Source organism: Saccopteryx leptura, chromosome 1 (genome assembly GCF_036850995.1).
Source record: "Saccopteryx leptura isolate mSacLep1 chromosome 1, mSacLep1_pri_phased_curated, whole genome shotgun sequence".
Taxonomy (NCBI): Eukaryota; Metazoa; Chordata; class Mammalia; order Chiroptera; family Emballonuridae; genus Saccopteryx; species Saccopteryx leptura.
This window is the reverse complement of record NC_089503.1, coordinates 28,160,801-28,304,979: the sequence shown is the minus strand read 5'-3', so window position 1 is coordinate 28,304,979 and position 144,179 is coordinate 28,160,801. Positions and strand designations below refer to the sequence as shown.

General features: G+C 43.1%; 2 protein-coding genes and 1 long non-coding RNA gene across 3 annotated transcripts; 2 read left to right on the top strand and 1 right to left on the bottom strand.

Moving 5' to 3' along the window:
- Nucleotides 1-44,533: 44,533 nt before the first annotated feature.
- Nucleotides 44,534-51,055, bottom strand: LOC136388720 (uncharacterized). Its single transcript, XR_010748210.1, has 3 exons — nt 50,707-51,055; nt 48,077-48,297; nt 44,534-44,694 (listed from the first exon to the last, which is right to left on the bottom strand). It is a non-coding gene; the product is annotated as an uncharacterized lncRNA (long non-coding RNA).
- A 5,458-nt stretch (nt 51,056-56,513) lies between these two features.
- CAPRIN1 (cell cycle associated protein 1) lies at nt 56,514-102,093 on the top strand. The gene is made up of 19 exons (XM_066363482.1): nt 56,514-56,695; nt 57,264-57,479; nt 73,989-74,051; nt 74,158-74,244; nt 76,552-76,790; nt 76,874-76,956; nt 80,395-80,532; nt 80,897-80,949; nt 81,027-81,113; nt 82,352-82,507; nt 82,592-82,700; nt 85,967-86,028; nt 86,964-87,074; nt 87,609-87,758; nt 88,669-88,819; nt 94,787-94,981; nt 95,730-95,830; nt 96,234-96,297; nt 97,823-102,093. Exons 2-19 carry the CDS (start codon nt 57,264-57,266, stop codon nt 97,885-97,887), a joined length of 2,130 nt encoding a protein of 709 aa, XP_066219579.1. The 5' UTR covers nt 56,514-56,695; the 3' UTR covers nt 97,888-102,093.
- A 2,103-nt stretch (nt 102,094-104,196) lies between these two features.
- Nucleotides 104,197-143,458, top strand: NAT10 (N-acetyltransferase 10). Its single transcript, XM_066363462.1, has 29 exons — nt 104,197-104,361; nt 106,344-106,466; nt 107,199-107,290; nt 109,582-109,753; nt 111,269-111,391; nt 112,934-112,995; nt 114,379-114,493; nt 114,583-114,690; nt 120,817-120,950; nt 122,087-122,180; nt 122,323-122,421; nt 125,210-125,346; nt 128,217-128,341; nt 128,772-128,922; nt 129,172-129,268; nt 130,102-130,218; nt 131,036-131,137; nt 131,234-131,308; nt 132,111-132,227; nt 133,025-133,158; nt 134,490-134,538; nt 136,530-136,626; nt 136,701-136,811; nt 137,656-137,828; nt 138,340-138,459; nt 138,785-138,883; nt 139,291-139,364; nt 140,354-140,437; nt 142,709-143,458. The coding sequence occupies exons 2-29, from the start codon at nt 106,359-106,361 to the stop codon at nt 142,818-142,820; spliced, it is 3,081 nt and encodes a 1,026-aa protein (XP_066219559.1). The 5' UTR covers nt 104,197-104,361; nt 106,344-106,358; the 3' UTR covers nt 142,821-143,458.
- The last annotated feature ends 721 nt before the right edge of the window (nt 143,459-144,179 follow it).

Here is a 144,179-nt window from a genome sequence, read left to right as displayed (position 1 = left end):
AAAAAGATAGCAACAGAGGAAAGATGTATGGAATACAACCAAACAAAAACAAAAGATAGAAAAACAAAAGAGAAGAATCAAACAAACACAAAACTAACAGAAAGCAATGTATAAAATGGCAATAGGGAACTCACAAGTGTCAATAATTACACTAAATGTAAATGGATTAAACTCACCAATAAAAAGGCACAGAGTAGCAGAATGGATTAAAAAAGAAAATCCAACTGTATGCTGCCTACAAGAAACTCATCTAAGCAACAAGGATAAAAACAAATTCAAAGTGAAAGGCTGGAAAACAATACTCCAAGCAAATAACATCCAAAAAAAAGCAGGCGTAGCAATATTCATATCTGATAATGCTGACTACAGGACAACAAAAGTACTCAAAGACAAAAATGGTCATTTCATAATGATTAAGAGGACGCTGAATCAAGAAGACATAACAATTCTTAATATATATGCACAAAACCAAGGAGCACCAAAATATATAAGACAGCTACTTATTGACCTTAAAACAAAAACTGACAAAAATACAATCGTACTTGGAGACCTCAATACACCGCTGACGGCTCTAGATCGGTCATCCAAACAGAGAATCAATAAAGATATATTGGCCTTAAACAAAACACTAGAGCACCTGGATATGATAGACATCTACAGGACATTTCATCCCAAAGTGACAGAGTATACATTTTTCTTCAGTGTACATGGATCATTCTCAAGAATTGACCATATGTTGGGCCACAAAAACAACATCAGCAAATTCAGAAAAATCGAAGTTGTACCAAGCATATTTTCTGATCATAAAGCCTTGAAACTAGAATTCAACTGCAAAAAAAGAGGGAAAAACCCCCACAAAAATGTGGAAACTAAACAACATACTTTTAAAAAATGAATGGGTCAAAGAATAAATAAGCGCAGTGATCAAAAGATATATACAGACAAATGAAAATGACAATACTACATATCAGAATCTATGGAATGCAGCAAAAGCAGTGATAAGAGGGAAGTTCATATCACTTCAGGCCTATATGAACAAACAAGAGAGAGCCCAAGTGAACCACTTACTTCACACCTTAAGGAACTAGAAAAAGAAGAACAAAGACAACCCAAAACCAGCTGAAGAAAGGAGATAATAAAAATCAGAGCAGAAATAAATGAAATAGAGAACAGAAAAACTATAGAAAAAATTAATAGAACAAGGAGCTGGTTCTTTGAAAAGATCAACAAAATTGACAAACCCTTGGCAAGACTTACCAAGGAAAAAAGAGAAAGAACTCATATAAACAAAATCCAAAATGAAAGAGGAGAAATCACCACGGACATCATAGATATACAAAGAATTATTGTAGAATACTATGAAAAACTTTATGCCACTAAATTCAACAATCTAGAAGAAACGGATAAATTCCTAGAACAATACAACCTTCCTAGACTGAGTCAAGAAGAAGCAGAAAGCCTAAACAGACCAATTAGTAGGAAAGAAATAAAAAAACTATTAAAAACCTCCCCAAAAATAAAAGTCCAGGCCCATACGGTTATACTAGCAAGTTCTATTAAACATTCAAAGAAGACTTGGTTCCTATTCTACTCAAAGTCTTCCAAAAAATTGAAGAAGAAGCAATACTTCCAAACACATTTTATGAGGCCAACATAACCCTCATACCGAAACTGGGCAAGGACGGCACAAAAAAAGAAAACTACAGACCAATATCTCTAATGAATACAGATGCTAAAATACTAAACAAAATACTAGCAAATCGAATACAACAACATATTAAAAAAATAATACATCACGATCAAGTGGGATTCATCCCAGAATCTCAAGGATGGTTCAACATATGTAAAATGGTTAATGTAATACACCATATCAACAAAACAAAGAACAAAAACCACATGATCTTATCAATAGATGCAGGCATTCGATAAAATACAACACAATTTTATGTTTAAGACTCTCAACAAAATGGGTATAGAAGGAAAATATCTCAACATGATAAAGGCCATATATGATAAACCATCAGCTAACATCATATTAAATGGCACAAAACTCAAGGCTTTCCCCCTTAAATCAGTAACAAGACAGGGTTGTCCACTCTCTCCACTCTTATTAAATGTGGTGCTAGAGGTTCTAGCCAGAGCAATCAGACAAGACAAAGAAATAAAAGGCATCCATATCGGAAAAGAAGAAGTAAAGGTATCACTTTTTGCAGATGATATGATCCTATACATCGAAAACTCCAAAGAATCTACAAAAAGACTACTAGAAACAATAAGCCAATACAGTAAGGTTGTAGGATACAAAATTAACATACAAAAGTCCATAGACTTTCTATATACCAACAATGAAACATTTGAGAACAAACTCAAAAAAATAATCCCCTTCACAATTGCAACAACAACAAAAAAATACCTAGGAATAAACATAACAAAGAATGTAAAGGACTTATATAATGAAAACTACAAACCATTGTTAAGGGAAATCGAAAAAGATACAATGAGATGGAAGAATATTCCTTGCTCTTGGATAGGAAGAATAAATATAATCAAGATGGCCATATTACCCAAAGCAATACACAAATTTAATGCAATTCCCATCAAAATTCCAATGACATTTTTTAAAGAAATGGAATAAAAAATCATCACATTTATATGGAACTATAAAAAACCCCAAATAGCCAAAGCAATCCTAAAGAAAAAGAATGAAGCTGGGGGCATTACAATACCTGACTTCAAACTATATTATAGAGCCACGACAATCAAAACAGCATGGTATTGGCAGAAAAATAGACATTCAGACCAATGGAACAGAATAGAAAGTCCAGAAATAAAACCACATATATATGGTCAAATAATTTTTGATAAAGGGGCCAACAAAACACAATGGAGAAAAGAAAGCCTCTTCAACAAATGGTTCTGGGAAAACTGGAAAGCCACATGCAAAAGAATGAAACTGGACTACAGCTTGTCCCCTTGTACTAAAATTAATTCAAAATGGATCAAAGACCTAAATATAAGACCTGAGACAATAAAGTACATAGAAGAAGACATAGGTTCTAAACTCATGGACCTTGGTTTTAAAGGGCATTTTATGAATTTGACTCCAAAGGCAAGGGAAGTGAAGGCAAAAATAAATGAATGGGACTACATCAGACTAAGAAGTTTTTGCTCAGCAAGAGAAACTGACAACAAAATAAATAGACAGTCAACTAAATGGGAGATGATATTTTCAAACAACAGCTCAGATAAGGGCCTAATATCCAAAATATACAAAGAACTCATAAAACTCAACAACAAACAAACAAACAATCCAATAAAAAAATGGGAAGAGGACATGAACAGACACTTCTCTCAGGAAGAAATACAAATGGCCAACAGATATATGAAAAGATGCTCATCTTCATTAGTTATTAGAGAAATGCAAATCAAAACTGCAATGCGATACCACCTCACACCTGTTAGATTAGCTATTATTAACAAGACAGGTAATAGCAAATGTTGGAGAGGCTGTGGAGAAAAAGGAACCCTCATTCACTGTTGGTGGGAATGTAAAGTAGTACAACCATTATGGAAGAAAGTATGGTGGTTCCTCAAAAAACTGAAAATAGAACTACTTTATGACCCAGCAATCCCTCTACTGGGTATATACCCCCAAAACTCAGAAACATTGATACATAAAGACACATGCAGCCCCATGTTCATTGCAGCATTGTTCGCAGTGGCCAAGACATGGAAACAACCAAAAAGCCCTTCAATAGAAGACTGGATAAAGAAGATGTGGCACATATACACTATGGAATACTACTCAGCCATAAGAAACGATGACATCGGATCATTTACAACAAAATGGTGGGATCTTGATAACATTATACAAAGTGAAATAAATAAATCAGAAAAAACCAAGAACTGCATTATTCCATATGTAGGTGGGACATAAAAACGAGACTAAGAGACATTGATAAGAGTGTGGTGGTTGGGAGGGGGGGAGGAAAAGGGGGAGGGGGAGGGGCACAAAGAAAACTAGATAGAAGGTGACGGAGGACAATCTGACTTTGGGTGATGGGTATGCAACATAATTGATTGACAAGATAACCTGGACATGTTTTCTTTGAACATATGTACCCTGATTTATTGATGTCACCCTAGTAAAATTAATTTAAAAAAAAACAAAAACAAAAACAAAAAAGAAAGGGAAGGACTGATTTCTTTCTTTATTCCCCAACCTTCTCGCTGAGAGTTGGTGTGAGGGAGATATGCGGGGGTGCGTGTGGGCAACCCAGAGAAAGATCCAGAAATGGGAAAAGGTGACGGGTCCATCTGAATCAAGAGATATGGGACTTGTGGTCACTTTTGGCAATAAACCCAGAGAGGAAGGTGTAAGATGGGGATTTGGGTCCTTTAAGCACTTGGTGCTGTTGTTCTGCACATCCCGTGAGGCCACTGTATTTTAAAATCAATAGCCCCAGAGGCGTGGCTCTATATTAGGAATGACAGGAGCCTCTCAAGTGAGAGGCAGACACTTCCCTTGGGAAACTGCTAGTGAGGAGCTGGGTTGGTGAGCTGAGGCTCCATCTCTGCAGCGCCTCAAGAAAAGACTGGGCTACACATCCGCTCTGCTATCACCACCTGGCAAAACCTTTGAGAAGCTGTGCCCCACCTCACTATAGCCTGGTTTCTGGTGGAGGTGGCTCCGTGGCAACGTAAAATGAGAGCTGTGGATGGCTGTGAGTCCTTAGAAGTGCAGCCTTGGGGGACACACAGTCCAAACGGCATCCTCCTCTCCCCTGCAGGATCCACACTAATACCCGGGGTTACTACAAGAGCAGAGACTGGGGCCAACTGCTGCCACGTTCAGTGCTTTTCACGCAATCAATCCACTGAAATAGGATCGAATCTGCCTGAACTTTTTTTTGTGTGTGTGAAACAGAGAGAGGAACAGATAGGCAGGAAAAGAAAGAGATGAGAAGCATCAATTCTCCATTGCTGTTCATTGATTGCTTTCTCAAATGTGCCTGGGAGGTGGGGGTGCTACAGCAGAGCTAGTGACCCCTTGTTCAAGCCAGTGACCTCGGGGTTACAGGCGTCCCCAAACTACGACCCACGGCCGCATGCAGCCCCCCTGAGACCATTTATCCGGCCCCTGCCGCACTTCCGGAAGGGGCACCTCTTTCCTTGGTGGTCAGTGAAAGGAGCACTGTATGTGGTGGCCCTCCCACTGTCTGAGGGACAGTGAACTGGCCCCGTGTAAAAAGTTTGGGGACCCCTGGTAGAACCTGGGTTCTTAGCATCCCAGTCCGAGGCTCTATCCACTGCGCCACCGCCTGGTCAGGCCCACCTGAACTTCTTGCCACAAGACACAACTCAGGGCTGCTGGATTCCAGGATGCCTGGAGGGAAGGAAGATGCAGCTCTGAGCAAAGGTTGATGGGACTTGTGAACTTCCGGCTCTCACCAGCAGGTGGAGCCTCAAACAATGCAATCTGACCAGAACACTGTGCCCAGTAAGAGGGGCACTTGTACAGTCACTAAGACACAGCAAGAAACTTAAAAAAAAAAAAAAAGAAGAAGGGCATTATTATCGTAGGAAAGGCAATTACTTACATAATCTCCCCATTACCACCATTTTCTTTTCTTAAAATGGAAGAAGAGAAAGAAGTTCTCTCGGCTAGCAAAAGAATGACTCTAATAGGGAATTAATTTTTCCTTAACCTTGTATGATTGAGTAGAAGACATGAAAAGTCCTGAAGTAACCTCTCTTTTACTTTCTCACCTACCCTTCTACCCTTACTCCTTAAATTTCAGTCGCCTACTTTACTTACAACCATAGCAACCCAGCTGGTAGGAAATCATGGAAACTCCTACTCATTCTTCTAGATTCAGGTAAGTTTTCACCTTAACTGTAAAGCCTCCTCCAATCCTCACTTCAGTCTCAGTGGAGACAACCTCACAGTTTCCACGACATGGATGTCCTGTGCATAGAACTGTATCAGAACACTTATTGCATGGTTCGAGGACCCTCTTTACTTTTTTGTCTCTATCACAATTCCATGATCTCCTTGGACCTATCTACACCCCAGAGCTTGGATAAGAGCCTAGCACATAGAAGCTGCTCTGCGCTTTTCCACTCCCAAGTGTCAGAAATTTAATGACGAAGGATAAGAGACTGCACTGAACTGGCATAGGACAGGGTGAGAGGCAGGTTGTCCCAGGAATGGAATTGAGCCAGAGTCACCTAAGGCACAGTGACAACACAGTCACTGGAGGAGATGAAAATCATGTCCCCAGCCAGGAAGCTATGCTGGCATGCAGGCTGTCAAAAGGGGTAAGGGGAGGTGAGAAACTGGAGAAACACAGTGAGGACAGAGATGCAAGGTGGAGGGATGGAATAGGGAAGCAGAAGTTGAAATACAGATCAGTGTGCAGCCCTTGAAACAAGTCAGGACAAGAGGTGAGCCTTGGTGAGAGGGGGCTCAAGTCTTATTTTTAAATGGTGATGACTGTGTAGTGGAGGGGGGAGGGAGGGTGCAGGACTGCACAGTTTAGACAGGGAAAAACATCTGTGCAGAATTCCCTTCATTGGTTCAGGCAGGTGGGAAAGGAATCTATCCAGAATGGATAACTTGTAATCGCACGTTTAATCTTTTAAACGGTTAAATTACAGACATCATCTCATTTAAAGGCAATATAGATTGAGGTTCAAATCCCAGGTCATCCACTTACTAGCTATGTGAATTTAGATGAATTACTTCAGGTCTCTGCGCTTCAATATATCCTGTAAATTAAGGATATTAAAACCTTCCTCAAAGGACTAATAAGGAAAATTTTAAATAATGTATGTAAATTGCTTCACGCTAGACCTGACACAAGTGGACTCTTAGTACTAATGCCATCCTTGGTCTGGTCCTTCCTCTGCAGAGTTAGCCATGGCTGTTTCTCAAATGTTTCTTTATGAGTCCATCTAAATTGAACCCGATCAAAATCATGATTTTTTTTTTTGAACAGGGTCTGAGTGCTCAATACAATTGCACAATTCAAAATTAGTACAGATGTCCTCTTCTGAGGTCTAAGAAGACCATGTGTGTACTTGCTGGCTTTTGGACTATATTTCTCTTTTTTTTTTTCTTTCATCTGTTACCTGGTAGATGCAATCTGTGCCATTTTATTTTCTTGTTCTTTCACCTTTGAGTGATGAGGCAATAATGGTTGCTGCAGGAGCATTTACTCAGCCAAGCTATTTCACCAGCCTTTCAACCTCAAATATACTCTTTGTTCCCCAACTGAAAATTGGGCTGTCTTTCATGAAAAGAGATGACACGGTGATCCTCTTCACCTACAATGGGCTTTGTTCATTTTCTTACAATAACAATAGGTTGTGAGCGATCCACAAATGGCTTCACTTGGGATCTCAGCCTTATTAATAAGAAACATGATTGGAGGCTTGAAGCAGTAGGCTGAAAATTTGTGCAATTACAATTCCAACCTTAGCCATAAAACTGTCACATATCAAAGGATGGATGGATAAGCATATAGACTGAAATTTTAAATAAGAATTCTCAAGGATGGCTGTGTTTGTATGATAACCATCTTACATAAGGAAGGAGGAAGTGGTCTCCTCTATGTTATATCATTAATCTAACTCTCAGCATATCACCTGTCATTTGTCACTTCTTTATAGTAATAGAGATTCAATACACACACTGGAGAACACCAGGTGCAAAAGAAGTCAATTTTTAATTTAGGGCTAAAAGTAAGGGCAAAACACCCATTTTATCTGTTTTACTATTAAGAGATATTTGTAGGTACCCAGTAACATTCTTTGTGCCTTAAAGCTATAGAAAACCAACCCATACAGTGAATTGGTCAGCAGATCTAAATGAATTCTAGTCTACAGATGCTTCATTCCCAAATGAAGGTGAGTCTAGATAAATTTTGCCACTGAGTAGACAAGTCATTTAACCTCTATGAACTTCAGTCTTCTCAATAAATCAATATTATACATTCTTTCCAAGCATACATGGAACATTTACAAAAACTGACCTAACCTAGGTCACAGGAAATTCTCAACAAACAAAATAGTTTATATTATTCAAATCCCATTAGCTATCTAAATCCACCAAAATTAAAAATTGATTAGCAAAAATACAACCAATCGCCCCATTATACTATATTCTAATATACTTAGAAAATGTAAAACACTTTTCTAAATAAATGCTTGAGCAATTAAGAAATATGATAGCCTAACCAGGCAGTGGCACAGTGGATAGAGCATTGGACTGGGATGCAGAGGACCCAGGTTCTAAACCCAGAGGTTGCCAACTTGAGCATGGGGTCACTGGCTTGAATCTCAAGGTCACTGGCTTGAAGCCCTAGGTCGCTGGCTTGAGCCCAAAGTTGCTGATTTGAGCAAGGGGTCACTGGCTCTGCTGTAGCCCCCTGATCAAGGTACATATGAGAAAGCAATCAATGAACAGCTAAGGTGCCACAACAAAGAATTGATGCTTCTCATCTCTCTCCCTTCCTGTCTGTCTATCCCTATCTATCCTATCTATCCTTCTGTCTGACTCTTTGTCTCTGTCTCTGTCACAAAAATAAAAAAATAATAATAAAAATATGATACAATTATTAAATATTTAGGACAAAATTATAACAAAAACTGCATATCAAACAGCTAAAGCAATTTTTGAAGGGAAGTTTATAATCTTTTTTTTTTTGTATTTTTCTGAAGCTGGAAACGGGGAGAGACAGTCAGACAGACTCCCGCATGCGCCCGACTGGGATCCACTCCGCACGCCCACCAGGGGCGATGCTCTGCCCACCAGGGGGCGTCGCTCTGCCACGACCAGAGCCACTCTAGCGCCTGGGGCAGAGGCCAAGGAGCCATCCCCAGCGCCCGGGCCATCTTTGCTCCAATGGAGCCTTGGCTGCGGGAGGGGAAGAGAGAGACAGAGAGGAAGGAGGGGGTGGGGGTGGAGAAGCAAATGGGCGCTTCTCCTGTGTGCCCTGGCCGGGAATCAAACCCGGGTTCCCCGCACGCCAGGCTGACGCTCTACTGCTGAGCCAACCAGCCAGGGCCGAAGTTTATAATCTTAAATGCATATATTAGAATAAAAGAAACATTAGGAGTTAATTTATCAAGCAACTAAAGCAGTTAGAAAAAGAACCACAGATTGCATTCCCCAAAAAGGGGGGGGGGGGAAGAAAGATTAAAGATAGGCATAAAAATTGATGAAACAGAAAATAAAGAGAAAAGAAATATCAACAATATTAGAAGGTTTTTAAAAGAATTAATATAGTAGAGAATCCTTTAGGGAGAGCTATTAAAATAAAAAAAGAGAGTAAACAAATAATATCAAAAATGAGGAGTACAGGCTGACCAGTGGTGTTACAGTGGGTGGAGCATTGACCTAGAACACTGTGGCCCCTGGTTTGAAACCCCAAGGTTGCCAGCTGGAGTGCAGGGTTGCCAGCTTGATCACGGGATCATCAACATGATTCCTAAGGTTGCTGGCTTGAGCCCAAAAGTCTCTGGCTTGAGACCAAAGATCACTGGTTTGAAGCCCAAGGTCGCTGGCTTGAGCCCAAGGTTGCTGGCTTGAGCTAAGAGCCACTGGCTCAGTTGGAGCCCCTAAGTCAAGGCATGTATGAGAAGCAATCAGTGAACAACTAAAGTGAAGCAATTATGAGTTGACGCTTCTCCTCTCTTTCTTCTCTCTCTCTCTTCCACTTCCTGTCTCTCTTAAAAAAGTGAGCAGTATATAATTATAGAAAATCTAAAAATAGTGAGAAAATATTATAAACAAATTTATGTCAAGATATTTGAAATGTAGATAAAATAAGCAGGTATTTGAAAACTATAAATTACCAATCTTAAGTCAGGAAGCAATAGAAAACTTGAGTGGACTTTATAATAAAGACATAGAATCATTAATTTAAGAATCTAGCCATGATAGCCTGACTAAGCAGTGGCGTCGTGGGTAGAACATCAACCTAGGATGCTGAGGACCCAGCTCAGAACCCTGAGGTCACCAGCTTGAGCACAGAATCACTGGCTTGAGCGTGGTATCGTAGACATGTCCCCATGGTCACTAGCTAGAAGCTCAAGGTCACTGGCTCAGTTGGAGCCCCTAGGTCAGCGGTTCTCAACCTGTGGGTCGCGACCCCGGCCGGGGTTGAACCACCAAAACACAGGGATCGCCTAAAGCCATCGGAAATACATATTTTATTTAAAAATGTATAATAAATATGTATTTTCCGATGGCTTTAGGTGACCCCTATGTTTTGGTCGTTCGACCCCCACCAGGGTCTAAATATGTATTTTCCGATGGCTTTAGGCAACCCCTGTGTTTTGGTCGTTCGACCCCCGCCGGGGTTGCCACCCACAGGTTGAGAACCGCTGCCCTAGGTCAAGGCACATATGAGAAAGCAATCAATGAACAACTAAGGTGCTGCAACTATGAGTTGAAGCTTCTCATCTCTCTCCCTTCCTGTCTGTCTGTCTTTTTCTCGTTTGCTTAAAAAAATCTACCCATGGCCATGGCCGATTGGCTCAGCGGTAGAGTGTCGGCCCGGCGTGTGGAAGTCACAGGTTCAGTTCCAGGTCAGGGCACACAGGAGAAGTGCCCCTCTGCTTCTTCCCCCCTCCCCCCTCTCCTTCCTCTCTGTCTCTCTCTTCCCCTCCCTCAACCAAGGCTCCACTGGAGCAAAGTTGGCCCTGGCGCTGAGGACAGCTCCATGGCCTCTACCTTAGGCACTAGAATGGCTCTGGCCACAACAGAGCAACGCCTCAGATGGGCAGAATATCACCCCCTGGTGGGCATGCCGAGTGGATCCCAGTGGGGCACGTGCGGGAGTCTGTCTGACTGCCTCCCCGCTTCTAACTTCAGAAAAATACCAAAAAAAAAAAAAAATCTACCCATGATTAAACAATAAGAAATTATTATTTTTTCAGTGAACAGATTGCTAAAAATCAAAACATCTGACAGTGCCAAGAGTTGTCAAGAATGAAGGGAAATGAAAATTTTCAAAGTCAGAAAATGAAATGTAAATTGGTACAACCACATGGGAGAGGAATTGGCAGTGTCTTCTAAAATTGTAGATCTGCACATACCTTATGACCCAGCAATTCTACTTCCAGGAATTTGCTCTAGAAAAAAACCTGGCACATATCTGCAAGAACAGATGTACAACACTGGTCACTGCAGTATCTTTTGAAATGGTGCAAAACAGAAAGTTATGTAAATCTTAATCAATAGGAAGCTAGATAAGTAAAATATGTATATGTATGTACATATAGTTTATATAGAGAGGGAGACACGAGTAGGGGAAATGAATTATCTTAGATACATGTTTCAACAATGACAACTCTTTTTATTTATTTATTTATTTTTATTTATTTATTTTTTTGTATTTTTCTGAAGCTGGAAACGGGGAGGCAGTCAGACAGACTCCCGCATGCGCCCGACCGGGATCCACCCGGCACGCCCACCAGGGGGTGATGCTCTGCCCATCCAGGGCATCGCTCTGTTGCTACCAGAGCCCCTCTAGCGCCTGAGGCAGAGGCCACGGAGCCATCCCCAGCGCCCGGGCCATCTTTGCTCCAATGGAGCCTCTGCTATGGGGGGGGGAAGAGAGAGACAGAGAGGAAGGAGAGGGGAAGGGGTGGAGAAGCAGATGGGTGCTTCTCCTGTGTGCCCTGGCCGGGAATCGAACCCGGGACTTCCGCACGCCAGGCCGACGCTCTACCACTGAGCCAACCGGCCAGGGCCTACAATAATAACTCTTAAAAACAAAACTTTGAAAAAGCAAGTTGCAGAAGGATACCTGTAGTATGATATTATATAAAAGTTTTAAGAACAAAAAATAATAGTATCCATGGTGGATTCAGATAGCTAGATAAATAATGATGCAGTAATTTTAAGACATGGGTGGAATAATTCAAACCAATTTAAAGACTATCAATTCCCTGGGGAAGGAGGAAAGGAAATGGAATGGGAGAGTATCCAACCATATCTGTAACATTTTCTCTAAGGAAAAAATAAATGTAAATGTATTAAATCGGGCCAGTGTTCATAGATGTCTCTATATTAGTCTGTATTGTTTTGTTTGCTTAAAATGTTTGTGATGTTTTTTTAAAATCTTTATTTATTTATTTTTAAAATTCATTTTAGAGAGAGGAGACAGAGAGAGAGAGAGAGAGAGAGACAGATAGAGAGGGGAGGGAGGAGCTTTCTACTCCCATATGTGCCTTGACTAGGGAAGCCCAGGGTTTTGAACCAGCGACCTCAGTGTTTCAGGTGGACGCTTTTACCCTCTACACCACCACAGGTCAGGCCTGTGATGTTTAAAAATATATAGAGAAAATAGTACCTGCTCTGTCTTCTTTCATAAGCATTAAAGGGTATTTTTCAAATGTTTTGTAGACAACGGAGTTTCATATGCAGTCTCCTGTGTGGCAGAGCTTGAGGCAGAGAGGGGGAGCCACGCCGGAGCCCCTCTCCCCTGCAGTTCAACCGGTCAGTGTGAAGATCATGTCGAGGTGGAATGCTGGCTAAGGCTCGTGGCATGTCGAAATGGTTTTAGCCAGAAGTGTGGAAAGCCAGAATCAGGAGCTAAGAAAGGGAAGCAAAAGGAGAAAAAACATACTAGGAAGATGAAAACGAGGATCCAAGGGTCTAACCAGGCAAGAGGAAAGGGTGTGAACAAATTCTGGAGATGGAGGCTGAGATCCACAGAAGGTTTTGACAGGGGGTTGATAAGCCAGCTCTTTGTGAAGACTGGAACAGACAGTGCGTAGGGTTGTCGTTATTTCTGTGAGATATGTTACCTAGCAGTTCTGTAGAACTGGTTCACTTGCTCAGGCAGCTTCTGTGATAATGCTTCTTGCTCTTGAGACTCAGTCTGTTTTTCTCGTGTCATGTTTGTCTTTGCTTTGTATGGCCATAGTCACTGTTAGGTGAGAGCACGTGCTCTAGGGTTAAACAGAATTTAAATCCTGGCTCTACAACTTACTAGAGTTGTACTCTCTTGAAATTGTTTAACTTCTCTGAGATTTCATAGTTTTCAAATTTTCTTTTTCTTCTTTTCTTCTTTTCCAAGTGAGAGGAGGGGAGATAGAGAGACTCCCACATGCGCCCTGACCAGGATCCACCTGGCAACCCCTATCTAGGGCTGATGCTCTGCCCATCTGGGGCCATGTTTGCAACCACGCTATTTTTAGGGCCTGAAGGAGAGGCTCCACAGAGCCATTCTCAGCACCCAGGCCAATGAGCTCAAACAAATCAAGGCATGGCTGCAGGAAGGGAAGAGAGAGAGAAAGAGATGGGAGAGGGAGGGGTAGAGAAGCAGATGGTCACTTCTCCTGTGTGCCTTGACTGGGAATTGAACCTGGGACATCCACACAGCGGGCCGAACCTCTACCACTGAGCCAACCAGCCAGGGCTTAAATTTCATTTTTTAAACAATTTTTTTTTTGTATTTTTCTGAAGCTGGAAACGGGGAGAGACAGTCAGACAGACTCCCGCATGCGCCCAACCGGGATCCACCCGGCACACCTACCAGGGGGCGATGCTCTGCCCACCAGGGGGCGATGCTCTGCCCCTCCGGGGCGTCGCTCCGCCGCGACCAGAGCCACTCCAGCGCCTGGGGCAGAAGCCAAGGAGCCATCCCCAGTGCCCGGGCCATCCCCGCTCCAATGGAGCCTTGGCTGCGAGAGGGGAAGAGAGAGACAGAGAGGAAGGAGGGGGGGTGGAGAAGCAAATGGGCGCTTCTCCTATGTGCCCTGGCCGGGAATCGAACCCGGGTCCCCCGCACGCCAGGCCGACGCTCCACCGCTGAGCCAACCGGCCAGGGCCTTAAATTTCATTTTTAAATTACAACTTGCATTTAATTTTATTTTGTATTAGTTTAAGTTGTACAGCATAATGGTTAGGCTGAGACTTTTATTTTCTCATTTGCAACATGGGGCTAATAAGATGGACCTCCACCTTAGTTGGCTAAGGAATCGATTTAACACTTAGAGTGTTGACCGTTTTTTTGTGAGGGGAAAAAAAGCAAATAACAATAATAAAATTTTGGTTCTACCAATACTGTCAGTCACCTAAAAGCAATGTTATTTCAGCAAATGTAGACTTTTCCTTATTCCAGAGTTGTATTAGAATAACACTGATTACCCAGTTAACAAAAGGCAGCTGACCCTTTCCGGGGGTGAGTCCCTTTGCAAACACGTGGGGTTTCCAGGCAGCCCTCTGCAGACAGTCCCACAGATCCCTCAGCCTTGTCAAACCAGTCTGACCAAGCCCCAGGGCTTCAAGCAGTCTCCTTTGGTCTCTGCTCCAGCCAGGTCTATAAACTGAGGCAACTGAGAAAATTGTTTCTAATATTTGGTTTAAAAAAAGAGAGAGAGAGAGGATTAAGAGAAAATGTATTCTGGACCCAGATCTGATGGTTGCAAAACTTTCTGAATGGGCTAAATATCACTAATGATAAATTTATGTTATGTGTATTTTACTATAAAGATGAGAGAGAGAGAGACAGAGACAGAGAGACAGAGACAGAGAGAGAGAATGATACATGGCTCACTCCTGAGATCCACAGACTGATCCACCAGACACAAAATTGGGCTGCAATTCCAGTAAAGAAACAGGAGAGAAGTAGTCACTTTATGCACAAAGATGCTATTGTTTATAACAGATCAAAGTATTCCCTATCATACAAATAACCTTTAGTTTATCATGGCGAACTGAAACCTGGATCTGTCCGGCCTTTAAGAAACAACTGTATGGTTCAGCTTTATGGGAATATTTCCAATGTGATGGGTTCCGATGCCGCCACTGTGTTGCTGTGGTAACGGTAGTGTGGCTCTTTTATCAGAGTTGTCTGGTCTGGGACTTCACAGTTCTGGAAAATGGAATGAAACTTTCCACCTGTTCTTTCCTTTATATGTATACATATTTAATTTTTATTTACTGATTTTAGAAAGAGACGAATTTATATAGAGAAAAAAAGACAGGAATATCCATCTGTGCTTGTATGTGCCCTGACGAGGAATCGAAACAGCAACCTCGGGCCAGCGCTCTAACCAACTGAGCTATCCGGCCAGGGCTCCACCTGGTCCTTTCTTTTCCCAAAATTAAAGTCAGGCATTTGTTTTTTTTTTTAAAGATTTTATTTTATTTATTCATTATAGAGAGGGGGGAGAGAGAGAGAGAGAAGGGGGGGGAGGAGCAGGAAGTATCAACTCCCATATGAGGCATTTGTTAATAATAAAGTCATTCGTATGTTTAAGAGGAAATAAGAATCTGTTAATTAGAAGGCTTCTGACCTAGAAGATCTTTTGCTGTGTGTTAAAGGGTGCAAGATGTTCACCAACAAGCCTTTTCTGGCCCGTGTGAGCACACTACTCCTCCATTGCTAACTGGAATCTATTTCCCTTTCTGTGAATCCGAGGTGGTCTTCTTCGACCAATACAAGGAGAACAGAAGTGACATTCTGGGACTTCTAAGCCCAGGCCTTAAAATACCAGCATCCTCTGCTTTGACTGTCATGCCATTGAGAAGTCCAGGCTCTCCTACTGGAGAAAGGCCACACAGGGATGAGATGCCACATGGGAGGAGGAAAATGGAGGCACACGAGCTGAATGTCATCAGTCAACCCGGCCCCAGAGCTTCCAGCACTGGCCAGCTGAATGCAGTTGCATGAGTAAACCCAGCCAGCACCACATGAGGCAGAAGAATATCCGGTCAAACCACAGAATCATGAGAAGTAATAAATCACTGTGTTTTAAAGTTGCCAAGTTTTGGGGTGGATGGTTGTGCGGTACTTGGCTTGGTGTGGGTAGCATCACGTGCCCAGGAACACACAGGTTTCTGGTTGGAAAGATGTGCTTCAGCTGTGTCCTTTCTTGAACCCTCAGAGGCTGCTCATAGGAATGCTAGGCAGATGGGGGGAAAAGAACCAAAAAACTATGTCCACTCGCTTCATGGGGTTTATATTAATGTAGTAAGAAAAGCGAGGACTTTGGGACCCGAATATCTGGATTTGATTTGACCCATTACACTGTCGTCTCTTTGAGAACAAGCTCTTTGTCCTGTCACTTTTTCTAAAATTCTAAAAGTATTTATTGAATGAATGAATGAATGAATGAATGGTGACAGATCCTGATGACACAAAGAGGACTGTAGAATTGATTTCTGAAAAGTTCAAAACTAATGGTACAAAACTACCAAGTCGTATACAAAATTTCACCTTTTAAATATAGTTATTCAGTAATTCATTCATTAGGTTTGCTAACTTACTCCACCTCATTCCCAAGAGAATTTTCAGAGGCTTAAAAAAAAAAAGAATAATCAGTCCCTGGCCAGTTTGCTCAGTGGTAGAGCATCGACCTGGCATGTGGAAGTCCCAGGTTCAATTCCTAGTCAGGGCACACAGGAGAAGTGACCATCTGCTTCTCCTCCTCTCCCTCTCCTTTCTTTTTCTCTCTTCTTCTCCCACAGCCATGGCTCAATTTGTTTGAGCACATGGGCCCTGGGCGCTGAGGCTAGCTCTGTAGAGCCTCCTCCTCAGGTGCTAAAAATAACTCAGTTTCAAGCCTGGCCCCAAATGGGCAGAACATCAGCCCCAGATGAGGGTTGCCAGGTGGATCTCAGTTGAAACGCATGTGGGAGACTGCCTCTCTATCTCCCCTCCTCTCACTAGAAAGAAAGAAAGAAAGAAAGAAAGAAAGAAAGAAAGAAAGAAAGAAAGAAAGAAAGAAAGAAAGAAAGAAAGAAAGAAAGAAAGGAAGGAAGGAAGGAAGGAAGGAAGGAAGGAAGGAAGGAAGGAAGGAAGGAAGGAAGGAAGGAAGGAAAGAAAGAAAGAAAGAAAGAAAGAAAGAAAGAAAGAAAGAAAGAAAGAAAGAAAGAAAGAAAGAAAGAAAGAAAAAGGGAAGGGAAGAAAGAAAGGAGGGAGGGAGGGAGGAAGGAAGGAAGGAAGGAAGGAAGGAAGGAAGGAAGGAAGGAAGGAAGGAAGAAAAAGAAAGAAAGAAAGAAAGAAAGAAAGAAAGAAAGAAAGAAAGAAAGAAAGAAAGAAAGAAAGAAAGAAAGAAAGAAAGAACCTGATCAGGCAGTGGTGCAGTGGATAGAGCATCAGACTGAGATGTGGAGGACCCAGGTTAGAAACCCCAAGGTTGCCAGCTCGAGTGCGGGCTCATCTGATTTGAGCAAGGCTCACCAGCTTGAGCCCAAGCTTGCTGGCTTGAGTAAGGGGTCACTTGCTCTGCTGTAGCCCTGCAGTCAACCCACATATGAGAAAGCAGTCAATTAGCAACTAAGGTGCTGCAACAAAGAATTGATGTTTCTCATCTCTCTCCCTTCCTGTCTGTCTTTCCCTATCTGTCCTTTTCTTTGTCTCTGTCAAAAAAAATATCAAATATAAAAGGATAAAGTGTAGATGGGAAAATTAAGGCAAAGGGACATTAAGTTAATTATATTAAGTAAAGGTTGGAACAATGATTTGGCAATCTATAACTTAATTGCAACATTGAATGTTTTTAAGATGGTATCTTCACTTAATATTGTTAATCTGTCACTAGTGCCAAGATTTCTAGAAGCAATAAAATCTGTTAAATGTGCCACCTGTCGTTTTGCCATAAATTGATTCACTCAGATATCACTATACATTTCAACTGGTTGGAAAGGACTTGTAAATACTGCCCCTCCTCCACTTGGGCTAAGTTGCTCAATTCATTCTAGGAGTGCAACCACTGTGCATATGGTGACCAGGGAGGAAACAATGGAGATGAGTAGGTAAAAACTAAATGCAGCTAGTAGCTGAAAACCAAGCCTCAGACTCCTGACTCTCTTACTGAGAACATAAGTGACCTTGAGCAGGTCATTTTTCTAAGCCTCAGTGTCCTTGTCAGTAAAACGGGTAAGTAATGGTACTTGTAACAGGGTTGGTGAGAGAATTGAATGAGATGATCCACAAAACACATAGTAAAATTTCAAAAATGTTAGCTATTAGCATCACTGCAGTGGAGAGAGGACCAATCTTAGAAAAGAGAGGGCCTCTAGTTCCTGAACAGCTGTAATTTTATTGTAAGTCTGAGTAGGTGGGTATTAATTAGGACACGTTGATAGCAAATGGAATGGAGGTAATGTGGTATTTTGAAAATTATTAATTTGCTTTTATATTTAGCTTGTCAGCGCACGTGATCCTCACCCTAGACGTTCTGAGGCATCCTTCTCACTAGGGAGATTCAAAGTGGTGCAGAGGGATGCAGAAGGAAACCCAGCTTCTGGCACTCAAAAGTAGGATGCTGGCCCTGGCTGGTTGGCTCAGTGGTAGAGCATCGGCCTGGCGTGCAGAAGTCCTGGGTTCGATTCCCTGCCAGGGCACACAGGAGAAGCGCCCATCTGCTTCTCCACCCCTCCCCCTCTCCTTCCTCTCTGTCTCTCTCTTCCCCTCCTGCAGCCGAGGCTCCATTGGAGCAAAGATGGCCCGAGCGCTGGGGATGGCTCCTTGGCCTCTGCCCCAGGCGCTAGAGTGGCTCTGGTCGCGACAGAGCGACGCCCGGGAGGGGCAGAGCATCACCCCCTGGTGGGCTGAGCATCGCCCCCTGGTGGGCGTGCCGGGTGGATCCCGGTCGGGCGCATGCGGGAGTCTGTCTGTCTCTCCCCGTTTCCAGCTTCAGGAAAAAAAAAAAAAAAAACAAAAAAAAAAAAAAAAAAAAAAAATATATATATATATATATATATATATATATATATATATATATATATATATATATATATATATATATATATATATATATATATATATATGATGCTGCTGCGCTACTCTAGCTTTGCAAGTCAGACTCTTAAGAGAGAATTGCCTGTCTTCTTTTACCTCCATCTTTATCCAAGCTTAAAGAGATGCATACAGGAGGAAGAGGGATGCCATTTTGGCCCCAGAGTTATTGTAGGAGGAAGGATAAAGAAAAGGAGGCAAACCCACCTATGATCTGTTCAGGTCTCTGGGAAGGAGACACCTTGACGACTTTTCCGAAGCAACTCAGAGAACAGTCACGTCACACCCATTAACCTCGGTAGCTCAGCTAAACCAGGCAGAGACAGTCTTGAAGTCTGGGTTTCCTGACCTGCTGTCAAGTGTCAGAGGACTGCAATAAGCCTGCCGTGCTGAAGCAAAGACATCCACCCATCCCAGAAGCTGGTGGGACACAAGTGGGGGTTGAGGAGAGGACACAGGCTAGGGGCCAGAGGATGAGGCAAAGGCTCAGTGGTCCGCAGCCAGGAACCATGAGAGGAGGCCAAGTCAGCAATGGGGAGAACTGACCATATCCTCCACTTCAACCCTCCATCAGCCCCATATAATGTTGTTGAAAGGAGCCTGCTCTGTGTGACCTTGGACAGACCCTTTAACCACTCTGGGCATCCATCTCCTTGTCTGTAAAATGAAGAGGCAGGTAGGATAATCTCCAAAGCTACCTCTAGTCATGAAGTTTTAGGATTCTACAAATCAAATTAATGTCAAACGTTCTAATACATATAATTTGCAATATTAAGACAACCTAATCAAAGTCACTGGTAAACCTGGTATCCCAAGAGTGGTGATGGAGTTATAAGGTCTCATGTTTAATGAATTTCAGGCATACTACCTCTGACAAAAATGCCCTCTGCTATCATATTCAGTAAGAGATTAAACAAAATTAACAAACTTCTATTTTATGAATTTTAAGATGAGATACTAAAACTCTGTATTTCTTACTAATCCAGCAATAAAATGGAGCAAACTAATGATACAGGCAACAGTATGTGTGAATCTCAATGATGCTAGGTGAAGAAAGCCAGACGCACTAGAGTACGTAGTGGATGGTTCCATTTGTGTTAACCTGTGTACAGTGACAGCAGATCAGTGCTTGCTTGGGAGGGGGGCTTCTTGGAGGGGACTACCAAGGGGGCGTGAGGAAACTTTTTGGGGTGATGAAAATACTCACTATTTTGATTATTGGTGATGATTTCACAAGTGTATATATATGTCAAAAGTTAGGAAATTGTATGCTTTAAATATATGTAGTTTATTATATGACATTTATACTTTAATAAATCTATTTTTTTGAAAGATTACATTTTAAAAAGTAAACAAAACTTTTTTCATTTGTCAACTTCAGTACAGAAAATATATACTGAAGTCAAAATTATAACTCTTTGCTATTGTATATGAGGAGAAAAATGAAACTGGTAAAAAGAGTACACACAAGGTCTCACCCTTTAACAGTCACCCTTTAAAACAGCGGTCCCCAAACTATGGCCCACGGGCCGCATGCGGCCCCCTGAGGCCATTTATCCGGCCCCCGCCGCACTTCCGGAAGGGGCACCTCTTTCATGGTGGTCAGTGAGAGGAGTACTGTATGTGGCAGCGCTGCAAAGCGTGGCATTGCTCATGTACAGTACTACTTCCGGTGATGTGGGACGCACGCATCACGGCTCCGGAAGCACATCATATCACTTGTTACGGCTAGCAGTGACAAATATGGAACCGGACATTGACCATCTCATTAGCCAAAAGCAGACCCATAGTTACCATTGAAATACTGGTCAGTTTGTTGATTTAAACTTACTTGTTCTTTATTTTAAATATTGTATTTGTTTGTTTTATTTTTTTTACTTTAAAATAAGATATGTGCAGTGTGCATAGGGATTTGTTCATAGTTTTTTTTATAGTCCGGCCCTCCAATGGTCTGAGGGACAGTGAGTGAACTGGCCCTCTGTGTAAAAAGTTTGGGGACCCCTGCTTTAAAATATTAAATCATATGTGGTTCAAGTTGGTGTCAGTACTAATGATGTCATTTATTTAGGTTGTGGCCCATCAACACTTGAGATGCTGTTTGCTTCCTTTTGGACACTTTGCCTGCAACTAAGGTATGTTGTCACCGGAGAGCAGTTATCAATATATCTCAGTTATAGCCACCAGGTATAAAGAGCAGGTCTTTCACCTCAGGTGTGATTAACTGGGAGAAATCAGCAGAAAGAAGAAAGGCTAAATGAAAACTGTTAAATAAGATGTTTATCACCATGGATTATGTTCATTTGTTTTCATTTTGAAAGCAGTGTCAGAAATAAATTCAGAAGTATAATTTGATTATTTCCTTGCAAATTCCAAATTGCTCTACCTTTTGGACATCTTCTTTGGAAAGGAAAGCCTTTAAGAAGCAAGCACTGCAGCTCAGAGAGAGAGCATGAGAAATGCGTGTCAGAGCAGCCAAAACAAAAGTCCCTTGTTCCAGAGAAATCTGTGGGCTTGAAAAGATTAGCAGAAGACCAACTCAATTCATGTAATAGCACACATATTCCTGGTAAAAATTCAGAATGCTTTCTGGTTTCAGAGTGCTAAGCTGGTACAACAAGATTAAGGCCATATCATCTATTATACTTTGCTTGTGGAAAGTCTAAAGTTGACTTGAGATTCTAAAGCTGACTTTCCCTCTTTATGAAGCAGTGAGATTTCCAAAGCTGAGTTCCAGGGCCCATGGTGACCAACATTTGTGGGGCTGGGTCGACAATTCCAGCAGTATTTCAGATTCACTGAAGGACCCCCTCGTTCTGGAGTAGTTGAAAACTTCAACTTGTAAGATCAGTGACTATTTATCCATGTCCCATTATCCTGTCATTGTACAAATAGCAATTGTTGCAGTAATATAATGTTTTAGTAATTAAATATATAGAAATATGGAAAAATATGGAAGATATATAGACATAAATTAGAATATAATATTAAAAGCCATTCAGGCAAGTGAATAAAGCTATGACACCTGGATAGGAATTAATCTTGTGTACATATATGATAGGCAGACTCTGCTTTTTGCGCAGGGCCCAGTTGGTGTGTGTGTGAAGTTATATATAGATAAAAAGTGGCTTGATGTGATAACTCTGTAGATTAACATAAACAAAAAGCTTCCCTAGGAACACCTTAAAAGTGGCTAGATATGATATTTTGGTAGATAAACATAAAAAGGGCTCCCTGCTAGGAACTCCCAAAAAGGTGGTTTGAGGTGATAATCCTGTAGATTGACACCTGTTAGAAGGCGTAGGCCAGAAAAGGCACTAAAGCTAAGGGGCCCCCCTGCAGTAGTCGCCGAGACTCCAACCTTGAACATGAACTGTCTCCACACCACTCTGACCAAAGACAGCTGAGAGGAGCATGCCGACAGGGCCCCCTTAAGCTGTACCCAGGCACACCAAAAGGATTTGTGAGTAATAAACTGCCTGTGTGATTCTTGCAACTAACATGTGTGTCGGTCGTGTCCTTTCTCCAGTGGCAGTTGTTGTCAGCACTGATAAGCAGAATCCTCATAGGCACCTCAAGAGTAGTCTCGAAGAGGCTGCCAGCCCTGCTGATAAGCAGGAGTGTCCCACTGTGCAGGAAAGTTGACTCAGGGACACCTGATCAACATAGAGCTCGGTTCTACTGGGACAGCAATGGGGAATGAAATTAGAATACCAGCAAGGCAGAAGACTCTTCTGAAATGTGGATGAGGTAGAGAAAACATATGAAATCATGCTATTTGGCATAGTGGGTGGAAACTCCCGGGGATGGGGGGCTGGCCAAAGTGATCATGACAGACATTTTCTCTTCTGCTAATAGCCCCGGGTTTCACTTAGAAGAGAGCACCCCTCACACATTATCAGCCATGTGGTTTGGATGGTGTAAGGCCAGTGGCCGCTGCCACGGACATGCAGGTTCCCATTGGATTCAGGCAGATGGTAAAGGAACTGTGGAGCCAGAAAATGGTGGGCCATTTCGTTTATTAAAGTCTCATAATGGCAGATGAGCAAGCAGGCAGGGAGGACCGCTTCCCTCTCTCCGGACTCCCAGACTCACAGCCCCTACCAGCCTCAGCAGGGCTCCCAAGCCCTCTCTCTCTCTCTCTCTCTCTCTCTCTCTCTCTCTCTCTCTCTCTTTCTGCTCAGCAAAACAGGCTGGGGAGGGGGGACTGACCCCCTTCTCCAGCAAATAATAGCAAGCAATCTCCCCTCCCCACAGCCTTAGGGTTAGGTAGGGGTTAGGGGCAGCCGGGGCAGTCGCAACTTGCAATCTGCCACCCTGAGGGCAAGCAATAGACTATACACACATGGCGCTGCCCCAATACAAGCAAGCTAACATAAAAAAACATTTGTTTAGCCAACACCCATGCTCACCCAGGTAGTAACTGACAGGGCTAGGACTTGAACTCTTTCAGGGCCATGTTGAAGGGTAAAGGCTCCTCCTTAATAGTCTTAGCTATCAGTGGAAGAAGCCAGAGGCTGGTCCAAAGTCTCTGAGGTACAGAGAAACTCTAGCCAACATTTCCTCCTCTCCAGGCAACAAAAGCAAAAAGCAAACATTAGCAGCTCTCATACTTCCGCATCAATTATATGGAAATCCAGGATCATTTATTTCTAATTAGATATTTCCCCACAAGCTCTACTTTGGGGAAGAAAAGAACTGGAGTTTCTTCTGCTTTTTTTCTTTTGGACTGTGAATGTGTGTGCTGCTAGACTGTGGTCAGTGAAGAAGATGGGGGTGGGGCAGGAGACGAGCAGGAAAGAATGACTGAAGGGAAACTTAAAGGGTCCTCGATGATTTGCTGAGGTTGCGGGTTCTGTGCGAGATAGTGATTTGGACAATTGCCCTAAGGACAAAGGTGAATCTGAGGTGTAGCATGAGCTGGGCTCCAAGGAATGGACTGGGAATGCCTCAAATTCTAAAATGGGCAGAATCTGGAGCAGAGAATGGACAGAAATTGGTGTCCAGATCTTCAAGTCTGGTGATGCATTATGAAAATGCCCAAGCTGGGACTGATGTCCAAATATCCAATTCAGGCAAAAGGGCAAGGAGGAATTGTTTTTGGAATTGTGACTAACCCTGGCCACAGGAGTTAATAGCACCTGATGTTTGAGTGATCATTTGGTGTCCAGCATCATGCAAACTTTACTTACATTATCTCATTTAATCTTCCTCCAAGAAGTAGGCACTGATAAAGAAAGTGAGGTTTAGAAAGTCAGTTAACTCACTAAGATCCCCCCTGTCAGTCTAGGCAGAGACACCTGGTCTTTGATATAGTCTCCCTACATAAGGAACTGAGATAAGACCTTGGGACTGGGAACAGCAACTTGGCTGTTTGTCTAGGGTTAGAAGTTTGACATTCTATTCTGGTTTTCAGCTGAGCAGAGTGTTGCAGTAATATAAGGTTATAGTAATTAAATATGTAGAAATATAGAAAAATATGGAAGATATATAAAAGTAATTAAGATATAATACAAATATTGATCGACTTACGACCTATGCAACTTACGACCATTCGACTTTACAACCACAATCACTAGCCACAACTGCTCTGCGTCTGGCAGTGCAAGCATTGTCCAGCTGGGCATACGACAGTGCGGACCAGCTTCCGGCAGCACTACCATTTCCACATGCACCATTTCAACTGTTATCCCAGACTCAGTACAGCAATTTGTGTTTTGTGTCTTGGACATTTTTCATCAAACCCCTCCCAAGATGTCTACCAAGAGGAAATTGTCTTTGCAAATATATATTAAACCAGTTGTACTGGTAATGCAGTGTTTTACTTAAACCTGACGAATGTAAAAATAAGAAACAAAATGGAAGCCCTGTCTGGTTGGCTCAGTGGTAGAGCCAACGTTGGCTTGGCGTGCAGGAGTCCCGGGTTCGATTCCCAGCCAGGGCACACAAGAGAAGTGCCCATCTGCTTCTCCACCATTCCCCCTTTCCTTCCTCTCTGTCTCTCTCTTCTCCTCCCGCAGCCAAGGCTCCATTGGAGCAAAGTTTGCCCTGGCCCTGGGGATGGCTCTATGGCCTCTGCCTCAGGCGCTAGAATGGCTCTGGTTGCAACAGAGCGTCGCCCCCTGGTGGGCATGCTGGGTGAAGCCCGGTCGGGCGCATGTGGGAGTCTGTCTGACTGCCTCCCCATTTCCAACTTCAGAAAAATACAAAAAATAAAAATAAAAAAAGAAACAAAATGGTGTAGAGATGATACAAATGGCATAAAATGAACAAAGAAAATTATAATATATAACAATAATGAAAGAAAATTATGATAAGATATGACTTAAAGATTTTTATAACATCATTTCACAGTACTGTACATATAGCCTATTCAACTTACGATCAAATCATGTTACAACTGGCCTGTCGGAACCAATCATGGTCATAAGTCAAGCACTAGCTGTATTAAAATCAATTAAGGAAATTAAATAAAGTTGTGCTATCTGAATAGGAATTAATATAGTGTGTACGAATATGATAAACAGACTCTGACTTTTGAGCAAGGCCCAGTTAGTGCGTGTGAAGTTATACATAGATAAGAAGTGGCTTGATGTTATAACTCTGTAAGTTAACATAAACAAGAAGCTTTCCTAGGAACACCTTAAAAGTGGCTTGATGTAACATTTCAGTAGGTCAACATAAAAAGGGATCCCTGTGAGAAATTCCCAAAAAGGTGGACTGAGGTGATAATCCTGAAAATTGACACCTATTAGAAGGTGAGTGGAGATGATAATCTTGTAGACTGACACTTGTTAGAAGATGTAGGCCAGAAAAGGCACTAAAACTGAGGGGCCCCGTGCTGCAGTAGTCGCCCAGACTCCAACCATTGACGTGGACTGTCTCTATGCTGCTCTGACCAAAGGACAGCCGAGAGGAGCACGCCAACGGGACCCCCTTAAGCTGTACCCAGGCATGCCAAAAGGATTTGTGAGTAATAAACTGCCCATGTGGCCCTGGCCGGTTGGCTCAGTGGTAGAGCATCGGCCTGGCGTGCAGAAGTCCCGGGTTCAATTCCCGGCCAGGGCACACAGGAGAAGCACCCATCTGCTTCTCCACCACTCCCCCTCTCCTTCCTCTCTGTCTTCCCCTCCTGCAGCCGAGGCTCCATTGGAGCAAAGATGGCCCGGGCGCTGGGGATGGCTCCTTGGCCTCTGCCCCAGGTGCTAGAGTGGCTCTGGTCGCGACAGAGCAACGCCCCGGAGAGGCAGAGCGTCGCCCCCTGGTGGGCGTGCCGGGTGGATCCCGGTCGGGCGCATGCGGGAGTCTGTCTGACTGTCTCTCCCCGTTTCCAGCTTCAGAAAAATAAACTGCCCATGTGATTCTTGCAACTAACTTGTGTGTTGGTCGTGTCTTTTCTCCGGTGGCAGTTGCCAGTACTGATAAGTAGAATCCTCATAGTCTTCTCAAGAGTAGTCTCGAAGAGGCTGCCAGCCCTGCTGATAAGCAGGAGTGTCCCGCTGCAGGGGGAAGTCGAATCAGGGACCCCTGATCAACATAGAGCTTGGGCTCTACTGGGACATGGAGTAAGTCAGACTCTGGAGGTCCTGATAATTGCAAATGCAGAATTGATTCTGTGAGCAGCCGTAATTTTCATAATTTGTTCAGAAAGGAATTGATGAGCTGTATCATAGCCAATTATCAAAAATGATAATGGCTTTGAAATTTTCCGTCTCTTGCATCATGTGCAGACAAATTGATTAATTCAGCAAACATTTACTGATGTCCTACTATGTGCCAGGCACTCACCTAATTGAGAACAAAAGGATAAACAAAACACTTTCAAGAACTGGAAAAAGACTTTTTTCTAACTATAAGTACAACACATTATAGAAAAATTGTGAAATACATATATAGTCATAGAAGATGATACCATGAGGTAAACTGAGCAAAGGGTACATGGAACCTCTTTGTTTTTGCAACTTCCTATGAATAATTATTTCAAAATAAATGGATGTTTCTTTTTCTTTTTAATGTGAAGGAAGCCTATCTATCTAAGTTGGTATTATTAATTACAAAGTTATTCAGTGTGCCATTGCAAATGGAATTCTGCTGATGCTTAATTAAAATACAAAAATTATAATGAAAAAAAAGTAAGTCTAAAATAGATCTGAAATATTCCACTTTACCAGTTTGAAGTATAATGTAGGTCACTTCTCTTAATAGTCGACTATGAAGGATTTGGACTCAAAGGAAGACACTTCTCCTGAGATTTATCCTTCCAAAGGCCCGTTCTCTGAGATGCCATGGGGCCTGTTCTGGAAACTCAGGCTGCCTGGCAGTCCTGGTCAATGCTGATTCACTGCTGCCATCACTACTCCCTTGGTAATTACTTGGAGAGCTTGGTCAGGAAACATTCTAGAATCCACCACTAACTCAACCTGAAGTATTGGCTCCAAGCAAGGACAGAGTTGTCACCCGTAAGTTCTCTGAAGCTAAAAGGCAGACCCCACCATGCAGATGAGGCAATCACAGTAGTCTTCAGCACTCCACCGTACTCTCTGAACAGTCCTATTGAAATCACTAAAATGTTAGAAAGTCATTTTCTCCTCCTTCAAAGTCACAAGCTGGCTCAATTTCCATTACTAAGCAGAACACAAAATCTCAGTCTGTGGCATTGGCAAGCAAGGTGAGCTGCATAGTTTTCTTGGAGATCAGTGGGTGAATATATGTGTTACATATAAATAAATAAAGAGCTCATTGTGGTGAGTTTCTCTGAAACCAAGGAGTCAGTTCCATAGGCAACTCCAGAAACTAAAACAAATGACAACTTCCTTGAGGGAAAAACTTTACATACATTATACACACACACAACATGCAAACACACGCACCATGTACACACACACAATGTGCACACACACATGAGCTCATACACTTACTTTTTTTTAAGTGAGAGGAAGGGAGACAGAGAGACAGACTCTGTATGAACCCCAACCCAGATCCACCCAGCAAGCTCCCTACTGGTAATGCTCTGCTCATCTAGGGTCGTTGCTCAGCAGCCAAGCAAATTTTAGCGTTTGAGGTGAGGCCCCAGGGAGCCATCTACAAAGCCAGGGGCCAACTCGCTCTAGCCAATCAAGCCATGGCTGTGGGAGGGGAAGAGAGAGAAGTGGGAAGGAGAGGGGTGAAGAGCAGAGGGTCACTTCTCCTGTGTGCCCTGGCCAGAAATCGACCCAGGACATCCACACACTGGGCCCATGTTCTACCACTGATCCTACCAGCCAGGGCCACTTATATATTTTCTTAGATTTTTCTTACTTTTAATATTATTTTTTTAGTTCTTTTTTTTCTAGTACCCCACAAGATAATAAAATAGATCTATTATAAACACAAAATCACAAATAAGCAAAATTAAATTTTAAGAGTTTATCTTTCCACTGTCCTTTTGATGCATGTAAACACACACAAATGCACACATATTTTTCACTTTAATGCAATCACCATGTGAGGTGTGAAAATCATACTCTAGGTGACAGGTGAAATGCCCTGTGTGCTAGAGTGAGGGAGGAGTACAGACAAGAGGAGAGGCTGGGTGGAAATAAGTCCTAGAATGTGAGCATTAGAGGGTATGGCAGCTGGTCTCTGAAATGGCCCCAATGGACCACTCCTCCTGTAGCCACATCCTGGTATAGTCCCTTCCCACAAAGAATCTGTGCTGACCCTGCTACTTGCTTTAACAATAGAATGCCACAGAAGTAAGAACTAGGGAGCCAGTTCTAAGTCTACCCTTGAGAAAGTCTGTCAGCTTCTGCACTGCACATAGAAAAGCCCTGCATCACCATAAAAAGAAGTCTGTGTATTCTGCTGGAGAGACCATATAGAGGTACAGAAGCCCTGAGACTTTGTGGAGAGAGAAAGAGGACCAGCCCTCCCACAATTCCAGCTGAGCCCCACCGTCCAGCCCTCCTCACTAGGCTGCCAGTCATGTGAGTGAGCTATGTTGGACACTCTGACTGAGTTGAGCCCCCAGAAGACCACGGTTACAGTAGCTGATAAATCACCCAACTGAGCCAGGCCAACCCACAGATTGCGACAGATTAAAAAAATTTTTTGTTGTTCTAAGCTATTAAATTTTGTGATTGTTTGTTATGCAACAATAGATAACCAAAAGAGAAGGCATCATAAAAAATGATATAATCAGAGAGATCACCCAGTCAAAACTTCTCATTTGGCTTCTTCAGAGGCAGTAATTATTTTTGACTGGGCCAGAAAAACAATTCTGGTCTCAAGTGTTAGTTGAATATTCTTTCTATTAAATCCTACAGTATGAAGAATGGCCATTAACTGAGTTTTTAAAAATAATCAAGGAGGACCCTTGGCCCATTGGCCCAGCAGTAGAGTGTTGGCCTGGCATGTGGAAGTCCTGGGTTTCGATTTCCAGTCAGGGCACACAGAAGAAGTGCCCATCTGCTTCTCCACCTCTTCCCACATCTCTCTTATCCTCCTGTAGCCATGGCTTGAATGGCTCGACAAAGTTGGCTCCGGACGCTGAGGATGGCTACATGTCTTCACCTCAGGCGCTAAAATAGCTCATTTCTGAGCAATGGAGCAGCGACTCAGATGGGCAGAGCATCGCCTGGTAGGGGGCTTGCCAGGTGGATCCCAGTAGGGGCTCATATGGGAGTCTGTCTTTGCCTCCCTGCCTCTTAATTAAAATAATAATAATCAAGGAGGGTAGTTTTGCTTGAAAAGGACCATTAGTAGTTTCTTAGGCTTCAAATTCATATTCAGTTTATTGCAATTATATATTAAAAACATTTTCTTAGATTTTAAAGTTTAACTTGTAACTTGGTCTGTGGTGGTGCAGTGGATGGAGCGTTGACCTGAAATGCTGAGGTCGCTGGTTTGAGACCCTGGGCTTGCCTGGTCAAGGCACATATGATGGGCAACCAGTGAACAGCTACAATGAAGCAGCCATTTCTTGTTCCCCCACTTTCTTCTCTCTGTAAAATCAATAAATAAAAGCTTAAAAAAATAAATAAATAAAACAAAGTTTAATTTATAAGTCTTGTTATTTTAGCTAAAAAATAATATTATTTGGTATTCAATTTCTTAAAGTTTAATATTAAATTTTCCCAAATAACTAGTCTCAAATTTACAAATGTAGTAATTAAATCCATCTAAGTATTTTAAACTACATTTACATAATATCGCTTCCCACCTCCCAAACACTTCAAATAATTTCTGAGACTTACAACCATTATTCACTTCCCTTCATAATTCTTGTAAATGTAATAAATCAAAATTTTAATGTAATGAATCAGTTTCTCTTATAGAGTCTAATTCTGTTAAAAATTATTTTACCTCTTTCAGCCTAAAATTTCAAGTCTAAATAATAAATGGCATATTTCAGCTAAAATAAGCTTTTGTTGTCTGACCAGGTGGTGGCGCAGTGTATAGAGCGTTGGACTGGGATGCCGAGGACCCAGGTTCGAGACCCCGAGGTCGCCAGCTTGAGTGCAGGCTCATCTGGCTTAAGCAAAAAGCTCACTAGCTTGGACCCAAGGTCACTGGCTCGAGCAAAGGGTTACTCCGTCTGCTGAAGGCCCACGGTCAAGGCACATATGAGAAAGCAATCAATGAACAACTAAGGTGTCGCAACGAAAATCTGATGATTGATGCTTCTCATCTCTCTCCCTTCCTGTCTGTCCCTATCCATCCCTCTCTCTCTGACTCTCTCTCTCTGTCCCTGTAAAAAAAAATAATAATAGCCTGACCAGGCGGTGGCACAGTGGATAGAGCGTCGGACTGGGATGTGGAGGACCCCAGGTTCGAGACCCCGAGGTTGCCAGTTTGAGCAAAAAGCTCACCAGCTTGGACCCAAGGTCGCTGGCTCGAGCAAGGAGTCACTCGGTCTGCTGTAGGCCTATGGTCAGGGCACATATGAGAAAGCAATCAATGAACAACTAAGGTGTCACAGTGAGAAACTGATGATTGATGCTTCTCATCATCTCTCTCCGTTCCTGTCTGTCTGTCCCTATCTATCCCTCCCTATCTATCCCTCTCTCTGGCTCTCTCTCTCTCTAATAATAATAATAATAATAATAATTTAAAAATAAGCTTTGTTGTTGTTGTTGTTGCTGTTGTCGTTGTTGAGAGAGACTGACAGGAAGGGAGAGAGATGAGAAGTATCAACTCGTCATTGCAGCACTTTAATTGTTCATTGATTGTTTTTCATATGTGCCTTGACTGGGGGGCTCAAGCTGCACCAGTGACCCTTTGCTTAAGCCAGCAACCTTGGGCTCAAGCCAGAGACCTTGGGCTTCAAGCCAGCAACCTTGGGGTTTTGAACCTGGGACCTCAGTGTCACAGGTCAATGCTCTATCCACTGTGCCAACACCAGTTAGGCTAGAATCAACTAATTTGTCTGATTTTCTAATATGCCAGATTCTCTTAAATAGTGTGTACTGTATCAGTCAGGATACTCTGCAGGTCACACTGCAGTAACAAACAACTCCAAAAATTCACGACTATTCGATTTCTCATTCATACTCCAGGTTCACTCTGTGTTAGCTGGGGGGTCCTCTAAAGGCCTGATTCACTATGCGACCCAGGCTGATGGAGAAGCCACTGACTGGAACACTGCTGGTGGCAGAGGAAAAGAAAGTGGCAACTTGTGTACTAGTTCTTAAAGCTCTCACGCCAGAGTGACCTGTGTTATTTCTGCTCACATAGACGGGGCTATACAAGTTACTTGGCCACCCAGGGAGGCAGGAAAGTATAATCTTTAACATATTCCTCTGTTCATGAAGCAAAGAGCTAGAACTATAGTACTTCCTAAGAATAGAACTAATGGCCATCACATACTTTATAAATAGAAAATATAACCCTGATTGCAAATACAATACTAAATTTATTGTCACTGGTTTAACTTAGCTATTGGTGTGTTGAAGAAGCCAGCTGGTACTTACTTGCTAGAGATGACTATTAAGTTTTCAGGAAATTTGCAAGCCAGTGGATAAACAGTCATTATTTAAAATTAAATTATATAAACTAAATATATTTGATGAGTTTAATTTAAAAATCAAATTTAAATACTATTTAAAATAAAGGTAATAAATACTCAAAACTCATTATTTTCTTTTTTTTAAAGATTTTTTATTTATTTATTTTAGAGAGTGAAGAGAGAGGGGTGGGAGTGAAAGAAAGAAGGGGGAAAAGCAGGAAGCATGAACCCCCATATGTGCTTTGACCAGGCAAACCCAGGGTTTAGAACTGGCAACCTCAGTGTTCTAGGTCGACGCTTTATCCACTGCGCCATCACAGGTCAGGCATTATTTTTTAATTATTTTACTGCATTCTACTGTTACCTATGTGGTTGGGTTATTTACATCTATTGTATTTATAATGGTATTTTATGATGTTCTGTGTGCATCTCTTCTTAACTCTGTGTTCAGTGACATCTTATTGTTAGCTTACAATTGGCTATGGTGGGAATAGCCACGTGATGAAAATCAGCAAGCTCTACAAATCAGGGTTTGATTTATGGTTTTGTTGATTGTCTAGATTTAAGAAACTGATAGAGAGGCTCATAGTGCAGCTTAAACTTAAAAGTATGTTGTTTCTATAACTATTACATTGTAAATAACACAAAAAATTAAAGACATATTCATCCAGGATTTAAAAATTATCTCATTCAGTTAAGAAATCAATCATGTCATGAATAAATAAGTGATTTCCCAACATGCATCTTAACTGTTTCACTTTCGTCTTCCCAGTAAATGAAAAGAAAAGTATTAACCAACATTCATGCTGGAACTACCCTTGTTTGTCAATTGCAACCATTGGCTGGCTGTGGATGTAAGATTTAAAAATCAACAAAAGCATTTTGTGACAATCAATTGCTACACAGAACTTAAAATTAAAAGTATGGTATATTTTATTTGTATGTCATGTGCTATTCATCTTTTATAGCAATGATATGCACAATAAACACACACATTTATACATGTATAGATGTGTGAGTGTATATAACGTACACACACATATATATACATGCATTCACATACATTTCCCTCGGGGCCAGCTGTTCTACACTCATCGGAACCCTTGGGCTTACTTCATGTAAGCAGATCTTCCTGGAGTTGCAATCTTTTGGAGAAGATGAAGTCCTCAAACCTTTTACTCTGAAATTGGAAGTTACTAAAATCTGCCAGGTTCACCTTGATTGATCCTTGGGTGCTTGTGATTGGAAATATAAAAAATATATATCACTGCGATAAAAACAAAACAAAAAACTCCCCACAAGGCTAGAAAGAACATGTGTCAGTGGGCTTCCTTCTTCTCATGCAGAGGAAAATCAAAGTCCTGATCTATGAAAAGCTCTGGCTCAGCCTCCTCGCAGGCAGGCTTGAGAGAATGAATGTTGAGGAGGTGGAGTTCTGTGCCATGTGGACTTGGGGGAGATCTTGCTTAGAGTACCGTGGGGTCCAGACCACCAGCTGCAGTCCCCAGTCTGGCCTGCCAAGGTCTCAGTGGACAGTGTGACTTAAGTGACAGTGTGAAGCAGAAACTTCTCTTCACAGGGCACAGGTTTCAGCAGAGCGAGCAGGCAGCATCCAGGAGCAGATGTAGCAAACTGCAGGTTCAAGCAGGTCAGTTTGACGTTCAGCTCCAAAGCTTCAGAAGCCAAGCTCTAGTAAGATTTTAGTGTCATATGAGAATTGTTTTCTAGAGAGGTAGCAGAAGCTTAATTTTAGAAAGGAAGAGGGGAGAGGGAAAGAGGAAAAAGGGGAGGAGAAGAAAGAAGATAATTTCCCTGGGCTTTAAAGACCAACATTAAGTTGGTTTTAAATCTAGTACCATGGCAATGGATATGGCATTCATTCTTGAAGGGGAGTGAGGGTTCTCACGTGTATAAATCTTGCTAGGTTGCCAAAGGGTAATGCCCCAGCATACAAGAGAGCTTGGCACCAAAGCCAGAGCTAGGGAGATAAAAGTAAAAAATGTTTCCAAAAGGAAGAAGGGACTTAAAAAAATCTTTTAAAACTGTTTTCTTGTCCTCTAAATTTTAGGTCCAACATCAGAGAAAGCCTCAGTTACTCTGACCAAAATTGTAGGTCTAGATCTTAACTAAGTCATCTAAACTCTCTGAGTCTCCATTCTCTCTTATTGGTAAGATAAGACCCATCTCCCTGGATTGCTGCGCAGATCAAATGAGAACACACATGAACCGGACAACTTGGTTGGTTAGACTTAGAGCATTGTTCTGATATGCAGATGTTGCCAGTTTGATCCCTGATCAGGGCACATACAGAAATAGATCGATGTTTGTGTCACTCTCTCTCTCTCTATCTCTCTCCCCCCCTTCCTCTCTTTCTAAGATCAATAAATTTTTAAAAATTTAAATAAGTGGCCCTGGCCGGTTGGCTCAGTGGTAGAGCGTCGGCCTGGTGTGCAGAAGTCCCGGGTTCAATTCCCAGCCAGGACACACAGGAGAAGCGCCCATCTGCTTCTCCACCCCTCCCCCTCTCCTTCCTCTCTGTCTCTCTCTTCCCCTCCCGCAGCCGAGGCTCCATTGGAGCAAAGATGGCCCGGGCGCTGGGGATGGCTCCTTGGCCTCTGCCCCAGGCGCTACAGTGGCTCTGGTCGCAACAGAGCGATGCCCCGGAGGGGCAGAGCATCGCCCCCTGGTGGGCAGAGCATCGCCCCCTGGTGGGCGTGCCGGGTAGATCCCGGTCGGGTGCATGCGGGAGTCTGTCTCTCCCCGTTTCCAGCTTCAGAAAAATACAAAAAAAAAAAAAAAAAAAAAAAAAAAATTAAATAAGTAAATAAATAAATGGCAACCATAATTATTTCTACTTACAATTAGACCAGCAGTGCTTCATACTAGATTTTTTAAGTCTAAGAAAGCACTCAACTTTACTTAGAGTTTATTTAATTTTCTCTAAATTAGTAATTGCTTCATTAATGATTTCTACAGAAGAGTTATTGAGGATGTCTGATTAGAGTAGGTTACCTGGGTCTTGGGAAAACCAATCCGGTTTGACATGTAGTCCTTTTTTTTTTTTTTTTTTTTGCATTTTCCCGATGCTCTGCCCCTCTGGGGGGTCGCTCTGTTGCATCCAGAGCCATTCTAGCACCTGAGGCAGAGGCCACAGAGCCATCCTCAGCGCCGGGCCATCTTTGCTCGAATGGAGCCTTGGCTGCGGGAGGGGAAGAGAGAGACAGAGAGGAAGGAGAGGGGGAGGGGTGGAGAAACAGATGGGTGCTTCTCCTGTGTGCCCTGGCCGGGAATTGAACCCGGGACACCCTCACGCCAGGCTGACGCTCTACCACTGAGCCAACCGGCCAGGGCCGACATATAGTCCTTTACAGGTGCCGTCAATCATCTTTTTATTTATTTATATTTTTTTATTTTTTTTGTGACAGAGACCGAGAGAGGAACAGATAGGAACAGACAGACAAGAACAGAGAGAGATGAGAAACATCAATTCTTTGTTGCAACACCTTAGTTGTTCATCATTGCCTTCTCATATGTGCCTTAACCAGGGCTATAGCAGACCGAGGGACCCCTTGCTCAAGCAAGCGACCTTGGGCTCAAGCTGCTGAGACTTGCTCAAACCAGAAGAGCCTATGCTCAAGCTGGCGACTTCGGGATTTCAAACCTGGGTCCTTTGCGTCCCAGTCTGACGCTCTATTCACTGCGCCACCGCCTGGTCAGGCTTTCTCTTTTATTTTATTAAAAAATATTTTTTATCATTTATTTTTTTAAATGTTACTGATATTTCAGGCATAATGTAAGGAAAGAAAGAAATAGCCTCCAAAGGACTGTGCAAAGCAAACTTTTACAGACATGTGTGTATTGTGGGGGTTGGGGGAGGACCCCTGGTGATTCTGCTGTGGTGTCATAAATATCTATTTGAATGAATGGATTTTTAATCCCCTAAACTCCACTGTGGAGAACCTCTGGGAGTATGTTCAAATTTTGTTGCCAAGCTGTGCTTACTTGCCCTAATTTCCAGTTAACTTTAGCATACCCAGAGGGCACATAGCACAATACTTTTCAGAGCTCGTAAGGACTTTCCAGACAGATATTTTATGGCCTGCTGGGTCCCCGGCTCTGTAAAGGCCTGCGCTGAGCCAGAGTACACACAGGTGTTTATGGGTGGCCACGCTCTGTTCCCAGAGACAATGAAAGGAAGAGACTCAAAACCAATCCAGTCTCATCCTGAGAAGTAACAGAAGTGAAATTAGTTTTGCTCTTTTTCATGGGGACTAACAGGCTAAGTGTAACTTGGGTCGTTCTCTGAAGACCCTACGGAAATCTTCGTACCCCGTTATCACTGGTGCCAGACGGGGAGTTCCAGCCGCAATCTCCAAAGTGTTGGCTGGGCTCTAACTAAAAATGCCACTCCTTTTTCTATGAGTTTCTGCATTCTATTCAGACTGAACTTCCAGCTTTATTCTGATTCAAATGCTAGCATTTCTGCCTGAAAGGACACACGTGACTTCTCCCTCTATCAGCTGGCTAGCCTCAGATGATGGCCAGCAATGATTTATGGGCATGTGTAATTTGCCCTAGGAACTCCACAAATGTTAGGAGAGAGAGAAATCTGAGAGATACTGTATCACCTTCCTTCCAGTCAACTGAGTTTGGGCTTGAAGATTGAAAATTTTGGATTTAAGGTTCAAAAACATTCCTGGAATTTAAGCCAAGTTTCCATGAGGTTACTCTTGTATGAATATCTCATATTTCAGTTCTCCAGCCCCTCCTAAATATTTTCAGGGAAAGTGCTGGAAGCAATTCAAATTCCTGCTAGTCAATCAGGTAAGATATTGGGGCATCAAGATGAGGGGTTATTAGTATATGAGGAGTAATCATATGGGGGTATTGTGGCTTTATTTTTACCATACAGCTTGTAAAGTCTGCGATCTAAGATTTATTGACAGATCTCTGTTGTTTTGTTCTGATCAAGTTGTCCATACCTAGCAGTCCTTGGTTATTTCAGGCACTATTTTACTTGTTTAGTGGAGCCAGACACCTGGCTATATCACTGCTGAGACTTCATCACCCAAACCTCAACAATTCCGTCTGGGATGCAGTTTCAGGCCACCCTCTAATTCCACTGGCCTTAGTATAAATATCCTTCCATTTACAAGCTCTATGGGAGATCCCATAATAAACATTTCTGGACTCAGTGGTATATACTTTGGGACTAAATTGACATCATTTAGATTAAGACCAGATTCTCACACTGCCCCCAGGTTGAAAGTACTAAGGCCACTGGTGTCAAGCTGATAGTACCTAGAACTGGGGTCAGGAACCTTTTTGGCTGAGAGAGCCATGAACATCACGTATTTTAAAATGTAATTCCATGAGAGCCAGACAATATGTTTAACACTAAATACAAGTAAATGTGTGCATTTTATGTAAGACCAACACTTTTAAAGTACAATAAGTCTCTGGATTCTTTTTAATAACGTTGTTATGCTGTTGCTAACCAATGATGAATAAAGTACTTCTTACCATTAATGCGACTTCTGGTGCTGCATGGTTTTGATGATGGCTTTGTGGTCTGGTTGATACATGGTGAGGTTAAGCTTCATGCAGGCATTGAGACTTCCATCTGTTAAACGTGACCATAGGTTGGTTTTAATGTTCTTTAGATGTGAGAAAGAATGCTCACACATATACATAGAGCCAAACATTGTCAGTACAGCAATACTCACATGCTGCAGTGTGTGGTATGTGACGGGAAGCACATTCCAAGTTTTGACAATCAGCTGGTCCACGGGTTGAAGTTGAAGTTTTTTCATTTCTCCCCACTTGTGTTTGCTCGCCAACTCTGCTTGCTGTCATGCAAGTATTTCCAAATCTTCATTCAGTGACTTGAACTTATTCACCCACATGTCTGAGGCCTTCAGGTCAGCAGCTGGTAGTTCAAAATCTCTGACAGAGACAACGGGGATAAAACTCAGGTCGGCGCTGTCCACTGTACACTCGTGTGGATGGGTGATGAACTTAAAAAGACGAGTGAACTCACGAAATTCTCCAAAATTCTCCAAAGCATGCTTTGAATGATGGCAGGAGATTAGATGTGAAGCTTGCTAGCTGCTGGAGATCAAGATGTTGAGCAGGGTCACTTGCTGTGCATGCATCTTTAAACTCTCCCAGTTTTTCAAAGTGTAGTAAACGACCTGTTTCAATGTCCGTGATGAAGAGTTCCAGCTTGTTTTCAAATGTAAATACTGCTTGTTGAAGGGATAAGACTATATTTCCAATGCCTTGCATTTTCACATTGAGCTGGTTCAGATGTTCAATCATGTTCACAAGATAGTAGAACTTCAGGAGCCACTCAGTGTTAGCTAACTCAGGATGCTCGACATTTTTCATTTCAAGAAAAGTCCAGATTTCGCTCAGACAAGTCACAAAACTGCTGAGCACCTTCCCTCTTGACAACCAATACACATTGCTGTGCAGAAGCAGACCAGGATAATTATTCCCAACTTCATCCAGCAGTGTTTTAAACTGGTGATCATTTAAAGCTCGGGCAACAATAAAGTTGACCACCCGAATGACCAGCAACATCACCTCACCAAGCTACTCACCACACATCTGAGCACAAAGCACCTCTTAATGTAGGATGCAGTGAAAACTTAGGATGGGTCTCTTTTCATGTTCACGAAGAAGCACTACGAATCCTCTGTTTTTCCCCACCATGCATGGAGCACCATCAGTACACATCGAAATAAGTTTATTCATTGGTAGATTTTTTTCTTTAGCAAACTCAGTGAAAGATTTGAATAAATCCTCCCCTCTTGTTGTCTCTTTCATAGGCAAAACAGCAAGACTTTCCTCACATAGTGTGTCACCGACAGCATACCTTGCAATCATGCTGAACTGGGATAAATGGCTTACATCTGTTGACTCATCCAAAGCGAGAGAAAAAAATGGTGCTGCATTTATGTCCTTCACTTGTGTTGCCTCAATTTTTATTTTTTGAATTTTTCTGAAGTTGTAAACGGGGAGGCAGTCAGACAGACTCCTGCATGAGCCCGACCGGGATCCACCCAGCATGCCCACCAGGGGGCGGTGCTCTGCCCATCTTGGGCGTCGCTCTGTTGCAACCAGAGCCATTCTAGCACCTGAGGCAGAGGTCACAGAGCCATCCTCAGCACCTGGGCCAACTTTGCTCCAATGGAGCCTTGGCTGCGGGAGGGGAAGAGAGAGACAGAGAGGAAGGAGAGGGGAAGGGGTGGAGAAGCAGATGGGCGCTTCTCTTGTGTGCCCTGGCTGGGAATCGAACCCGGGACTCCTGCACGTGAGGCCAACGCTCTACCACTGAGCCAACCGGCCAGTGCTGTGTTGCCTCAATTTGATTTGCCATCATGATGGTATGATTGTGAACAGTTCTTGCCTACAGAGGCATGTCTTTTATTCATTTGATTACCTTGTCTTTATCTGAAAAGTGGTCAAAATGTTCATTGGCAACATCAAGCATGAATGTTTTGGCATACTCCCCATCCGTGAATAACTTTCCATTTCTCACAATTGCTAAAGCACCAGCAAAGCTAGCCGAATTCCAGTCACCTTGTTGGGTCCAAACACAAAGTTGCTGCTGACTGGCTTGCACTCTGCACAGTAGCTCTTGACATGCTTTCTTCCTGCTGTCCCCCGCTAGAGATTTCGATGCAAATGTAGTATGGTGTGTGTCGAAGTGCCGCTTTATATTTGACCGTTTCATTGATGCAATGACACACTGCAGAACCTACTCTCTTCACAAAGGCAAATTCCTCTGTCCATTCCTGCTGAAAAGTACGATACTCATCTTTTTTTCTTTTAGCCATCTTCTTCATCAGAAGGGTTTCTGCAATTAGCGAGCTACTTGATTAAAAAGAGGGATGTTTACTTCCTGACCTCACAACAACCCATGTATGTTAAGCATTATCCAATAAAAATTTGGTGTTGACCCAGAGGACAGCTGTGATTGGCTCCAGCCACCCACAACCATGAACATGAGCGGTAGGAAATGAATGGATTGTAATACATGAGAATTTTATATTTTTAACATTTTTTTTCCTTTTTGTGTTTTTCTGAAGCTGGAAACGGGGAGGCAGTCAGACAGACTCCCGTATGCGCCCGACCGGGATCCACCCGGTATGCCCACCAGGGGGCAATGCTCTGCCCATCCGGGGTGTCACTCTGCCGCAACCAGAGCCATTCTAGCGCCTGAGGCAGAGGACACAGAGCCATCCTCAGTGCCCGGGCCAACCTTGCTCCAATGGAGCCTTGGCTGCGGGAGGGGAAGAGAGAGACAGAGAGGAAGGAGAGAGGGAGGAGTGGAGAAGCAGATGGGCGCTTCTCCTATGTGCCCTGGCCAGGAATCGAACCTGGGACTCCCGCACGCTAGGCTGATGCTCTACCACTGAGCCAACCAGCCAGGGCAACATTATTTTTTTATTAAAGATTTGTCTGCCTGACCTGTGGTGGCACAGTGGATAAAGTGTCGACCTGGAAATGCTGAGGTCACCGGTTCGAAGCCCTGGGCTTGCCTGGTCAAGGTACATATGGGAGTTGATGCTTCCTGCTCCTCCTCCCTTCTCTCTCTCTCCCTCTCTCTCTCCTTTCTAAAATGAATAAAAAAAAAAAGATTTGTCTGTGAGCCAGATGCAGCCATCAAAAGAGCCACATCTGGCTCACGAGCCATAGGTTCCCGACCCGACCTAGAGTGAACAGCACCAAGCCCTCTGTCCATTAGCCCAGAATCTGACATCCTCCAGGAGATGGGCCTAATCATTCTGCACTCTCATTCCTGTTTTCATTGCCACGCCAGTCACAAGTCTCCTATTACATCCACGGTCTCAAGTGTGGTCCTTGGGTCAGAGTATCCACATCACTCGGGAATTTGTAATGAATATTCTCAGGCCCCACTCCAAATCTATTAAATCATAAACTCTGGGATTAGGGTCCAGCAATTTGTTTTAACAAGCTCTTCCCCTGACTCCAATGTACACTGTAGTTTGAGAATGACGGCATTAGAGTATTAGCTCCATGATACTCCATATTTCCTTGTTCCTGAATCAGTTCTTCACTGTTCTAACGCAGTGTTCCCCAGCCTTACCCTCTGCTCCCCAATGTAGCCAATACAGCAGCTTCTCTGTGATAAGCAAATATTCCCCTTTATCCTACACATCTTCCATGCATGTTATCCATGCCTCTTGCATTAATTAAAACATCTTCTAGCCTGACCAGGCGGTGGCACAGTGGATAGAGCGTCAGACTGGGATGTGGAAGACCCAGGTTCGACACCCTGAGGTCGCCAGCTTGAGCGTGGGCTCATCTGGTTTGAGCAAAAATTCACCAGCTTGTACCCAAGGTCGCTGGCTCAAGCAAGGGGTTACTCGGTCTGCTGAAGGCCCATGGTCAAGGCACATATGAGAAAGCAATCAATGAACAACTAAGGTGTCGCAATGTGCAACAAAAAACTAATGATTGATGCTTCTCATCTCTCCATTCCTGTCTGTCTGTCCCTGTCTATCCTTCACTCTGACTTTCTCTCTGTCTCTGTAAAAAAATAAAATTAAAATTAAAAAAAATCTTCTAAAGCAGCTTTCTGTGGTGGGAGATCTGTACTCACATCTATTTACTATTTACTCCTTGCCCTCATTTCTCTCCACCAGAATTTCTAGACCATTACTTCTCTCCCACGCTCTTGTAAAAATTCCTCCTCCTTTGAGGCTCATGCCCTGTGGTTATACCATCTTCTCCCCTTTATCTTTATTCAAATCTTTTATATCAGGCTCATCCAGAGTTACTTCAAAGGCCATGGTGATGGCAAACACCTGAACCTCTCAATTTCATGACCACCTTATTCCAATGGCCTTCTCTTTTGTCCTGTACCATTGACTTCTATGGTTACAAACAGAACCTCTGCCCCTTGAAACTGCTTTACCTCCAAAGTCATAAATATAAACATCCCATTCTTGAGCACAAATTCTTGCATTAGAGTTTCTTCGACTAGCTATTCCCATTATGGTCATTCTCCAACCTCTTCGGTAGATCTAGTTCCAAAAAATACCCTTTAACTCTCTTCATATAGTCATCTCCTTGGTTCCTTATCCAGCTTGATTGGATGGTCTATCATTTCAATTAATCTTGCGAATACCTTTATTCACTTTGTTCTTCTCACTTTTTCTTACTATTCTGGCAAAACCCAATCACGGTTGACATCAACCATCAATAAATCAGATATTGCATAAGCATCAACTTCGTGACAGGTGCTTTTATAGGCATTGAAGATGAAGATGCAAAATGGACAAGTCAGATCATGGCCCTGCTTTGTGGAGTTTATAGGCTGTCAGGGAGATTGGTGGGGTTGGCAGAAAATCAGCAGTTATCTAATATATGTCAGGTCATAAGTGCTTTGAGGAAAAATAAGTGCCAGGAAAGGGGACCGAAAGTAATGGGGGCAGGGGGGGTGGGGAGAGAAGGGTAGTGCTATTTTTAGGTGCAATAATTTAGGAAGGCACTACTGAGGAGGTGACTTCTTAGCAGTGATCCAAATGAGCAGAGAACCAAGGCATGAGAGGACACTCCAGAGAACAGTCGGTGCAAAGATTTGGGGTGGGTCTGTGCTTTGAGGAGGAGCAAGGTGATGGCATGACTAGAATACACAGAGTGGTAGGTGATGAAGTTGGAAAGATATCCAGAAGCCACATCACGGAGGTCTTATAGATCCAAACGAGGGCTTGGGACTTTGTATGTTTCAAAGAAGCCATTGAAGAGGTATAAGCAGCTGTTTGAAACAGTCTGATTTTCTTTTAAAAAAGAATTCTGGCCTGACCAGGTGGTGGCGCAGTGGATAGAGCGTTGGATTGGGATGCCGAGAACCCAAGTTCGAGACCCCGAGGTCACCAGCTTGAGCGCGGGCTCATCTGGTTTGAGCAAAAGCTCACCAGCTTGGACCCAAGGTCGCTGGCTCAAGCAAGGGTTACTCGGTCTGCTGAAGGCCCACGGTTAAGGTACATATGAGAAAGGTACAATCAATGAACTAAGGTGTCGCAATGCCCAATGAAAAACTAATGATTGATGCTTCTCATCTCTCTCCGTTCCTGTCTGTCTGTCCTTGTCTATCCCTCTCTCTGACTCTCTGTCTCTGTAAAAAAAAAAAAAAAGAATTCTGGGTACTGTATAGAAATTATACTGTGAGGGAGGCATAGATGGAGCTGGGACACAATGAGGGGAATTCTGTTGTGGTCTAGCTGGGAGACGAAGGTGTTCCAGTAGGGAGGCAACCATACACTTTCTCTTTACTTTTCTCTGAAGGTGTAGCCTCTGAACCAGCATCATCCAAATTACCTGGAAACTTCTAATGTAAATTTCCAGACCCCACCCCACTCATCTACCTGTATTTATTCAACTTCTGACCCCTTACATCTCCCTTCATTCCCACCAAATAACTCTCACTCCTACCTCACCGGGGAAAGAAAATGTCATGCAAGAATTCCTTCCAGTTCTGGCTGCCATATCTATAAAGTTCTTTCCTTCCAGGCTATTCATGCTAACTGTGGCCTCTCCCTCTCTCTGTGCTGGCCATTCAGGTGTGCTCAAGTCTCTGCCAGGACGTTAAAATCCATCTCCCCTCCTCTACCTCTAGCTATTACTCTGCCTGTCTCAAAGCCAAACATCTTGGGAGAGCTATTTACATTCACTCTCTCTCACCCAACTCCCATATCAGGCTCACATACATTCTGATCGGTTTGTGCCCAACCCATACCAGTTGTTAAATATTTTTAGTATAAGCCATCTTAGCTAAAATCAGATTTACCAGAACCTTTTAACACAGTTGACTATTTGAAACATTCTCTTCTTGTGATTTTTGTGATGACGCACTTTCCTGGTTTTCTTCCTGCACTTCTCAGTTTCCTATGCACACTTTCCCCATTGACATAACCTTTGAATGTTGGTGTTGTCCTGGGTCATCTTCTCTTTACTTTAATATCTCAGTAGACTTCACTTATTTTCACCTTGTGACTTCAGTTACTATATATACAGGAATGAATCCCACATTAAATGTTTAACCAAGATCTCTCCTCTGGACTCTAGACCTGTCTCAAATAGCTTCTTAGCAAATTATTTGGATGTCTCATACGGTCTACAAATGTAACATGTAGAAAACTGAACTTTTCATCTCCTAGCTCCCCATCTGGTCCTCTGCAGAGAAGGTTGTACCCTCCACTGAGATGCACAAATCAGACACCTAGAGGTCACATGTGACTTCTCTTCCTCCCTCACCACCCTCTCATCATCATCCATCAATTACCACATTCTATTTATTGTCCCTCTAACATACATGGAATATATATTAAACCATTCAATTCCCTTCATATCTCCTGCAAGTTTCTGGTTCGAGCCACCATCACTGATAACAGTGGCCTCTTGTATTCCTGTGTCCATATTTGCCTCCCTCTGATCTATTTTCTATAAAGCAGCCAAAATGGTCTTTTAAAAATGCAAATCTGATTACAGTATATCTTGTTTCACTCCTGTGGGGTTCAAAATGAGGTCACATTCCTCTTAATGTTCAAATCAGATGACTTGGAGCCTTCTACTTGTCTCCTTCCTGTGATAACTTCAGATTCCAAAGGTTCAGATTTTCTTAATAAATGAAAGTGGAAAATCTGCTCATAATCTTTTGGCTGCTGTGACTTAGTCAGTAAAACACCAGATTCCACTGGCCCTCTGTTTTTGGATAGTTCTTATCTTTTTTTAAATTTTATTAAATATATTGGCATTGGTTAATAAAATTATATAAGTTTCAAGTGTACGATTCTACAGTACATCATCTGTATATTGCATTGTATGATCATCCGGGTAGTCTGTCTCTGTTGTATGATCTGCGGTGACTGGGCATCAATGTCCACCAAATAGCCCAAGGTAATCCTTATTCTGTGAAAAAAAAAGTGTTTTGATTATTTAGACCCAACAGTGTTTCAGTTCTGGAAGTAGGGGGAAAAATCTTACTTTCCAACTGTTCTATTTAGCTATGGTGGCTCAGTGCCATGGTAGTAGGTCTAGGGCACAAATGCTAAAGCTCTTCCCTTACACAGCTCTTCTAGTTCATACATATGGATAAGGAGAGCTGGTACGTGTCAGAATCTGCTTCCATTTCCCAAGGCAAGACCTTATTGCCCTTGTGAATTAGTGCATACAAATTGATTTCTTCCTGCCCAAGTCTACTCCTGCGGCACAGAGGCCCAAATGCAAAGGATGTCACCGAGGCCAGGAGCCTGGGCCCCAACACATATCAAGATGCACTGAAAACCTAAGGAGTTAGGGTATAGTCTACTTCTTTCTGAGAAAAAAGTTCATTATTTAAACCAAAATGTCCCAGACACTTTCTAGTTCCCATCTTTGATAGGTGGTCTGACCACTAACTCAAGCTAGAAACACAGGAGAATCCTAGAAGCTACCTTCCCCTCAACCCTCACAACCAATCAGCCACCAATCCTGATGACTATTATATTTATGAATAGCCTTAGCATTCGACTCTGACATTGTTTTAGTTCAAGCCCTACTTGCTCTTTTCCTGTTTTATCTAGTTCCTACAGGTCTTCCTGGCTCAAGTTCCAATCCAGCCTCCATACTGCATTCACTGATCTAAAATATCAATCTGCTCCTCTTTCTGTTCTGCTTAAAGCTCTGTCATTAAACCCATTGTCTACTGCGAGGATAGGATTCTGCATCTTAGACTCAGGAAGGAGTCAAGAGATGGGCATATGAGGAATTGTGAATCAGATGTAGAATTTTATATGTGCAGGTTTCCAGCAAGGTGGCCCATGATTAAAGTCAGAACTTCAGGGGAATACATTTCCATAGAAAGAAAAATCTATAGTTCAAGCTCAAGCTGGGATGAAAGGGATCTTCATGACCTGGTTACCGCCTACTTGGCCAGTCATCATCTGCATCTTCCTCCCTGGCTCCCCTCCCCCATTAACACACCAACAACACAGAACTACTTATGATTCTTAAAACGTACCATATGTTTTATGCCTCCATGTGCTTTTGAGCATGCTGCTCCCTCTGCGGGCATGCTATTACCCACTTTTGTCTGCTTATAAAAATTACCTTTAAAATTCCAGGTCTGGCAACATTTCCAGAAAGCCTTCCCTGATTTCCTCCCACGAAGAATTGACCACTCACACTTATGAGCCATTTAGTTTTCTTGTACGGGCTTCTGGTTTTGCTCATAAAAACCACTATGTTTTAAGGAGACATTTTTAAAGTTGAAGTATAGCATACCAAAAGAAGTGTGCAGAATGTAAGCATGCAGCAGCTCAATAACTTTTACAAAATAAATATGCCTGATTTTTACAAAATAAATAGCTACCACTCCAATTGAGAAACAGAATATTGCCAGGACCCCCAAAGTCTCTCTTGTACTTCACCCCAGTCATTACCAAAACTCAAATGTAACCACTGTTCTAATTTTTACCATAAATTAAGCTTGCTAATTTTTAAAAGTCTTGTATTCTTGTATCTAGCTTCTTTAACATTCTCCATTTTAGACTTATCCAGGTTGTTACCAGGAACAGTGTTTGTTAATTTTCACTACTGTATAGTATTCCCTTGTATGAATACACCATTTATTTATCCCTTTCTACTACTGGTAGACTTTTGAATTGTTTCCATTTTTGGCTACCAAGAACAATGTTGCTATGAACAGTCTTGTCCATTTTTTTTTTAGTTACCATACATATGCATTTCTATTAGGCATACATCTAAAAGCAGAATTTCTGGGTTATAGGGTAGGTGAATATTCTATTTCGGAGAACATTGCCAAATGCTGTTATAAATTGAATAGGCCACTTAATGCTCTCGTCAATAGTGTATGACAGCTCCTGTTGGTCCACATTGTTACCATTACTTGTCCATTTCCATTTTTAAGTTTTAGCTACTTTGGTGATTGTGTCATAGTACCTCATGGAGGTAAAAGACACTGAATTTTATTTCTTTATCTATCTGTCTACCCTTCTGAACACTGATTTCCTTGAGGCCATAGAGAAGGGGTCGGGAAACTTTTTGGCTAAGAGAGCCATGAATGCCACATATTTTAAAATGTAATTCCGTGAGAGCCATACAACGACCCATGTACGTTACGCATTATCCAATAAAAATTTGGTGTTGTCCCGGAGGACAGCTGTGATTGGCTTTAGCCACCCACAACCATGAACATGAGCAGTAGGAAATGAATGGATTGTAATACATGAAAATGTTTTATATTTTTAAGGTTATTTTTTTTTTATTAAAGATTTGTCTGCGAGCCAGATGCAGCTATCAAAAGAGCCACATCTGGCTCGCGAGCCATAGGTTCCTGACCCCTGCATAGAGCTATAGCTATGTCTTATTCAGCATTGCCTATCAACATGTACAGTACATGGCACACACAGGATGCTAAGGAAGTGTTTATAGAGTGAACAGACTGTTGGAGAGGGGCTGAGAAGTCTCCCTAATGCCAACATTAAGTGTTTTAGGTAAGTGATTATATACCTCACTTAAGTTTAAGTAAAGTCCTAATCATCAAACATGTTTGGGGGTCTGCCTGCTGCTTCTGATATTTTCTTAAGAACTCACCAGCTAGGTACTTCATAGCATTGACTAGGAATATAAATACCAGAGCTGTGATCATTCTAGGCAGAAAGTTAAAATTAAGACCTTGAAACATAATGATATTTTCCCCACTTGCTGGCAAAATCACATCTAAGCCACCCAAAGCAGGTAAGAAGCTCACCCTTGTTTAAAGATACCCAGAAATGCAAATCAAACTCACAATGAGATACTACTCCTCACTGAGATACAGTCAAAAAGACAAATAATAAGTGTTGGTGAGGATGTGAAGAAATTGGAAGCCTCACACATACCTGATAGGAGCGTAAAATGGTATAGCTGCTTTGGAAAACAGTTTGGCAGTTGTTCAAAAAGTTAAACATAGAGTTACCATATGACCCAGAAATTCTGCATTGGCATATATACCCAGAGAACTGAAAACATGTTCACACAAAAACTTGTACATGGATGTTCACAGCAGCATTATTCATAATAACGAAAAAGGGGAAACCACCCAAATGTCCATCAGCTGATAAATGGATGAACAAACTGTTGTATAGCCATACAATGGATTATTCAGCCATAAAAAGAAATAAAATACATGCTACAACATGGATGAATCTTGAAAATATTATGTTACATGAAATAAGACAGATAAAGACCACATATTATATAGCTCTATTGTTATAAAGTACCACACCCCAGATTCTGAAAGGCACTGTACCTCATTTCATCAAGTTCACGTAGAGACACCCAGTCCAGATGAATTTTGAAGAGTTTTATTAGAGGAGGAGATTTATTAATATGCCAGCCGCATATGGCTGACATGGGGCATCTGCAAGCCCAAATCGTGCAGTCCCAAAAATAGTTCAGGGGCTGCTTATATACCCTTGATCACACATGGGCAGGGGGAGAGCATGACATCACGGTATGAGCTGGCAACATCTGTTTAGGGGATACACAGAAACATTAAAACTTTTTTTTTTTTTTTTTCCTGAAGCTGGAAACAGGGAGAGACAGTCAGACAGACTCCCGCATGCGCCCGACCGGGATCCACCTGGCACGCCCACTAGGGGCGACGCTCTGCCCACCAGGGGGCGATGCTCTGCCCATCCTGGGCATCGCCATGTTGCGACCAGAGCCACTCTAGCGCCTGAGGCAGAGGCCACAGAGCCATGCCCAGCGCCCGGGCCATCTTTGCTCCAATGGAGCCTTGGCTGCGGGAGGGGAAGAGAGAGACAGAGAGGAAAGCGCGGCGGAGGGGTGGAGAAGCAAATGGGTGCTTCTCCTGTGTGCCCTGGCCGGGAATCGAACCCGGGTCCTCCGCACGCTAGGCCGACGCTCTACCGCTGAGCCAACCGGCCAGGGCTAAAACTTTCAAGGTAACACAATCAAAGATGTTTACAAATCTTTCAGGGTTCATCTTCCCTCACTAGCCTAGAGGTACTTTAATTTTTTTTTAAACTATTGTTTTTCTTATTCCAACACTTATGGGTAGTCAATAAATCATTTAATCTACTTTAAATTTTTTATTTTATTTTATTTATTCATTTTTAGAGAGGAGAGAGAGAGAGAGACAGAGAGGGAGAGAGAGGAGAGAGAGACAGAGAGAAGGGGGGAGGAGCTGGAAGCATCAACTCCCATATGTGCCTTGACCAGGCAAGCCCAGGGTTTTGAACTGGCGACCTCAGCATTTCCAGGCCCACATTTTATCCATTGTGCCACCACAGGTCAGGCTAGAGGTATTTTACTCTCAAGATTCCAGGAAGGGGGAGGAACTACAATCAATGCAAGGTGGTATGTAAATTCTGTTTCCCATTGAAAGAGAAGAATTTTCTAGGATAACCTTTATTTTAGATTTAAAATTGAATGACCCATTGTTCTTGCAAGCCAGAAACTTCTACATTCTTCTCCTTCCCCTGCCTAAAGCCTGACTTTTCCTCCCAGAATATCAATATCAATTTTCAGCTTTTTGGTACCTTACAACACTATCTATTTAAAATGTCTAGAATAGGCAAATTCATAAATAAAGAAATTAGATTAGTGGTATCCAGGGGCTGAGAAAAGAGATAAATGGGAAGTGATTACATGGGTACATGTTAATTTTGGGAGTGATAAGAATGTACTAAAATTAGACAATGATGATGGTTGCGTTACTTTGTGAATATACTAAAAACCACTGATTGGTACATTTAAAAAGGCTGAATTTGCATGGGCCGGATAGCTTGGTTGGTTAGAGCATCAAGCAGAAGCACAGAGGTTGCTGGTTTGAGCCTCAATTAGGGCACATACAGGAGCCTGATTGATGTTCCTGTCTCTCTCCCTTTCTCCCCTTTCCTCTCTCTCTGAAATCAATGAAATAAATATTAAAAATAAATAAATAAAAGGCTGAATTTACGGTATGTAAATTATATCTCAAGAGAGCTGTTATTCAACAAATAGAAACATTAAATTTTACTTTTTAAAGTAATTTACTTTTTATCTGAACTATTTTGCAATAAGCTTATAACACTTGCAATTTCAAAAAAAAGGTTTGAAAAATATGCTTATTTATAGCTTATATTTTTTCCTGTGAAAAGGTAATGAAAATATATTTCTTAAAATATATATATATATATTTCTTGTTACAGTTTCTCAACAAATCAGCTTGCCGCGTCCTAAAGAACTGTCTGCTTTCTTCTTTAGGTAGATGTTAGCACAGCAATCATGACAGAAGTGTGGTCACCTGCTTTAACTCCAAAGAATGCCAATGAATATAATATTGCAAGGTGACAAGGCTGCCATTTGGTTTAGACAAGAAGAGTCTAGAGAAAAAGCTGCTCATCCCTTCTGTCATTGTTCTCTGGAAGCAATGGTCTTACTGGAGTAACACCAGCCTGTCCAATATCATATTTTTTCTCTTCTGGCCTCTTTAAGAGGAAAATACAAAACAAAAACTAGCAGCATAGAACGAACAATATTATTCTAATGGCACCTTTGGTTACATTTTATAATTCCTTCTCCTTCTTAGTTTTTTTTGTTTGTTTTTGTTTTTTGTTCCAATTGTTTAAAAAGATTAAAAAACAAACAAAACTCCTCTCTCTGTTCCTGGGCTTCTCGGAATATGGTGCCAGACTAGCAGCATCCACACTGCTAGAGGACTTGTTGGAAACGTAAACTATCGGCAGCTTCAGATGCACACAACCCGACACTCTGGGGTTAAGTCCCAGCTGCGGTGCCTTAACACACCCTCCCGGTGACTCTGAAGCGCACTCAGGTTTCAGCGCCACGGCTCTAATTCCTGCTGCTTTTTCTTAGCCATCAGCTTTTCAAGTGTAATGTACATTAGAAGGTGCAACAGATTTGCTGAGTCACCTTCCTTTCTCTTTTGCTAGCATTCCATTCACCACTCTGCTTGGATTCTTCCCTCAGCATATTTCTCTCAACAGTTGGGAATCCGGTTGCTCCTTACTGAATCAGCAACTGAGTTAGCGGTCCTTTTCCATCTATCTGGTGATTGTCAACATGCCCTCCTGAGATCCTCACAGCACTTCCTGGGGAGAAAGAAAAGAGGATACCATGAAAAGAGGAATTATTGTTTGAACATTTGCGGTACTTATTTTTGTGAAAATGAGCACACTACTTCAATGGAGCCTTAGAGAATCACAAACTTGACTGTGCAAAGAGAAGAATGATTTTTAAAATGCCTATTCCCAGGTCTCAGAGTCTGGGATGTAGATACAATGTCTGGGGTGGAATCCAGAAATCTTCATTCTCCCAAGTGCCCCCTGGTGATTTTGAAAGTTGTGGGCCTTGCCTCCTTTCAGAAATGCCGCAGAATGGATGAGATAAGACCGGCTTCCATACATCTCTTCTTTGCAATGTCTACACTCACTGGAAGTCTATACTGCAAAAGGAAATAATAGGTAGCAAACGAGCTACATATTTCTGTAACATTTTTCATGTGTCTAATTTAGCAATTTAATGCTTAGGAGACTTTTAAATCAAGTCCTTAGACTCAAGATTAAAAATAAAAGGTATTAACACTTGAAGGGTAAATCATTAATGTAGGGGGAGTTGCTGGTAGGTGTAAAACTTATTCTTGAAATAATACATATCCTGAATAGGTGTAGAAAAAAAAATCCTGAATAAGCCAGTTACCTTTATACTTATATTCTCTTAGTATGTAACTTTGAGATACATCAAGTTTTATTATTTCTAAAATTTGTGGAGCAGTTATCACTTTGAAAGAAATTCTTTTTCTTAGATTATTGTTCACAGTGGCCTGTATGTATTAGTGGGAAATAAATTTATATGTAAATATTGCCTTTAAAAGACCATGATTATGCATCAGTTGCCAAGATGCAAGGTGATTATATGCTTATAGTTGTGTTGCATACTTTCTAAAAAAGTTTTTTTGGCTCTAGCTGGGTAGCTCAATTGGAAGCGCATCTTCCCTATACACCGAAGCTGTGAGCTCAATCCCCAAACAGGGCACATACAAGAATCAACCAATGAATGCATATATAAATGGAACAACAAATCCATGTTTCTCTTTCTCCCTTCTTCTTTCTCACTCTAAAAAAATTGTGTTATCTCAATATTTTTACTTGTAAAGCGGGGAACAAATGAATTACATTTTTGGTCTCATAAAATCAAGTTGCCCAACTTAAGCATTATTGGCATTTTGACCTGGATTATTCTGTGCTGCCCTGTGCATTACTAGATATTTACAAGCATCCTTCACCTCTACCCACTAGATGTCAATAGCAACTCCACCCCAACCCAGTTGTAACCACTTAAAAATTATCTCCAGACATTGCCAAATGTCTTTGGGCGAGGGATGGGCAAAATCACCACAGGTGACAAACACTGAACTGGAAACATCCAGTTAAGAGAATGTACAATTCCCATAACACATGAACCATTTTAATGCTAGTTTTGCTTTTATGTTGAAAATAGTGCATAGTTTCTAAGAGCGTTCAGTAGAAACAATATTTTGTGAAATCTGAAAATACTATTCTGAACATTTTGTACCTCTCCAAAATATAAAATGTCACTTCTAAACAAATTATAAGGAAATGCAAGCAGAAAAAAGAATGTTACCTCAGCCAATAACCACAATGCAACAAGGGAAAGAAGCAGTATGGACTAATAATAATAATACCACACTGATATGTTAATATAGGCAGCATTTACTGACAAAACATTTGTGTCAGGCATATTATTGCTTCTGATGATACAGAGGTGAAAACAACTTTCTTCCCTTGAGAAAATCAATCTAATGGTGGCTCATGAACACAAATAATTATGACATTTATCATAAAAAGACTGCACTGGAGAAATTATGAAGTAAATGTCTACTGCTGAGTTGTTAAATGATGGAAAGCAAGAGCCTTAGCTGTCTGAACGGCATAGTTCACACCTAGGCTAGATTTCTGTCAATCCGATGCAAGGCAGTTAATGTAATTCTGAGAAAAGTTCCCCTCGTCTGCTACTAATAACCTTGGCATTGGTTCATTGGGTGATTCAAGTTGAAGCAGCTGAATTATTCTGCCAAAATGATCAGGAAAAGTCATTCAATTATTCACTTCACTTGACTGTGGAGACTTCAGATTGCTGTTGTCTAATGAATTAAACAAGTGAATGTAAGCTTGGAAAATTTGTTATTAAAATTATAGTAATATTTTTTTAATTTTTTTTTTTTTTTACAGAGACAGAGAGAGAGTCAGAGAGAGGGATAGATAGGGACAGACAGACAGGAATGGAGAGATGAGAAGCATCAATCATTAGTTTTTCGTTGTGACACCTTAGTTGTTCATTCATTGCTTTCTCATATGTGCCTTGACCGCGGGCCTTCAGCAGACTGAGTAACCCCTTGCTCGAGCCAGCGACCTTGGGTCCAAGCTGGTGAACTTTGCTCAAACCAGATGAGTCTACACTCAAGCTGGGGGCCTCGGTGTCTTGAACCTGGGTCCTCCGCATCCCAGTCCGATGCTCTATCAACTGCGCCACTGCCTGGTCAGGCAAATCATAGTAATATTGCTTATAACTTTAGTACCAAGGTTTTTGGAGAAAGTGTTTTTTTGTTTATAGACATATTCTGTGCTCACACTTGTTTTCTGGGAAAACCTATTTTTTATTTCTTCAGTGATATGAAATTGGAAAAGACCCAAGTACCATATTACTTTGAATTAGAAAAAAATAAAGGTAAAATAGTTAAGTACTAAAAATTTACATAAACATAGCTTTAGTCCCATTTCCATCAGGTAGAAAATAGACAAATTTGGTTTGCTGGGACCATGGCATTGGGCTGGGCAGAACATTGCTTTGCCTTAAGTTTATTGGTTTTCCTGGACTTGACCTGAATTGTATGAGTGTCAGAAAAGCCAAAGAAGGGATTGAAATGCCATATTATAGGGAGAATAAAACAGGTATGTACATTCACCAAATATTTCTGGTTCAGCTGACTTCCTACTGGGCATCTGATTAAAATAGCATCTTTTTTTTTTAATAGGGTCATGTGACCCTTCCAGTCCAATGTGGTGTGAGCACATACGAGGCAAGTCTGTCTGGAATACATGACACTCCAGATACTCCTGAGTTCTTTTCTCTTATGGCATAGTAATCAGTAACACTTGGGATATGGTTTCTCCATCAGCCTGAATGTACTGAGTGACCACTATGAGCAGAGTCCTCTGCTGAACCATGATAATGTATCACTTGTTTTCAGCCAGGTGTTGTTAAACATCTATAAAAAAACGAGACAGTACTTTAGGTTTTGCACATCATACTGTCTCTATCACTACTCAACTCTGCTCTCCTGTGGCATAAAAACAGTCATAATATGTACATAAATGGATATGGCTGTGCCCCCAAAAACTTTTACAGAAACAGAGCTTTCAAGATAATTACTGCAGTATAACCTAGCCTACCTTGATATACTGGGCTGTGAGATGGACCCCCAAATAGGATTCTTGGTTATCTGTGTTGTCCTGTATTCTGTTCCCTCTCAACAATCTACTTTCCTTTTTCTTGAAAAGCCCAGGTTAGCTGACTACAAATCTTTATGATTTGTAACTGCTACTGTGTCGCAATGTGCCAAGGAAAGGCAGAAGAGAGCTTTCTTTCTTACACCTTATCACAAGTCCTCAGCTCAAACCTGAATCGTTAGAGGTCTCCAAGTCAAGGGTTCTCATACATTAGTATGCATCAGCCACCTGCTGGGCTTATTAATAAAGATTGTGGGGCTCTACATCTGAGAATTTGATTCTGTAGGTCTGGGGGGAATCTGCCTGCTAGAGTATTTCATGCCTGATCTAAAAGATACTGGTCAAGCTCTAAGGAAAAAAAGAGGGATTTCCTCCCCAAAACTTTAGTGTACCTATAAATCAGCTGGGGATCTTGTAAAAATGCAGTTTCAGAATTCTGACCTTTTCTAGCCTCTAGGCTTGCATATATTATATTTAGCATAGTTCAGGTGCTTAAATCTTGAATAACCTGGGTCAACTTTGACTCCTCTCACACTTAACATACAACTGGTTAGTGAAGCCTGTTGGCTCTACAATCACAATATATAAAGCGTCCAGCCACCTGTCATCACCTTTACTATAACACACTGACATTGACCACCATTATCCCTGGGCTGTATTATTTCAACAACCTTCAAATTGGGCTCCCAAGGTCCCTCTCACCTCTAATACACTTACTATAAATTCTTTATACAGTAGCAAGAGGATTTCTTTAAAACACAGGTTGATCATGTTATTCCTCCTCTTCATGCAGTGACTCCCATTTCACTCAGCCAAAGCCGAAGTTCTTACATTGGCCTATGAGGCTTGACAAGACTGGCCCTCTCTAAGGTCTTTGACCTAATCTCCTACTCTGTTCTAGCCACTGTTGCCTCCTTGCTGTTCCTTGAACCCACCAAACACATTTGGTTTCTCCTTTACCTGAAAATTCTTCCTCCAAGATGACTTAGCCTTCTTCCTTCAGTCTTAGCTTAAGTGTCAGTAAGGCTTTTCCTAACCACTCTCTTATTTTTTCTACCACTTCACCATCTGACATGTATTTTGTTATCTTCTCTCTCTAGGAAAGTTCCATTAAAATATTTTTGTTTTGTTCACAATCCCTAGCACTAAAGAGTTCTTAACACATAGTAAGGTGCTCAATAAATATTTGAATGGGTAACAGACTTCAGTTATCTGAAATATCTTGAGCCCGGAGGCTGCAGTGGTTTCTCTAAGCACCCTCAGGATATACTGTTGCTAGCATTACTCATTTTGAACTGTGAGTTTGGTAGAATTCTAAATTCCTTTCTCATGGAATTTAAGCTGTCATTTATTGTTCTCATACAATATTATGTTGAATTTTCCACCGTTTATATTCCTCAATACATTTCCTTCCAGCATTTGACTTCTTATTCTCTGTTCACTGTACACCACCCTGCTCCTAGGTTAATTACAAGACTGCAATAATCTCTTAGAGAAAATAAAAATTTTTTTTCCATTAAACATTCTCTTAGAAGTTGCAAGTACATCTCATCTAAAACAAGGAAAAAGGTCTACATCGCAGTACTCAGGCCTACTGGATAAATGTCATCTTAAGGTAGCTGAAGATAATTTTTAATGAGTTTTAAGACTTAAAAAGCCACCCATGTTGCTCATTTTCAACTCGTTCTACAGAGAATTCCTAGGTCACCGGGTGATTGTTTTGTGGGGGAAGTTGTCCTTTTTCAAGACCTTTTCGGATGTGGGAGTTTGCTTGCTCTGAATACAGAAGGAATTCTAGGAGCTGAGATTGCACCACCCACCCCACGCACCCCTTACTTGCAGATCCTTTGGCACCCCACCCCCACCAAACAAGAGCTCTACACACGGCGGTAGCCAGCTTCAGACCCAGCTGCTTGACACCTATTGTCCCCCTTTGGACGTCAAGCGATTTCGCCTGAAGGACCTTAGCTTCGATTTCGTTGAAAATCCAAGGTACCGCCCCTGCACCCTCCCCCGGGGAGGTCTCGACCAGCGCGGAGATGCCGCCCCCAGAGCTGGGACTTGGGCAGGGCTGGTGGGCTGGCGAAGGTGGGACGAGGTGGGGCTTCCCCACAGGCATTCGCGCTGGGCAGCCCGAGCGGTAGCGAAGGACCCCGCCCGCTGCTTCCTCCGCCCCCTTGGTCCCGGAGGGCTGGCTGGCTAAGTCCCTCCCGCTCCCAGCTCTCCGCCTCACTAGCAGCGGCTCTCGGTGCAGCGGGGACAGGGCGAAGCGGCCTGCGCCCACGAAGCGCACGATACTGCCCGGAACGCACCGCTACCCTTGCCCCCCCAGCCGCCCAGTCGGGATCTCCAGCGGCCTCTGCGCGCGCACGGTGAGCGCCACCCCGGACCGAGGCGCTGAAGGGGAAGAGGGCTGCTGCCCCGAGTGTCCTATATCTCCGGATCGGCTGGACCGTCGCAAGGAGCTTGATCCTCAAGTCTCCCCGCACCCCTTCTCCCCGGGTCATTCCCAGTGCCCTTCTCCATCCTTCTCGGCCTCCTAGCCCCGATCTCGCTCCCTCCCTTCCTCGGAAGGCGACAGTGCCGGCGGGCCCTCCGCCGTGGAGACCGTTGCACAGGCCGTTGGCCGGCGCTGCCAGGCCCCGCCCCCTGCGCGAGCCTCGGTGCCCCCGGGCGGGTAGGCCGAGCCGGCGGCCCGCGCGGGGGAGGGGCGGGGCGGGGGCGGCGCGAGACCGGGCCGGGTGCCCCGCTGGCGGGTCGCGCGCGCGCCGGCCGTTCCTTCCTGCCCTCGCGGCGCGCGCGACCTCATCCCCACCCCCACTCGCTCGCGCCGGCTCCCGCCCGCTGCGCGTTTTGTCCCGCGTCTCGCCCCGTCCGCCGCCTGACTCGCCGCTCTTATCTTTCCTCCCGCTTTTTCTTCTCTCCCTTTACGGTCTAAAGATGCCCTCGGCCACCAGCCACAGCGGAAGCGGCAGCAAGTCGTCCGGACCTCCACCCCCGTCGGGATCCTCTGGGAGTGAGGTGGCGTCGGGGGCCGGGGCCGCTGCACCGGCTTCTCAGCACCCCGCCACCGGCACCGGCGCTGTCCAGACCGAGGCCATGAAACAGATTCTCGGGGTGATCGACAAGAAACTTCGGAACCTGGAGAAGAAAAAGGTGCAGAGAGTTGGCGGGGCAGGGAGGGTTTGATGCTCCGACCCTGACTGCTGTATCCTTCACTCTTTCCGTCTGCGGCGTTTCCCCCTCCTACCCCCACCACGCCCGATGTGCACAGTAAACCGGAGCCTTGTGTCCAGAAAACGGGCTCCTGGGGGAGGTGCTTGTCACCTGACCCGGACGCAGCGCTGCCCCCTGGACTCTAGATGACTGTCCCCCTGCTGTGGGTCAGGCCTTTGAGTCTGGGAGTGGGAAGTGTAAGGGTGGGGACCTGTCCTGTCGCCAGAGTTAACTCTGTGATGCCCTTCTCCCCGTTACCGAGGCCTCAATTCTTTGCATAGGGCCAGCGGGGAGAAAGGAGATCCCGGTGTGGGGGCTGAAGGCTCAACCGACTGCCTCGTGGAGTCGGGCGGCCTCCGTCCTCTAGCCGGGAGGTTTGTCCGCTCCGTTAATGTGTGCTTGAGGCCTGTTCAGTGTCCCCTCTTCTCTTCTCCCTTGGGGGAGGAATGCATTTAGATTCTCAAGCTAGAACTGCTTTCTATCAAGCCCCTTCTGAGTGGGTTGTCGCTTTGCTTCCCCTCCCCCATCTGATGGGCTCCCCTATGTTTCCTTCTTTGTTTCGATTGTCTAGGGGCCCCCTGAGCCTCTCGCTCAACTTGATCCCGAGAGGATTTTTCATCAGCGGCCTTTTTGTCCCTCGGGGACCCTAAAGAGGGACGGGAGGGAGACTGCACCGATTGAGATTCGTTGGGGGGTGGGTCTGGGTAACGCCATGGGGATCATTAGATCCCTGGGCACATGGAGAGAGCGACTAACATGGCGGCGGCTGCGGGGAGAGGGAAGCGCTTTACAGGAGCTGCATTGTGAGCACAAAGCGAAAGCAGAGCGGGAGGGCAGAGACCAGGCAGCCGCCCCGACTGGCCCTCCCGAGCCCCCTTCCAAAAAACCAAAATCGAGCCATACGCACAATATTTTGGAATCAATATTTAGCCATTCTAGGCCACACCATGAGGTTTATCTTCAAGTCGGCCTTTTGTTGTATGCTTTCAGCCTAGTGTATCAACTCTGCTTTAGCCACACGTGTGCGCGCGCAGTGTATCAGCTCAGTTTAGACGTGAGTGTATGTGTTTATATGTATAGAGGAAAGGTCTAGGCGGAGTGAAGTGTGTTTGTGTGTGTAGAGGAAAGGTCTAGGCAGAGTGAATAATTCAACCTTGGTAAGATTGGAGGTGAAAAGGGAGAGACAAGTTAGTCATACAAAAAGGGTGATTACAATCAGTGTCTATTATGCAGACTTTTGTCTTTTACCTTAAAAAGAAAAACGGTAACTTTCACTTGATAGTTTCTGCTTGTTTGCCTCTAGTAAAATATTATAACATGTTGAATTTTGAGGAACTCATTTAAAAACATTTAGCTAGTCACCTAATAGTGTTCCTTACAAGATTGAGATAGTAACTCTGACTTAAATGTGGGCTGTGGGAAATGAAGAAAAGTAGTAATATTTAGGTTTTAAGTATTTAACAGCTCATTTAATGATGCATTTTACTTTTTTGAGTTTTAAAACAAACATTTTTAGATTTGATACTTCTCATCTATATTGGAAGTTTTACTTTTGAGTTTCTTGGACTTTATTTGAAATAGATGCTAATTGTGGATTTCTACCTTGTTTTCTTGTCCTTTATTTTGATCAACAAGCATGGTTTGTTATAAATCATTGAAATACTAGATTGATCAATATCAACAAGGCAACAAAAGTATTTTAATTGTAATGTAGCTACATTCAGATATGTAATAGAATAAACATGGCCAAGGCCAGTAGAGGTCTGAGTCTGCCATCTGATGTAGTTTTTGTTACTCTATTTGAAATTGAGACATAGGTACCTTTTTAAAATCTCTTAGTAAACAATTCTGTCAATCTGGTGGATGCTTGGATGATTTAATTTTCAGAATTCCTAGGAAATCTCTTTTCTTTTAGGATAGGAATCAGAAGATAAATATTAATGGTGTAATATATAGACACATTTTAATGACTGAAAAACAATTCTTCAAAGGTGTGTTAATATAAAGTAGGGTGCAGATGAGCAGCTGGGTTAGTTGTGAAGTGACTGTTATAGTGGTCAAGTGTTTTGGGAAAAAAATAGAAATCTAGTTGATAAGCCTTAGGAGTACCTGAACCATGACAGGTCATCCTACATAGGTTTGCATTACTATATACTGTACATTGCCTACCTCCCTGCCCTGCCCTCACCCCTAAGTTATAAAGGAAAAAATATATATTACAGAGATTATAGACTAGGCTAGTAAGTACTGAAAAATTCCCTTAAATAATGGAGATTTAACAAAGTACACAAAGTAACATGTATTTCATATCTTTTCCTCTTAAGTGTTTTGGGTGCTGGATAGTGGAACAAATTACAGTTAAATGAAGCTTTTATTTTTTTTAATTTTTCTGAAGTTGCAAACGGGAAGGCAGTTAGACTCCCGTATGCACCCGACCGGGATCCAACGGCACCCCCCCCAGGGGGCGATGCTCTGCCCATCTGGGGCATCACCCTGTTGCAACCAAAGCCATTCTAGCGCCTGAGGCAGAGGCCACAGAGCCATCCTCAGTTGCCCGGGCCAACTTTGCTCCAGTGGAGCCTTGGCTGCGGGAGGGAAGAGAGAGACAGAGAGGAAGGAGATGGGGAGGGGTGGAGAAGCAGATGGGCGCTTCTCCTGTGTGCCCTGGCCGGGAATCGAACTGGGGACTCCTATGCCAGGCCAACGCTCTACCACTGAGCCAACCGGCCAGGGCCCTAAATGAGGCTTTTTGATAACCCAGACTGAGCTACATGTTTGTTAAATGGTTAATTTAGTAGTACTGATGTGAGTTAATTACTATTAAAACTAGAAGTTCTACTTTTTGAGAATCTCAAAGCTTTTTTTTTTCCTATTATCTAGATGATTTGTTGTATGACAGGACTTAACTGATTGATTTTTAAATAGTGAGTATTTCTAATATACATAAAATACGAGTTTAGAACTGTTATGGGATAAAGTAAGATACTGTGTATAACTGGGTACTTTTTTTTTTTTACTTCAGTTAAATATTTGAGCTGTACTTCAGTCTTCTGGATAAAATGCCTTTTGCAGTGGGTTTTAAAATCAAGCATCTTGATAAAAATTACTACTAGATATGTAGTATCACTTACATTAAAACAGTGTTGCAATAATTTTATTTCACTTTATTTAAAAAAGTTGTTAATTTTCTAGTAAGTCTAGTCAGTAGAGGAAAGCTAAGCATCTGTTCAGTGAGAATGCATGCTTAACATTGATGAAATATGATGCTATTATGTAATGCAACTAAATGGCCTGGTAGTTTTTGAAATTGGGCTTATAAAGAGTACATGATTGTTTAGCAGAGAGAAGAAATGCGGCTATAATAGAAATCTAGTGTAAAACTTCATATACAAATCTTTTTAACTGATTAAAGTATAATAATGAATTGAGTAATCATCTGAGTTTTTACAGTTTATTGGTATAAAACAGCCCTAGGCTATGCAAGACGATATTTTGAAATCAAGTCTTAATTTTAACTGAAGAAAGCTTATTTATATGGTAACATGTAATCAGATTTGATGCAGAATAAAGGATGTTTTAATAGATGACATTTACAATTGTTACACACTTTTGTAAATATAATGGGTTTAGACCAGGGGTAGTCAACCTTTTTATACCTACCGCCCACTTTTGTATCTCTGTTAGTAGTAAAATTTTCTAACCGCCCACTGGTTCCACAGTAATGGTGATTTATAAAGTAGGGAAATAACTTACTTTATAAAATTTATAAAGCAGAGTTACAGCAAGTTAAAGCATATAATAATAATTCCTTACCAAGTACTTTATGTCGGATTTTCGCCAAGTTTGGCAGAATAAATCTTTATGAAACAACTTACTATAGTTAAATCTATCTTTTTATTTATACTTTGGTTGCTCTGCTACTGCCCACCATGAAAGCTGGAACACCCACTAGTGGGCAGTAGGGACCAGGTTGACTACCACTGGTTTAGACATTAGGGACTTGGGTAGGTGAAAGGTTAACCAGTGTTTGCTTGCGAGACAACCTGACATCTTTGTAAAAAATATGTGACCCAGATGTATTAGCCAGAGTATACTGTTTTCCATACTGCTCTCTGAAGTCTTCTTGATCTTTATATACTTGCTGTTAATTACTTCAGAAAAAGGATGCTTTAGTTGTTAGGATAACATTTCTTTCCAGAGCATTGCAGGGTACCTCTACATAGAATTTTCAGTGCAGCTGTTGTACAGATTTTCTCTGAGTATTTGAAATAAAGACATTCTTAATTCTTTTATAAGTAAAATTATTTCTTGGGCTAAAATCTGAGGGTTATTTGATAGTTAAATTCTCTGATGTGTTATATTCTCTATTGATTGCATTAACTATTCCTCTGCAATGCAGAGGACAAGATAACATGGTTTTGCATTCACCTTGTCACAGAAGAAAAACATTTATAACGCTTAATTTGTTTCCCTCTGCCTGCCTGGGTGTGCTATGTTTGTGTGCCATAGGGAAGTATTTAAATTTGAATTTTAAAAGGAAAAGATGTGACTTCCCTCACGTGATATTAGGGGTATCTTTTTGGGATGAGGGTAGAATCCTAAGTATTACAATGAGAATGGATTGTTTTAACCTGGCCACATTATTTTATTTTAGGATAATTTCCATGTGACAAATATTTGGATGAGTATATTTTGTGTGACTTAGAAATTAAGCATACAATTTGTCATAATTTTATGTAATTAGTTTACATTTAGAACTAGATGAAGGAAAATTAGTACTTTTCCTAAAATTTTTTTCCCATTGACTTGAGAGAGAGAGAGAGAGAGAGAGAGAGAGACACACACACACACACACATGCACACACGCACACACACGCATCAACTGCAGTTTCATTTAGTTTTGCACTCATTGGTTGCTTCTATGAGCCCTAACCAAGGACTGAACCTGCGACCTCATTGTTCTGAGATGATGCTCCATCCATTCAGTGAGCAACCTGGCCAGGACTATACTGTTTCATCTTTAAAAAATTAATAAATACTAGCAAAAGGTTAAACTAAAACTACATGGCCTTGATTTTATTACCATACTATTATAGAACCTACAATATTTTAAGAGCTTAAAGCCATCTGACAATTTAATCCAATTCATTTAACAGAAAAGGAAATTGAGATGCTTGTGTGAAATGACCTGGCTTGAAATGGATGAATCCCAAGGTCTCTTGTAGTATTTTATGGGGGGTAATTAGAATTTATAATGCTCTGCAACATAAGTAATTTTTTTATGTTTAAGCTGATCCTGTGGAACCAAGTAAATTAACCCTTTTACTTCAAATCCTTTCATTTTAGAGTAGGAGGTGGGTCAGCCTACCTTAATTTTTGTATCTCAAGCTTTTGGGATTTTTGGTAATTGGTTCCTTTTGGGGTGGGGGGAGTAAACAGTATATATGTTGTAGAGAAGAATGCAAGAAGTAGCTGAAAAGAAACTTAGCCAGAGTTGGAATTGTAAGTTGCTTGGCTTCTGCATGTTTGTTTGTGTTTTTTCACTAGTTTTATCAGTGCTTTGTTGGGTTGAATATGTAAAAACAAAGATAAAAGAGACTTTATTGGACAGTTCAAAATTTCATATACTTTTTCTTTTTTTTTTTAACAGAGACAGAGAGAGGGATAGATAGGGACAGACAGGATCGAAGAGAGATGAGAAGCATCAATTATCAGTTTTTTTTGTTGTGACACCTCAGTTCATTGATTGCTTTCTCATACGTACCTTGACGGTGGGGCTACAGCAGACCCAGTAACCCCTTGCTCAAGCCAACGACCTTGGGTTCAAGCTGGTGAGCTTTTTTGCTCAAACCAGATAAGCCCGCGATCAAGCTGGTGACCTCGGAGTCTCGAACCTGGGTCCTCTGCATCCCAGTCTGATGCTCTATCCACTGCGCCACCGCCTGGTCAGGCAAAATTTCATATTTCTTGGGGAAAGGAGAAGGTGTTGCTTCTTGACCATGCTCAATTAAAGTAGTCTGTTTCCCTAACTTTCTGTGCTACCTATTGTCTGTATATGTCTTTGGCATTTCTATATTGTCTTATGTGTTTCTCAAAATAGATATTGAGCTTCTCCAAGGCAGAGACTTATTTATATGCCATGCCTTCCGCATGGTATATACTAAATAAATACTTGCTAATTTGATTTAATCATTGTGTAGAAATATTTATAGCTTCACCAGCAAAACCCCGTTAAAATGGATTAATTAGCAAGGGGAAATGCTTTTTGTATAGAGCTGTTTATTTGTGTGTATATGTGTTTTTATTTTTTTTAAGTGAGAAGAGTTAATGAGTAGGTAAGTAGAACACACTTATTTTAAAATCTAGGTAGTGTAAGCAGGATTTGTGAATAATCTTAGGAAGGAGGACACAATTTGTACAATTATAAATTATTAGAAATTTCATTGCAGTCCCCTTATTTCTGTTAACCAAATAACTTAAATATTCTTTATTCATTAGGATAAAACCTTTTGATTTCCTTTTTAAGTGAATTCCAATTTACACCCTTTGACATTGAACTCCCAAGAGTGTATAAATCATTCAGTTGTACTGACTTACCCTAATGAGTAGCTTTTAAAGCAACTAATAATTCAAAAGACAGTGTTAAGATTATAAATGATCATTTATTTTTCAGATGCACAAGGTTTAGACTTTAAAAACATAATTCCAAGTAGGTGATGCTGGAACTTGAACATTTTACTTTTTGTTGTTTCTCTAGGGTTAGCTGCTTCCATTCTTCAGACTTAACTGCACAATTACAGGCATGGACAAAGGAATAAGGGTTTTTACAGGATTTTCCCCCCCCTTTTCAGTCAGATTAAACTCCTGGTTACTTGTCTGCTTGAAAAATTATCTTATAGTGGGACCTTAGATAACATCTAATTTAGTATCATTTTACTGTTTTTAGTGTTCAGTAGTTCTGCATTCTGGATAGGTAGGTGTTCATTCAGCTTCTGCATTAATCAGTCTTCTAGAACCTGGTAGAATGCTCATTTCTCAATCAAAATCTTTCATTTTTGGACAAGTTCTTACTGTTTGAGTTACAGCACAGCTGTTTAATAGATACTTTGTTTCCTGGAACAGTTCAGACTTCTACATGAAAAGGCTTCCAGCATTTGAAGATAGCTGTTATTGGATCATCTGTGGATTGTACTATATGCTGTCTCTACCTTCCTTTTAAAAATTGAGGAAACATTTGTTTCTTGTTATCTTTCCTGACTTCTGTGAATTTTACTAGAAAATAATTCTCAGTTGAATTGGTGGACTGTGAACAAGCGGCAGAATCAGCTGCCTACCACTATGGGGGCAAAGTCAGAATTAATGTTTCTAGGCCAAGAACAGAATGTAAATAGTGGGGACTTGAAACATTTAGAAAGGCCACTGGACATTATGAAAAGGTGTGGGAAAAAAAAATCTTGACGCTTTTTTCCCTTTCATTGAATTTATTGGGGTGACACTGATTAACAAAATTACTGTATACAGGTTTCAGGTGCAGAAGAAGTCTACAGCAGTGGTAGTCAACCTGGTCCCTACCGCCCACTAGTGGGCATTCCAGCTTTCATGGTGGGCGGTAGCGGAGCAACCAAAGTATAAATAAAAAGATAGATTTAACTATAGTAGTTGTTTCATAAAGATTTATTCTGCCAAACTTAGCAAAAGTCTGACATAAAGTACTTGGTAAGTAATTATTACTATATGCTTTAACTTGCTGTAAGTCTGCTTTATAAATTTTATAAAGTAAAGTTACTTCCCTACCTTATAAATCACCATTACTGTGGAACTGGTGGGCGGTTAGAAAATTGTACTACTAACAGATACAAAAGTGGGCGGTAGGTATAAAAAGGTTGACTACCCCTGGTCTACAGCACATGATCTATATACACTGTATTGTGTTTTCACCACCCCAGGTCACGTCTTTGTTCATCAGGAATCTTTATCTTTTGTTTTTGTGCTTGTCTTTCTATGTGTTGTTTCAGTACTGTAGAAGGGATTTATTTGAAGACAATTTAAAGTATGGCTAGGTGCTCTTACTATAACTTTTGTTATTTTAGGCTCATTCTGAAAGTATGTGTTCTGTCCCAATTTGGAGAGAATCTCCTTAATTTGGAGAACAGGATTTGCATAGTTTCCTGGATAGCCAAATAGGAAGATGTCTCCTTATCTTTTTTGTTATGACTGTTAACAGTTGTTTAGTTAAAGAATGTTGGGTTCTTTTTTGGAATCTCTTCTCTAGTATTTTTTATTTGTATTATTTCATATTTTATTTGTTGATGTTAGAGGAAGGGCGAGAGAGAAACGTTGATTTGTTGCTCCACTTATTTATACATTCATTGGTTGATTCTTTTTTTGTGTAGCAGAGACAGAGAGAGTCAGAGAGAGGGACAGACAGACAGGAAGGGAGAGAGATGAGAAACATCATTTCTTCGTTGTGGTTCTTTAGTTGTTCATTTATTGGTTTCTCATATGTGCCTTGACGGAGGGGGGGGGGCTACAGCAGACTGAATGACCCCTTGCTTGAGCCAGCAACCTGGGCTCAAGCTGGTGAGCCTTGCTCAAACCCAATGAGCCCATGCTCAAGCTGGTGACCTCGGGGTCTCGAACCTGGTTCCTCCGTGTCCCAGTCCGACGCTCTATCCACTGCACCACTGCCTGGTCAAGCTCATTGGTTGATTCTTGTGTGTGCCCATACAACCTTGCCATATCTGGATGATGCTCTAACCAAATAAGGGATCGAACTTGGAACCTTGCTGTATCTGGATGATGCTCTGACCAACTGAGCTACCTGGACAGGGCTTTATTTGTATAGTTTAGAAAATGTGTTTGTAATTTATTTGTTTATGGGATTTGTTGGATATAATAGGAAGGAAAGCTCAGGAGGAGGACAGCTATTTTGGATATTCATCTTTTGTCACCCTCATAGTACTGTATTGAATTTTTGAAAAACATTTCAGTTAAGTGACTTCAGTGATGATGAAAACTTTGGGAAGAATGAAAGATTTAGGTGTACTGTGATTCAGCAACATAATTATCCTCTGGAGAAAGGAAAGGAGGAAAACAGCAGCAGGGCCCAAATGAAATGTAGCAACGGCTGGAATCCAGAGTGGCATAATAAAGGGGGGAAGTGTGGCAGCTCTCAGGATTTTTCTGGGATTTATGACCTGAGGCAAGCTATTTAATTGCTTTGTCTTTCAGTTTCCAATTAGATGAAATATGATTGATAATAGTGCTTCCTTGATAGGCTTAGCTACCAGCGCTTTAAATTTGAGTGTCTGTCACTTAGTGTCAACTAGTAATAAGTAACAAAGAAACAGAAGATATAGTCCAGCTGGACAGCCCTTGTTGGGGTAATTATTTCTTAGTTCCACATGACTATGTAGTGTTTTCACATTTACTGAGTAGAGTCACACCCCTATCCCATGGTTCCCCTTCAGAGTCTCTGGGTAATCTGGGAAATGACCTTATTTTTATCTTGCTCGTATGTGGTGCTATAAATGAATTTTTAATACATTCTGGACACTTAGTAGTTGAAAAAGGAACCCTAAATTAAATTTTAAGATATTTCAAGAGAATATATTAGGGCAGGTTTTTGTTATTAATATCATGGTAGGATTTCTAATGAAGTTATCTTTTTTATGATATAAAAATAGCTCCACTCTCCAGAAAGAATGCTTATTATTTATTTTATGTGTATGATGTGAGTAATTGACCAATTTGTCCAACATTACTGTGTGTTAGGTAACTGCTAGTTTAGGGAAGAAAAAAAGCTGTGTTTGTCTGGAATACCTTATTTTTATCCTTGCCCCTCTTTTTGTTGGAGTTAATGTTGGATCAGCCAGTGTGAAAAGTAAGACATTGATTTAGTTCACACTGAAAATTTTCTCTCTCTCTCTTTCTTTTAGATTTTATTTATTGATTATGCATGGATTCGGGTGGTGGGAAAGAGAAATAATCAACTCATAGTTGCTTCACTTTAGTTGTTCATTGATTGTCGTTTGTGCTGTCATTGACCCAGCAAGCCTAGAGTTTTGAACCAGAGGCTTTAGTATTCCAGGTTGACACTTGACCCACTGTGCCACCTAAGGCCAGGCTTTTTTCTTATCTTAAAGCTACTTAGGAGGGAGCTAGGATTGCAAGCTGCCTGTATTTTGAAATGTAGAAAATTAGACCAATTTATTGTCCTAAGAGGTTCTTCCTAGTGCAATATTTGGCATTCACTACTGAGTGTAATTGTAATATATACTTTAAACTTTTGGGGCTTTGGCTCACAATGCAATAATTAATAAAAGTACTAATGAATAGAAGGTGGTGGTATCCCTTTAGTATTCAGATCATAAATGTATCTTTTCTTATGCAAATAATTAATAGGTTAAATAGATTTATAAGCTGGTTTAAAAACACCACCATTCAACAAGTTTTCTATGTTTAAAGTTGAACTTGTAAGCAAGCTATTTCCAAATTGCTGCTATATAATTGTTTCTAGGATCACAATTCATATCATATGTTTGATTCAGAATAATGTATCATATTTCTACATTCTACTGGACTCATTATTACAAGAGAATTATGTATTTTCCTACCCCAGTTTCTGATTTTGTAGCTCTAGGGTGGTGCCTGAGAGTTTGCTTTTTTAAAATTAATTAATTATTTTATTGTAGCAAGAGAGAGGAAGGTAGGGTGGAGAGAGACAGGAACATCAATCTGTTCCCGTATGTGATGTATGTGTCATGACTGGGGGTTTGAACAGGAAACCTCTGAGCTTTGGGTTGATGCTCTATAGCTGTCCGGCTATGGCTATAGAGTTTGCATTTCTAACAGGTTCCTAGGTGGCTTATATTGTTGGTTTGGCTAGTCACACTTTGAAAATCAGTGACTTAGACTAGCATATAGGGTCTCTACTATATATATAGGGATCTAATTATATGCAGTAGTGGGCAGAGGTGCTTTCTGTTCAGATTCTATGGTAATAGAAGTCCTGTACACTTAAGGAGTCAAGAGATCCTGTGTTATACTGCTAAACCCCCCCCACAAAAACCAATGCCCTTTCATTTAAAAAATTCTTTCATTAATATAAGAGAGAGGAAATGATGGGGGATGGCAAGGAGGGAGGTTGGGATAAAGAGTGTTCCAGTTAGTTCCATTTAGTTGTGCATTCATTGGTTTGTGCCTTGACAGGACATCAAACCTGTAGAAGTGATTTTGTTTTCTTTAAATTGTCATTCTGCAGTCAGTTTGTTAGTAAGCATTGCTGTTTTCTTTTTTCTTTTTTTTTTTTTTTTTGTATTTTTCTGAAGCTAGAAACGGGGAGAGACAGTCAGACAGACTCCCGCATGCACCGGACCGGGATCCACCCGGCACGCCCACCAGGGGCGACAACGCTCTGCCCACCAGGGGGCGATACTCTGCCCCTCCGGGGCGTTGCTCTGCCGTGACCAGAGCCACTCTAGCGCCTGGGGCAGAGGCCAAGGAGCCATCCCCAGCGCCCGGGCCATCTTTGCTCCAGTGGAGCCTCGGCTGCGGGAGGGGAAGAGAGAGACAGAGAGGAAGGAGAGGGGGAGGGGTGGAGAAGCAGATGGGCGCTTCTCCTGTATGCCCTGGCCAGGAATCAAACCCGGGACTTCTGCACACCAGGCCGACGCTCTACCACTGAGCCAACCGGCCAGGGTAGCATTGCTGTTTTCTTAACCGAGATTTATTTATTGGGAGCTTTGACCAGCCCCAGCCCCACTGTGTGCCCTGTCTGAATCCCTGACAGGTGGAAGCTATATGTATGATAAAATGATGTAAATTTTTTTTTTTTTTTATCTTTCTTGAAGCTGGAAACGGGGAGAGATAGTCAGACAGACTCCCGCATGCACCGGACCGGGATCCACCCGGCACGCCCACCAGGGGCGACAACGCTCTGCCCACCAGGGGGCGATGCTCTGCCGTGACCAGAGCCACTCTAGCGCCTGGGGCAGAGGCCAAGGAGCCATCCCCAGCGCCCGGGCCATCTTTGCTCCAATGGAGCCTTGGCTGCGGGAGGGGAAGAGAGAGACAGAGAGGAAGGAGGGGGGGGGTGGAGAAGCAAATGGGCGCTTCTCCTGTGTGCCCTGGCCGGGAGTCGAACCCGGGACTTCTGCACGCCAGGCCGACGCTCTACCGCTGAGCCAACTGGCCAGGGCCTAAATGATGTAAATTTTGAAGCAATCTGTCACACAGCAGTATCTGGGAACAAGGAAATGAAAAGGAAAAGGAACTACTATGTGAAACTTAGCTTCAGTATAAATCTTCATGGAATACCATCACCAGAAAATATGTAAAAAGACCTCTGTGTAGCCAAAATAAAGATCTGTGGTTTTATTGTAGCTCATACATCAACTTACTGTGGTTTTATATTACTGTAACATGTTTCTAGTTTCTCATCATTTAAGAGCCATGATTTTTAAACATAGAAGCTTCAGCTGGGTAGACTAAGGCTTGTTTTCTCATATGTCTGATTCCTGGGCTAGGATGACCCTTAACACTAGCATTGCTGACCAGATTCTTATGTAAGACCTTTCTTCGTGGCTTGGCTTCCTAAAAGCATGACAACCTCAGGGTTGTTGAGCTTCTTACATGATGGCTTGGGTTCCAAACCCAAGTGTTTTTAATGACCAGCTAACAGAGGAGATATACATTGCTTTTATGACTCATTCTTCGAAATCATACAGGATCACTTTTACTGTAGTCTATTGGTTGAATGAAGCCCATTTAGTACAATGTGAAGGGAATTGGACTAGTTCTTAATGGAGAAGTGCCAAAGTCGCATTGTAGAAAAAAGTATGTAGAACTACAGATATGGTAGCCATCTTTGGAAAATGTAATCTGCCATAGACCTCTGGGTTGCATGAATACTAAATTTGTAGGCCTGACCTGTGATGGCGCAGTGGATAAAGCGTCGACCCGGAATGCTGAGGTCCCCAGTTTGAAACCCTGGGCTTGCCTGGTCAAGGCACATATGGGAGCTGATGCTTCCTGCTCCTCCCCTCTAATAAAAATGAATTAATAAATTTTAAAAATAAAACAATAAAAACTTAAAAAATACTAAATTTGCTATTGTGTAGAAAATTGGAGCTTTTCTATTACAGGATAGCTTGTTAGTATAGAGTCATATTTCAAGATTTTTATTAGTTCTGACACTATTCTGAAATGTGTTAAACTTAATATATTTTATGTAGCATGAAATTAAAATTTTTATTATACAATCTATGTACATTCATTGCAGAACAGCTAAGTGTACAAAACAAAGAAAAATGAAAAATAGTCCAGCTATAATTCTACCATTCAAGTATCATTCTTAACATTAAAAAAAACTTTTTATATTTATTTTTATATGTATGTAAGCATATTTTTAGGAATTTGATTTCACATACATTTTGATTGGTATATATGGTTTAGTTTTCAAGACATTAAATGATAAAGTTAAGGTGGATATATAAAACTACCCTGTGAGGGATATATAGTGTGCTCACTGTGTATTAAATTCTAGATTTAGCAACAGTTTCCATGAAAAATGTACAGTACCATGAAAAGGCACTGTAATAAATACCAGGTATAAGCTAATAGCAGCTTTTTGTGTGTGACAGAGACAGAGGGACAGATAGGGACAGACAGGAAGGGAGAGAGATGAGAAGCATCAGTTCTTTGCTGCGGCTCCTTAGCTGTTCATTAACTGCTTTCTCCTGTGTGCCAGGGGGCAACAGCAAAGTGAGTGACCCCTTGCTCAAACCAGCAACCCTGTGCTCAAGCTGGTGAGCCTGCACTCAAGCCGGTGACCTCAAGGTTTCAAACCTGGATGCTCTGTTTCCCAGTCTGATGCTCTACCCACTGCACACCGCCTGGTCAGGCACAGCTTTTTTTTTTTCTTTTTCTTTTTAATCTAGTTGAGAATTTTAAATGTACTAGCATTAAATTTCAGGGACTCTTTCTATTGACATATCTTCTTATATTATATATTTTTGAAATAGAAGAATTCTAACTATAATACTATTATATCCTAAGTTGTAATTAAAAGCAAATCTTAACCTTTTTAGTTCTTTGTTTTGTGAAAGAGAGAGTGTTAGGAAGTGGGGGAGGAGAGAGATGAGAAGTAGCAACTTGTAGTTGTTTCACTTTAGTTGTTCATTGATTGCTTCTCATACATGCGGGTGGGGGACAGTCAAACCAAGCCAGTGACCCCTTGCTCAAGTCAGCAACCTTGGGCTCATGCCAGCAACCTTGGGCTTTAAGCCAGAGACCTTGGGATCATGTAGATGATCTCGTGCTCAAGCTGGTGACCTCAGGGTTTGAACCAGGGACCTCAGCATTTTGGGTCAGTGCTCTATCCACTGCGCCACTGCTAGCAGGTCAGGCTAGGTTTTTATTTCTTAAAAGAAACATCACCTACCCTATTGAAAAAATAAATGAACAAATATAGTTTAGGAGTCAGAGGGGAGGGGATAAGTAGACACCTGAATTAAGGGGAGGATTTAAATTATTTCTTTTTAAATTATTTTTACTTAAATTGCTTTAGAGTGTTCTGAGGTAATTGAACATATCTTTTGCACTTAGAGTTAGGCCTGTCAGATCAGTGTAAAAATTGATTTTTTAACCAGTAGACTTGAATTTTATACCTGTTTAGCTGGTGGCCTATTGATTGTGTGAAAAAGTTCACAGAAGAATAAATAAAATTGGATACTTTCACCAGCCTTTGATGATTATCTTGGTTTTATTTACTTCCAGTTTAATGAAAGAATTGTAATAGGCTTTTTAATTTGGGGTAGAATGGTAATGCAAGTTGACTGATATTTCTGGTATAAAGAAAATGTATTGTTTGATATAAAACAACTTAATAGAATTTGTGTGTGTGTGTGTGTGTGTGTGAGAGAGAGAGAGAGAGAGAGAGAGAGAGAGACAGGAAAGGATAGATGAGAAGTATCAACTTGAAGTTGAGGCATTTTATTTTTTTATTTATTTTACTTTTTTTGTTGTTAATTTTTTTTTAGGTGAGAGGAGGGGAGATAGTGAGGCAGGCTCCTGCATGTGCTCCGACCAGGATCCACCCATGGGGTCAGTGCTCAAGTACCAAGCTATTTTTAGCACCTGAGGCTGACTAGCTATCTTCAGCGCCTAGGGCCATGCTTGAACCAGTCCAGTCACTGCTGTGGGAGGGGAAGAAGGAGAAAAGGGGGAGGGAAAGGAAGGAGAAGCAGATGGTCCCTTCTCCTGTGTGCCTGGACTGCGAATTGAACCCAGAATGTCCATGTGCTAGGCCAATGCTTTATCTACTGAGCCATCGGCCAGGGCGTAGTTGTGGCACTTCAGTTGTTCATTGATTGCTTCTCATACCTGCCTTGACCCAGGGGTGGGGAGGGTGGGCTCCAGCTGAGGCAATGACCCTTTGCTCAAGCAGACATAGGCTCAAACCAGCAACCATGGGATCATGTCGATAATCCCGTGCTCAATCTTGTGAGCATGGTCTGAAGCCAGGTGAGCCTGTTCTGAAGTGGACAGCCTCGGGGTTTTAAACCTGAGCCTCAGCATCCCAGCTCCATGCTCTATCCACTGCACCACTACTGATCAGGCTAGAGTTGTTTTTAAACTTCTGTACCTCTAAATGCATCTTATCAGAACATTTCTTTGTATTTTGTTTCTTGGTTAATTTTATTATTGCTAAGGGTAATTAACTGCATATGTTCATAATTTACTCTGATTTTTATAAATTTTCTCACCTTAATTTAGATTTCTTCTTATTCCCTTTGACCCATAAAACTGTAATTGAATTTTTGACTGGGTTACATTACCTGAATATCTTTTCTCTTTGGGTTCTTATCTCATAGTAGTAGTAGCCTGGAAAACCTCCAGAGTTTTCATCTTAGCAAAAAGGGGGGGGGAATGACTAAAGGTTAATTTTCTGTCCCCACTCTTGTACATTTAATTCCAGTTTTGAGAAAACAACAAAGGAAAGCTGTTGACTAGTGTACTGCCCACAGGTGACGTGATAGCTTAAAGTACCCATGTTTAGTAGAAAAGGATGAGGCACATCAAAGACGATACGCACATGGGCTTATGCAGGAAAATACACACTTACGTGAATTCTTTGGCAGAGCAAGTGAGGGACAAAAAATTTTAACGCTGTAAAATGTCTGGTAGGCTCATGTGAGTATAAGCAGGAGCCTAACCAAATTTTGGCTCTCACTTATGTGTATGGAAGGAACCATGTGCCTGGTCATTTGATACACACCTTCTTTTTAGAAACCTAAAGATAAGCAATGATTTGTCTTTGGCTTATAATATAATAATTTGAAATCATTTAGCAGTGGCTAGAGTACTTAAATTCATTTTTGGGTTTTGTTATTTTAAGCTAGTGTATACTTTCAAGATGGAATTTATTTATTTTCTTTTTATCTATAGGGCAAGCTTGATGATTACCAGGAGCGAATGAACAAAGGGGAAAGGCTTAATCAAGATCAGCTGGTAAAGATACTGCATTTTTACTTAAGATTTTATGCACAGCTATTTTTAATAAGAAAATTAATTTTGTATTTGTGTTTCCAATAAAGTTTTGTCTTTGTTATTTTAGGATGCTGTGTCTAAGTACCAGGAAGTCACAAATAACTTGGAGTTTGCAAAAGAATTACAGAGGAGTTTCATGGCATTAAGTCAAGATGTAAGTAAGGTGGTATATATATTTATGAAATATTAAAAATAAGGAACAGAAAATTTTATTCTCTGGTTTTAAGTCCTTGCATTACTATTGATAAAGCACTCTGCAAGGGGAGAGGCTTGGATCCAATTATTTCTAAGGTGTACTTCCCAATTAGGTGAAGTTTAACATCTGAAGGGTGCTCATTTAAAAGGACTGAGTTTGAGATATGACAAATGTGTAGTAACCCTAAAGTTCTCATTGGTTTAAATATATATATATAAACATGTTAAGAATTTACTTTTTATATCTTCCTTTATGCTTAATGACCATCTTAAAATTCCATTAACTATCAGAAAATAGGCTTTTTTATTTAGTCAGTAATTATTCTTTACATTAGGGGTCTTAAGGGACATGGCAGACTGGTACATTGCTCTTGATCGTGCAGTACAGAGATTATAAGTTCTGATTCCGGAACCAGACTCTGCCTGGTTTGAATACTGATTTTGCCTTTTTTTGTGTGTGTGACAGAGATGGAGAGACAGAGAGAGGGACAGATAGGGACAGAAGACAGACAGGAAGGGAGAGCGATGAGAAGCATTGATTCTTTGTTGTGGCACCTTAGTTGTTCACTGATTGCTTTCTCATATGTGCCTTGACCAGGGAGATACAGCAGACTGAGTGACCCCTTGCTTAAGCCAGTGACCTTTGGCTCAAGCCAGCGACCTCATGCTCAAGCTGGTGAGCCCGCGTGCTTGAGCTGGATGAGCCCGTGCTCAAGCCGATAACCTCAGGGCCTTTAACCTGGGTCCTCTGCGTCCCAGTCTGATGCTCTCTCCACTGTACCACTGCGCCACTGCCTGGTCAGGCTGATTCTGCCATTTTTACTTAATACAGTGTTTCCCCCAAAATAAGACAATGTCTTAATATTAATTTTTGCTCCTAAAGATGCTCTAGGTCTTATTTTTAGGGGATGTCTTATTTTTCAATGAACAAGAATTCACATTTATTGAACAAAAAATCAACATTTACTAATATACTGTAGTCATGTCATCACAAACATCAGCATAACCAGCCAAACTCTGAATTCCATCAAGAATTTCTTATGACTTTATTTCCATGTACAACAATCTACCCTGTTTCCCTGAAAATAAGACAGTGTCTCATATTCATTGTTGCTCCTAAAGAAGCGCTAGGTCTTATTTTCAGGGGAGGCCTTATATTTCTAAGCTTGAAAACAATTGCACTAGGTCTTATTTTCGGCAAACAGGGTCGTTCTATGACTTTGAATGAGTTACTTAACATCTCTATTGATTTATCAGTCAGGATTTTCCAGCATAAATAGAACCAGAAGTCTAGAAAGAGAAGAATGAGTCAAGGGGAAGGACAGGGGAGATTCTATCATTCTGCTTCTGTTTTCTAGTCTGTAAAATGGCAATAATAGAACAGTATTTAATACATAACTAATACGTTTCATGCACTTAATATTACTTACTAAATTTGATTAAAGGTGGAAAGTATTGATATCTCTCAAAAGTAAAAGAAATTTAATTTATACCCAAGTAGGGATTTATTCCCTGTAGCCTAGGTAGAGTCCAGGCTTGATGAATCCTGTCCCAATTTCTTTTTCTGATGCTGTACAGTTTAATAAGAATTGATTTCTGAAGCTACTTTCACTGTGTAAATGAAAATACTTGTATTCTCCTTTGCTTCTGTTTTAACACTGGTTTTTGGGACCTTTTACCAGGCCTTTCACTTCATTGGTGGGTTTTATCATTTCTTTTGTGAATCAGTAATATGTATGTAGACCTTTGGATTGTTGTTTTCATAGAGAAGATAGATATAATTAAGGTTTTTAAATTGTTGTGGTTAGGATTCTTTTTTAAATTAACTTAGGGCCTTAATTAAAATTTTAATTTTTATACTTTTTATGGGAAATTTCAGAACTAAAGGATCTAATGAACCCCCATGTATCCATATTTCTCTTCTACACTTATCTTGTGGGTAGTCAATGTTTCATATAGTATACCCATACCTACTTCCCTGTTCCTTGTCTGCTGGATTATTATGAATCAAATTCAAAACATTATTTCATTGGTAGCATTTCAGTAGTATAATACCTTCTAGGGGAAAATGTGTTCTGAAGTTCTAACAACTGCTGAAATAGATCCTGTGTTAAATTCTTTGTAAGTTGGGAATCATCTTTTTGTGTATTGGGGTCACATCTAACTCATTGAGTGAAATATATGTCTTATTTACATTGGACCTGACATGGAACTAAAAGAGTTTTTAAAACTTATTTTGATGTTGTATGTTTATATTCTTATATAGATTCAGAAAACAATTAAAAAAACGGCACGACGGGAACAGCTTATGCGAGAAGAAGCTGAACAAAAACGTTTAAAAACTGTACTTGAGTTGCAGTATGTTTTGGACAAATTGGGAGATGAAGAAGTGCGAACTGACCTGAAACAAGGTGTGAATGGTGTGCCAATACTGTCGGAAGAGGAATTGTCGTTGTTGGATGAGTTCTACAAGTTAGTAGACCCGGAGCGGGACATGAGCTTGAGGTAGAGTGGTATTTGATAATAGAAACTTCTTAAATGCTGCCTTGACAATTGAGAGGTAATTAATTAGCTATTTATTATTGTAGGTTGAATGAGCAGTATGAACATGCCTCTGTTCACCTGTGGGACTTGCTGGAAGGCAAAGAAAAAGCTGTATGTGGGACAACGTGTAAGTATGACTAATACTTGATGATCTGGAACTAAATCTTTAAAAATCAGTTTTCTACTAAAGAGTAATATTAATTGAAGAAATTTTATTTATTTATTTTTAATTTTTATTTTTTTTACAGAGACAGTGAGTCAGAGAGAGGGATAGATAGGGACAGACAGACAGGAATGGAGAGAGATGAGAAGCATCAATCATCAGTTTTTCGTTGCAACACCTTAGTTGTTCATTGATTGCTTTCTTATATGGGTCTTGACTGTGGGCCTTCAGCAGACGGAGTAACCCCTTGCTTGAGCCAGTGTGACCTTGGGTCCAAGCTGGTGAGCTTTTGCTCAAACCAGATGAGCCTGCACTCAATCTGACGACCTCGGGGTCTCGAACCTGGGTCCTTCCACATCCCAGTCCGATGCTCTATCCACTGTGCCACCGCCTGGTCAGGCAGAGATTTTAGAACTGTATAAGTAACATGCACTGTTTACTTTTTCTTTTATTTTGTTTTTATATCTATTTTGCAATTTTGGTGCCTGTGTGTAAGTCAAAGCACCAGCAACAACCAACCAAAAATCAGTGAAGATGGAAGTTCTAACTTAACATGGTTTTGTTTATAACTTACTGTGATTGAAGTGGACAGATTTAACACCAAATTGACTCCTGTTTTCAGTTATTAGTTGGGGACTGAACTTTCCTTATAGCTGAAATTTTGTGGAAAAGCATTTATTGAACCTTGCTTGGTCATTGCCTTAGTCTGTCTTTAGTTTTCTTTACACTTGCTAATTCAGGACATAAACTTTTTTTCTGTATCTTAAAAACGGTGTTGGTATCTAGTCTAGTTTTCTATATGTGAACTCCTTAACCTGAAATTCGCAATTGTATGTGATTTTTTTTTTAAAGGACATTTAAATAAGTTAGGAATTTTAGGTTTTTAACTCCTTAGTAAATCAGGGGATAGCTCCTTGTCTTGACTATTAAGTTGATTTAACCAAGTAGATATTTTAACACAGCCAGGTAAAACTGTCTGTTTATACCTTTTTAAAAAATTCTTTGGGCCTGACCTGTGGTGGTGCAGTGGATAAGCATTGACCTGGAAATGCTGAGGTCGCCGGTTCAAAACCCTGGGCTTGCCTGGTCAAGGCACATATGGGAGTTGATGCTTCCAGCTCCTCCCCCCCTTCTCTCTCTCTGTCTTTCCTCTCTCTCTCTCTCTCTCTCTCTCCCTCTCCTCTCTAAAATGAATAAAAAAAAAATTCTTTGGTTGAAAAGAAATTAGATTATAAGTTTTAGTTGGCAAAGCAGTATGATACAATTTGCTTTAACGAAATATGTGAGTAACCAGTTGTTTTATATCTTTTCCGGTAAGAAGTAGTTTTCTTGGCTTGTTAACTTGTCTCTATTTCTTCATAAAAAAATCTTTTTGGCTTTTGATTTTAGTTCTGCTATATATGTAGGTACTATATTTACCGCTGGAAGTTTGGAAAGTTGTGCACATTGCCAAATGTGCGCAAACTGGTTAGCTTACAAAAGTAGTTTTAGGCCTGACCAGGCAGTGGCACCATGGATAGGGCGTTAGACTGAAGTGGAGGACCCAGGCCCGAGGTCGCCAGCTTGAGCCGCAGGCTCATGTTGTTTGAGCATGGGGTCACTGCCTTGAGCATGGGATCATAGACATGACCCCATGGTCACTGGCTTGAGCCCAGAAGTCGCTGGCTTGAGCCCAAGGTCGCTGGCTTGAGCAAGGGGTCACTTGCTCTGCTGTAGCCCCCAGGTCAAGGCATGTATGAGAAAGCAATCACTGAACAACTAAGGAGCTGCAACAAAGAATTGATGCTTCTCATTTCTCTCCTTTCCTGTCTGTCCCTATCTGTCCCTCTCTCTGTCTCTGTCAAAAAAAAAAGTAGTTTTAGGTCAAGCCTGATCAACTTTTCATGAGCATTATTGAGGAGTAAAAAGGGTTAAACGTCTTATCCTTTTAGCTTGTCTTGGTGGTGGTTTCTACCTACTCTTGTTCCTGCATCTTAGGAATGCCACATCTTTATCTATAGCTAATGGAAAGCTACTAACGTACTCAGCATTAGTGTTTTTATATGCATTCATTAAGGTGTTTTCTTTCCCAGTAGTTCTGAGTCATGGGTCTTTGAAGTGGAGGTGAAGCAAAAATTCAATAAGTTGTTAATAATTTTTTTAATAGGGTTAATTTTATTATGCTTTGATATGATTTGGTCCCTGAAATTTTGTATTTGTATGGAGTGACCTATTAGGAAATAGCCTTATTCTACGTTTACTATATACAAGGCCAGGAAATTGAGATTTTAATTCTTCACACACACCTTTGCCTGCTGCCCCGACCTCCTTATAGCCTAGTTCCTTGGTCGGCAAACTGCGGTTCGCGAGCCACATGTGGCTCTTCCACAAAGTACTACATGCGGGCGCTACCTCAATAAGGAGCGTACCTACCTATATAGTTTAAGTTTAAAAAATTTGGTTCTCAAAAGAAATTTCAATCGTACTGTTGATATTTTGCTCTGTTGACTGAGTTTGCCGACCACTAGCCTAGTGTTCCAAATTCAGATAAGCTTATTTGCCTTTTAAATATCTTGAATCTGGTGCTCGCTTCGGCAGCACATATACTAAATATCTTGAATCTGTCTACTTCTCTGTCTTCTACTTTTCTGCCTTTATCTTGTCTAATGCAGTCTTCTAACTGAATCCACCCCATCCCTCATTAAAATCTTTTAATACCTTTATTTTAATTAATTTTATATATATATTGTCCTTAATTTCAAGACCTTGAATGATCTGCCTCTTACCAGTCTCTCCAGCCTCAAATATGCTTTTTCTTACTCTCTGTGCTTCAGCCACAGTGCATGCTTTTCATTTTCTTGGATTTGGCACCCTTCTTTGTACAGGGCTTTGTAAATGCTGTTGCCTCTGCCTTGGAACACTTCTCTCTACTAGTCACCTTCCAGATCTCAGCTCTTGCAGCACTTACATCAGGAAAGCCTCTTGTCTCTCCCTAGCTAGGTCCAATCCATTGTACTTCTGTGTAGTACTTTTCATAGATGTCATTTTACTGTTTCTGTGAGTATTTGATAACTCTTCTTTATTGGACTGTGAGCTTAGGAAGGGCAGATGCTGTATCTTTGACATACCTTTATGTGGCCTCAATGCCTAGCACATTGCCTAACATTTAATCAGGTATTATGCTAAGTGAATAAATGACAATTGTCAGGTATTTTTGCACTAACATTTAAAATACATAAAGTTTCATGCCAATAGGTTCTTTTTGTTCCCTATTATGTATTAAACTTTTGTTCTTAATTGTATTTAATGTCTTAGTAACAGTTGATGAAATGTTTTTCTTAACAGTATTTTGTAGAATGTTGACTCCTACTCAAGTCAGACATCCCCTGATAGTCTACCAAATAATTCATATTCTATTTTTAGATAAAGCTCTGAAGGAAATCGTCGAGCGTGTTTTCCAGTCAAACTACTTTGATAGCACTCACAACCACCAGAATGGGCTGTGTGAAGAGGAAGAGGCAGCCTCGGCGCCTGCGGTTGAAGACCAGGTAGCTGAAGCTGGTGAGTACTTCTGTGGTGTGAGCTTTTAAGTTAGCGCCCTGGTTTTACTTCCCTTTGCAGCACAATCGGAATGCTGCTTTATAACATTACTTCTAAAAATAGAAGTTTTAACATAGTAGCTCTTGATTGGCGTTATACCGGACCCAGAATAACTATATCTAAACGACAGTAATTTATTCTGGAATAAATAGTAAAAAACAAAACAAAAATGAGAACCTCTTTCTAAATATATTATTGTAAGAAGGACTAACTTTGTAAATTCAGAATAAGTAAGGTAAACTGTTTACTTCTTTGGAGTTCAAATGAATTGTTAACTCTAAAAAAGATATCATATAATCTTTTGTATCATTTTTTAATCTCTCAGAACCTGAGCCAGCAGAAGAATACACGGAACAAAGTGAAGTTGAATCAACAGAGGTATGATTTTTATTTAATGCTGGCTTTCCCTTTCTGCCTTTTAAACAGAGGTCTCAAACATTTGCTTTGCTTTGCAGTATGTAAATAGACAATTTATGGCCGAAACACAGTTCAGCAGTGGTGAAAAGGAGCAGGTAGATGAGTGGACAGTTGAAACAGTCGAGGTAAGAGTTCTCTGTGTTACAAGGTTGATGTCTTTTGTCTAATTAGTAAGTTTTATGTCTCCTAATAACAAATTAAGATTGTTAGTCTTTTTCATTATTAGTACATTTAGTATAATAAACTCATCATACAAGACTGTTAGGTTTAAAAGGTGATTTGTTTATCCCTGTGGATGTTGAATAGAATCACTTATGCTGATCCAATCCCAAAACATTATAACCATGTATAACTTAGGGTTAATGTATTAAAGTATATGATTTGTTATCAGGTTGCTCTATAAAAATCTTGGCTCACATATGCTTAGCCTTCAGAAAAAAGCCCACTTACAGGGGATATATTGGAGTGTCATCTTAGATTCCTCCTTGACCCTAAGGCTTTTTGGTAACCAGGCTCTATTATCTCAAAATTTTTTATAAAGGAAATAATGTTTATGACTTGCTCAAGCTCAACAGGTATGATTTACCCAGGCTTAAAAGCCAAACAGATAATTATTAACTTGATGTAATAAAAATTAATGAGTTTTCCCAGCAGAGCAGGGAATTATTAAACATGCTAATCAGGAGAAATTATTAGAGCTAGGAAAAAGGTAGGGGGTGAGCTTTGGCTTTTAGCTGTTTAGTATAGTATTGGCAGAGAGGATGGACTGGTAGGAACTCAAAGCTTGATAATAGTAAACATTTCTTGAGTGCTGACTACACATTGGGTACTGAAATAGATATGTGTTTGATATGGATACATAGATTTACTTAACATAGAAAGCTTAACAGTTTAAGCAAAATATATTATTTTAGGAAGCAAACATAGTAATCTTTGAAAGTAATTTATAAAATAATTCTGAAACTCTACATGGCGATCCTGTGGAACTTATAAGACTTCAGAATTATAGCATTGCTTGACCTGTGGTGGCACAGTGGATAGAGCATCGACCTGGAATGCTGAGGTCGCTGGTTTGAAACCCCTTGCTTGCCTGGTCAAGGCACAAACTGTGAGTTGATACCTTCGGTTCTCCCCGTCACCTTCCTCTCTCTAAAATCAATAAAATCTTAAAAAGACAAAAAAAAGTTATAGCATTGATCAGAATGTTATGTTTGGTATAACTGGTCAGTTTGAATAACTGCATTAAAGTCTACTATTCTGTTTACAGTACTGATTGCATTTGTAGTTGGGGGACCTCTCATGATGGCAATGAATGGAGCTCTCTCATTCTGCCAATCCTTTCCCTCCCCTTCTCCCACTCTAGGTGGTAAATTCACTCCAGCAGCAACCTCAGGCTGCATCTCCTTCGGTACCAGAGCCCCACTCTTTGACACCAGTGGCTCAAGCAGATCCCCTTGTGAGAAGGCAGCGAGTTCAGGACCTTATGGCACAAATGCAGGGGCCTTATAATTTCATACAGGTACGTGCAGTTTAATTAAACACCATAACAGAAGGTTAAGAGTTTATATTATTTAACTTAATTCCATTGTACTCTAACTTGTAGGATTCAATGCTGGATTTTGAAAACCAGGCACTTGATCCTGCCATTGTATCTGCACAGCCTATGAATCCAACACAAAACATGGACATACCCCAGCTGGTTTGCCCTCCAGGTTAGTAATGGTATATTTTTATGTCAGAAATAAATACAGGGCCAGTGCTTTCAGGTTGTGTGAAGTTTGTAAAAATTAATTATTTTTCTTTAAATGCTTGTTTAACTTTTAGATCTTCTTTTAATTTGATAAGGAATATTGTTTTTTTTCCTACAATATGAATAACTGTAGTTCCATAATTTTTTTGTAACTTTTTATTGGCATACAGACATAGAAAAGTACATGCAAATATACATTTTAACGAGTTTTCACAAACTGAACACATCAGGACCCTATTTTTATTCCCTTTCGGTCACTAGTTACCTTCTCCTTCAGTCCCATGGTTATTACTATAGACCAGTTTTTCCTGTTTCTGTAATTATATTCTAAGTGAAATTTTGCTTGGCTTTTTAAATGTCAAAGTTATTCTAGGAATAAAAGTAATAGAGGGTTCTTTCTCTGAAGCATGCTTGCAGTTTTTTAGGAGAATTTCGGAACATTTTATTGCTTAAATAAAATTAGATTTAACAGTGAAATGTTAAGAGTATGGTTAAGAGCAAAAAGGAAAGAGACAAAGACAGTTGACATTTCAGACTTACACGAGCCTTACACCATTATTTGAAGTAGCAGCACTAAGTAGAGTTGGTGCCTTTGTATTGTGTTGAGCCTCCCTCCCCTAGAACATGTCAGCATTAAGGGCACAAGAGTGGAATTATGTGAAGTAACATTTAATGTATAATTTTAAATGTCATAAAAGGAGTTGCTGAGTAATGGCATGTTTAATGATAGAGTTAATCTGGTAAGGTAGTTAGGATTTTTCCAAAATAAAGGGAGCTTATCTTTGTCCATCTCTACCAAGAAAAGTTATAAAACAGGGTTAGGACTTTTTAAAAGGGAGTAAGAGTTACTAGTGTTTATTTTCTGAGCTCTACCGGAAGAAGAAAAGACAATTTTCTTAGTAGGTTGTGCTAAATTCAACACGTGCAGCAGTACTGATGTAACTCAGGTAAATAAATGCTGAGTTCACTAGACCCTCTAGTGAAAATCGGCAATTCTAAATGACCAAAGATTTTCTATTTTTGATTATCTACTTAACCATGGTTGGGAGGGGAGTGGAAGGATAATGGGAGTTGGCAATAATATGTACACTGAATTGAATATAGGCTTTTTAAGAGTATATTTAGGCCCTGGCTGGTTTGCCGAGTGGATAGAGCTTCGGCCCGGCGTGTGGATGTCCTGGGTTCAGTTCCCAGTCAGGGCACATAGGAGAAGCCACCATCTCCTCTCCCCCTCCCTTTCTCTCTCCCTCTTTTCCCTCTTCCCCTCCCGCTGCCAGTGGTTTGATTGGTTTTAAGGTGGTCCAGAGTGTTGAAGATAGCTCAGTTGGTCCAAGCACTTCACCCCAGACACTAAAAATAGCTAAGTTGAGCCTGACCAAGTGGTGGCGCAGTGGACAGAGCATTGGACTAAGACGTGGAGGACCCAGGTTAGAAACCCCGAGGTCACTGGCTTGAGTGCAGGCTCATCCAGCTTGATCCAAGGGATCACTGGCTTGGGCATGGGGTTGCTGGCTTGAGCATGGGATCATAGACATGACCCCGTGGTCGCTGGCTTGAGCAAGGGTCACTTGCTCTGCTGTAGCCCCTGGTCAAGGCACATATGAGAAAGCAATCAATAAACAAGCAATTGACAAACAACTAAGATGCCACAAGGAAGAATTGATGCTTCTCATCTCTCTCCCTTCCTGTCCGGCCCTCTCTCTGACTCTCTCTCTGTCTCTGTCAAAACAATAACAACAGAAATATTTGATTTGAGCATTGGCCCCAGACGAGAGTTGCCAGGTGGATCCTGGTCAGGGTGCATGTGGGAGTCTGTCTCACTGTCTTCCCTCCTCTCACTTAAAAAAAGTATATTAACATTTTATTGATTGATTGGTTGAAACATTTGCAATTATCTGTATATTGAAACTTGATAATATTAAAATGTTACTAAATATTATCTAGGGCCTTGAGTAAGAGTAGTGCTACTTTATAGTTTTGATGGATAGCACTGGGATTAATTCTTATCTGTTCTGCTCTCTACCTCTTTTTTAGTACTTTATCACTAACATCTTACTTTACCTTTGCAAACAAAATGAAAGCCATTGTTAGAGTTGATTAATGACTACCGGTAAACAGTGTTCACTTGAAAGCTAAAATTTTACCTATCCTTCCCTATGTATAAGGTCTACCGGAAAGTTCTGTTGTTTTTGGAATAAAACAAAATACGAAATTTTCTTACCATCAATAAACTTTATCAAATAATATAATTGCCATTATTATTAATGATTTCTTGCTAGCGTGAGGGCAATTTGTATATCCCATTTTTGAAAAATGTTTTATCTTTTGATGCGGAAAATTGAACCAGTGCTTGTTTGATATCTTCTTCATTTTAGAATTTTTGCCCTTCAAAAAAATTTTGTAAGGACAAAAACAAGTGACAGTCGGAAGGTGCTAAGTCTGGGGAATATGGTGGATGCAACAGACATGCTTCTGTAGCATTTTTTCCTTGTTGAAATTCGTAAAAATTACAGTGGCGTAAATGAACTTTTATCAGTAGCCATGGGTACACTATCGCTTCACACATAAGACTAACGTGAATCAACTTTGTTTTTTTTCTGAAGCTGGAAACAGGGAGACAGTCAGACAGACTCCCGCATGCGCCTGACTGGGATCCACCCAGCACGCCCACCAGAGGTGATGCTCTGCCCACCAGGGGGCGATGCTCTGCCCCTCCGGGGCGTTGCTCTGCCGCGACCAGAGCCACTCTAGCGCCTGGGGCAGAGGCCAAGGAGCCATCCCCAGCGCCCGGGCCATCTTTGCTCCAATGGAGCCTTGGCTGCGGGAGGGGAAGAGAGAGACAGAGAGGAAGGAGGGGGGGGGGGTGGAGAAGCAGATGGGCGCTTCTCCTAAGTGCCCTGGTCAGGAATTGAACCCGGGTCCCCCGCACGCCAGGCCGACGCTCTACTGCTGAGCCAACCGGCCAGGGCCTCAACTTTGTTTTAGTTAATTTGCTATGTCAGTATGTATACATTAAGTGATAAAAATAGAGAGGCACACATGTGCCAAATAAACATGTGCTTACGTGTCGAAACTTGTGATAGAAACGGACAGAACTTTCCGGTAGACCTTTTAATGATCGCTAAAAAGTTTATACAGGATCTGGCTTTTGCTACTAAGTAAAAGTTATTTAGATATCTCTGAAGAAATTTGGCTTTATGTAACAGTATTTTTTGGTTAATTTTGCAGTTCATTCTGAATCTAGACTTGCTCAACCTAATCAAGTTCCTGTACAGCCAGAAGCTTCGCAGGTAAGAGTGATATAAATATTTTTGTAGGATTGTTTTTAGTTCTTGGGTCACTTTCTTAGCTTATGAAAGTCAGTTATGAATTTGATCAGTGTCCAAATCTGGCATGTGAAGCTTTATTTCCATGTTTACATTTATTTATTTATTTAAAGAAAATTTTTTTAACTTGATTTCTCTGAGGTAGGGAGGGAGAGAGACAGGAACATCAAGCTGTTCCTATATGTGCCCTGACTGGGGATCAAACTGGCAACTTCTGTGCTTCGGGACAGTGTTCTAATCAATCGAGCTATTCAGTCAGGGTGATTTTTCTTATGTTTTAAAATTTTTTGATATTCTTGGCCCTGGCTGGTTTGTTCAGTGGTAGAGCATTGGCCCAGTGTGTGGAAGTCCTGGGTTTGATTCCCGGTCAGGGCACACAGGAGAAGCACGCATCTGCTTCACTCTTCCCCCTTCTTGCTTCTCTCTCTCTCTCCCTCCCTCCCTCCCTCCCTCCCTCCTGCAGCCATGGTTCGATTGGAGCGAGTTGGCCCTGGGCGCTGAGGATGGCTCCATGTCCTCTGCCTCAGGTGCTAAGAAGAGCTCAGTTGCTGAGCAACGGAGCAATATCCCAGATGAGCAGAGCATCGCCCCCTATTGGGCTTTCTGGGAGTATCACGGTCGAGGCATGTGTGGGAGTCTGTCTCTGCCTCCCCTCCTCTCTGAATTAAAAAAAAATAGAAGCTTTTATATATCATAATTCTGAAATTTAGTGCAGCTATTAATTACTATTGGTGGGGAACTACATAACTGGACTAGGATTTATTTAAATTTGAGCTTTAGTACTACATTTTTTGCAGTTCTAAGGTTTTATAGTCTGTTTAACAGGTACAATTTAGTTCTGTACGTACTAGAGTTGATTTACAACAGAAAGAAGTTTTAATTTCTTTATTTCTGTGTAGGTTTCTTTGGTTTCATCCACAAGTGAGGGGTATACATCATCTCAACCCTTGTACCAGCCTTCTCATGCTCCAGAGCAACGACCACAAAAGGAACCAATTGACCAGATTCAGGCAAGTTCTATTACCAGGTCATAGAAACTTGATGAGGCGCTTATTCATGAATTGGGCAGAGGTAAATTACTTGTTAACATAGCGATTCTTTTTTTTTTTGGTGACAGAGAGGGACAGACAGACAGGAAAGGAGATGAGAAGCATCAATTCTTCATTGCAGCACCTTAGTTGTTCATTAATTGCTTTTCCATATGTGCTTTGACCAGGGGGCTACAGCAGAACGAGTGACCCCTTGCTCAAGCCAGCAACCTTGGGCTTCAAGCCAGTGACATTTGGTCTCAAACCAGACCCCATACTCAAGCTGGTGAGCTTGTGCTCAAGCCAGCAACCTCAGGGTTTCGAACCTGGGTCCTCTGTGTCCCAGTCTGATGTCCACTGCGCCACCACCTGGTCAGGCGTGACTCTTCTTTTTGGATGCATTGCAGTACAATATTTTTATTTCATGAAATAGTTGAGTTTGTTAATACACATATGGTCGTAGTCTTGGCTTAGTTTAGTTTATCACTAAAGTGCATCTGTTCACTTTGTGTTTAGGCAACAATCTCTTTAAATACAGACCAGGCTACAGCATCATCATCCCTTCCTGCTGCTTCGCAACCCCAAGTGTTCCAGGCTGGGACAAGCAAACCTTTACATAGCAGTGGAATCAATGTAAATGCAGCTCCATTCCAATCCATGCAAACGGTAGGCAGATTAATTCAACTAACATTAACATTAAGTGCCTAGTGTGTATTATCATTATGCTAGAGTTTTAATCCACAAAAAGTCTTTAACTTGGTGCTTGAGTCTGTGTCTACTCTTTAACTACAGTTATTTAATTGAACCTAACCTGATTTTTCTGCTTTCAGAGGTAGCTTTGAGTTTTAGGAGTTACGAGCTCTCGTCTCCTTATTTTACAGTTGCACCCTTTTGATTAACAAAATTTTAAACATGCAGAAAAATAGACCAATGTAGTATTTCTATATAAAGGTTGTTATCTAGATTTAACAGTTGTTTATATTTTGCTATATTTGCTTAATCTTTTATATTACTGAAGTATATTTCAAAGTAAATTTCAGACATGATACTTCTACCCTGGTTCTTCAATAAGCACCTCTAATTTACGGAAATTCTAGAAATTAATTATAGAAATACTATAATCATTGATAAACAGTTAAATCAATGTTCATAGGAAAGTTTAAATTCTTAAAATACTAACTTTTGATTAAAAAAGCAATAAAAATAAAGTAATAATTGAAGTAAATACTCAACTCAAAGTTCAAGTTTTAGAATTAATTTCTGTGATATTTTAACAGAGGTTTGTATCTTTTATAAAGATTGCTCATTTATAATAGCTTTTCCATGGATGCTGATTATGTGTCTTCAGATTTTTTTAATCCTCACGTACACTCTGCTGTAAGCTGTATGGCATACATAGTTTTTCCCATATTGTAGCGCATTAATGGAGAGTTTTGTGTGTGTGTTTGTGTAATGTTTGAGACTTCTGTAAGGCTCTTTTTTATGTTTGAAGTAAAACCAGCATTGAAGTCTGCCATGTTAAAAGTAGGGAAATTATTAGCATAACAGGATGAACTAATCATTTATTTACTTACAGGTGTTCAATATGAATGCCCCAGTTCCTCCTGTTAATGAACCAGAAACTTTAAAACAGCAGAATCAGTACCAGGCCAGTTATAACCAGAGCTTTTCCAGTCAGCCTCACCAAGTAGAGCAAACAGAGCTTCAGCAAGAACAGCTTCAAACAGGTAGGATAATCAGTGTCACTTCCTTGGCTCTTGTGTTCTGAGGCAATTATTGACAGTGTTAGGACAGGTTAGACTTTCGAATGGCTGTATCCAAGAGTGTTAGTTTCAGTACTAGATGTTAGAAATCTTGCATTGCTGATCCTGAGTGAAATTGAGTCTGTATTTGCTGTATGTCAATTATGTACAGTTTTTAGTGGCCTTATACATATTTTCTTTTGGTCAGTGAACTTTCATACTATCCTTTTTTATTACATGATTTTAGTGGAATTAAACTTGTTACTCAGTTTATTGGTAATTTATTGAAGCCTGCTGGTATGATAGTCGGCACTCAGTTACACAGCGTTAGGGAGCAGTAGGAAGTTGATGTGGCCGCATTTTGTGGACTAGGTTGAAACAGAAGTCCTTGTTGGAAAGAATGGTCATAATTTGTCCAGTTATCATATCTGCCACAGTATTAAAGTAGGTAGAGATATTTTAGATGTCTTATATTTGTAACATATGAAATACCCTTTTTTAAGTCTTTGGTTATTTTATTCCTAGGAGTTTAATTGAAATCCGACAACAAACTAGCAAGCCCTGCTAAAATCGTAGGAGTTGGTACTTGATCAGACTGATTTAAGTAACTATGAAATTTTCTTGATAGGCCTGGATCAATATTGTAGATTTCTCAGTACTAAATCCTTACATCTCTCTTTAATACTCAGTAATGCCAAGCAGTAGGGAGGTTAAATCAGTCATATTCTGATAGAAAGTTGTCAGGTATGCTGTGTATGCTCAGCTTCTGAATGATAATTGAGCTTCTTGCTCTTGGGCCCCTTTAATTTTATCATTGTGGAGCAGGTAAATTTGGAGCCTTTAGACATTGTGCTGACATACTTGCTGTTTAGCCATTTTTTTCAGGTGGTATGGTAAAAGTAATTACTATGTATCTTTTGACTTTGTTAATTTTGCCCTTTGTGCCAGTTGATTTCAAACTGTCTTGCTCTTATATTCTACTTTACCAGTTGACTATGAAGTACTTGAGCTAGATAGATAATCTTTTCTTACTATTTTAAGATATGCATGATTTATAAAGATTAACTTCCTAACATTCACAGATATTTTCAGTAAAAAAAGAAATCAGCTCATATACACTTTGCTTATTAAACACCTCTCTACACGAACATTTTAATATGGGCAGCCATCACCTCTTATTTGGACTGTTGCAGTTGTCTCCCTTGACTCTTGTTTTTAGTTCAGTCTATTCTCCACACGGTAGCCAGAGTGATTATTTTAAAATGTAATTGTTCAAAATGCTCTTTAAATTTTAAAATGCTCTTGTTCAAAAACCTTCCAGTGACTTCCCATTTTACTTAGAGAAGAAATCTAAAGTCCTTACCTTGGTTTACAAGATTCTTTATGAAATGTTCCTTGCCCTGATCCTGTTTTACATCCTGTTTTGTTCCTCACGTACCATACCAGCCTCAAACACAGCAAGTTCTCTGTTCTCTTATGGCTTTTACACTTTCTTCCACTAATGTTTATATGGTTTTGTTTCTTGACTTCTTTTAGGTTTGAGTTTAAATATTACCTTATAGAGATTCCCTTCATCACCCTGTCTAAATATATTACACTTACTATAGTCATTCATTTATCCTACTACAATATATTTTAGTCCTTATCATTTATTACCTGATAAAATACAGATTTTTTTTTTTACTCGTATATATTTTATTCACTTACTTTCCTCAATTATTGGGCAAGGCTTGTGTGTTGGTAATATATGTCTAGGACATGTTTGGTTGTTGAGGGCACTCTGATATTTGTTGAACAAATCTGTGTGTCTCATTCCAGAAGTTTTCTTTTGTTATTTTTTTATTTTTATTTATTTTTTGTATTTTTCTGAAGCTGGAAACAGGGAGGCAGTCAGACAGACTCCCGCATGCACCCGACCAGGATCCACCCGGCCCACCCACCAGGGGGCAATGCTCTGCCCATCCGGGGCGTCGCTCTGTCGCGACCAGAGCCACTCTAGCACCTGGGACAGAGGCCAAGGAGCCATCCCCAGCGCCCAGGCCAACTTTTTGCTCCAATGGAGCCCTGGCTGTGGGAGGGGAAGAGAGAGACAGAGAGGAAGGAGAGGGGGAGGAGTGGAGAAGCAGATGGGCGCCTCTCCTGTGTGCCCTGGCCGGGAATCCAACCCGGGACTTCTGCACGCCAGGCCGATGCTCTACCACTGAGCCAACCGGCCAGGGTCTTGTTATTTTTTTAGAGAGAGAAAGAGACAGGAAGGGAGAGATGAGAAGCATCAACTCATAGTTGCAGCACTTTAGTTGTTCATTGATTGCGTCTTATATGTGCCTGACTGGGGGCGAGGGGTCAGGCTGAACCAATGACCTCAGGCTTCAAGCCAGCAACCTTTGGGCTTAAACCGGGGACCATGGGTTCATATCTAAGATCCCATGCTCAAGCTGGTGAGCCTGCTCTCAAGCCGGATGAGCCTGTGTTCAAGCTGGTGACCTTGGGCTTTTGAACCTGGGTCCTCAGTGTCCCAGGTTGATTCTCTACCCACTGTGCCACCACCTGGTCAGGTCAGAAGTTTTATTTTAATTTGATTTTTAGAAAGGAACAAAGGCCTAGCAAAGGTCTTCGGCTATTTTTTATGGAACAGAATTTATGCTTTATAGACACTTGAATAGGAATTCTGGTATTTTAAAATAAAGCCCACAATTCAGTTGTTCTGCTTTGAGTTTTCTTGCAGTGAGTTATTTTTTTTTAATTGATTTTTGAGCTAGAGAGACAGGAAGGGGCGGGGAGAGAGGAAGGAAGAAGAATGAATGAGAAGCATCAACTTGTAGTTGCTTCTCTTTAGTTGTTCATTGATTTTTCTCGTATGTGTCTTGACTTGGAGGCTCCAGCTGAGCCAGTGACCCTTTGCTCAATTCAGTGATCTTGGACTCATGTTGATGAGCCTGTACTCAAATATGGTGACCTCGGGTTTTTGAACCTGGGACCTTAGTGCTCCAGGTTGATGCTCTATCTACTGTACCACCATTGATCATTTATATTGCAGTGAGATTTGACCAAGTTTAATAAAATTCTTACTGACAAAATGACTTTAAAATCCAGTTTTTCTTATTACTTTCTACATGCATACAAATGAGTCTTTTTAGATAGAAAATACTACTTGTATAGTGATATTTGCTTGTAATTTTAAATTTTGGAAATGTAGTAAAAAGTAATCTATGTAGAAAGATCATATTACATAGTGTATTTTGTCTATTACATAGTTCAAAAAGAAGTCATGAGGCCCTGGCTGGTTGGCTCAGCGGTAGAGCGTCGGCCTAGCGTGCGGAGGACCCGGGTTCGATTCCCGGCCAGGGCACACAGGAGAAGCGCCCATTTGCTTCTCCACCCCTCCGCCGCACTTTCCTCTCTGTCTCTCTCTTCCCCTCCCACAGCCAAGGCTCCATTGGAGTAAAGATGGCCCGGGCGCTGGGGATGGCTCTGTGGCCTCTGCCTCAGGCGCTAGAGTGGCTCTGGTCGCAACATGGCGACGCCCAGGATGGGCAGAGCATCGCCCCCTGGTGGGCAGAGCGTCGCCCCTGGTGGGCATGCCGGGTGGATCCCGGTCGGGCGCATGCGGGAGTCTGTCTGACTGTCTCTCCCTGTTTCCAGCTTCAGAAAAATGAAAGAAAAAAAAAAAAAGAAAAAGAAGTCATGACCCCCTTTTCTTTCTATGCATTCTCTAGCTTTTTTTCTTTTTTTTTTTAAGTGAGAGGAAGGGAGATAGATTCCTGCACGTACCCCGACTGGGATCTACCTGGCATCCCCTGTCTGGGGTAATGCTTAAATCAACTGAGCTATCCTCAGCACCCGGGTCTGATGCTCAAACCAATTGTGCCATAGGCTGGAGAGGGAAAGAGAGAAGGGGGAAAGGAAGGGGGAGAAAAAGCAATGGTAATTTTTCATGTGTGCCCTTACTGAGGATCGAACTCAGGACATCTGCACATTGGGCCGATGCTGTATCCATCCACTGTACCAACTGGCCAGACTCTCAGGCTTTTTTAAAATTGCAAAATAGCATTCTGAGTACTAATGTACTTGGGGTTTCTTGAGGATATAAAATAGATTAGGTAGAGGTCTTTAGAGTCAAATCACCTTTTACTCTGCCTGAGTATGGGAAATATGGACTGACTAGAGAGGCTGCTGTTTTTGTTCCAGTGGTCTCTCTACCTTCCTCACCTTCCAAAGGTACAGTTAGCACCCTGTTTTTTGCTTGCCGTGAATTATGGACAGTGGCATAATACCAGATACGTACCTTGGTATTTAACTTTTGAAAATTTCTGGCTTCCCCTTTAGGGAAGGGAGAAAGGTGGGGTGCAAGATAGTGGGCCTTCTAGGACCTTCCTTTCACTTTACCTGGCTGCATGCTAGTGTGAGTACCATTTAACTGTCAACAAAGTGGCTATAACTCAAAAGTACTTGAAATTAATCAGGAATTAGAGAGATATAAATTGAAGGCCTCTGCTGGTTTATCTTGGTAATTTACTGAATAGTCTATACCAGTGGTCCCCAGCCTTTTTTGGGCCACGGACTGGTTTAATGTCAGAAAATATTTTCACAGACCGGCCTTTAGGGTGGGACGGATAAATACACAAAATAAAATTATGCGACCGGTGTAAAAACTATGGTATTTTTTTTATTTTATTTATATATTTTTTTTACAGAGACAGTCAGAGTGAGGGATAGACAGGGACAGACAGACAGGAACGGAGAGAAGCATCAATCATTAGTTTTTCGTTGCGCATTGCAACACCTTGGTTGTTCATTGATTGCTTTCTCATATGTGTCTTGACCACGGGCCTTCAACAGACCAAGTAACCCCTTGCTTGAGCCAGCAACCTTGGGTCCAAGCTGGTGAGCTTTTGCTCAGACCAGATGAGCCCACGCTCAAGCTGGCGACCTCGGGGTCTCGAACCTGGGTCCTCAGCATCCCAGTTCGACGCTCTATCCACTGTGCCACCGCCTGGTCAGGCGGTATTTTTAAATATAATTGTCGTACTTAGAAGACAAGCGTCAAGAGTGAGTCTTAGATGGATGTAACAGAGGGAATCTGGTCATTTTTTTTTAAAAAAAAACATCATTCAGACTTAAATATAAATAAAACGGAAATAATGTAAGTTATTTATTCTTTTTCTGCAGACTGGTACCAAATGGCCCACGGACTGGTACCGGTCTGCGGCCCGGGGGTTGGGGACCACCGGTCTATACCATATAGCTGCTTGGCTGTGGGAACATGATTTTTTGTTTTCACTAAATACTGTGGGATATTTAAAAGAAAAAGAAAACTTCAGTTACTAAGGAGATTTATAATGAAAATAAGTAATTAAATGATATGAAATGGTAATTGTACTGTTTCTGTATGTAAGATCTTTTGAATTATTTTAGGTCTTTTGTGCTAATAGGCAAATGCCTCTCAGAAGATGTTTAATAAAATAGCCTTTCACATCATTTGGGAGGATAGAATTTTGTGTTCTCACAGTTGCATGCTTTCAACGGTTTGGAATTGTTGGAGAATTTTATTTTATTTAAATGGGTAGGAGAAAAACAGGGACTTACTAATGTATAGTTAACGCTATTTTTAATATGAAAATTTATTTAAACACAGAATTAATTTTTTTATTTTTTATTTATTCATTTTTAGAGAGGAGAGAGAGACCGAGAGAGAGGAGAGAAAGACAGAGAGAGAAGGGGGGGAGGAGCCGGAAGCATCAACTCCCATATGTGCCTTGACCAGGCAAGCCCAGGGTTTCGAACCAGCGACCTCAGCATTTCCAGGTCGATGCTTTATCCACTAAACGCAGAATTAAACTTTGAGGAGATTGTATAAGATACTTCTTAAACCAGAGAGCACATGGGAGAACAAATTTTAATGAACTATGTGTAATATGTGTGTAATTTTTTTCCTCTTTTTTATTATCCCAGTGGTTGGCACCTACCATGGTTCTCAGGACCAGCCCCATCAAGTGACTGGTAACCACCAGCAGCCTCCACAGCAGAACACTGGATTTCCCCGTAGCAGTCAGCCCTATTACAACAGTCGTGGTGTGTCTCGTGGAGGCTCTCGTGGTGCTCGAGGCTTGATGAATGGATACAGGGGCCCTGCCAATGGATTCAGGGGTAAAAACAACACCAAGTTCACATTCTTTTCTGATTTAGGGAAGATAGATGTCTCTGCATTAGCTTCTTATATACAATTTAAACATTTTTAGTATATTTTGATAGACATTTAAATTGGCAATGAGTTTCTTGGTATGTGTTACATCCATGTCTATCACTGTCCTCTGCTTTCTATTTGTCATCAGAGCTTATGGAGATTATTTTGGTTGTTTTTTGTGTGTGTATGTACATAATGGGTAAAAATTTCATCGTCTAGCACAGGGGTCGGGAACCTTTTTGGCTGAGTGAGCCATGAATGCCACATATTTTAAAATGTAATTCCATGAGAGCCGTACAACGACCTGTGTATATTACGGATTATCCAGTAAAAATTTGGTGTTTGTCCCGCAGGACAGCTGTGATTGGCTCTAGCCACCCACAACCATGAACATGAGCGGTAGGAAATGAATGGATTGTAATACATGAGAATGTTTTATATTTTTAACATTTTTTTTTTAAAAGATTTGTCTGCGAGCCAGATGCAGCCATCAAAAGAGCCACATCTGGCTCGTGAGCCATAGGTTCCCGACCCCTGGTCTGGCACAATTAATAATGCTCATAGAAACCTGTAAACAGATGGGTCAGGATAGGAAATTAGAAATTAGTTTGAATAACTGCATGGTTTATAATTTTTTACTTCTTCCCTTGGTCAGTAAGAAAGTAAACATTCCTTTTGAAGATAAAATTATTTTCTTGTCCTAAATTTTAGGAGGATATGATGGTTACCGCCCTTCATTCTCTAACACTCCAAACAGTGGTTACACACAGTCTCAGTTCAGTGCTCCCCGGGACTACTCTGGCTATCAGCGGGTAGGTAAAGTTTTAAAATCAAAACCTGACCGAAATATACCAATGAAAGCAATAGATGTAGTTTCTTGATGGACCTAAGTAATTTGGGGGCTGATTTTATGCCTCTGTAGAAGATACTTCATTACGGAGAATGATGACTTTTGCTTTTCTTAGCACTCAGTATAGGTATTCATTTAATAGCTTGTTAAAAACAATATCTTTTAAGAGCAGAGAAATAGATCTGATTGAATGTTCTTGAGAATAATTGTACAACAATTACAGAATAACATTTAATTATGAAGTATTGAAATGTTTAAATAAGGAAGAATTCTGTATTCTGCAAGTATTACACTGAGAGTATAGATGGCTAAGGATTTAAAAATTACCTTTTCTTCTCTTCATTACTAACTAGCTTGTCTTTTAGGATGGATATCAGCAGAATTTCAAGCGAGGCTCTGGGCAGAGTGGACCACGGGGAGCCCCACGAGGTAATATTTTGTGGTGGTGATCCTAGCTCCTAAGTGGAGCTTCTGTTCTGGCCTTGGAAGAGCTGTTCATAATCTGCATGTAGGTTACATGTTAGGAATACATTTACCATTTCCAGACTTGTTGCTAGGGATTTAAATGAAATGCTCTGTTTCTAAAATTTATCTTACCCAAATTTAATTTTTTGAATGACTTGCCCTGTTACTATATACTGTCTTGAAAACTAGAACATTTCTCCTCCTCAGAAAAAAAATGTTTTTCCAACTGCAAATTATTTTTCAGGTCCTAAAACCTGCTAAATGTTTTTAGGAAGTACCTACTGAAACATTTTTGTAAGACATTTTTGGAATGAGATTGAACATTTATATAAATTTATTATTCCTTTTTTATTTTTGAAACATGCATATTATATTTTAGGGTCAGAGCCCCTTTAATGGCCAGATTAGCCATGGTTTAATTTAGAGAACCATTTAGAGGTGATAGAACTAATTGAAATTCCAATGCCTTCTGGACCACTATTATATAAATACCCAATTATTTCTGACTTTTAAACAAAATCTCCAAATTCCTAATTGAATTATACCTAAAGATTACAGGTTTTAAGGGGTTTTGGTTTTGTCTATTACTGTAGGAAAACTACTTGATACTGTTTGGGCAGGAAGTCAACCTATGTAAGAATTAGGTAGCATTTCGTATGATCTGAAGTTCTAAATGGTTCTCTTGTTTGAGGGAAGTAAATTGAATAGGTTTCCTCTAGATATTGGCTATCACATGTATAAAATGTATATCAAGGAGGAATTACAAAGTACTTTGATTTTAATGCTAGTCAAAACTGGCCAGCAAAAAGGTGCATTTTAAAAATTAATGGATCACTGGGAAATTATTGACTTGAAGTTTCAAAGGATATTTGCATGTGAATGTGGGTTATGTTCTTTTTCACCTTGTAGCATATTCTATGAAAGTTGAGTTGACTGGTACCTAAAAATCTGTTTTAACAGCATGTAAAAAGTTATTTTATCTGTTACAACTCATTATACAATTTTCAATGTTATGTAGTTTCTTTTTAACAGTTTAGGTAATAAGGTCTGTTTTTCATTCTGGTGCTTTTATTAATTTTGATAGTATGATGTTACCTACTACTGAAATGTAAGCTAGAGTGTACACTAGAATGTAAGCTCCATGAGAGCAGGTACCTTGTCTGTCTTCACTGCTGTATCTATTTCCAACGCCTGATGACAGTGCCTGGCATAGTAGGCACTCAATAAATACTTGTTGAATGAATGAATGAATGAGTACTGGTGGAATACTCCATTAGCTCTACTCCTCTTTTAGCTAGAGAACATAAGCAAATTTGCGCATGACAACTTCCAGGACAGGTGAAACTTGAACACTGAAGAATTGACCTCTTATACCTAATAATGTGGTGAGAAGCTGGCCCACATGCTTCTTGACTTCACATGAAAATCTGCTTGAAGGCAAAACAAATAGTATTTGAAAGAAAAACCAAATGCCATTTTTGTCTTCTAGGTCGTGGAGGGCCCCCAAGACCCAACAGAGGGATGCCGCAAATGAACACTCAGCAAGTGAATTAATCTGATTCACAGGATATGTTTAATCGCCAAAAACACACTGGCCAGTGTACCATAATATGTTACCAGAAGAGTTATTATCTATTTGTTCTCCCTTTCAGGAAACTTATTGTAAAGGGACTGTTTTCATCCCATAAAGACAGGACTACAATTGTCAGCTTTATATTACCTGGATATGGAAGGAAACTATTTTTACTCTGCATGTTCTGTCCTAAGCGTCATCTTGAGCCTTGCACATGCTACTCAGATTCCTCACCCTTGCTTAGGAGTAAAACATAACATACTTTACGGGGTGATAGTATGTCCATAGTTAATCAAAGTGGCTTGGAAAAAGCAAGATTGACTTTTGACATTGGATAAAATCTACAAATCAGCCCTAACATTATTCAATGGTAATTTATAAAAATATTTCCCTTGAAAGGAAGATGGAAGGATGAATGTGGTTTGGCAGAAAAACTGCATTTCACAGCTTTTCCAGTTAAATTGGAACACTGAACATTTAGATGCATACCAAATTACGCATGGGTGCTTAATCACACATATAAGGCTGGCTTCCAGCTTTGACACAGCACTGTTCATCTTCTGGCCAAATGACTGTGGTTAAAAACACATGTAAATTGCTTTTTAACAGCTGATACTGTATAAGACAAAGCCAAAATGCAAAATTCGGCTTTGATTGGCACTTTTTGAAAAATAGGCAACAAATACGGGATGTAATCTGGATGACCGCTTCTGTACTTAATGTGAAGTTTTTAGATACTTTTTGAACACATAACATTTTCTTTGACAATGACTTTGGTAAGGATTGGTATATGTCATTCCTTATGATGCTCATTGTCTATTGCTAATCCTTGGTTCTTGCTATATTGTCACCTAAATTGGTACAGGTACTGATGAAAACCTAAAATGGATAATCATAACACTCTTGGTCATGTGTTTCCCTGCAGACTGAAGGTTTTTAAAAGATAAGGATATCAAACACCTGCTGCTACCACCCTTTTAAATTGCTATCTTTTGAAAAGCACCAGTATGTGTTTTAGATTGATTTCCCTATTTTAGGGAAGTGACAGTCAGTAGTTTCAGTTCTGATGGTATAAAGCAAAACAAATAAAACATGGTTATAAAATTGTATCTTGAAACACTGGTGTTAAACAGCTAGCAGCTTATGTGGTCAACCCATGCCTTGTTAGTGTAAGAAATTTTATGGTCATCTCCAGCAGCTATTTCTATAGTACTTGCACTTATCTTTTGTCTAACCCTAATTGAGTTATCCTTTTCTCATGGAGGTATTTATATTTGAAGTGGTTAGTCCTTCCCTTAGATACATAGGGAGAGGCACAAATTTGATGGAGATTGACAGTTGAGTAATTTATATACTATGTTGGAATATGTGCTAGCAAGTTTGAGCACTAGTCTGTGCCTATGAACTTAATGCTGCTTGTCATATCCCACTTTGACTTCATGGAGAACTAAGCCCACCTATTAAGCAAAGATTACCAAGTTAATGGTATTTTCTGTGCAGAAATTGTTTCATTTTGAGCCTTTTTAGCTAAGGAATTTTTTTCAGTAGGTGCTTCAGCTACTTAAAACACACGCACATATAAAACTATTCTCAAACATTCATTATTAGACAACTGGAGTTTTTGCTGGTTTTGTAACCTACTAAAATGGATAGGCTGTTGAACATTCCACATTCAAAAATTTTGTAGGGTGGTGGGGAAGGGGGGGACATCTTCAATGTTTATTTTAAAATAAAGTAAGTTCTTGACTTTTCTCATGTGTGGTTGTGGTACATCATATTGGAGGGTTATCTGTTTACAATTGTAAATGAGTATTTCTTTTGTTAGCACCTCCCCTTGTGTGCTTTAAATGATGTCTGCCTGGATGTACCACAACCATATGTTAGGTATATTTTAGAGGGGTTAGGTAAAATATTCGTGGTTTATTGGGTAATCCCTAGATATATGCTTACAATTCTCTATATACAACTAAATTTTCCATCTGTGTAGAAAATAATTTCATGACATTTACAATCAAAATTGAAGTAAAGAAGTTCTTTAAACAGTGATCTCTATGAATCAGTTCAGAGGTGGGATGGGGAGAAATGCTTTCTAGATTTCAAAATTCTATGCACTAGTGCAGATGTTGTGAATGTGTAAAGGTGTTAGTTTGATTATTTTCTATGTATGTTTTTTAAATGTTTCTTTTTGAAGTACTATATATTTTTTTGACATTCTACCATGGCAGTCTAAATGTAAACCTTTTATGCCTCAATTCAGACTATATTTTTTAAAGAAGTGCCTCATTGTGGGGCAGAGAACTTTTTGAAAAGTTCCATTAGGTCTGAGTCTTGGTCCTAAGTGTTCTGTATAATATAACTTGTCCTACCTTAGAAGGCCTTTTGTTTGGTCAAATGCATATTTTAGCAGTTGTAAGGAAATGATTGTTACATGTGTTAGTGTAGTTTCTTGGTATATAGCAAGACTCCACACACGAAGACCTTTTGTAAATGCACAGTATCAGTCAATCTCACATAGATAATGAAAGTTTTAAAGGTAGAATGTCATGGATTACCTTGGTTAGGGCAGTTTTATTTCCAGATCCTGACATCTCTGTTGAATATATGGAAGAGATTTTCCTGATCATTGTGTCTTGATACTAAAACAAATATCCTTTAAATATTTTTAATCAGCTTCTATAGTTCTTTTGTCTCCTGTATATGCTACATGGAAGACTTTTCCATTTAAAGGAGACATGAGAATGTGTGTTAATTATCAAGAAGGCTCATTAACTGAGGTGCTCTGTTGACAATTCATAAAATGTGGAAGGTAGTTGAGTAGTCAGCCTTGTAAGTGTTTTAGGAAATTTGTATTGTCCATTTTATTTTCAATAATATATTAAATTAGGGGGAATTGGATACAGGTAAGCACTGAGTTCAAACCCTTCATTTAATCTTTAAGCTTCTGAATTCCCAACTCATTTGAGTTCTTGTTAAGCACTCTTAAGTTTTGTTGACTAAGTTATATTTAAAAGAATCAGTATTACTCTTGAGCTTATCCCTTCTAAAGTGGTAATGGAGAAGGAAAACCTTCAGGAAAATGAAAGTCAATTGTTAGGCTCATCTCTATTCCTTTTCCAATTTTGAATTCTACAAAAATACTGGAAAAGACTAGTGAATGTTTTAAATTGCATTAGATTAAATCATTAAAATCTGATTCCTTACTGTCCTTGAGTGAAGTCTGCTTTAGTTGTATATACCATCCAGCAAAACTATAGAGAAGATGTGCTATAGGCTAGGAGAAAGCTTAAAGCAATCTCTTTGTCAGCCTTGCTGTCTAAGAAGGCTAGACTACTATTTCTCAACAGGTTTTTAATACCTTTAACAGCTGTTCAAAAGTCTAATCCCATGTATAAGACTGACTCTTTGAGTTTAGGTAGTGAAAGACCACCTAATCCAGTGGTTTTCAACCTATCACACTTGGGACTGGTGAAAATAGGAGAATTACTTCAGGGACCACTTAGCCAGAAGTCACACTGAGTATAAGCAACTAAGATCATTGGGTCTGTAATCTTCATACATTAGGGTGGTTAACTCTTGCGGACTGGTGCAAAGTTTCTGGCAGATGAAAAACAGACCTACTCTATTAAAGCCAATTTTAGTGTATTTGTAAGTAATAGTTTAAGTCCTGTGTTTATATTAGGGAGTCATTGTATTAAGCCACTGAACTAAGTCTTCATTTAGAAAATTTGGATAGCTTTTGCCAGACATGCCAAGCAGGGAGCATTCAGTGGTGACAAAATCAGTGGTTCTTGTTTTCACTGAACAGTCTGATTAAAGATTCTGATGTGGTGGCATCATTAAAGTGTAGCAAATGCCATGGTGGAGCAACATGTTGAAGGTAGATTTTAAGGCCATGACTGAGGATATGACTTTCAGGCATCCCCAAACTACGAGCCACATGCGGCCCCCTGAGGCCATTTATCTAGCCTCCCACTGCACTTCTGGAAGGGGCATCTCTTTCATTGGTGGTCAGTGAGAGGAGCACTATATGTAGCGGCCCTCCAACGGTCTGAAGGACAGTGAATTGGCCCCCTGTGTAAAAAGTTTGGGGACCCCTGAATAGGTAAAGATGATCAGGTAAGACTTCATTGAAAGAAGCAATTGAACTAAGACTTGAAGGATGAGGAGTTATAAAGTAGGCAAGAAAGGGAAGAGAAAAGCATGTCCAAAAGTCCAGTCTCCAGTGACAGGGCTATCTGGCTCAAGTGAAAAGAGTACAGATTTAATAGACACTGAAGAAATGTAAGAGCTACTATGGACAACTTGATAATTACATGCCATGTTAAGTTTTGTCCCTTTAAGAATAGTTGGGAATTAAACATTTTTCAATTGTGTGTGTGTGTGGGGAAAAATGGCGCGTCATCTAATAAACACCATTTAAACAGTGTAGTGTTGAGACCAAAATGTACTGGGCAAGAGATGGCTATTAAAGTAGCCCGTGTAGAAAATGAACACAAAGTGAAGGGTGGTGAATGGATTGTACATATTTCTTATCTGTATACTTTGCTGAGTTCTCCTGGCCTTGGTTATCAGACTTCATTTCTAGCTAATATTCTTCCTAGGTGACCTTATCTAATCCCATGATTTTGACACAATTAGCATTTTAGTTAGGCCTAAATGTTTCTAGGTCCCAAACTTAAACAATTTACACTCAGTATCTTTTTTTTTTACACTCAGTATCTTGATTTGAATGTCATGAGTTCTCCAAATTGACCCTTGATTAGCCTTCATTCATCTATATATTTGCCCAGAGCAAATATATCTTGGACATCCTCTTTGATTTCTTTTCATGCCCTCTATCTAGTCCTTAAGCAAATAAATCCATATGGTTCTATATTGAAATTATGTCCTCAGTCATCTTGCACTTGCCAGCTTTAGAACAGTTAACTGCAGTAGTTTAATATGGTTCTCCCTGCTTCTACTCTACTGCAGTATAATTTCTTACACAGTGGCCAGAATAAGCCTTTTAAGAGGGCAAATCAGATTTATTGACTTCCTTGTTTGCCAAACCACACGAGATTTCTATCAACCTAGAGTTCTAAATATGTGGCCCACGTGCCCTTCATTATCTGGTCTAATTTTCTTCCATTTTCCTTATTGCTCACTGCACTCTGGCCACACTGGCTGCTTTGCCAAGACTTCTCATTTCAGAGTCATTACATGTTTTCAGCATGGGAAGGCTTTTATTTATTATTTTTGTAACCCCTTCCCCCCTTCTCTCACGTTCTTCAAGTTCAATCTAAGTAAGTCTTTGCTTCATGTCCACCTCTAAAGCAGTAACCTTAGTCACTTTTGACTCCTTAGATACTTTATTCTTAATACCACTTAACTAGAATTATGTAAGTTTTGGAAGAGGCAGGAACATTGTGGTTATTTACCTTGCATCTGGTATATTGATATTTTGTTGAGTAAATTAAAAAATTTGATGAATGTTGAACTAGATGGATGGTGGGGCTGATTACATTAGTTTTGGAAGTGTTTTAATTTGGGGAAAGTTTCAAGGAGCAAGGGAAATGAGTTCGGCTTCAGACTTGTATTTGAGGTGTCCCAAGAGAAATGTCAAGCAGTTGGATTTGTTTACTTAAGCTTAACGATCTGGCCCAAAGACAATGTAAAAGTTTGTATGATGGGCCTGACAGTTATGTGCTCAGGCAAGTTCTGGGAGCTGGTTTTCAGAAGAGCGCCAGTATTCGACGGCCAGATACAGACCTAAAGGGAACTTGTCAAGAAAGCAAAGTGGCCGCAATGGGTAGAAAACCTGCCGAATTCCAGGCTACAAGGTCGACTGTGGGTGTGGGTGGAGAAGGGTCAAGTGAGATGAATGAGCAAGATCTGCTGATGGAGTTTACTCATCTTGTCACGTTTATAATGGTATGGTATTTCAGTAGGGGGATCGATAAAGTTACGCAGATTCCTGAAGTCTCGCATACCCAAGCTAACACTGAAAACCCTGGACTACTTAACCGTGTGCTGTCCCGGATCTATCTGGGCACCCGAGCTGTGCCCGGAGTTGTGGCAGGGGCTGAGGGTGCGGACATCTGTATGCTTACTCTGTCTTTGCTAGCTAGGTATGAAAACATGAAAGAGAGGCACATAACAGACGACACGATAGCTACCACTGGCAGAAGTTAAACAGCCGCGGTAGCGACAGTGTAGCTCCGCCTCCCGGGTCTTGACGTCATCACACAGAGACAGAGTTGAGAAAGGTCCCGCTCGCTCGCCGTCGCTACACCATTAGTACGCTAGGCCCTAGCAGCTAGGGCACGCACCGCCTACTATCGCCTGAGCTGGACGCGCGTCGCGGAGCCAGGCGCCCGCTAGGGGCAGTGTGCCGCGCGGTCCTCCTCGTGAGTAGCACGGAGCCCCACGTGCTTCCGCTTCGCTGCTGTTTGGAATCCGCTCCGCTCGGGACGCAGGTACTCCTCAAGGGATGGCGGGGAGGGTGCCGAGGTTGTTGTCTGTGTCCTTCGGCCTGGAGAAGACCCGCTCCGAGACGAAGGCTCTGCCTCCCTGCCTCTGCCCGGCCCACGCCGACTGCCGCCCCGTCCGGGCGCTTCTAGATGACAGGATCCTTTTCCCCAATAGGCAGCCACTCGGGCGTGCTTCTCGAGCCCTCTCTGGGTGGGGTTGCGTGGCTCGATTTCCACCCTCTAGGAACCTTTAACTCGGGGTGTCGAGGTGATTGGTGGGTGACAACACTTGTTTCCGCGGAGCTTGCCCACAGTTCCTGGTTGCCGCGCTGGACACTGAAGTGAGGCTGTCGGCTTCCAGATCCTCCCGCACTCAGCTCCTTCACCAGGCTCATTCATATATCCTCTTCATTCAGCAGTCACATGCAGGACTTGGTTTTGTTTGCCAGTACACCTACTGCGGTGCCTGGCACATAGATGCTGTGTATGTTTGTTAGACGAATAGATGAGTGAAGAAAAAGAATCACCCTTTTCATCCTTCAAGGCCTTCCTCATCCAGTGAGCCTTCCATGGTAACTTCAAGCCACAGTAATCTCAGATTTTCATCAGATAATTGGCCGTAGAGATTATTTTTATATCAAATTTTGTCTGTCTTTACACAGATTGTTTCTTGTCTCTTTCACTTAAATATCTTCTCCAAGGAGAATGAAAGCTCCTTGAAGTCAAGACTTGGTCTGATACTACTTTGGGTCTCACAGAGCCAAAAGCAGTCCCAATCATTAGTTATTAATTGATTATTATTATGTCTCTATGTGGCCCACAACACAGCCAACAAACTGTGTAAGTTGGAAAAAACTGGGAAGATCTCAGGCTTTGGAGTTAGGCAGACTTTAGTGTGAGGACTGTCTCCATAGCTTTTCTTTTTGGATACTTGAGTAGTTATACTTGTTCCTTTCCTTATAAAATAGGAACCACTGATTGTGTCATAGTATTTATAGTCAAATAGAACAGCTAAATTCCATATTTGGATTGGGGGATTAAAAGGACAGTTTAGGTATGGTTGTAGCAGGCACTGGAGTTTCTAAGTAACATTTAAAATTATATGCTATAGTAATGTATTTAATATATCTGGTGTTTCTTTGGTGCAATTGATATGGTAAAAATACAATATTTTATTGTATGTAATTATAATAACTTTTGAGGTCTATCTGTACAGGCTTCAGTATGGTTTTCCTTCTCTTGAGGGACACATTTTATCATAGTGGTCGTTGATTTCTTTTCCCTGACTTTATCAGTAATACATGTGAATTTAAAAAAAGCAAAACTCCCCCCCCAAAGAAAAAAAGAACAAAGTATCATACTTAATCCTGTCATGTAATTCTTTCACAAGCATCTATATCTATATCTGTAGATAACTTTTTAAAAATGACTTTGAAAAAGTTTTATTGAAAACTACCTTATTATTTCATAGATATACCATTATGTAGTTTAATCATTCCATTTTTTGAACATTGTTTCTGATTTTTAAAATAACTCTTCTAAGCCCTGGCTGGATAGCTCTGTTGGCTGGATCATCATCAGGAAGCATAGAGGTTGCCGATTTGATCCCCAATCAGGGCACATACAGCAACAGATTGATGTTTCTCTCTCTCTCTCTCTCTCTCTCTCTCTCTCTCTCCCTCCCCCTCTCTCCCTCCCTCCCTCCACTCGCGCGCTCTTGCTGAAATCAATAAAATACTCTTCCATAGAGCTGTGAGTTACAGCTTTCCTGTTGACTTTCCATGTTGAGGGAATGTTTTCTTCACCTCCCAAGGCTCAGTTTCTTAATTTTAAAAATGAGGGTGATGTCTTCCCTAGGGAGCTGTTTGAGGGTTAAGATGGTATCTGTAAATGTGCCTGTTATAGTTCCTGGCCCCACAGGAGGCAGCTAATGTTCCTCACCCAGAACCTGTGTTCATGTCCAGCATGTTTCCTTCTTTCTGTTTTAGTGATAGTATTTCACCATGCAACGGAAGAAAGTGGACAATCGAATCCGGATTCTCATAGAGAATGGGGTAGCTGAGCGGCAAAGATCTCTCTTTGTTGTGGTTGGAGATCGAGGAAAAGACCAGGTAAGACCTGGTACATACTTCCTGATGTATTGTGCCCTGTCCCAAAAGAGTCTACATGTTACAGGTCTGCCTGGCTTTTAGCACATAATGACATTAGGTCCCTTGACTGGTTTCCTTTAAGTAGAATGCCTACTGGGGAATCTTTTCCTTTTCAATTTAACTTAATTTTTTATTTTATCATTATTATTATTTTATATTTTAGTGAGAGAAAGACAGAGAGACAGAGACAGACAGGAAGGGAGAGAGATGAGAAGCATCAACTCGTAGTTGTGACACCTTAGTTGTTCACTGATTGCTTCTCATATGTGCCTTGATGGGGGGGTGGGGGTGCTCCAAACAAGGCAGCAACCACCTGCTCAAGCCAGAGACCTTGGGCTCAAGCCAGCAACCATGGGGTCATGTCTATAATCCCACACTCAAGCCGGCGACCTCAGGGTTTTGAACCTGGGTCTTGGGCATCCCACGTTGATGCTCTATATCCAGTTCGCCACTGCCTGGTCAGGTGTTTTTGTGTGTGTGTGTGTGTGTGTGTGTTTGTAAATGATAAATACTTTGTATTTAGAATTATTAGTAGGTTAACAGCCTTTGATGCCTGGGGTGGAGGATTGAGCACAGTGTAAAGCGTATGTGTCTTGGATTTTAGTCCCAACTTGAGCACTACTTGTCTTGACTTTGGGCCTGGCAGTCTCCAAGGACTCTGGCCCTGAGATTCTGTGACCTTTTTTTTGGCAGGTGGTTATACTTCATCACATGTTGTCCAAAGCAACTGTGAAGGCTCGGCCTTCAGTGCTGTGGTGTTATAAGAAAGAGCTGGGGTTTAGCAGGTAAGCTTGGCCCTTTGAGTGTCCCATGCTACTTACAATTTCTGCTCATTGGTTGAATGCCCGGAAATGATTCCTTGACATAGTTTTTCCAGGGTGGTTAGTGGAGGTGCTGTCTCAGAGGACATTTCCAGATAGAGAAAATAATAGAGCTGGTGTCCTTCCTTCATTCCTGACAATAACTTTCAAATCATTTTCATGTTCTGTAAGGCCCCAGTGGAATGCCTCGCTCTCTGCACATGATTTTTCTTACTACTTTTCTGAGCCCATTTAATGCAAACTCCTTTATGGCCTTTTCTTACCTCAAATTTACTTTATGTTTTTACTCTCCCTTTTCCTTCCCTTTTGCTTCTGAGGAGGATGTGCCTCATGTTAAAGCAAACCCTTTGTCTGCTCTGCATCTTCTCAGACTCTTTCGGGACCTTTACCTTCTTTCCTCCGCCAGACACTCCATACCCTTCGAAACTTGATCCTTTTCCCTGTTCAATATGCTCAGCATTCTGTTCTCCGAAAATGGTGAGCTACATACCCGGCATTATTTCTTGGGTTAGCATTTTTCTCTCGTTCTTGTTGGCAAACATCTTGAAACAAGCCTGTTGCACTTCCTGGCCGCAGTCTTTGCTGTCTGTCTTCTGCTTCTACCATCGTGACCAAACTGCGTTCTTGGAAATCATGGATGACCTGATGCCTAAAGTGGTAACTTTTCTTCCTCTTTTTCCTTCTTTATAGCGCTCTTCCTTCACTAGCTTACTGCAGTATTTGACAGTTGGCTAATCTTACTTTTTCGAAGCTGTGAACCTAAGACCTGTTGTAAATAGCAGACCTCCAACACAAACACACTTAGGCAGGAAGGGAGTTTATTGGATGGCGTATGGGGGGGATTGCTGGCGACCCCTCAGGGGATGAGACTTCCGCTCTGCTTTGGGATGGGGAGGAGAGGGCTGATGCTCTCAGGCCTTGCTCTGCCCTCGTCTCCGCATGTCTGCTCTATTTTTCCCCACTTCAACTCAGCTTTCTGTTTTCTCTTGGCTACATTGCAGAAACAGCACTTTAAAAAATAATTATAACAGCTTTATGGTAAGAAATACATAAAAATCAGACTATGGGTGAAAAGTAAAAAGCACCCATATTCTCAACACCTAGGCATCCTCAGCATCGATGTGTATACCACTGGTGTAGAGTTTTAAATGCTAATTGGTATTTTCTTGTGTACATTTTTCCATTCTTGGGCAGGTAAATATTTTTAGTACAGATTGAGAATAAGGCCTGCTGCCTGTCAGCAGTGGTGTAAGTTTCTGGGCTTCTGATTCTCACCACTGTTCAGTTGGTAAATGTCAAGTGGAGTTAGGCAGCCCACATGTTCTGGCAAGGTTAGCCTTTTGAACTTAACCCATCGGATTTCACTTTTAAAAATCTCTCTGTGCCTCTTGTTGCTCTTCCAGCCTGTTCTTGATGTTGTGAGGCGTCAGGCTAAAGGTGATGGTGTCTTCCAAGTCGTGGGCTCTGGCACGAGTCACAGGGACTGTGGAAATCGGCCCTCCCACTGCATGGTTTCACAGCTGAGGGAGGGGAGGCCCAGGGGGAAGACTTTGGTTCTAGCTATTCAGTTAGAGAACCAGAGTAAAAATTAGACCAGCTGTGATCCTCAGTTCTGGAACTTTCTTGTTCTCTCTTTTCTATAAAAGACAGAGTTAAATGACAGTTGGCCACTCAGGGTTTGTAAGACAAAAGAAAAGCTTGGTGATTTCTGAGCGATGCCCAGATTGCATTCCAAGCCTTCCATCCTCCATCAGTGTTGCCTTAGATTAGCTCGCCCTGGAGGACTCGATCTCACGGCCTGAGAAGGAAGTGCATGAACTCATTTAGGAAAGGTGAATAAAGTAACCTCCGTCAGCACGCCTTCCCAGGTCTTCTGACGGGCACACTGTGTGGTTGAAGCGGCGTGAGCCTGAGGTAGTGAGGCCACTGAGGTTGGTTTCAAGTGCTGGCTCTGGCCAGAAGAGGTTTCGGGACAGTCATTACCCTTCTTAAAGTGAAGTCTCTGCTGAAGTGACAGCAGACTAGCAGAGGTCACACACAGCCTTGCCACTGTCTGTCTGCGAAGCCCACCTTAAGCACTCTGCGCCAGTGCACTCCAGTTTTCCTCACCTCTCGGGGACGGGGTCAGCCCTGCAGTATCCAGGTTCCCTCCTGTCTCCGAGGGTCTCGGTGGTGATCGTTGCACTTATCTCCTGCGCCCCACTCTTCAGCCCCTCTGGTTAACTGGCTCTCGTGGGGTGGGGGGGTGATTGCAGTCACCGGAAGAAAAGAATGCGTCAGCTGCAGAAAAAAATAAAGAATGGAACGCTGAACATAAAGCAAGATGACCCCTTTGAACTGTTTGTCGCCGCCACAAACATCCGCTACTGCTACTACAATGAGACCCACAAGATCCTGGGCAACACCTTTGGCGTGTGTGTTCTCCAGGTGGGTGATGTTCTGCAGCCTGCGGCTGGGGCCAGCACTGAGGGCTGCTTGGGCTGCCTGCTGCCTCGTGAGAACAGGTGTACAGTAGGGAGAGAAGATTCACACGTGCTCCTCCCCCGAGCACTGTCAGCGGAATACCGGGCCGCTTTCCAGAGGAAACTTGATAATCCATCCCATATTAAAAGAAAGTTTCCAACTTAAAGTGGCACTTGTCTAGAGATATCAAAACTGGCAGCGATGTTCTGTCCCAACTGGTTTTAGCTAGCTAAAGCTGATAGAGTACTGTGAACTTCAAGTGACCCTTGGACCCCAGATCTTTATCGGAATTAACTGAAGACTTTGGTGACAAGTAAGTAGCAGGACTTGGGGTGTTGTTTTTTTTTTAATTGATTTTTAGAGAGAAAGGGAGAGAGACAGCGATACAGAGAAACGTCAGTTTGTTGTTTCAATTATTCCTGCTGTCATTGGTTGATTCTTGTATGTGCCCTGAGCCGATCGAACCCTCAACCTCGGCATGGCAGGACGACGCTCCTCTAACAATCCTGGCCAGGGCCACAGTGGGACTTGTTTTAACCAGCTGGGTTCAGACCTGTGCACTCATACACATGTCCTGTCCAGAGTGCTTGACTGGCATACCCATCACCGACACTCCACATCCTCTCTTCTGGTCCTTAAGATCCCCTCACTTTTCTCTCTCAGAAAACTACCTGGTGCATTTCTTCACTGGTGTGTATTCTTTTGCCTGGCAAGTTAATAGTTAAAAATGTGGCTGAGTTTCAAGTTTTTGTTTTTTGGAGCCCTGGTTGTCTTTGTTTTATTCTTTGATTCACAAAAAAGACATTTAAACACAAATTCTCACATTTTGGCATGTATTTATGATCTACCTGTACTACTATGATTACATACATTATAAAACATACCTCACAAAATATAAATTAAGAAATTCATGAGTAGAAGTTCTAGGTCTTTTTCTGAATTCCAGTGGGTTGTTGCAGCTGCCGCTGGCCTGCCTCCCGCCTTGGACGCCCAGAAACGGCATTTTTGCCTCTCTCTCGCCTGACTGCTGAGCAGTTGGCCGTCCTAGTTGGAGCTCCCCACTGTAGCAGTTGCAATGATGATGGCTCTTTTAAGCAGTGGCTCCCCCATGTGGTGCAGTTGAGTTTTGTCATACATCTCCATCTGTAAACATCAGAAAATGAATGTGAGATGTTCCCTGAAGTTCAAGTGTGAATCAGTGGAGGCTGGAGGACTTCTGTCCAATAAATGTTACCAGAGATTATTAGAAACACTTTGACATATGAAACTAGGTACACCTGTTCTCGGGGCTGGGCTCTCTTCTGTGGTACCCCTAAGTAGGGGGCTGTGTGTGTGTGTGTTCAGTGAGTTGGGTGAGGGGTATGGTCTTGGGTTTGTGCTCGGAAGCTCTCTTTTTCTTTTTTTAAACTTTATCACCTGTCTCTTTGGTAAGCTTCCCTGGGGTACTCTGCATGACCAGTCTTTCCTATGATCTTCCAGGATTTTGAAGCTTTGACTCCAAACTTGCTGGCCAGGACTGTAGAAACAGTGGAAGGTGGTGGGCTGGTGGTTATCCTCTTACGGACCATGAATTCACTTAAGCAGTTGTACACGATGACCATGGTAAGTCTTAATTGTGGAGAGTTCAAATCAACCTGTGTTTTTACTGTAGACAATTTTAAGATTTCCTGTTGAGCAACTCCAGTGAGCAGTCGGCACAATCTCTGGGCTGGGAGCTCTTTTCCTGCCGCTAATGAGAGTCATTGCAGAGAAATCTTGTGGCCCTGGGTGTGCCTAGTAATCTCTGAATTTCACATTTGCTATCAAACAACTAACAAATTCTACACCTGTGAGAGTCAGATGCGATGCAGCTGTTATGCAGTTAAATTTTTGAAATAGTATTTTAGAGTCATGCCAGTGCCTAAATGTGTTTTGCACAAAGGGGCTGTGCACAGGGTTATCCTAGAGGATAATGCAGGCCCATGTGCTAGTTCCACTTCCACGTTTACAAGAACTTCAACTCTGAGAGGAGTTTTCTCCCAAAGCTGAGGACAGTGTTAGGAGGGGGGCTCTGTCTCATCGGAGGCCACGTGGGTGTTCTGAGCAGCAGGTTTGGGGTCCTGCCCACTGACTGCCCAGCTGCCTGGAAAAGGTGTTAGGATTGGCCTCAGAGTTTTGTGAGCTGCATTCATCAGGTGAAATAGACTTTGCTCCAATTTAGTACCTGCTTCCTGTCACCACTACTCTCCCTCACTTTTCACTACAGCCCCTCTTGCCTTGAAATTCCTCAGCCATGACAGCACACTCGCCTCAGGGCCTTTGCGCTTGATACTCCCTTGCCAGTATCTGCATGGCTGATTTCCTCATTTCATTCAAGTCCCTGCTCGGATATCACCTCCTCAGTGTGGTCTTCTCTTACACCCTGTTGAGAATAGGTGGTTTTGTCTGTCACTCCTTTCACCTCCTTTGTTTTTTTTTAAAGCACTTTATAGTGCTCATGTTAGTCTTTAAACATCAAAAGAGCAGGGACTTAGTTTTCTTCCCTGGTATATTCTGAGACCCTGGAAGAGTGCCTGGTCTTGAGTAAACACGCATTAAATATTTGTGAATGAACAGATGACTCTGCCCAAAGCAGTAGGTTTGTTCTCCCTCCCTCTCTTCCTGGATGCCAGCCAATCACCTCGGGTCCTTCCCTCACTGCCCCCTGTAAGGAGCCCCCCATTTGCTGTCATTGCACCCTGTATTTCATTTGTAGCACTTGCCAAAACGTGCAGCTATTTACTCATTTGTTTCCTTCTAATCATGAGACTGAGCTCCGTGAGGACCGAGGTCATGCTTTGTTAAACACCAGAGTGTGCCCAGCACGTCTGGCTTGTTGGTCTGTATGTTATATGGACCGAAAGAATACATTTTATGGTGCTGGATAAAAAGTGAAAGAAGTCACAGACGAGGTGAGGGGAAGTTTGTTGTAGTAAGAAACATTGCGTTCGGTGTTGGGCCCCAGTTCCAGCAGGTCGCACTGGGCCAGTATAGCACAGCGGCTATAGAGAAGAGGCTTTTGTTTCCAGCAGGCTGCCAGCACCCCCTTGATCCCAGGGTTGCTTGCTAGAACTTCCCCCTCAGCCCTGTGTGGATGCCCTTGTTGATGGATGTTGTCTGTTTTAGGACGTGCATTCAAGATACAGGACTGAGGCCCATCAGGATGTGGTGGGAAGATTTAATGAGAGGTAGGTCTGTAGTTCCTGAATTGTGGGGAGCCACAATGGGAGGAATATTTTTATTTCGGGCCCAAATAGAGCTGTGCTTCTGTCTCAGGGAAGGTGGTACAGGAGTTCGAATGGTCAGATTTCTGACAGCAGTGCTTGTGGAGTTGACTGGAAGCAGTGAGCGGGGCAGGAGACCTGGATACTGGCTTGCTCCTGGCCCCACCCAAGCCACCCTCCCTCCTCAGCTGCTAGTGTACTCCTGTCAGAGGGGTGATTTGTCTGGGTCACTGTTTCCCAAAATGTGTTTTGTAGAAACCTAGTGTTTTAAGAGGGACCTTATGACAAAGGGGTTTTGTAGCTCAGGATGTCTGGGAAATGCAGGTACTGTTTTTCCTACCCATTAGCCTGTTGTAGCCTCTGAAAGTCTTGCAGCAGCAGGGACCTGTTTAACTGATGGTTTCCCAAATTTATTTGGCCACAGGGACCTGTTTTAGGGAATACCAGTTAGCAACCTGTAAAACACCTGAAGGAACTGTCGCCACTACATCAGCAGTTCTGAACCAGGGCAGTGGCCGCAGGGGCCTTTGCAATATCCGGAGTCATTTTGATTTTCATGACCCGGGGGAGAGGGATTTGGTACAGGGTGCTACTGGTATCTAGTGGGTAGAGGCCAGGGATGCTGCTCCCCAGCTTAAAAGGCACAGAACAGCCCTTTCACCAAAGAAGGATCTGGTCTGAAATGTCAGTAGTGCTGAAGCATAGAAATCCTGGCCTTGATGAACTCTGGGGCCTTTCAATGTGAGCTTGTCTGAGACTAACTCAGGAGTAGGCCAGGGAGTTACCATGTGCTCCCAGGTAGAGCTGAAGCCTGGGAAAGCAGTGCTTGAGGCCTTTTTCTTGCATTTATGGGATAAGTTTCAGTTTCATAGCCAAACACATGTTTTTCTACATGTAAGAGTGTTTATGTTATATCTCTTTAGGCAAGTTTTCCTTTCCTCTCTTTTGTTTATTTTTCCTTCTTGTGACAGAAGGGAAATCCATTTGTGTCTGATTCCCTGTGTGCCTGGTGAGCACATGCAGGGTGGGTTTGGAGTTCCGCACTGAAGGGTGCGTCTGGGAGGATGTGGGAAGGCCAGATGGCTGGGAACAGTGGCGCCGGAGCCCAGGAGGAAGGTGTGCAGTCAGTCTCCCGAGAGCCCTCGGGTTTCTGTGCTGGGTAACACGTGTTCAGGTGCCCTGCACAGGAGGCTCGCCGTCTCCTCACATTGCTCTCCAACTGGGCTTTGGCTTTCTCTGGTTTCTGAGACTTGGGGCCATATGATTTTCCTAAAGAAAAGCCATACCTTTGTTGTCGGCATTGGCCCCTTCCCCCCAACACCTCATTGTGGCGGCTTTGTTCCTCAGATTCATTCTTTCTCTGGCCTCCTGCAAGAAGTGTCTCGTCATTGATGACCAGCTCAACATCCTGCCCATCTCCTCCCACGCCGCCAGCATTGAGGCCCTGCCTCCCCAGACCCTGGTGAGTCAGCCAGGGGCCTGAGGATCCGGGGGAAGCTGCGTTCTGTGTTGACTCTGCCGTGGCAGTGGCCAACCTCTCCTCTCTGGTAGGATGAGAGTCTCAGTCCTTCTGATCTGGAGCTGAAGGAGCTGAAGGAGAGCCTGCAGGACACGCAGCCCGTGGGTGTGTTGGTGGACTGCTGCAGGACCCTGGACCAGGTGAGTGTGCCAAGTGGGAGCTCCCTGGCCCAGTGGAAATAGCACATGGGTAAACTGCAGCATGCAGAAAGCAACAGAAGCCAAGTCAGGACAAGCCACGTCTCGATCCTCCCTGGGGAAGAGGGCTTTTCTCTTGCTCCAACTCATGCGGTGACAGTGGGGCTGTTCTGTCTTGTCTGAGTTCACAACAGAAGTCCAGGGATTACCTCCTCCCCTACCTCCACCCCATTAACAGCTTAGGGAGCGAGGATTTGGGGGCGCTGGATACAATTTAAAGAGGAACTCCCTCAGCGCTTTAACCAAGAGAGGGAGCTATGCCTGTGTTCTTTCACTTGGGTTGTTTTGATGATATAAAGGTTTTTGCTTTTCCTTGTGTGGAAGCGAGAGGAGAGCTGGAGGATGCTAGTACCTACCCCGTTCCGGTGTGGAGCCTGATGAGGGCCCGTGGGGCATGTGTACCTGGGCTCTAGGGGCAGACAGTGGCTGAGTGGGAGCTTCCAGTGTGGAGCCTGATGAGGCCCTGTGGGGCATGTGTACCTGGGCTCTAGGGGCAGACAGTGGCTGAGTGGGAGCTTCCAGTGTGGAGCCTGATGAGGCCCTGTGGGGCATGTGTTCCTGAGCTTTAGGGGCAGACAGTGGCTGAGTGGGAGCTTCCAGTGTGGAGCCTGATGAGGGCCCGTGGGGCATGTGTTCCTGAGCTTTAGGGGCAGACAGTGGCTGGGTGGGAGCTTCCAGTGTGGAGCCTGATGAGGGCCTGTGGGGCATGTGTACCTGGGCTTCAGGGGCAGACAGTGGCTGAGTGGGAGCTTCCAGTGTGGAGCCTGATGAGGGCCCGTGGGGCATGTGTTCCTGAGCTTTAGGGGCAGACAGTGGCTGGGTGGGAGCTGCCGGGATGCATTGCTCTGCTCACTGAGGTGGCCGGGGATAGTAAACTCAGCTTCTCTGGTGGTTCCTGTGCTGTGCTGGGAGCAGACTGGGCATGGCCCAGGGGCCTTCAAGCTGTCAGATGTGTTTAGGGCTCTGGGCTAGCCTGAGACAGACACGCAGCACAGGCCTTTTGGTACTGGGCTGTGTTGTCATGATGGAAAACAGCTGCAGTGACTCCGCCTCTTCAGGGTTGAGTCCAAACAGGCTGGTTTTTCTTTTCATTCTTGAAATGGAATCACTAGCTCATAGCTATCTGTGCAGACCAGGCTGCAGACTCTGAACTATTTCCTAGTACTCCCTTTGTCGCCCGAGAGAGGGAATGAGACAGAGCATAGAGGAAAGGGCATAAGAGGGAGAAGTACAATAATAGTAGTAGTATTATAGGAAAACATCTGGCTTACAGCCTAAAAGAAAAAACTAGGAAGTACAAAAGAGCATGCATTAAAAATAGAGTGGTACACTAACAATGAAATTTCTGAAAAAGAAATAAAACCAATAAAAAATTCAGGAATTTTAACTAAGGAGGTGAAAGACCTCTATGCTAGAAACTATAAGACATTGATAAAAGAAATTGAAGAAGACACAAATAAGTGTAAAGGTAACCCATGTTCATGGATTGGAAGATTTAACACGGGTAGGCAAAAATAGGTTTATAGTTGTATATGGAAGTATATTCTTATCATTTATTAATTGTATTATTTATTTGTATTACAACTGTAAACCTACTTTTGCCCACCCCTGTGTTGTGACAGTGTCAATACTACTGAAAATCATCTACAAATTCAATGCAATCCCTATCAAGATTCTAACGGCATTTTTTATAGAAGATTCCTAAAATTCATGTGGAACTACAGAAGATGCTAAATAGCTAAAAAAAAAAAAAAAACCCTGAGAAAGAAGAACAAAAGAAGAGGTATTGCACTTCATAATTTCAATTATGCTGTAATGCTGTCGTTGTTGAAACAGTATGGTACTGTCATAAAAAACAGACACAAACCAATGGAACATGATCATCCCCAAAATAAACACAAGTATATACGATCAACTGATATTTGACAGGGAGCCAAGAATACTTAATAGAGGAAAGACAGTCTTTATAATAAATGGTGCTGGAATAATATTGACATGTAAAAGAATGAAACTGAATCCACGTCTTTTTTTGTTTTAATTTTCCATTAACTTGAGGGGAGGGAAGAAGGGGGAGAGAGAGAGAGAGAGAAGCATCCACTCGTTTCACTTAGTTCTATTTAGTTGTGTCCTCATTGATAGCTTCTCATACACACCCTGATGAGGGGTTGGACCCATGACCTCTGGCACACTGGGTCAACACTTTATCTACTGAGCCACCCTGCCAAGGCTGGACTCATGTCTTAACCACTCAGAAAAATTAACTCAAAATGAATTAAATACTTAAATGTAAGACATGAAATTCCTAGAAAAACACATAGGAACAAAACTCCTTGACATGGGTCTCAGTAATGATTTTTTGGATATGACGCCTAAAGCACAGGCAACAAAATAGAAAGTGAGGAGGACTACATCACACTGAAGGGCTCTGCATCAGATGAAACCGTCCACATAGTGAAAGGACGACCTGCAGAATGCGGGATAATATTTGTACCCCATGTATCTGATAAAGGGTTAGTATCCAAAATACATAAAGAACTCATACAACTCAATAGCAAAGAAACAACCCAGTTTTAAAATGGGCAAAGAACCTAAATAGACATTTCTCCATAGAAAATATACAAAAGACCGACAGATGTATGAAAAGATGCTCAATATTACTAATCATGAAAAAGGCAAATTTAAAACCACAACGAGGTATCATTTCATGCCTGTTAGAATGGCTATCATCAAAAAGACGGGAGATGAGCAATGCTAACATGGATGTGGAGAAAAGGGAACTCGTGTGCGTTGGTGGGAATGTAAACTAGTGCAGCCATTCTGGAAAACAGTATGGAGGATCCGGAAAAAAATTGAAAATAGAACTACTGTATGATCCAGCCATTTCTACTTCTGGGAATATATCCAAAGGTAATAAAAACACTAATTTGAAAAGATATCTGCACCCTCATGTTCACTGCAGCATTATTTACAATAGTCAAGACATGGAAACACCTAAGTGTCTATTGATGGATGAATAAATTAATTGTCATTTATATATGCAGTGGAGTATTATTCAGCCATAACAGAATGAATCCTACCATTTGTGACAACATGGATGGAACTTGAAGGCATTATGCTAAGTGAACTAAGTCGGACAGAAATAACAAATACCGTATGATACTAGTATGTGAAATCTTTAAAAAAAACAAAAAACTCAGAAAAAGAGATCAAACTTGCGGTTATCAGAGGCAGGGGTCGGGGTAATTGGAGGAAGGTGGTCAAAGGTACAAACTTCAGTTATAAGGTAAGTATTAGGGATGTAACATACAGCGTGATGATATGTGGGAAAGTTAAGAGAATAAATGCTAAGAGTTCTCATTACAAAGACAAAAATTATTGTCTTTTTTTTATTGTAGCTATATGAGAAGATGGATATTAGCTGGATATATTGTGCTCATTATGTCATAGTAACCCTTGAACAATGCACATTTAAACTGTCTGGATTCACTTATATATGGACTTTTTTTACTTGACCCATGCAGTTCAGGGGTCCCCTGGTAATTGGGAGTCTGTGTATGCAGAGGGCCAATTTAAGTTATATGTGGGTTTTTGACTGTGCAGGTGGTGGGTCCCCTAACCACACATTGTTCAAGGTTAACTCTGTGTAAACCACACCATCATGTTGTATGCCTTGAACATGTACAGTGATATATGTCGGCTATTTCTTAATAAAACTGGAAAGAAAATAGAAAGTAGTGTTTCCAGTTGGCAGTTCAACTCTGCAGAGGTAACTGCTATTAACAATTGTGTATTACTTGGATCTTTTTCTGTGCATATAAACAGATATTTTATAATGTGCGAAGAAGTTACAGGGTACAGAGTGTGATTCCCACTTTTTTGCTGTTACAAAGTGCTATTAGGATATTCTTACAGATAAATCTCTAGTATAAATTTTCAGGAGACTTTCTGGATCATAGTAAATGTGCATTAGAATGGGTGTTGTACCAGTTTACGGAACTGCCAACAGTGGTTGAAGATGCCTTTTTCCCTGCAGCCTTGTCAACACTGGGTACTATTAAACTTGTTGGTCTTCACACCCATGGGAACATAGGATCATTCTTTTAATTTGTATTATTTAAGTTAGGAGAGGAGCAGGCACTTTTTCATATAATTACTGATCATTTATTTTTGTTTTTTTGTTTGGTAAACCAGATTACTTTTTCTATTAGTTTTTCTTTCTAGAGAATTGTCTTAGAATGCATTTGTAGTGCCAATTTTGTACCCTCTTATTACTATGTTAGTGATGAATTTTTCTGTTATATTTTATCAGTGTTTATAACTTCCTATTCTAAAGTAAAAAACAAAAGGGTAAAATGCCCTGGTCAGCAAAGGCCAAGTTAGGATGACTAGGACCTGGGTCCCCCTGAGTGTTTCAGTCTGGACAGACTTTGGCTTCCTGGGGCCCCTCTCCTTCCTTCTCTTCCATCCACCTGGGCCGGTATCTCTTCAGTGTGTTTGTGTCACTTCCCGGGCACGTAAGCTAACTTCTTTAGGACCTGACAGGTGAAGCAGCACCATTTGGCCTTCTTCCCAGGCTCAATGGCCTATTCCCAGGGCAGATGCCAGTTGGACAGCAGCTTGGCCCCTGTGTTGTGTGGTAGTCCCTCCTCTCAGTGCACCTGGCACCTTACCCTGCTAGATGCCAGGCACTCCTCCAGGCCCTGGGAGCAGTAAACAAGAGGGGCACACCTGCTTCATGGAGTCTGCGTTCTGGTGGGATGAGACAGGCAGTGAATCAGGGAAACAAGCAAATCCCATAGTTAGTAGAAGGTGCTGTGTACTTTGGAGAAACGTAACGAGCAGGAAGGAGGGATAGGCAGAGCCAGGAGGAGGAGGGTGGGAGGCTGCCGGTGCTGGATGCAATGGTCAGGGAAGGCCTCGTGTAGAAGGTGGTATTTGACAGACTGGAAGGAGCTGAGAAAATGAGTCGTGGGGCGCTCTGGGGGGAGAGTGCTTCCGGCAGAGGGATCTCCAGGCACATAGGCCTGGGGTAAGAGTCTGCCTGGTGTGCTTGGGGACTCGCAAGGCGGCTGGCTGGGCTGGAGCAGAGCGAGTGGATGGGAGTTGGCATTGATGGAGATCGGGCAGCAAACATCCATGCAGGCCGCTGGAAGGGCTCTGGCACTTAGCTCCCGAGAGGTGGGGGCCAGTGGTAGGTCCTAGGCTTGGGTCTCTTCTCAGCACAGCCGCCAGAGCAGAGGGCTTCCTGGGCTCGGTCTTAAAAGGATCCCTCTGGTTGCTGTGTTGCATCTAGACTGCAGGGGAACAAAGGTGGGGGCAGAGGGGCTAGTTTGGAGGCTACTGTAATGAGGTGAGACAAGATGGCAGCTTCTACCAGAGCAGTAGGGGAGGATAATGGTGAGGAATTGTAGGACTTTATGTATTTTTTCCCATTGATTTGAGGGGAGTGGAGGGAGTGAGAGGGGGAGAGAGAGAGAGAGAGGGAAGCATTAATTCGTTGTTTCACTTAGTTCCATTTAGTTTTGTACTCATTGATGACTTCTTGTATGTGCCCTGACCGGGGGTCAACCCTGCGATCTTGGGCGCACTGGGTCAATGCTTTGTCCACTGATTACCCAACCAGGGCCTTGTGTATGTTTTGAAGATAGTATTGATGGGATTCACTGATAAATCAGGTATGGGGAAAAAATGGAGAAGGTTTTTAGCCTAAACAATTGGACAGTTAACTGAGATGGGGAAGATTCTAGATGGAGGAGGTTTGAGGCGCACATTGAGTGTTCAGTTTTAAGTCCAATGTGTCTGTTAGATGTGCAAGAGGACATATACGGGGCAGTTGCACCGGAGATGTGAATTTGGAGTAGTCAGTATCTTAAGTGATATTTAAAGCCTCCAGGCTCAGGTGGTGATTACAGGCTGGAAGTCCAAGTGCTGAGCTTTGCTCTCTAGGCTGTAAGAACTGTCCCCCTTTATTTGGCCTTGGCATCAAGCTGACTCCTCCACAGTGATGGTGGTAGAGGGCTGAAACTTGGCCATTCTCAGAGCTCACCTACCATGTGTCTCTTTCCACAGGCGAAAGCTGTCCTGAAGTTCATTGAGGGCATCTCTGAAAAGACCCTGAGGAGTACCGTGGCGCTCACTGCTGCCCGAGGCAGGGGGAAGTCTGCAGCCCTGGGACTGGCTATTGCTGGGGCAGTGGCTTTTGGGTAAGAGGCTCTGATTCCCTGTCCTTAGGAACTCTGGGCTCTGAGGGAGCCGCGTGTGGGATTCGGACTTGGGACTGGGCAGCCGTTCTGGGTCTGAGCAGGCTCCTGGGTGGTTTCCAGTAATGCGTTTTCCCGACTCTCCGGAGGTGCAAATACACATGTGCAGTCAAACACAGACACGCACAACAGGGCCTTTGTGATCACTAAAGTGGAACAAACTCAAAAGCAAAGAAATGCTGGTAAGTTTTAAAATTCTTGGGATATGAGAATATGCATGAGCAGCTTTGCTGACTGGTCAGTAGAAGATCTCGTTTGCTTCTGAGGAGCTGCCTCGAGGGTGATGTACTTTCTGTCTTTCGCCCTGGGTGGCAGACTTATGCATCTGCCAGTGGAATACATGCTTCTGACTTCACAGGCATAAACAGTGGACCTGGAATGGGCCTAGGAGGCCATGTTCCCCTGTATGCTTGTCGTCCTTGGTGCTCCTAGTCACTGTGAGCGTTTTATAGATGGACAGACCTAGGACTGAGGAGTGTAGTGACTTGGCTAAGGTTCCTGAGCAAGTCAGTGCCAGTAGTGCTGCGTCTAACTTAGCTCCTGGCTCCTCGTCCTTCGTTCCTCTGCTGCTGCAGCGGTCCCACTCGGCCCTTAGGCCTTGGCGTCCTGCACACCCACAAGAGCCCTGGGTTTGCTGTGGCCTTGGCCTGAGTACCAGTGTGGCTCTCTGGCTTCACAGTTCAAAAGCTTCTCAGCACAGCTGGTGATCAGTGTGGAACCACCCCTCTCGTCCCAGGGCACAGGATTGGGGAGCAGCATGCTGGTCCTGACCCTGAGGGACTTGTCCCTACCACACCTCTTAGCGTGCATTTTACACATCGGTAGCTAATCGTCAGGACACGCTACCTCCCGCTGTTAGTGTTTTCCTCAGTGTGGGAGGAGAGATATCCTCAGGTCTGCAGTTGCTTTACTTTTCCTTCCCAAAAGTTGTCCTGATATTTTTCCTGCCATTGTCTCTGGCTATCACCTGTGTGACTGGGGCAAACAAAAATGGTCTCTTTTTACTTGTTACCTACACAATAATTAAATTTCCTAATTACTTAAAAAAAAAAACCAACCTCCTTCTTTTTGTTCAATAGGTACTCCAATATCTTTGTTACCTCCCCAAGCCCTGATAACCTCCACACTCTGTTTGAATTTGTATTTAAAGGATTTGATGCTCTACAGTATCAGGTAGGAAATTGGGATAATTTATTTTGATTCTGTGCTCAGTTTAAATCCAGGGGAAGTCTTTAGAATGTATGCTCGCTCTCTTACTAGTTTCTAAAGCTCATTTCTAGTGTTTGCCATTGGTTTGACTCTTTTTCCTCCTCAGGAGCATCTGGATTATGAGATTATTCAGTCATTAAATCCTGAATTTAACAAAGCGGTGATCAGAGTGAATGTATTCCGAGAACATAGGCAGACCATTCAGGTGAGGCTTGTCCTAAAACCCTGCTGTGTGGGGCCAGAGTCCTGCTGTCATTAAATGGCTCTAAAGTTTCTTCTTTAATAGTCTTTTTATGTCCTGTGACATTACATGTCTTTTAGACAGTTGTTGTTTTAGGATAAACTTGTTTCAGATTTTCAGCCTCTTCTGAAGAGAAACATTCTAGCAAACTAACAAATGGATGTAACCAGATTGGAAAATTGTAGTAACTGAGTAAATGGGATTGAGAGTATGTTAATCTGCTAGAAGAAATATAATCATTGTTCTGACATCAGTTCAAATTTTGCTTAGTTACGGCAGGTTTTGAAATGGTACATCAGTAACTATAACAATAACCTCACCATTTAAAAGAGAAAAAAAAAAGAACTTTGCAGAAATGGACTCTGGGTCTTTGTGGTTTAGTGAGTGGCCTAGTTTTCTTTTTAAATAGCGTTTCCCTGAATGCCCTATAAATCTCCAGTGCTCTGTAAGCCTGAACGGCCTGCACTTGTCCAAAGGCGGCAATTTTGTTAAATCAGAGAGAAGCATTAGTGTGACGGGCTTGCAGAAGGGATGGAGACCCACGCTCCTTAGTGGAGGGCATTCACTGGTATTTTTGGAGTTGGTGTGGGGTGGGAAGTGGGCCAGGTAAACTTGGAGTTTATGCCCTTGACCTTCATGCCTGTCAAGAAGCCATGCCTGTGAAGGAGGTATACTTTTTTATCAAAGGGTTCAGATTATGAATGATGTTCGGTGTTTATACCTTTTACCTAAGGATCTTAATTTTTTTTTTATTAGGTCTCTTGAATCTCTCATTGCTTACATTTTTTCCTATTTTGCCTGATTCCCTTGGCTGAGAGGAGGAAAGACTGATGTTGGGGTCGGGGGCAGGCCAGGCAATGAGAATGCAAAGACCCATTAAAACTGAAGAAAAATACACAAACCAAAGAAGGAAAACCTTTCCCTGAAATGCCCTCACTCGGCCTTTGCAGCTCCGTGGATTTTTGATCAAAGACCCTCTTGCATTACCAGAGCCCTTTGTCTCCAGACTGGAGTTTAAACACAGAAGCAGTGACCTGACTTTATGAGGCTCCATTTATGTCCCTTTGAGGCCTCCTCTGTGTTGGAAATTGGGAAAGAAAGAGAGAGAAATACTAGATTAAAGTCTGCCATGCCTCCTCGGGACTGCTTTCTGCTTTTACGAGGCGCTTGTTTCATGTTTCCCTATAAGAATCTGGGACATGGGGCCCTGTTGAGGGTATGTATCCTGCTATTAGAATTGAGGGGGGTCACTGCTTCCCTGACCCATCAACGTCTAGCAAAGCAGTTACAAAATCTTGCGTACAACAGAATACTTCAAACATACAGGAAAACACAGAGACCAATATAACTCAAGATGCCCAGCACTCGGGCTTAAGGAATGTTGACACTTTGCTGTGTTTGTTTCATATTTTAAAAGTCATTTTATATTTTTGTTTTAAAGATCTCAAACATCACAGACACAGTTGAAGTCCCTTTTGTGCCCCTCCCCCTCCCATTCCCTTCTGTCACTCCCCTTAGGGACTCTATTCTGAGATTGGTGTGTTTCCTTTCAACTTGTGTGTGTTTATATTTTACTACATAATTATGTACCCATAAATGGTAACATACTATACTTGACCTTTTTCAGCTTGCCTTTTTTTACTTAAACTTTGTTTTTAAAATTTGTCCAGATTGAAGCCCATGGATCTGGTTGATGTTAAGCACTATATGTATAGACTACAGTTTATTTATATGTTTCTAGAAATGGAATTGTTGGGTTTTAAGGGATCTGTAGCTATCCAGCCTTCTTGGATATTGCCAAGTTCTTCTTTAAGATTTACCTTCACGCCAGCATTTTATTTATTTATTTATTTATTTTTGAGTTTTTGCTTACCCACACCCTCACAAACACAGGGTGTTTTACCGCTATTTAAATTTTACCTGTGTGTGTGTGGTATGGGATCACCTGTTGTCGTTAGCATTTAACTGATTACTAGTATGGTTGAGTAACTTTGTTAATTAGTTACACAGATTTCTCCCCTCTAAAATACCTCTGCATGCTTTTGCAAACTAAAAATACCAGGAAGCCCTGAAGAGACAGAAGGGTTTGTTTGTATGCATAAGGATGTCAAGCTAATGGCAAATTGGTGGCTTTAGGTGGCCACACTAATAATATAAATGAGCGAATATGGGTATATTCAGGAGGGAATAAGTCTCAGAAGTACCCCACTAGTGCAGGAGAATTGGCCTTTATAACAATGATATCAAAGCCTGGTGCATAGTACCCAGCACATAGTAGATGCTTGAGAAATCTGACATCCTCCAGGTAGGCATTGCTGGGGCCAAGCTGTGTCTTTGGCTCGCTGGCCAGATTGGGGCTGGCAGGAAGCAAGAGAAGACAGAAGAGAGACTGGGGGAGGCATCACCCTCTAGGGCCCAGACAAGGAATTTTATGGTTTTATCTGATTCTTCTCTCAAGCAGCCATCAGAGAGGCATCTCCTCCATTTTAAAGGGAGGACTCTGAGGCTCTCTGTGATTAAGTGACATGTCTAGCATCACGCAATTGGTGGCTGCACTGTTTGGACCCAGGTGTCTGATTCTAAGCCCGTTACATTTTTGCCCTGCCAAGGAAGAGTGGAAAGGAGCAACAAAAGGAAGAAATGGGAAGGGGGACAGAGGACAGAGAGAAGCAGCACTGGTGATGCCTCACCAGTGATCACCGCTGTGACATTAGGTGGCCAAGCTAATAATACCAACATTTCTTTTCCATAGTATATACATCCCGCAGATGCTGTGAAACTGGGCCAGGCTGAACTTGTTGTGATTGATGAAGCCGCCGCCATCCCCCTCCCCCTGGTGAAAAGCCTCCTGGGCCCCTACCTTGTTTTCATGGCGTCCACCATCAACGGGTAAGGCACCTTGGGGTGTAGTCATTGCTCTCATTGTGGGTTCTTGCAGATTTGGTGGCATGTTACAAATATATCATGGGTAGGTAGCTCTGATTCCTGACGTCTAAATCTTTGGGGCTGCTTCAGCCTCCCTGGGGCTCTTGCAAATGTAATAATCAACTGTAGCTCACCTCTGGTCTAACATTAAACGGACTGCCCAAGACTGAAGGATTTTATAACTCAGGTGATGAGTGTCTCTTGTCTGTAAGGTCTGATCAAGTTTTTAGAAGTACATGGACAGCTCAGTTGGTTACCTCGGTTCCTTAGAGCATCAGTTGTGTGTATGTGTGGAATGGGATCACGTGTTGTCTTTAGCATTGCTCAATTGGTTAGAGCATTGTCCTGATAGCTCAGTTGGTTAGAGCATCGTCCTGATATGCCAAGGTTGCAGGTTTGACCCCCAGTCAGGACATATGCAAGAGCCAACCAATGAATACATAAATAAAGTAGAACAATAAATCTATGTTAAAAAAAAATACATGGACGGCAATATCAATGTCTTATGTCTTTGAATTATGTGAAGATATAGTATTAAAGTAACTATAATTAGCATAAGAAAGTGGGCTTAATAATGGCCCAGGAGCTTTTTAAAAAATTTTGAAATAGTTCATGTTTGGTATAGAAAATTTAGAAAAATCAAATAAGCAAAAAGAAAAATCACTGGTAATCCAGTCATCTAGAGAGATCACTTCTGTTAGAATTTTGGTGTACATTTACTGTGCATCTATTTTACTTTTTCATTTTGAACAAAAACATAAACATAGTTTATATATTGCTTTAATTTTCTTTTTTCTATAACACTATACTGTAAAATATTTCCAGGTCAATAAATAGTTATCTTTATTATATTGGAAAGATTTTGATATGGAAGTCACATCTTGAAAAGATAATTCTATTACAGATTTATTTTTGTGACTTTTATTTACAATGAAAATATTTAAGTAAAGTGGATTTTACTTTTTTCTTGTTAACAGCTTTGTTGAGATATAATTTACATACCCCACAATTTACTCACTTAAACTGTGTAATTCTACTGTTTTTAGTATACCGGTATACACTGAGTTGTGCCATCATCACCAGTCAGTATTAGAACATTTTCATCAGCCCAGAAAGAAACTTTGTTCCCTATGGCTATCACCCTCCAATCCTCCCCCTCCACCAACCCTAGGGAATACTGAATCTACTTTCTGGATATATTTGCCTATTCTGGACATTGCTTATAAATGGAATCATACAATGTGTGATCTTTGTGACTGACTTCTTTCACTTAGCATAGTGTCTAAGGTTCATCCATGTAGTTTCTATCAGCACTCCCTTCCTTTTTATGGCCACGTCATATTCCATTGTGTGTTTGGAAACATTTTGTTTTTTCATTCATCTGTTGACCGACATTTGGGTTGTTTCTGTCTTTGGGCTATTAGGAATAATGCTGCTGTGAACATTCGTGGACAGGTTTTTGTGTGGACATGTTTTCAAGTCTTGGGTGTATATATCTAGGGGTAGAATTACTGAGTAAAATGGTAGCATTCTGTTGAACCATTTCAAGAACTGCCAGACTGTTTTCCAAAGCGGCTGCACAATTTTACATTCTCACTGGCAGTTTACAAAGGTTCCAGTTTTTCCGTATCCTTGCCAGCATTTGTCACAGCGGTTGTCTTTGAGTATAGCCATCCCAATGAGTGCACAGTGGTGTCGCGTGTGGTCTTCATTCACATTTTGCTGATGGTGTGGGGCCTCTTGTGCATTTATTGGCCGTTTGTATGCCTTCTTCCAAAAATGAGCTATTCATATTCTCTGCTCATTTTCTAATTGGGCTGTCTTTGCTAATTGAGTCGTAAGGGTTCCTTATACATTCTAGATACAAGTCCCTTATCAGATACAATTTACAAAACTTTTATCTCATCTGTTTTTTTTCCCCTCACTTTCTTGATAATGTCCTTGAAGCACAAAAGTTTTTAATTTGGTTGCTTGTGTTTATTCTTGTTTTTAGTTTAAAATAAGTAAATGGAATTTTTTTAAGAAAACTTTGCTGTTTGGCTTAGAGGGGGGAATAAAATACTTCAAAATTCCAATTTTTTGATTATTTTGTAAAAGTAGTATTCGAGTTAGAAAAAGTATTTATACAGTCTTTAAATATTATAATAACAAGTACTACAAAATGAAGTAATAATAAAGAAGAAAGCCCACCGAGCAGTCTGCACCCTGTAGTCACATCTTCTTGTAACAGAAGACCAGGAAGAAATATAATTGAAAAGTACTGGTTCGGTGATCAGTTTATAGATAATTTTTTCCCCCCCAAAACTTTTGCAAGTTGTTTTATTTTACCTTTTAAATGAAAGTAGTAATTAAAAGAATTACTTGGGTGGTGGATCTGTTTAATCTTGATTTTTCCCATCTGGAAACGTTCTCTGTTGATTTCTTCAAACATGTTACTTCTAACAGCATTTCTCATTAATTGACCATTGAACTGTGTTTCAGTTTCATTATACTAAAGACTTTACTTGTAATGTTTTCAGTCCTTTATTTAATTCATAGCACAGTCCTTTGCGGTGTATAGAGTAATCCCCTGGAGAGGGTGAGGCTGAAAGAGGTGGGGTTCCTTCCCAGAGGTACTAAGTCATTGTGCCAGGACTGCCCCTGGCTGGCTCCACGCGGGCCCCCTGCTGCCCCGCCTCCTCTGGGCATGCCCCGTTCTGCAGAATGTTCTGAGGTGAGCAGGGCCGCCCCTGGGGAGCAAGTCTGGTGTTTCAGCAGGATGAGGAAGTTCTCTTTTCCCTCTTGGAAAATGGATTTGAGACCTTGTGTCTGATTGCTTTTGCTTTTGCTTATAGCTACGAGGGCACTGGGCGGTCACTGTCCCTCAAGCTAATTCAGCAGCTCCGTCAACAGAGTGCCCAGAGCCAGATCAGCACCACCGCTGAGAACAAGACCACGACCACAGCCAGACTGGCCTCAGGTACTGTCGTGGAGCTCAGAATGGGCCCCGCAGCACACAGCAAGTCTCTGTAGACTCTCTCACTGGGCCCTTCCCCTCGTGACATATGGGTGGTACCGAACCTTCTTACAGTCAGGCAGGAGGGTTCAGTCCCATGGGCTGAAGTTGCTTTTCTCCAGAGTAGCTAGCACGTGGCTGGATGGCAGGTTGGCTGGGCCTTTTGGGGGCTGGACCCCCGTTGGTCCCCATGTCGGGGCATGGGTGCATGAGCTCACAGAGCCCGTTAGGACGTGTCAGGGCAAGCCGACCGTCCTCAGGAACAGTTGAACCTCTCGAGCCATACTGACACAGGGTATGCTGTGACGAAGAGAAAGTAGAACCTTTGCCTTGCGCATTTAGACAAAACGTATTTGATCCTTATTTCTCATCGTGTGTGCTTTGTGGGGACCAGCGCGGACGCTGCACGAGGTCTCCCTGCAGGAGTCGATCCGATACGCCCCTGGGGACGCGGTAGAGAAGTGGCTGAACGACTTGCTGTGCCTGGACTGCCTCAGCATTACCCGGATAGTGTCAGGCTGCCCCCTGCCCGGAGCCTGCGAGCTGTATCCTCCCGGGGGGTGACGGGAGACGTGCACGGAGGGTCTGGCCCTGTTTCCTGGGCTGCTGCTCTAGGGAGAGGGAAGGGCCGAACCCTCTCTGTTTCTCTTCCTTCCTGCCCTAATGTGTTTCTGCTGGGACACGGGGTTCCTCTTCCCACGCTGAGGGAAGGCCACACAGCCAGGGGACCCTCGGAAGTAGCATGTTCTGTTTGGGCTTTCTTTGGTTTGTTTTGGTTGCTTAACCAGACCCAGCTACTATGTTAACAGAGACACCCTCTTCTGCTACCACAAGGCCTCTGAAGTATTTCTCCAGCGGCTTATGGCCCTCTACGTGGCTTCTCACTACAAGGTAACTGCCCGAGCCCTTGAGTGAACTTCAGCTGTGACAGTCCCCTTTCACTTAGCTTCTCACATCTTCTGTTACCAGTGGCTCAGGTGACCATTCCCTGGGACTTCAATGTCCTGATGTTGGCAAGGGCCAGTGGTCTTGCTGGAGCTTGCGTTCCCCACTGTTGCTGTGGTGGTCTGGGGCTTCCAGCTCGCCTGCAGTGTGCAGTGCCTGTGGGGAGCCCCATGCCCACTCACTGGAGAGGTGGAGAGCTGCCCTCTCTAAACAGGGCACTCTGTTCCTTGCCTGTCTGCAAAGCTGGTAGGCTTCCATGATACAACAGTTGTAACCTGCAGGTGCTATTTGACCTGAGACCAGCTTTGTACTTCTGGACTATTTTTAAGGAGTAGCGAGTGAGAATTTAGAATATTTGTCTTGAAAACTAGGGCATGTTGTAAAAGACATTTATGGAGTGTCTAGGTAGCATTTTTATGAACACTCTTTCATGGAAGACTGGAGTTGGTGTCAGGAGTGGTGACAGGCTTTCTCGTCAGGACAGAGTTCATTCACTTCTGGCTGTGACGTGGGCAGCGCTAACTAAGCAGGTCTCCGCCCCCACCTGCAGCCCCGGCACCGGTGGCAGGATGACAGCAAGCATTTGAGGCTCAGTCCGTATAAGCCTTTTTGGAGAGTCTTGGCTGGCTGCCCACAATACTAGAAAGGCACTTGGGTGGGTTTTGGCTCTTCACTTGGCTTTGGGAGGGCGGTACTCCAGTCATCCTTTGGTTCCAAGTAACGTCTTGAGTAAAGGACAAGAAGGGGGGTTTCTCACTGCCCCGTGTTTGTGCCCACAGAACTCTCCCAACGACCTCCAGATGCTCTCCGATGCCCCTGCTCACCACCTCTTCTGCCTCCTGCCGCCCGTGCCCCCCACCCAGAACACCCTGCCTGAGGTGCTTGCTGTCGTCCAGGTACAGAAGCAGAGGCGGCCCTGGGGCATTGATTTTGGGAACCATCCAGGTGTCCAGGGTTAATGGCTCAGGAACCGCAGTGTGGGAGGGGAAGTGCTGGTTCCTGCTCTGCAGCAGTAGTGAGAGGCGGGTGTGCCAGGCACGTGGTGGGGCAGCGTGGAGGGAGCCCGCCGACGGGACCCACGGTCACTGTCCGCAGGTGGGTGAATGTTGAAACTGGCCACTCAGCCCTCCTTTATTACAAAACAGTATGTGGTACTTATAAAAGTAGAAGACACAGATTGGAAAAAATAATGTTTTTAGCGCCTGTCATGTATTTATGCATTCCTATGTCATTTTTCTTTTTACAAACAAGGGATCATAGTACTTGGTAATCTGCTTTTTTTTCCTAGTGTGTCAAATATTTATAATCTGCATAATTTTTAAAGGGTGCATTGTATCTCTTTCTATGCACGTGTACGGTATTGTGTCTAACCTTCTCCTATCAGATACTTGGGTCGTGGATTTGTACTGTTCTGTTTGAGCTGCGCGAGCACCCTGTCCTGATTGCGGGGTACACACGTGCACCCTGTGTGGAGACCCTCTTCCATGTGGGTCTGCTCTTTGGGCCAGGAAGCTGTCAGTGCTCCACCTTGTTAGCGACAGTGTCGGGATAGCCCTGGGCTGTAGTCATGCAAGTTTCTTTGTAAATGGCTGGGTCAGTTACTGGGGTAAGCCTGACCGTAGTCAGAGAACCAGCAGAGTTGATGATGTTGTGTGAGTGGGCTCTGTTCTTGGGGCCGGCCATCTTGTCTGCATGGTCCTGCTTCTGCCACAGGTGTGCCTTGAGGGGGAGATTTCTCGCCAGTCCATCTTGAACAGCCTGTCTCGAGGCAAGAAGGCTTCAGGAGACCTGATTCCGTGGACAGTGTCAGAACAGGTGAAGCGCCTTCCCTGGCATGTCAGTGTGGGTGAAGCTGGCGGGGTCGGCGGATATATGCTGGTGCTAAGTTGCTGGCTCGTGTCTCCCACACAGTTCCAAGATCCAGACTTCGGGGGCCTTTCAGGTGGCAGGGTCGTACGCATTGCTGTTCACCCGGATTATCAAGCGGTAACGTGTCCTCGTGCCTCTCACATCTGGTGTGCCGTTCCCAGCTGCAGCTGTGCTGCTGGCTTGTTAGGGCAGGTGCATGTGGCTGTGTGACTGGGAGCTGGTCAGGGAGCCGGTGGTGCTGGGCACTCCTCTGCTGTGGAGTTGGCCCAGGCTGGGGGGTAGTGGGTGGACAGGGTAGTTGTGTGTGCTTGTTCTTTCTTTGTGAGGACAGGGGACTTGTGAACCAGATCTTTTTGTAATTACCTCCTGTCTCTTAGAAATCCCTCTCAGGAGTTAGTTGTCGAGACGTCAGGTTTGGGCTTGCTGATCTGTGGACCAGAAATCACAGCCAGCCATCCTCATGCTCAGGTTGCAAATGGGCTGTTTGTGATGGGCTAGACCAGTGGTTAGTAAACCGCGGCTTGCGAGCCACATGCGGCTCTTTGGCCCCTTGAGTGTGGCTCTTCCACAAAATACCATGTGTGGGCGCTACCTCGATAAGGAATGTGCCTACCTATATAGTTTAAATTTAAAAAATTTGGCTCTCAAAAGAAATTTCAATAGTTGTACTGTTGATATTTGGCTCTGTTGACTAATGAGTTTGCCAACCACTGGGCTAGACCATGCGGGAGTGAGGGTCACCCTGTGCTAGTTCTCAGGCTCTCTGCTCTGGCCTCATTGAGAGATTTTATTGGTTCTTTGTCAAGTGCAGCTTGGCCCAGAGAGAAGGGTTTCTGGGAGCAATAGAGAGGCATAGAAGTGGGTTAGCCAGACAAGAATATCTCTTCCTTTGCCTGTCTCCCTGCGTGCTTGCTCTCAGATGGGCTATGGCAGCCGAGCTCTGCAGCTGCTGCAGATGTACTACGAAGGCAGGTTTCCTTGTCTCGAGGAGAAGGTTGGTGCGACATCGCAAGAAATTCACAGCGTCAGCAGTGAGGTAAGCCGCTTCCGCTGCACTCCTGGCTCCTGGGAGGGCCCCGGGACTCGGGAGCACCACCGAAAACTGTGGTGGGCTCTCTGAGTAGCAGCAGACTTCTTCCGTTTTGGAGAAGCCACTGTTTTCTTGAGCCTAGCATTTGAGATCTTTAGGTCAGCATCACCTGGAAACTTGTTAAAAATGCAAATTCTTGAGCCCTGCCCCAGACCTCTGAATCAGAAGCTTGGGTGCGGCCCAGGAACGTGCGTCCTAACAGGCTCCCAGGGGATGCTGTGCACGTTGCAGCCTCCTCCTAGTCCTCAGCCCGGACTCGGGGAAGTTCCGTCTTTCTGGTCGGCACGATTAGCACCAGGAACTGGGAGGGCTTTGCACACAGTCATTGGAGTTTCGGTGTCCCTGCTGGGGGGGTGAGGAAGGGAGTTATGTTTATGGTCAGACTCAGGTTTGTCACTTCCCAAGTCCCAGAGCCACCCAGTGACAAACCTGGGTCTTCAGCCCTCATCTTTGGAACCCTGCCTTGTCTCTTTGTAAATCTGTTTGGCCTTTCTCAACCGTGTGGCTCTTCTGCATTCTGGGTGCCGAGCAATAGATTCCATGCTTTTCTAGGGGTTTAGTACACTCAGAAATGAGCACTGGACTTACTGGTGTTCCTGTATTTTAAAAGCCATGAGAACAAACCTAAAAACTTATCCTGGTGTTTGTTGTGTTCAGTCTAGAGGCCGGCGTGGCCGGAGTGCTTGGGAATGTCACTGACCTCCCTCGGCTGTGTGGCCTGTGTTTTCTCCCCGGCCTCCTAGGCTGTCAGCTTGTTGGAAGAAGTTGTCACTCCCCGGAAGGAACTGCCTCCCTTGCTCCTCAAACTGAATGAGAGGCCTGCCGAGCGCCTGGATTACCTGGGTGTGTCCTACGGCTTGACCCCCAGGCTCCTCAAGTAAGGGTTTGCTTGTCCTTCTCCGCGAACCGCCCCCTTGTCTTTGGTTTCTGAAAATGAGAGTTCTGTGGGCTGTGTGTCTGCCTTTCCAGTGGGTGTCTGTCAGAGGTCATGGACTCACTGCTCCCCCAGCCCTTCCCAGCGGTACCTGTCCCTGCTCCCAGAATGCACACACAGTGACCTGCTCTCTGCTCCCCCCCCAGCCCTTCCCAGTGGTACCTGTCCCTGCTCCCAGAATGCACACACAGTGACCTGCTCTCTGCCCCCCCAGCCCTGCCCAGCGGTACCTGTCCCTGCTCCCAGAATGCACACACAGTGACCTGCTCTCTGTGCCCCCCCCCAGCCCTTCCCAGCGGTACCTGTCCCTGCTCCCAGAATGCACACACAGTGACCTGCTCTCTGCCCCCCCAGCCCTTCCCAGTGGTACCTGTCCCTGCTCCCAGAATGCACACACAGTGACCTGCTCTCTGCCCCCCCAGCCCTTCCCAGCGGTACCTGTCCCTGCTCCCAGAATGCACACACAGTGACCTGCTCTCTGCCCCCCCAGCCCTTCCCAGTGGTACCTGTCCCTGCTCCCAGAATGCACACACAGTGACCTGCTCTCTGCTCCCCCCCCAGCCCTTCCCAGCGGTACCTGTCCCTGCTCCCAGAATGCACACACAGTGACCTGCTCTCTGCCCCCCCCCCCCAGCCCTTCCCAGCGGTACCTGTCCCTGCTCCCAGAATGCACACACAGTGACCTGCTCTCTGCCCCCCCCCCCAGCCCTTCCCAGCGGTACCTGTCCCTGCTCCCAGAATGCACACACAGTGACCTGCTCTCTGCTCCCCCGCCCAGCCCTTCCCAGCGGTACCTGTCCCTGCTCCCAGAATGCACACACAGTGACCTGCTCTCTGTGCCCCCCCCCAGCCCTTCCCAGCGGTACCTGTCCCTGCTCCCAGAATGCACACACAGTGACCTGCTCTCTGCTCCCCCCCCCCAGCCCTTCCCAGCGGTACCTGTCCCTGCTCCCAGAATGCACACACAGTGACCTGCTCTCTGCTCCCCCAGCCCTTCCCAGCGGTACCTGTCCCTGCTCCCAGAATGCACACACAGTGACCTGCTCTCTGTGCCCCCCCCCAGCCCTGCCCAGCGGTACCTGTCCCTGCTCCCAGAATGCACACACAGTGACCTGCTCTCTGTGCCCCCCCAGCCCTTCCCAGTGGTACCTGTCCCTGCTCCCAGAATGCACACACAGTGACCTGCTCTCTGTGCCCCCCCAGCCCTTCCCAGTGGTACCTGTCGGCTGCTCCCAGAATGCACACACAGTGACCTGCTCTCTGTGCCTTTGCAGGTTCTGGAAACGAGCTGGGTTTGTTCCTGTTTATCTGAGACAGACCCCGGTGAGTGGGGCATCCAGCAGCGGAGGGCTGTGGGTTTGTGGTTATCGCTGGTGGCAGGTCTAGGTGCACAGAGCCTTTGTGCCCCCGGCGATGCTCTGAGTAGGTGTTCCTGTGCCTCCCAGAGGTTTGTCCGATGGACACCCCACGCCGTCCCCTGAAAGGCCATGTGATCACGTCCCCCCCCCCGCTGTGTAGCTTACTCCGGTGCATTCCGGGCTTTGCTTGATTATAGAATAGCTGAGGTGCCGGTGGACTTGCTCATCACGTTCAGGAAGCCTGTAACCTGGGGCTTCCGTGAGTTGTTATTGTAATTTAAAGAAAAGCGGTATTAGGAGAGGAGTACATGGCAGAGCCATAGAGAGCTATTAATTATGGAAGGGGCGAGTTCATGACTGTAAGTTCCTTAAGAAAAAAATTGTTTAGCAACCTACAGTGAATCAGGCGGTGGACATGCTACACCATGAAACTTAATTTTTAATGGGTGGAAACAGGCAACAAGAAAGTGAATAAATTTTCAGTAGTGAAGTGCACTGTGAAGAAAACCAAATGCTGGGATTATAATGAGCAGCCAGGCTTCTGAGAGGTGACCTTTCAGACTGAAACCTGAAGATTGAAATGGAGCAGCCATGGGAAAGGCGTTTCTAAGCTGAGGGCACAGTGAGCGTCAGAGCCCGAGGCGGGCATGAGCCTGGTGATTTGAAGGAAACAGGAAGGCCAGTGTGGTGGGGAGTCCGTGGAAGAGCAGGGGGTGGCTCGTGGGGGCGGGCGGGTCTAGGAGGACTGCGTTTCCTCCTGTTGGGGTGGAGGAAGGCAGTAGAGGGAGGGTCCTTGGCCGCTCTGTGGACAGTGGCTGGTGGGGACCCCAGAGCAGAGGCAGGAAGAGGAGTGGATGAGAGGTGGGGTGGGGTGGTGTGGGGTCTAGGGAAGACGGGGAGAAGTGGCCAGAGGCAAGGTGTGTTTTGCAGGGTAAGCTGACCAGAACTGAGGGTCTGGGGGTGGAAGGTGAGTGAGCACGAGATGAAGGATAATTCCTAGGTGTCTGGCTTGAGAGACTGGGTGTGGGTGGTGCATTTTGCTGAGATAAGACCCACTGGAGGGAAAAGTGGGATTTTTTTTTTTTTTGCATAGTAATGTGAGATGCCTATTAGACATCCAAATGGAAATACGGAGTAGGCAGCTGACTGTAGGAGTCTGGAGTTCAAGGAGGAGGTTGGGACTGGAGGCTTGGTCTTGGGGAGCACAGCGCCAGTATCCCAGGATAGTGCCCGTTTGAGAGGTCCAGGCTGGATACAAGTTCTGCCGTTGACTGACTCTAAGGAGAAGGCAGACCACTGAGGTCACTGTACCTCGGGATGGTCGGGTGCCGCGAGCTGCTCGTTTGTGACTTGGTGCTGGCGTTTTATTACATGAATGTTCAAATCCAGTAGGTATTTTTGAAAATGTCTTCTGTAATCTGTTCCATTCTGCTCCATTCTGATATTTTTATGGTTTGGGGCTTTGTTGTTATGTAGTAAAAATTTAAAGACCTGTGGTCATTGTTTTAGCACCTACATAAGCCTGCACTTTCAAACTGGTTACCAGCAAGGGTTTTGACATAGATTTTGCTGTAAGGCAGCAAAACATGCTGATCGGATCATATAGAGTTGAAGCTGTGATAAGTGTTTGGGTTCATAATCTACCTGACACAAGCAAGGGCGCACTTCCGTGGGTCCAGAGCAGGAGTGTCCGTGCTCTGAAGATCTGAGCAGTCTGCGCCTTCGCCACGGCACCTGCTGAGTGGCGGGACAGCGTGAAGCCCTGGTGTAGGAGTGACCCGTTGAGGGAGGGCGTGGCGGCGAGGGCGCTCTCCAGCCGGGGGACAGGGAGGGCGTGGGAGCAGCAGGCCTTTCCCGCCACGTTCCTACAGCTCCTTGTGGCCTGCATTCCTACAATCAACGACAGACTGTTCACAAAACAGGTTCTTGGTGCCATTAGGAGTGTGTGTTTTCCAGAATGACCTGACTGGGGAGCACTCGTGCATCATGCTGAAGACGCTGGCTGATGAGAGCGAGGCTGACGAGGGAGCCTGGCTCGTGGCCTTCTGGAAAGGTGACTCTGAGTGGAGGGGGACAGCGGGGCTGGGGGGGGGCTCCCCGACCTCTGACTGTGTGGTTGTACCCCAGACTTCCGAAGGCGGTTCCTGGCTCTGCTGTCCTACCAGTTCAGCGCCTTCTCCCCCGCCCTGGCTCTGAACATCATTCAGAACAGGAACATCGGGAAGCCAGCCCGGCCAGGTGAGCCGGGCAGGATGGTGCGGAGGGCGGCAGCGGCCGGGGTGCGGAAGCAGGAGGTGGATGTGGTGGTCCGGGAAGAGGGAGGGCTAGGACCGGAGGGGCCGGGTCCAGGCCTGCATCGCCCCCTGCCGTCTCCCGCTAGCAGGCCCTGCTGTGCCGCAGGTGCCGGCACACACCGTAGCGCTCATCTGCATAAGACTTTGTGGATGTCAGGTAGCTTGTTCAGCTAGTGGATTAAGGAACCCCATTTAAATCCTGTGACCCAGAGTAGCTAGCGCAGTTCTGAGGCTCAGTTTCCTCGTTTGTGAAATGGTAATAAGAATACGCTGCCAACCTTCTGTGGCCAACACATACAGCTGTTACAAACTCTGGGTGGGTATTTACAGTGTAGAAACGTGTAGGGGCCACTATATTAACAGCTGTAGGCCCTTGTTTTTTCTGTCGCTGAATGTGTGTGTGTACTTTGTTTTACTGATTGTATTTAGAAAAACCTGTCCCTCAAGCTGGACAGAGACGTGTCCTGTCTGCGAAGCGGGTCCTGAGGGGAAGGACAGCGTGGGGAAGGGGTGTTGGTGTGGTCCTCTAGCCCTGGGGCCTGGGAGCCTTCCCGTGATCTGATGTGTTGGCATGGAACTCTGAGTAAGGGTCCCGTGCCAGTTGTCCCTGGCCCTGCGTGGACCAGAGCTGCCCCCCTCTGCAGGAGAAAGGTCCAGCAGCGTGGGGTGGTGTTACATGGTGGGCAGGCACTCTGCAGTGGCTTCTGCTCTGGCTGAAGGCCCAGGGGAGGAGCAGCTGGGTGCCCCCGGGGACTTCCCTGACCCGTCTGGCTCTGTCGCACGTACAGCCCTACGCCGGGAGGAGCTGGAAGCTCTTTTTCTCCCCTATGACCTGAAGAGGCTGGAGATGTATTCACGGAACATGGTTGACTATCACCTCATCATGGACCTGATCCCAGCCATCTCCCGGATGTATTTCCTGAACCAGCTGGGCGACCTGGCCCTGTCCGCTGCCCAGTCGGTAGGTGGCCTGCTGCTCGTGTGCTGTGAAGGAAGATGGGGTTGTGGAGCGGTTCACGTGCTGGATGTTTGGTTGGATGTTTTGATGTCATTTTCTGCATTTAATTCCTCGTGGTTCTGATAAGGGGTGGGTTGTGGTCGCCCCGTTGGATGGGTGAGGACACGTGAGCTCTGAATTGAGCCATGCACTCAGCCACCCAGTTAGTAGTGAAGAGCTGCAGCTTGCCTTCATTCCTACTCTGCCTGAGCAGAGGGCTGGCAGCGCCCTAAACTTTTTAGTGTAGCTGTGAAGCAGCTCTTTGTCAGGATAGGTTAGTTTGGGGATGGTAGGGAGAGGAAGCATTCCTCGGTAGTTTCAGTAACAGGATAAAAGAGAAGATTCCAAAATACAGTAGCATTTGATATTTTGTACCAGATAGTTTTGGTCAAAAGAAAGTACTAACTCTGTTCTCAGTGCCATTTTAATGGGCAAGGGCCTCTCCTGGCGGCCACTTAGATTTCCCATCCTCCAGGCCCTTCTCCTGGGTGTTGGCCTGCAGCACAAGTCCGTGGACCAGCTGGAAAAGGAGATTGAGCTGCCCTCGGGCCAGCTGATGGGACTTTTCAACCGGATCGTCCGCAAAGTCGTGAAGGTAACCATGCTGATCTCAGGGTGTTGGTCCGTTTCAAATAATGTCACAACCCACTCTGCCCCCAAATGAACAGATTTTAACAATTAGCCGTATATGCTGCAGCTCGCCACCCCCCCCCCCCCCCGTGCGCACCCCCCTGAAGGAGTGGGGCGTCAGCTGTCTAGTGTTCTGTCCCGGAGGCTCTGTGCGGGGAATCTGATCTCTGCAGCCTGTGTCCTTACCCTCCTCTCATGATCACACGTCCTCCTGAACGGGGCACACTCAGCGCTGATGGGCTGGGTCCCTGCTGCTGCTGATCTCCTGCTTCCTGGCCGTTGTTTTGTAGCTGTTTAACGAAGTGCAGGAAAAGGCCATTGAGGAGCAGATGGTGGCAGTGAAGGATGTGGTCATGGAGCCCGCGATGAAGACCCTGAGCGATGACCTGGTATGCTGCTGCGGAAGGCCTGTGAGCACTGAACGTGTGCCCGTCCCCTTTAGTCGGCGTCCTCTGCGCTGCCCGAGCTCCGTGGTGGTGATGCTCTGTGGGTGTGGACGACCATCACTCCCTGCGTGTCCCTGCCCTGATGTGCCCGAGCACGTCCCCTTCTGCCCCCACTGAATGTGTGTGTGTGTGCAAGCAGTCTAGCTGCTGTTGTGAACTTGTTTGTCCTCGTATACTTTTTAAAATGCTTGTTCTGTATTCATATACACTGGAGTGGGAGCCACCGCTCACAGTGGAGGGTAAACTGAGAGCAGATGTCTGCTCAGTGTGGTGATCTTCTGCCCCTCTGCCCCTCACCTTTTTCTGCCGCTTGCCTCTGACCTGCTCTGTCTGGGGGGCCTTGGCCGCAGGATGAAGCAGCGAAGGAGTTCCAGGAGAAGCACAAGAAAGACGTGGGGAAGCTGAAGAGCATGGACCTCTCCCAGTAAGCTCCCCCACTGCTGCTCCTGGGCAGCGAAGGCTCTGCCTGGACCCCTGTCCCGGTGCCTGGTGCCCTGGACGCTGCCCCGTGGGCCGCTTTCCTAACGCCTGTTCCCTGTGTGCAGGATTCTGGAGGACTTGGCTCCCCGGTCAGCTCTGCCATGCTGACTTGCACAGCGTGCTCCCGGGAGCCCCAGGGTTTCCCGTCCCCCCTCAGGCCCCTCGGGAGGGGCTGCTGGCCAGTGAGCGTCCACTTTGAATGGCCACTCTTCTGTGTTTTTTGTCTTCAAATTCTGCATGGGAATTTGTTTGAAGAAAGGATTCTGCCAACAAAACCCTTGCCCTGGAACCCTCTGTATACTAAGAATCCCAGTCCCCTTGGTGCTGCAGCTGGGTACTCCCTGCCCTGTGGAGTGATGTGAATAACAACTCCAGAATTAGTGGCCTTTGTGCCTCTCTGACCTTTATTCTTCCAGCTGCTGGGTCATTACTGACAGTAGTTATTGGACATGGGAGGTGGGGAGGTGGCCCGCAGGGCCCTGGGCAGGGTTCCAGCTCTGCTGTTAGCTTTGAGGTATTAAAACTTTGATTGGCAGGTTTGCTAGATTCCGGGGTGGGGAGAGGCACAGTTCCAGGGCTTGTAGAACCGGAGGGAGGAGTGAGCAGGAAGGTGGTGGGGTGACAGGAGCCTGCTTTGGTGGGCGGTTCATCAGAGGCAGGTGGGAGAAGTCGCAGCTGCACCCTGTGCTGGCCCGTCCTGTCGTGGACTCCTGCTGGCAGGGGTGACCCTCGTTCCACTGAAGTCCTGTCCCGTGGAGCTGGCTCCAAGGCTCCTGGCCCTACTGCGTGCCTGTTCTCCCTGCTACTCAGACGCTGACCAGCCCGGCCAGGCCTTTGTGGCAGGGCGTGTCTGATAGGAATGTTGTCACTGTCTTATTTTCTTTTAAGCACCCCCTTCTTTTGAGCAGGCTCTGATATTTCTCTATTATTTAGATACATAATCCGCGGAGATGATGAAGAGTGGAACGAGGCTTTAAACAAAGCCGGCCAGAATGCTTCGATCGTCAGCCTGAAGAGGTGAGGGCCCGGCATCTGACAGGAGAGGCGTTCTGGCCTCTGTGCTCCTCTGGTAACTTTCACTAGGAAAGAGGAGGTTGGAACAGAAACTCGGAGAGAAGTCCTGGTTCTTTCCTTTGAGTGTTGCTCCTTTGGTAGCATACCTCCTGCAGCTCGGGCTGGGGCATCTCTCAGGCCGAGGTCTCAGCACCCCTCGCAATCCCCAGTCAGGGAGACAGGTCTGAGGGGACTGTCCCAGAGCTGCAGGAACCGAGCCCGTCCTGTGGGCCCTAATGCAGTGTCCCGTCCCCCCTCAGAGCAACACGAGGCAGCTGTGTTATTACCGTCACTGCTGTAAAGATGGAGTAACCACGCTCGAAGTAACTTCTCAAGGAGCGTACAGCTAGTAAGAGGCAGAGCCAGACTTGTGGCCAGATTTGTCCGTTGCAAACTCATTGTTTTACTTGCTGCAGTCTCCTCTAAGCCAGCGCTTCTCAAACTCTGGGGTCTTAGAGTTCCTTATCTCATAAAAATTATTGAGGGATGGATCCCGAAGGGCTTGTGGGTTGTCTGTTCATGTTTCCACTCGTAGAAGTTCATTGCCAAGACATTTTCAAAAGTTTTTCAGAATTAAAGGTGCAACACTGGACTCATGGGTTTTTTTTTGGTTGTTTTTAAAAATATTCTTTTTTTTCTGTAAAAATTTCAGTAAGAAAAGTGATATGGTTTTACATTCGCATTTTTGCAAATCTCTGTTATTTGGCGATCTTGCATTCAGTCTTTTGTGCATATGTCTTATAGTCTCTGGAAAACTGAACAGTTATGAAAAAATAGAAGTAAAAAGGCAAAAAATGTATACAAGTATTATGAAAATAGTTTTGACCTTAGGGATCACCCGGAAGGGTCGTGGGCACCTCAGGCGTCCCTGGCCCACTCCGAAGACCTTTGCTCCAGGCGGCGTCTCTGCAGAGGGCGCACCTGCAGAGAACCACCCTTTCTGGGCTGGGCCTGGGTGGCAGTCCCCTGTGGGGAGAGAGTGAGCTCTGGCCCTGGGCCTCTAGTGCTGCGGCCTGCACAGCCTATGTAGGGGCGAGTGGGGGGGTGTTCTTGGAATTGTCCTAGTCACCCCGAGTCCCTTGGAGAGTTATTTTGGAAACATTTGGAAAGAGGAAATCCTGTGACTCTGGGAACCACAGATCCCTGAAGTCATAGACTCTCTTCTGTAGTCTCCAGACGTTGCTGGGACCTCGAGGGTTCTGGCCCTGGTGCCGGCCTCATCTGCCACATGCTCTCTGATGGGCCACAGAAGGCTCTGGTCAGCGTGTCCTAACTTCTGGTTTGGACAGTGTGGCCCATGCTGACTGACCGAGGGGTGGGTCTGACTGGCACAGAGTGCCAGGGAACCGGCTTGGCGTGGAGAAGGCCTCCTGCCCTCGTTAGCTGTCACTGCTGGTGAGGAGCCCGTGTCGTGTGGTCGCTCGTGTGCTTGAGGCCTCTGGGTACATGTGAAATACGTGCTTGTGGAGGTAAAGATCCTGGTATCTATCAGTGTGTTCTTAGATGCCTTGCTTTTCTTTGTGTGTGTGTGTGTGAGAGAGAGAAAGAGTGAGAGAGGTCACTTCATTCAGGTGATGTTAATGGCCCTGGATAAAGCTCTCCAGTCTCTCCTCAGTGGGAGGTATTTGTACCCAGGGCAAGTGCCCCTGGAGAGAATCTTGAACCTGTGCGGGGAAGGACGGGGCCATAAGCTGAGTGACTCCCATGCTGATCTGTCAGAGAGGAGTCCAGTGGCCAGCTGAAATGTGTCCCCTGAGTCAGTACTCCCAGAGCTGCATTCGTGTTCAGGAAAAATAAAACAGGAACAGCACATCAGGAAGGACTATAGGGCCTGCCTGAGACTCATGCTGTGGGTTAGGGTCACTGTGGTAGTACGTCTGGTTCCCAGAATAGTCCTGGGTGGTGAGGGAGGGAGGGGATCTTCCTTGAGGTCTTGGAGGAGGGGCCCGTACCGGACCCTGAAGAGAGCTCTGACGGCAGATGTTGAGAGGTGGCTTTGTTCCTGTGCAAACTAAGAGCTCGGGCAGGCGGAAGCCGGGTGCTGTGGGGCACCGGCCTCCGCACAATGCCTGGCACGCTGGGGGGCTTGCAGAGGACGTTTGTGTCTGACCGGGTGTTCCATCGTTTCTGGTGATGGAAACCCTTTTTCAGACAAAGCAAAGCAGTCTGAAAGATGTTAGGTGTGTGCATACTTCATTCTTTCACTTTCTACTGCTAGTTTTCTTTTTCCTCCAGTGACAAGAAAAGGAAATTGGAAGCCAAACAAGAATCCAAACAGAACAAAAAGTTGAAGAAAAACAGAGATATGAAGCACAAAAAAGATGTGAAGCTGAAGCGGAAGAAGTAGTGAAGAGGAGCTCCGGTCTCGGCAGTGACCCGGAAGGAAACACCCTGCCTTTCCGGCCTGTCCGGCCGGACGGGGTGGCAGCCTGCACTGTTAAAAGCACCAAGCGCCCCCATCAGCCCTGGAAGCTGGACTGGAACTCCGTGTATGGACCACGCTTGGCTTAAAGCAAAGTCACTTCTGAATAGGTCTGCTGGGAGCTCAACTCAGGTCCTGCCGAAGGTCTGCCGCCCTCCCCCAGTCCTGGCCTTCCTTCCCCACATGTTCGTGTTTTGTGTTGGGTCCAGCTTTTTTTATTCCTTCCCATGTGTGGAAGCCACGCTGACTCTTGTCCCTTCTCAGGTGCTAAGTGCACCGCTGTCTGGCGATGCCCAGAGGGCTTCTGGGAGAGCACGGCCTCATCATGGACTTGTCCAAACAGCCGGGGCCTGCAGCGGTAGTGCCCTGGGATCGTACGCTGTGACCCTTCGCTGCTGGCTCAGCAGGCCTGCTGCCCGTGTCCCAGGAAGCCTGACCTCTCCTCCTTCAGGAAGGATATGGCACTTGAGTCCTCAAAACTTACCCACTTGGGAAAAATGTTGGGAAAGACCCCTTTGCTAGCAAGGGTGAGAGAGGGATAGAGGATCTATTTTTAATAAATAACATCCTAGAAAGAGAACTGTCTGTGAGTACTCATGCTGGTGAAGGGTGCAGCTTGCCCTGTTTTCTGGTGGAGCTTGGGTGCCAGGGTGACTGGAGGGTGCTGGAGTGGAGGCTGGGGCTGGGGCTGGGTCTGGGCGGGCGGGCAGGGCTTACCCACCCAGGGCCTGTGGGAGATGGGGCTGGTCCTGGCCGGCGCTCGCTGTGTCGTTCCGAGGGACTTGGAGGGGTGCCTAGAAGCAGCTAGCTGGGCCTCTTTTCCGCCCTCGCTCCTGTCAAGTGGTTTGGTCCCTTCCGTCTATTGGGGACAGAAGTTATGTGGTGGCTTCACACACACTTTGGTACGTTTGTTTGATGGTATGTACTTTCCCGTCCCAAGCACGATGCTGTGTGCTTGAAACCGGCTGTGGGATGATTCCTTTTCCGTGTCACCAAGTGCAAGGAAGGCCCGAGGCGGGCAGCTCAGGTGCTGGCGTGCTGGCCACCCTCCCGCGGCATGGGGGCGGCGGCCGTCTGCAGTGCTCTGGCCGCATCGCTCTCTAGCTTCTACGCCCTTCTTATTTTTATAGAAACATTCATGTGGCCTTGGTTACTGATCTTCCTTGGTGTTCTGTAGACTTTGGAGGGACTGCTCTTCTACTGAAACTAGAAAAGCATCTCCGTTTGTGTTGCTTGTCACCACTCAAGTAAGTAGAGACAAGGATCGAATCTTTATGGGCGCTT

Bases quoted from the DNA above. Each gene is read 5' to 3' on its own strand.
- CAPRIN1 (XM_066363482.1), top strand. From the start codon at position 57,264: ATGCCCTCGGCCACCAGCCACAGCGGAAGCGGCAGCAAGTCGTCCGGA. The intron at 87,759-88,668 runs GTAGGCAGATTA...ATTTACTTACAG, and splicing joins CATTCCAATCCATGCAAACG to GTGTTCAATATGAATGCCCC. The intron at 88,820-94,786 runs GTAGGATAATCA...TTATTATCCCAG, and splicing joins GCAAGAACAGCTTCAAACAG to TGGTTGGCACCTACCATGGT.
- NAT10 (XM_066363462.1), top strand. From the start codon at position 106,359: ATGCAACGGAAGAAAGTGGACAATCGAATCCGGATTCTCATAGAGAAT. The intron at 129,269-130,101 runs GTAACTGCCCGA...TTGTGCCCACAG, and splicing joins ACGTGGCTTCTCACTACAAG to AACTCTCCCAACGACCTCCA. The intron at 131,138-131,233 runs GTGAAGCGCCTT...TCTCCCACACAG, and splicing joins CGTGGACAGTGTCAGAACAG to TTCCAAGATCCAGACTTCGG.